Raw genomic sequence first — 144,179 nt, forward strand, 5'->3', positions numbered from 1 at the left:
CAAAATAGCCAAGACATGGAAGAAACCTAAATGTTCATCAACAGAGGAATGGATAAAGAAAATGTGGTACATATATACAATGGAATATTACTCAGCCATAAAAAGATGAAATAATGCCATCTGCATCAACATGGATGGACCTAGAAATTATCATACTAAAGTGAAGTTAGCCAATGAAAGACATACATTATATGATTTCACTTATATAAGGCATCTTTTTAAAAAGGATACAAACAAACTTATTTGCAGAAAAGAAACAGACTCACATACTTTGGAAGCAAACTTATGATTACCAAAGGGGACAGGTAGAGGAAGGCATAGACAGAGGCAGGGGGTAGGGATTGACCCAGGTACAGTGTGGTCTGTGAAATGACTAGCTAACGGAGACCTGCTGTATAGCACAGGGAACTCTATCCAATATTCTGTGATAATCTATATGGGAAAATAATCTAAAAAAGAATGAATCTGTGTATATGTTTAACTGTATCAATTTGTTGTACAACAGAAATTATCACAACATGGTAAATCAACTATCCTTCAATAAAACTTTAAAAAATGAAAAAAATGTCAGTCTTGTACTATGAAAGCATTATTCCTGCTTGTCATCCTCTTCAATGACAGCTGCAGAGGTAGCACCACTCAAGTATGCTTATGCATACTTCAGTTCAGATAATCAGCCAATTAACTGTCCCAACCTAACCCCATCAAAAACCAACATTAAGCAAAGACCTAAGTAATTAAACCAAAGTTTTAAAGTGATTGAGAGTTATCATCCATGACAGACTGATGGTGAAATGATAAAAACTTTTTATATTTCCTACTGCCATTCCTTCACTCAGTAAACATTGGATTTATTATCGAAAACAGATTGGAAAGCTATGGTTTGCAGGCCAGACACCTGTTTTTTAAAAGAAAGTCTTATGGCTGCTTTTGTGATCTATTAGCAGAGTTAGTAGTGGCAACAGATATCATATGACCTATAAGCCTATTTACTATCTGACCCTTTGGGGGGGGGAGAATGTCAATCTTTAAATTCTAAGCAAACATTTCTGGTTCTGGTTAAGATGTTCCTGTCTCTTCCATTGAGTTCAGTTTTAAAACCTGGACTGAATGCATGAAGAATTGGAAGACTCTGAAAAGCAGGGGCAGGTGAGTTGGGAATAAAGACCACAATTCAAATTACTACCAAACCAGTGGTGAGTTTGCCATTTTCTTCCCTCTGGTTGAATTCCCACCATTTGTCCTCATATGTGGGTGCAGCTGTAGACATCCATGGCACACCAGGATCACTAAAGCCCTGTATTTTTGGTCAAAAGACTGAAAAGGAGATATCCAGGAGTCTAGAAAGAACTGAGAAGATTGTAATGGTGGAGAAGATTATGAAAATGATCTTATGAAGCAGTTTATTAATTACTCGGCTCATCCCTGACCTGTGTACATATGGCTAAGATCTTAACCAGAACATAAAAGACTTTGAGAACTGAACTGAAAGACCATTACCCAGATCCCAGACTGATCACTGGCTGATGCACACATGCAGTACATTCAAATAACACTGTAAAGTCTTTGAAAACTGTGTTGACCCTGGAACCCCAGTGTACTGAAGGCAGTTTTAAACTTTTGACTTCAAGCTAATCAGGCTATTAAAACAAAAATATCAACACTTGTTTGCCATAGGATTTAACAAGACCCACAATTTCACAACCTAATATTCAAAATGTGTCAGAAATAATCCACCATTACTGGGCACACAGAGAACCAGAAAACTCTCCGTCCCCACGTTATATGGGAAAGACAACCCACAGACATCAACACTGAGATGAGATGGATATTAGGACTACCTGACAAAGACTTGAAAGCAGCTATTATTAAAAAAAAAAAGATCCAGCAAACAATTGTAAACACTCTTAAATGAAAAAACAAAGTCTCAGCAAATAAATAACTGGATAAAGAATAAAACTGAAAATTTTAGAATATAAAAATAGAAGAAACTCAATGCAAAGGTCTAATAGTTGACACTCACCTACCTGAGACACTGGGCTACATTGTTTACAACACACATAGACATCCCTTCACCAAAGTAGTATGATTAAAGGTCTTTACCTCAAATTCCACAAAACTTTTCCTAAAATCCATTGTAGCCCTTTTGATCTACCTCTAAAATAAGCTAACCAACCACAAAAACTTTGTTAGTTTTATTTTATGGTTAAAAATTGGGTTTTCCTGTTGCTTGCTTAAACAAACCTGGTGTCATCAAGCTCAATTTTGCATCATATGCAACAAAGTTTTCTGACAAAGACCTGTCAAATATTTGCCATATTTTTTAGATATTTTACACCAGTGATAATCTATCAAAGACAAGTGGGTTATGCCAAGAAGATCAAGAAGCTAATTAGAAAGAGTTTCTATCAAAAAGAATGATCAGAAACAATGAATATTGTAAAATAATGAATGATTAGTACTGATGTTAGAAGAGATAAAATGAAAGACAGAAAATGCATTTACCATCTTTGGAAGGAACTGATCAACCATTTCTTATTATGAAAGTTGGCAATTAGAAACTAAAAGGAAATAATTAAACAGTCATTCTGCCCTAACCTACATGAACTGTATTTCTGGATATCTAAACAGTCTTAGTTGATGATGGAAAGATTGTTTTTCTGTTATTATTTTTTTAAGGTTATGATTTTTACTTTTTCCATTATAGATGATTTACAGTGTTGTGCCAATTTCTACTGTAGAGCAAAGTGACCCAGTCATACCTATACATGTATATACATATTATTTTTCTCACATTATCTTCTATCATGTTCCAATCCAAGTGAATAGATGTAGTACCTGTACTGTACAGTAGGATCTCATTGCTTATTCACTATAAATGAAATTTGCATCTATTAACCACAAACTCCCAATCCATCCCACTCCCTCCCCTTCCCTCTTGGCAACCAAAAGTCTGTTCTCCAAGTCCATGAGTTTCTTTTCTGTGGAAAGGTTCATTTGTGCCATATATTAGATTCCAGCTGTAAGTGACATCATATGGTGTTTGTCTTTCTCTTTCTGACTTACTTTACTTACTATGAGACTCTCCAGTCCCATCCATGTTGCTGCAAATGGCATTATTTTGTTCTTTTTTTTTACAGCTTAGTAGTATTACATCATGTATATATACCACACCTTTTTAATCCATTCATCTGTTGATGGACATTTAGGTTGGTTCCCTGTCTTGGCCATTGTGAATAGTTCTGCAATGAACACAAGGGTGCACATATCTTTTTACGAAAAGTTTTGTCAGGATATATTCCCAAGAGTAGTATTGCTGGGTCATATGATAGTTCTGTATTTAGTTACGTGAGGTACGTCCATACTGTTTTGCATAGTGGTTGTGTCAATTTACAAACAGTGTAGGAGGGTTCTCTTCTCCACAGCCTCTCCAGCCTTTGTTATTTGTTGACTTGTTAATGATGGCCATTCTGACTGGTGTAAGGTGGTACCTCACAGTAGTTTTGATTTGCATTTCTCTCATAATTAGTGATGTTCAGCATTTTTTCACGTGCTTGTTGGTCATCTGTGTATCTTGTTTGGAGAAATATCTATTCAGGTCTTTTGCCCATTTTTCCATTGGTTTGTTGGTTTTTTTGTTGTTGAGTTGTGTAAGTTTGTCTATTTTAGAGATTTAGCCCTTGTCAGTTGCATGATTTGAAACTTTCTCCCATTCCATAGGCTGTCTTTTTGGGGTTTGTTTTGGGTTTTTTTTATGGTTTTCTTTGCTGTGTAAAAGCTTGTCAGTTTGATTAGGACCCATTGGTTTATTTTTGCTTTTATTTCTGTTGCCTTGGGAAACTCACCTAAGAAAACATTTGTAAGGTTGGTGTCAGAGGATGTTTTGCCTATGTTCTCTTCTAGGAGTTTTATGATGTTTTGTCTTATGCTTAAGTCTTTAAGCCATTTAAGTTTATTTTTGCACATGGTGTGAGGGTGTGTTCCAGTTTCATTGATTTACATGCAGCTGTCCAGTTTTGACAGCACCACTTGCTGAAAAGACTGTTTTTTCCCATTTTATATTATTGCCTCCTTCATCAACAGTTAATTGACTGTAGGTGTCTGGGTTTATTTATGGGTGCTCTATTCTGTTCCATTGGTATGTCTGTTTTGGTTACCAATGCCACACTGTCTTGATGACTGTGGCTTTGTAATATTGCCTGAAGTCTGGGAGAGTTATGCCTCCTGTTTGGTTTTTGTTCCTCAGGATTGCTTTGGCAATTCTGGGTCTTTTATGGTTCCATATAAATTTTTGGATTTTTGTAATTCTGTGAAAAATGTCATGGGTAATTTGATAGATATTGCATTGAATCTGTAGATTGCTTTGTGTAATATGGCAATTTTTATGATGTTAATTCTTCTAACCCAGGACCATGGAATATCTTTTCATTTCTTTTAATCCTCTTCAATTTCCTAGATAGATATCTTATAGTTCTCAGCATAATCAATAAAATAGAGATTCAAAAAACAATAGAAAAAAAATCAATAAAAGCAAGAGCTGGTTCTTTGAAACAGTAAACAAAATTGATAGACTTCTGGCCAGATTCACCAAGAAGAAGATAAAAAGAACCCAAATAAACAAAATAAGAAATGAAAAAGGAGAAATCACAATGGATACTGAAGAAATAAAAACAACCATAAGAGAATACTGTGAGTAATTATATGCCAACAAATTTGACAACCTAGAAGAAATAGACAACTTTCTAGAGACATACAGCCTGTCAAACGTGAATCAAGAAAAAATAGATTAACTGAACAGACTTATCAGTAGAAATGAAATTGATCATGTAATAAAAACACTCCCTACAAACCAAAGTCCAGGACCAGATGGCTTCACAGGTGAATTGGTGAATTCTTCCAATCATACAAAGAAGAACTTATACCAATCCTTTTAAACTTTTCCAAAAAGCTGAAGGAACACTCCCAAAGACATTCTGTGAAGCCACCATTACCCTAATACCAAAACCAGACAAAGGCCAACAATATCTTTGATGAATATAGATGCAAAAATTCTCAACAAAATTTTAGCCAACTGAATCCAACAACATATAAAAAAAGATTACACACCACGACCAAGTGGGATTCATCCCAGGTTCACAAGGATGCTTCAACACACACAAATCAATCAACATCATATACCACATTAACAAAAGAAAAGTCAAAAACCACATGATCATCTCAATAGATGCAGAAAAAGCATTTGAAAAAGTCCAACATCCATTCATGATAAAAACTCTTACCAAACTGGGTATAAAAAGAACATACCCTAACATAATAAAAGCATTTATGACAAACCCACAGCAAATATAATACTCAGTGGAGAAAAGCTGAAAGCCTTCCCACTAAAATCTGGAATAAGACAAGCATGCCCACTCTTACCACTTTTATTAAACATAGTATTAGAAGTCCTAGCCACAGCCATCAGACAAACAAAAAGAAATACAATGCATCCAAATTGGAAGAGAAGAGGTAAACTTATCACTGTATGCGGATTACATGATACTATATATAGAAAACCCTAAGGACTCCACACAAAAACTACTCAAACTGATCAACGAATTCAGCAGAGTAGCAGGATACAAGATTAACATTCAGAAATTAGTGGCATTCTGTATACTAACAATGAAATATTAGAAAAGGAATATAAAAATACAGTACCTTTTAAAATCGCACCCCAAAATAATCAAATACCTAGGAATAAACCTGACCAAGGAGGTGAAAGTTATTTTTGAATCAAAATATTCTAGCTAAACCATGTAGCAAAGTATAATACATTTAGAAAATCACTATCTTTCAGTCCTTAAATGAAATAATTGAGTCAGGCAACAAACACAAACAGGAAGAAACCATTAGACAATCGGTTAATGGGGAGTTTCACAATGGAGGGATCAGGACTTCAGAATTAAAACAACCAGACATCGCTGTCTTCTAATGTGATGCGATAGGGAGTACATAAAATCCATCCTATGAAGTAGTCGTGCCAAAAATATTTTAAGCCAAAACAAATCAAATATCTAAAGCTAATGCTAACTTACAAAGAGAAGAAAAGAAAAACCCAGGAGATAGAAAAGCAAACTACTTGACAACACAACACAATGAAGCAAAAAACAAAACAAAACAAAACAAAACAAAACTATTCTATTCTTTTTTTGTCTTTTTTCACTATTTCTTGGGCCGTTCCCGCAGCATATGGAGGTTCCCAGGCTAGGGGTCGAATCGGAGCTGTAGCCACCAGCCTACGCCAGAGCCACAGCAACGCGGGATCCGAGCCGCATCTGCAACCTACACCACAGGTCACAGCAACTCACTGAGCAAGGGCAGGTACCGAACTCGCAACCTCATGGTTCCTAGTCGGATTCGTTAACCACTGCGCCACGACGGGAACTCCCAAAACTATTCTAAAATTAGGACCATCTACAGATTTCTGTTGCCAAGTCACTGGCCAGGTGCTATAACCAGTTAAAATGTCATGAAAATGAAGAGTAACAATGGAGGAAACATAATACCCAACACATAGATCTTGTTCGAATTTTGACCTGAAGGAAAATTAACAAGAGACACCTTTGCACCTCTGAAACAATGGCATTGTATGATACTAAGGAATTAACACTTTATTAAGATCAAGATATTGTAGTTATTTTTAAAGATGTTCTTTTTTAGAGATGTACATTCAAGCATGAAGGTGTGCAATGACATGATGTCTGATATTCGCCTTCTAACACTTCAGAAAGGAGGGGGAAAAAGAAATTTATACATAGAGCAATATGGAAAGTCTGATAACATATCTTGATGTTGAATATATGGCAACTCACACTAGTCTCTCTACTTTTCTGTATGTTTAAAATCTTATTTATTAAAAAATGTTTTTAATAAAAGTTACTGCTGATGGTATCATAAAGATATTCCAGTCTGTCAGGTAAGTTATAAAAGCATCTCTGAAAATGAAAATTAGAATAGATTTGGGTTTATTTCACCCTCATTCAAATATGCGATTGTCTTCCCAAGGTGACTATTTTGCAGGAGCATAACTCTGAATTTTAAGTTCTAACATGTTTGATTTAAAATGCAGTCACTTTTAACTGGAGTCTTGTATTATTTACTCTTAGTTCAAATTATCATATGTCTTAAAAATATCAAACCCCAGATCCTCCACTGATAGTGAAAAAAAATTTGAGGTGGAAGAGGACTAACCACTAGACTTCGTAACCATTCCTCTCACCCAAAGATTTACTTTATTGAGTACAGCTGCCTCATGCATGACCTGTCACTCCTGTTTCATATTCTGACCTAGATTAGAACAGAGGATACATTTCTTATATCCTCAAGCAAAAATGAGCTAATACTGAAACACTTGGACAAGATTTCAGTTAAAATTCAGGAATAATAAAAGAAAATAAGCACTAAGAGTAGCATAAAACGAGATCATGGCTACTCAAAGAGTGGACACAGCATCAGCAGTATCAGTAGCAGTTGGGAGTCTGTTACAAATGCAAATTCATGGACCCTCACCCCATACTTACTGAGTCAAAGTATCTAGGGATAGGGTTCAGGAATCCTTGCTTTAAGAAGCTATGACATGATTCTTTTGTGAATACAAGTTCAACAATCACTGAACTTGATAACCTTTAGAGATTCTGATTCAATTGGTTTATGATAATCATTCTCCAACTTGGCAGCACAGTAGAAGCACCTGGGGAGTTTTAAAAGTCCTATCACCCAGGCCTTACAATAAACCAATTAAATAAAAAACTTGGGTATGTGCCAGGCATCAGTAGCTTTTAAATGTCCCCAAATACTTCCACTGTGCAGCCAAACTTGAGAACCACTGGTCTAGAATACGGCATGACCTATACATTAGTATTTTTTAAGAGCTCCCTAGATAATTCTACTTGCATTCTGAGTTGAGAACAATGAATGGTAAGGTTTACATGTAAAATACACCACATTCATTTTCAACAAGGGGTCTTCTAAGTGCTCTGTCTGCCTTCACATGTCATGGGTCGTTTTTTCTCTGCTTGCCAGGAATGCCCACAAGCATGCCTTGATGCTGAAAACTCCAAGGGAGTAAGAATTAAGGAGTCATAAATTCCCTCTTCTACCTTTAAGTATGTGCCTTCTGAGTTCTGATGATTTGCCTTCCACAAGTTGAGTGCTATCGGGAATATCATCCTCATTTTGAGAGACCCTGCTTCTGGCCCACAGAGAGGAGACCTTATCTCAAAAGACCTTGATAGACAATTATATCAGAATATGCCTAACAGAGTAACATCAAAATTTGAGTATAAGATACTACCTTAGAATATTAGGGGAAAATATTTCATGTTATCTATATACCAACAATAATTCTAATCATTACTGGAGTGTCCAGGAATAGAGAAGTAATTAAATGTATGTATATACCATACACATGGGCAAACTCCTCTGTAGTCTATACTTTTTATTAGATACACTATGGGAACTATATACTTTAAATATCAATTCCCAAGTTTTCTGAGAGCTTTAGGTTCTAAAGAACAATTCTATCTCTGAATGATGTCATCTTGAAATACCAACAGGGAGATTCTATTGTATTATGAGCTTGTGTTTGAGATTTACCCAGATCTTCATTTGAACCCCTATCACTTAATAGTTAAGTGATCTTGAACAAGTTATGTCATCTATTTGAACTTTGATCTCCTCATTTTTAACATGGAAATAAAAAAAACTATACTTGTTCTGAAAAAAAAAAAAAAAAATGAATTGGGAGTTACCGTCGTGGCGCAGTGGTTAACGAATCCGACTAGGAACCATGAGGTTGCAGGTTCGGTCCCTGCCCTTGCTCAGTGGGTTAACGATCCGGCGTTGCTGTGAGCTGTGGTGTAGGTTGCAGACGCGGCTCGGATCCCGAGTTGCTGTGGCTCTGGCGTAGGCCGGTGGCTACAGCTCCGATTCGACCCCTAGCCTGGGAGCCTCCATATGCCGCGGGAGCGGCCCAAGAAATAGCAACAACAAAAACAACAACAACAAAAGACAAAAGACAAAAAAAAAAAAAACTATACTTGTTCTGAAGGATTTTTGTGAGAATTCATATTTGTTCTACACTGACAATCTTACTTAGCATATGATTTGCAGTCAATGGTCGGTAGCTCTTGTTTCCAGAACACCCATGTCATTTCACGCTTCCATTATTCTGCCACACCATTTCCTCTGCCTCCAATGTCTCCCCCTTTGGTCAAGCTACTTCATTCATTTAGCTAGTATTTTTTTTTTAAACATCTACTATGTGCTGGATCTTATTAGGCACTGAGGATAAATTGAGCAGACAGTCCATTCTTCATGTAACAACAACCCAAATTGACAAATGCTATGAGGGAAAAGCACAGAATAAAATTAAACATACCAAGGGGACTTCTAGTCTTGGGTGTCATCACCAAAGAATGTAGAGGTTAGAAGCATGGACCATGGAGTCACTTCCAACTCTGCAACTCACAAGTTGTATGACGTTGGGAAAGTTATTTCAGTCATTATGTTTCCGTCGTACTTAACACATAATATTGGGACAATCAAATGCTGTGCAATCAACATAATACCTGGCATAGAACAAGTACTTAAGTCTTAATCTGGTAAAACCCATCTCTATTTAGTGTCACCTTATGAAACTTTTCATACTATTAGTGTAGGGCACATAGTAGAACACAAACACTTTTTGAAAGAATAAACCCCACATACACTGCAAATAAGTCAGATGCTTGCATCAAATTATATTAAATAATACTTTAGTTAAAATGGAAGCATTTATTTTGTCATCTAACTCAAGGTCTTCATTTTAACATCCATGTAACAGCTGCTGATACATTCCACTGGCATCCTCTCTACAAGGGTGTTGGGGAAACGATGTTTTAACATGGAAACTGGATTCTTTGAGGGTAGCCTTTTTAAGTAAGTCTACTTGCTAATTTGCACCTGTTCATAATAATAACTACTACTACCTTTTAATGTATAAAAGTATATGTATCAATGCTTACTTAATCGGATTTTCTATGTATGGTTATTATTATAATTCCCATTTTATAGGGGAATAAATTGGAGCTCAGAAGCTAAGTAACATATCCATATATGTACCTACCAAATCACACAACTCCCTCAAACATCAAGTTTGGAAACATGATCTTTCACCTTTTTCCATTGCAGCTGTAAACCAAAAAGGTGTTTGTCACATTTAAACCCATCAATTTTTACGAAATGATTACTGACATCCCATTCTGACTCTGTCTTTACACACAGATGCCAATGGTGCACTACAACCAAGCCCCCATATAATTAGATTACGTCTGACGAATCAGCCTTGATATAATTGTAACCAGAATAAATAATACTTAATGTTTACATTTATTATGTGCCAGGTACCATGCACAATACTTTATAGGCATTATCTCCTTTAATTCTCTCAACACCTCTATGAAGTAGCCAGTAGCATTACCCTATTTCACAGATGAGTAACTTGAAGCTTAGAAAGTTTTATCTAAGTGACAGAGTTCAATTTCCACCTTATATTTATATAGTTTCAAAGCTCTAATTTTCAACCATTTTTCAGTCTTTTCAGCCATCTATGTTCTTTGTTATGGACGTAATAATGTCTTAGAGTTTCCTATTCCCAGTCTTTCCCTATTGCTTGGAATTGTGGTTCCCTGCTTCAAGTTTATTGTTCTTATTGGTTATTACACTGATGTAAACATTTTTCCTCTCAAAGTGTCCCAGACTGGCTTTAAAAACCTGTGTTGAAACTCTCAGTCCCCCTTCCTAAAATCAGTGTCTGTCAAGGATTTGGTTAAGACATAATTCCTCAGACCTCCATGGACCAAAAATACATCTTCACTGTGACTCTCAAGCAGATCATCTTAACAGACCCAGGAATAAACTTGATCATGTCATGATGACCCCCTGGGGTACCACCTACCAGTTGGATGAAAACTGTAGAGCTATTTTGTCACCAGCCTCACAACTGTTGGGGAAATGCGCTATGAGGTATTGCGTGTTCCTGATGGAAAGTCAGGCACATGCATTACTATGTGAGTTACCAAACTAACACAGTCTCAGATGAATTTGCAGGCATGAAATAATGTGCAACCCAACTTCTATAGGAGCACAGGTTCCTAAGAAATGAACACTTTAAGAAAGTAGAGAGGAGCAACATGGCAGATAGGTCTTGGCTCATTCAAGAGCCCACCCTTTCTCACCTGCTGAGATAGGACTGCTTGAGAACAGCACCATTGCTGGGGCCCATTAGCAAGCAGACAAAGGAACTACTGGCAAGGCTACAAGCCACCGAAAACCTTCTCAGGAAAAAAAGATCCAGGAATAAGCAAGCTCCAAGTTATGTGTGTGCCACTGAATTGTTACTGGAGTATTTAGTCTTGAAGGTAGCACAAATCCTTGGAAGTTAAGTAAAATTGTTTAGAGTAGTACATTAGAAACTATACATGCTCTCAAAAACTTCCATTTCTCTACAAGACAACAAGTAACATTTGAAGGATGATGTGACAAAAATGTCAAGAGTCTCCTTTAAAGCAATATGAGAGAGGTTCCATGCAAAAAAAACAAAATTGGATCCCAAACTTACATCACCTACCAAAATTAACTGAAATTGATTAAAGACTTACACCTAAGACTTGAAATTTTAAAATTCTTTCAGGACAACATAGGAGAAAATCCTTTTGGCAATGATTTTTTTGGACATAACTCTAAAAAACAAACACAAAGATCAACGAGTGGGACTATGTGAACCCAAAAAGCTTATGCACAGCAAAAGAAACCACCAAAATGAAAAGGCAGCCTACGAAATGGGACAAAATATTTGCCTACCATATATCCAGATAAGGGGTTAATATCCAAAATATGTAAGAACTCATACAAGTCAAAACAACAAGAAAATAAGATTTTAAAATGGGCAAAAGAATTGAGTAGACATTGCTTCAAAGAAGACATACAAAGAGTCAACAAATATATGAAAAGATGCTCAACATTACTTATCATCATCAGGGAAATGCAAATCAAAACTGCAATATCACCTCACACCTATCAGAAGGGCTATCATGAAAAACACAAGAGATAATATAACATTAGCAAGGATGTGGGGAAAGGGGAAGGCTGGTGCTCTCTTGGTGGGAATGTAAATTGGTTCAGCCACTATGAAAAATGGTATGGAGGTTTCTCAGAAAACTAAAACTTGAACTACCAGATGATCCGGCAATCCCACTTGGGGTTATATATCCAAAACTAATTCTCAATTCCTGTTCTTCTCTTGGTTTATTCCTCAGCAGCATTTGACATCATGGTCATTTTGGAAGACACTCTTTTTTTGGACTTTGCAATAGGTTTCCACCCTAAATTTCCTACCATCTCAGTAGCTGCTCCCCACATTTCCTTTGCCAGCTTGCCCTCCCCTTCTCTTACTGACTCATCTCTGGACCACCTCAGGGCTCGGTCATTTTCTCTTCTTCAACTCCATTTACTCCTTAGGCATTTTTTTCCAATCCCATGACTTCAAACATCACATAAATGCTGAGGACTCTCAAATTGATACTCCATTCCTAGGCTCATATATTCAACTACTCCCTCAGTATCTCCATTTGTGTCAAAAAACACCTCAATTTAATATTTAATCTTTACCCTCCACCCCAAAATATGTTTCTTCTATAACCTTTCACATCTCAATAAATGGCAACTCCATTCTAGTTCTTCAGGTCACAAACTTCAAAGTCACCTGCCCCCTCGACACTTATCTTTCTCTCACACCTCACATTGAAGCCAATAGCAAGTTACATGGGGTCTACCTTCATAAAATATTCCAAATCCATTGACACCTTACCACATTCACCCATTCCAGCTGGTTCAAGCCGAATTCCTACAACAACCTCCATCTGGACATTTTTTCTACTGCACTTGCTTCCTTCAGTCCATTTTCGACCCAAGAGTCAAAACATTCTTGTGCTCCAACATTTCCAACTTCTTGCCATGACCTGCCCAGCCCTACATCATCTGATAGTTGCCTATTTCTCCAACTTCATGTCCCACCGCTCCTCCCCTTACTTCCTCCACTCTAGCTATGCTGGACTTTTTGTTGTTCCCCAAATACCCAAAGTCAATCACACATCAAGGATCTTCGCATTTGCTTTTCCCTCTGCCCGGAGTGCTTTCGCCTCCATTCTTATCAGAGCTGGATTCTCCTGCTACTCAGCACTTAGCTCTCATACAATCTCAGAAAAATCTTTCCTAAGAATACTGTCAAAAATGCTCCCCCTCCACCCCTTACGCTCTATCCTGTTAGCACTGTGCTACTGTTCTTTTTGACACTCATCATCCACCAGGTCCAATATTACACATCTGTGTGTGTATATGGTGATTTACCGTCCCAAATAGAATGGAAGCCCTCTAAGAGAGAAACGTAATTCCACCCTCCTCACCTAAGCATACCCAGCATCTACAACACTGCCTAGAAAATGGTATATCCTTAATAAATAGCTAATGAATGAAAAAAAATGCAGGAGGTTGTTTCAGAGAAACTGGGGAGAAAATGAGGAACTGTCAGGGTAACTGGAACTGGAAAGAGGTTACAGAAAACATCCCTCTGTTCAATTAGAGAGTTTTTATCAGAGACAGAACATCTCTAACCTAATTACATTTGCAAGAATCTAACTGATTTTTAAATACTGTTAAAAAGGCTACAGCAAACACTGTAGAGGCTGTCAAATTTCTGACAGGAAAATGACATTTGAAATTTGTCAGGAATTTGTAATGAACATCTTCCAACTGAGTAGGCTATGATTAATAGATTGTATTTTTGCACTAATACGTTTAAGTAATGCATATGGAAGTGGATAGTTTCAAAGATTTACAAAGATTGTTATGTGGCATTTCTTCCTCATTTATTATTAAAGATTATTAACATCCATGATTTATAGTTTAAATTTTATCTCTTATCTAAAAGAAATATTCAGTCTATCACCTAATGTAGAGACATTACATTACATCCTATTTAATTTGCCATTTATGCAGTTTCCAGACTGCCCCAGTATGGATAACCTAAATAATTGGCATCTCTTCTCAAAAAGGAAACACATAAGGAGTAAGGTAATAGTTCTTAAAAACCTTCAGAGTCTATGTAGCAACCATCTCCTTGAATATCGGACTATTCCAATCACCTTTCCAAAGGTTCTGCCTCCACTATGCTACCTGGGTAGGTAATAAGCCAGGGGGCTGCTGACCTCCCAATGGATAAATACAACAGAAGAGGGCACTTGACCCTCAAAATTGGCCAATCAGGTGATCTTTGCCTATGATTCTGAAATGGTCTCCAAAAACTCCAGCAAGAGAACTTTTACCACTAGCAATAGAGAATAGACATATGGCTCCCTATTCCTTCCACTAAGTCTTTCACTAAGATAAAGCCCTAGCTAATATATATATATATATAATGAACCTAAGACTCTGAAAGGTGGTCATTAAGTGGCAGAATAACTAGGGTCATGAGACCCAACAGTGGTACACCATTCCCTGGGGAGCTCCTAGGTTCTCTTTTTGCCTCATTTAGCCCACACTGGGTGCTGGAGGAGACAGCAACTCAGAAACACCAAGAGGAATGAACAAGAAGTGCCTCAACCAGAACTTCTCTCTAGCCAAAGGATCAAGAAAGTGACAGCCTAGGAAGATAGAAAATGTTCACTTAAAAACCACGCTACTTCACACACCTCAAAGTAACTGTGGTCCCATTCAGCAAAGGCTAGGGTAAAGAGACTATGCTTCCACGCTAGCCAGGCTATAGTGAGGCGCTCACAGCCCACAACCCACGTGGTGCTAGAGAAGACCAAGCAGATCTCCAAGACACTTCTCCTGACCTTGGTGTCTGTGGAAACCACATAGGAGCCTGGATTTCTGCCCACACTTGCAGAAACGAGGCCCTCTTTCCTCTGATGAGGTGGTACCACAGGAAACCTAGCTGGAGAGGCAGGATGCTCACTACTGGCTACTAAAAGGTAATCTCTTCCCATAGTACGATAGATCCTTGCCCAAAACACAAACCTCAAGCAATTATAAAGAATTAAAATCTAACAAAACATGTTCTCTGACCACAGTAGATTCAAACTACACATAAGTAACAAAACAAAAACAGGGAAAACTCTGAAATACTTGGAGACTAAACTGCATACTTTTTTTTAGGGCTGTACCTGAAGCACATGGAGGTTCCAGGCTGGGGGATGAATCAGAGCTGCAGACGCTGGCCACAGCCACAGCCATACCAATGCCAGATCTGAGCCACGTCTGCAACCTACACTACAGCTCAGAGCAATGCCACAGCTTTAACCCATTTACCATGGCCAGGAATCAAATCTGTGTCCTCAGGGATACAGGAATCATTTCCACTGAACCATGATGGGACCTCCTAAACTGCATACTTCTAAATAATCCATGTGTCAAAAAAGTTTATAGGATACAAAGGATAACTGAGCTTAATTAAAATGAAAATGCCATATATCAAAAATTGTGGAAGTTCCTGTCATGGCTCAGCAGTTAACAAAAGCAATTACTATCCATGAGGACATGGGTTCGATCCCTGGCCTTACTCAGTGGGTTAAGGATCTGGCATTGCTCTGAGCTATAGTGTAGGTTGCAGACGTGTTGCTGTGGCTCTGGTATAGGCTGGTGGCTACAGTCCCAATTCGACCCCTAACCTGGGAAACCCCATATTCCCTGGGTGCAGCTATAAAAAGACCAAAAAAAATGTGGGATGCAGAGAAAACAGCTCTAGAAAGAAAATGTACATCATTAAAGGCATACATTAGAAATAAGGAAAAGTCTCAAATCAATAAATGAAGCAAAGAAAAGCAAAATAAACCTAATGCAAGGAATGAAATAAGAAAAGAAATCAAGGAAAATGAACAGAAAAAAAAATAGGAGTTCCCATCATGGCTTAGCAGTTAATGAACCCGACTAGTATCCATGAGGATTCAGGTTCAATCCTTGGCCTTGATCAGTGGGTTAAGGATCTGTCATTGCCATGAGCTGTGGTGTAGGTCGTAAAAGACACGGCTCAGATCCCCTGTTGCTGTGGTTGTGGTGTAGGCCAGTGGCTACGGCTCAGATTCAATCCCTAGACGGGGAACCTCCACATGCTGCAGGTGCAGCCATAAAAAGACAAAAAAAAAAAAAAACAAAAACAAAAACAATAACAAACAAAAAAAACAGAAAGGTCTTTGAAAAGAAGAAAAAAAACCCAACAGACCTCTAGCATGACTGAAAAAAAGAGGTAGAGAAAAGATAAATTACCAACAGCAGGAGTAAAACCTAGGATGAAACCCAAACTTTGTAGGCGTCAAAAGAGTAAGTTTTATGTATGTGTGCCTGGATCACTTTGCTGTACAGTAGCAAATTGACAGAACAGGAGTTCCCGTCATGGCACAGTGGTTAACAAATCTGACTAGGAACCATGAGGTTGCAGGTTCAATCCCTGGCCTCTCTCAGCGGGTTAAGGGTCCAGCATTGCCATGAGCTGTGGTGTAAGTCTCAGATGCAGCTCGGATCCCTCATTGCTGTGGCTCTGGCGTAGGCCGGCGGCTACAGCTCCAATTGGACCCCTAGCCTGGGAACCTCCATATGCCACAGGGGTAGCCCTAGAAAAGCCAAAAAAAAAAATTTGACAGAACACTGTAAACCAACTCTAATGGAAAAAATAAAAATCATTGAAAAAAAAAGTAACTATCATGAATAATTCTACACACATAAATTTTACAATTTAGTTGAAATACACAAATTCTTTGAAAAACACAAACTACCACAACCCACCCAATATCAAATAGATAATTTTATAGCCCTATAGCTATTAAGTAAATTGAATTATTATTTTAAAACTCCTCAAAAAATAAATCTTAGCCCCAGGTGAGTTCACAGCAAACCTTTACCATATAGTGAAATAATTAACATCATTATATAATCTATTACAGAAAACAGAAGAGAAAAACATTTCCCATGTTTTATAAAACCAGTATTACCCCAATACCCAAACCACACACAAACAGTACAAAAAACTGTAGGTCAATATCTCTCATCAATATGACACAAAAATTCTTAACCAAATATAATAGGAGCACATAAAAAGAATATAAATAGTCTTTAATATCAAAAGAATTTAAACACTATTGCCAGTGGAGATTATTTCAGGGGTACTTGACTGATTTCAAGTTAGAAAAAAAGTCAATTTTATTTATCTTAATAGGCTAAAGCAGGAAAGTCATGAGATCAGACCAATGGATGCAGAAAAGGCATTTGACAAACTTCAACATCCATTCATGATTTTAAAACACTCAAGAAACAGGAATGCAGGGAAATTTCCTCAACTTTATAAAAAGCGTCTATAGACCACCCACAGCTAACATACTTCATGGTGAAAACAGGATTAAAGCAAAGATTAAGGCACTTCTACCATTCTAAGTCAACATAGTGTTAGAAGATCTACCCAGTGCAATAAGACAAGAAACAAAAGATGTACAGATTGGATAGGAAGAAAGAAAACTGTCCCAATTTGCAAATGACATGATTGTCTATGCAGAAACTTCCAATGAGTCTCCAAAAACCACTCAGAAGTATAAGAAATGAATTTAGCAAGGTCACAGATATAAAGTAAAGATGCAAAAATCAATTTTATTTCATATACTATCAATGAATAAAGGACACCAAATTTTAAAATGCAGTATCATTTACAGCCACTCAAAAAATATAAAGTAATTATATATAAATCTAACAAAATACAAACAGGACTTGTAATGCTAAACTCTAAAGTGCTGATGCAAAAAATAAAAGACCTAAAAAAAATTAAAGAGATATACCATATTCATGGATTGGAAGAGTCTACATATTAAAGACATCAATTCTCCCCAAATTGATATGCAAATTGAGTTAAGACAGTTCCTATCAAAATTACAATTTTTTGTTTGTTTGTTTTTTAGGGTTACAACTGTAGCATATGGAAGGTTCCAGGCCAGGGGTTGAATCAGAGCTGCAGCTGCCAGCCTATACCACAGTCATAGCAATGTGGGATCCAAGTCACATCTGCAGGCTACGCCAGATCCTCAACCCACTGAGCTAGGCCAGGGATTGAACCTGCATTTTCATTGATACCAGTCAGGTTTGTAATGTGCTGAGCCATAACAGGAACTCCAAGAATTTTATAGATATAGGCAAAACTATTTGAAAATTTATATGGGAAAGCAAAGAATCTAGAATAGCTGTAATTTTAAAAAAATAATAAAATAGGAATCAGTTTACTCAATTTCAAGAAATATTTTATATAGAGAGAGAGTAATCATGACTGTTGTTGGTAGAAGGATTGACACATAGATAACAAAACAGAAATATTCAAAGGTAATCCCATAAAAATATGCCCGACTTATCCTACAAAGATGCAAACTATTTCAATGAAGAAAACAGCCTTTTCAACCAACAGTACTAGAGCAACTAGGCAGCTATAGAGCAAAAAATGTACCTCTACCTAATCTAATAACTTTACAAGAATTACTCAAAATTAATTACAGACAAATGTAAAATGCAGAACTATGAAACGAATAGAAATATAGGAGAAAATTTTGAGGGTCTAGAGATAGGTAAAGAGTTTTTAAATTTGACACAAAAATCACAATCCATGAAAGGAAAACTTTATAAATGTGATCTCATTAAAATCAAAAATTTTTCTGTTAAAGATTTATCAGGAACATGAAAAGACAGACTATGGGAGTTCCCACCATGGCTCAGTGGTTAATGAACCCGACTAGTATATATGAGGACACGAGTTCGATCCCTGACCTCCCCTCAGTGGGTTAAGGAGCCGGCGCTGATATGAGCTATGGTGTAGGTCGCAGATGCAGCTTGGATCCCGTATTGCTGTGGCTTGGGTATAGACCAGGAGCTACTGCTCTAATTCAACCCCTAGCCTGGAAGCCTCCATATGCCACAGGGCCCTAAAAAGACAAAAACAAAAAAAAAAGGCTATGTAATGTGAAAAAGTATTTGCAAGCCACATATAAGGCAAAGGAACATATCTTGATATATAAGGAATTCTCAGAACTCAACAAGAATTCCATTTAAAAATGGGCAAAAGACATGAACGGATATTTCACTGACAAGAACATACAGTTGGCCAAGAAGTACATGAGAAGATGTTCACTATCATTAGCCATTAGGGAACTAGAAATTAAAAGCACAATGAGCTATCACTACACACCTGTCGCAATAGCTAAAAATAAAAAGTGACAGCACAAAGTGCCAGCAAGGATATGAAGAACCCCAACCACTCATGCCTAACTAGTGTGAATGTAAAATACTACAGCTCCTTTGGACCATAAAAAAAGTAAATGTTCAATCATCTTGGCTACACATCAGGCCTTCTTGTACAAGAATAACCAGACACATGCCACTTTTCATCAATGTTTAGAGAAAACAAAGTTTTGTCATTTTTATTAATAATCATTGGGATTTAAAGGATTTGTCCCCTTCTTAAATGCGATGTTTCAGAGGGCAATGCATCTGTAATGTTGTAACAAAATGGAAAAATTTTAAAAACATGCCATCACTTTCCAACCCAGCAACTGTGTTACTGAGCATTGATCCCAGATACATGACATTTATGTTCACACAAATACCTGTACACAAATTTTACAAAAGACTTTATTTGTAAGAGCGAAGTGGAAACAACCCAGATGTTCTTCAAGTACATGGTTAAACCAACTGCAGAGTTAAACATACTCAGCAATAGAAAGGAACAAACTGTTAATATACAAAACCCTGGATCTCTCTCTGGATAATCACGCTGAGAGAAAAAGCAAATTTCAGAAGCTTACATTCTGCATGATTCCATTTGCACACCATTCTTGAAATGACAAAATTATAATAATGGAGAACAGATTAGTGGTTGCCAAGGGCTAAAGGAGTGGAGACAGTAGGAAGTGCATGTGGCTATAAAAGGATAGTATCAGGAGCCTTGTGGTGATGGAAATATTCTGTATCTTTCCTGTGCCAATGTCAATATCCTCATCCTAATATTGTACGATTGTCTAGTGAGATGTTCCCATTAGAGGAAGCTAAGGATACACTTACAACTGCATGTGAATCCACAATTATCTCAACATTTAAAATGTTAATTTAAAAAAAATAGCAAGTCTTTGTTGGGAGCTTGAACTGAGAAATGATTTTTTTCTTTTTAAGGCTGCATCTGCAGCACAAGCAAGTTCCCAGGCTAGGGGATTGAACGAGCCGCATCTGCAACCTGTGCCACAGCTTGTGGAAACACCAGATCCTTAACCCACTGAGCAAAGCCAGGGATCAAACCCCCATCCTCACGGACACTATGTCGGATTCTTACCCCACTGAGCCACAGCTCAGCTAAGAGATGTTCAACCAGGTAAAGCAGAGGAAGCTGTTTGCAGTGAGTGATTAGAGAATGAAGTTAATGATGCGGCAGATAAGAATTAGTAACGAAAGAAAAGGAGCCATCTGAAGAGCAAGCTGGCTTGACTCCTGGAAGCTGAGTTCTAGGTCTACACCACTGGAAGGCACAGGAGCACTTCCGCCTTTAAGATCTGCTAGGCGCGTGTCTCTGTGTCCTTGCAGTTCAAGTTCCTTTGATCTTAAACTAGACTAGATGAGTTCTATTTCTTACTGGGAAAGAATTTTCCAAGAAACGGGCCTGTTCACAATTATGTCACCCCTCAGAACCAAGTGGAATATTTTTACAATGTGTAGGATACCCCACAGGTACATGTCCTATTGTTTTGGTTCCACGAGGCACAAATTGTTTAAAGCTGATCTAGTATGAGGTGGTAAATGTACAGAAATATTCTTATTACTAGTATTTATGACATGGTAAGCATGCACTTGCCCAGACTGATTAACCTATGCATTGACTAACCTATGATATAACTATATAATGGCATTGAGATGTTCCATTTCAGTGGGAAAATCTCTCATTTTCCCAGTAGTTGAGCCAAGCTGTTTTGATCCTACCTCACTTTTTTATCCTTAAATTAGTTCATCTTCAGTAATTAGAAATACAAGAGAATCATAGTTCATAGAAATAGGAGGACATGTATTTTTTCCAGCTGGATAGCGTAAGTGGTAATCAATTTAGATTACTGGGCTGTGTGGACCATGAGTGAAACCTGATTTTTATGCTCTTATTCTTATGCTCATTCTTATGCTCTCAATGTGCCCACAATTCAATGTAAAAGGTGATTCTGTTCCATTCTTAGAAAGAGAAATGATTCCCAACTGAAGACATGATCCCTTCAGAAGGTTTTCTGGGGTTAATTTAAAAGAGCAATCCCTCCCTCTCAGAAAATTCAGATTTACAAAAATGAGCTGTAACTGTTTCAGAACATATTTATTATACACAGCAAGGAGCACTCACCCACCTATGTGTGCATTTCTCTGACACAGTTCTGGTCCTCACACTGTTACATAATGCGCTTGATGTATAAAATCCTGCTAGTCCTTAAGACCCTCACAGACAATAAGGGAACCACATCTGCAGTGGGTCTGTGAACTCCATCTCAAATTGTACACAAGTTTGCTGAGATGTGCAAAGGGAAGCAGCAGAAATTAGTCCATTTTGCAGAGCCTCTTTGCCTGCTCTTTTGTATCTCTCACAAGCATCCTATTTTATTAAATCTATTTTTTTAAAGAAATGAGTCCATTTAAAGTTAAACTACTGAGGTTGTATTGATGATTTTTTACGTATAAATCTAACCACACTAACCAATCTCATAGCTTGTTGTATGACAACTAAAGGCAAGCTGGAGGCTTTAGCAAAGTGTCAGGAACTCATTCTATGGAGAATGAAAAACTCAAGCCAAAAAGCAGTCCAATAGTTTAGCAATTAGAGCCCTTGTACTATGACATTAAGAAAGTGGTTTTATGCAGGGAGATACAAGGCTACATGCATGATGCCCACACAGGTCATAGACTTTAAGAATGCAACTCCAGGAGTTCCCGTCATGGTACAGTGGTTGACGAGTCCGACGAGGAACCATGAGGTTGTGGGTTCGATCCCTGCCCTTGCTCAGTGGGTGGGGGACCTGGTGTTGCCATGAGCTGTGGTGTAGGTTGCAGACGCAGCTCAGATCCCATGTTGCTGTGGCTCTGGTGTAGGCCGGTGGCTGCAGCTCCGATTCGACCCCTAGCCTGGGAACCTCCATGTGCCGGGGGAGCGACCCTAGAAAAGGCAAAAAGCCAAAAAAAAAAAATGCAACTCCATTATACCCTGATATAGTGAGAGAAGTCTGGACCCCAGAAAATTTACCTTCCAGCAGCTTGACGTTTTAACTCAGCAAATTATGAAACCATTATCCCTGACATTTTCTGTGAGTGGGACCAGCTTCCCACTTGCTTCTTTGCTCATGTGGAAATGGGATTCAAATGGAACCAACATTTTCATAAGATGAGCAACACTGCCCAAGAGTCTCGTATGAAGCACCTTTCTTATGCCATAAACGTGCTTTGTTATGAAAGCAGATTAACAGCTATCAGAGTTATAATCCTAATAGTTCTGAGTATTGAGTTCCCATCACATGCCAGGTACTGCACTTAGTGTCCTCCAAAATGCCGTCACTTTTAATCCTCACAGTAATCCCATGAGGTGGAAGAGGACAGGGAGGCTCTGAGTGATTCAACCAGCCTCAGGACACAAACCAGACTACCATACTGCCACCAAGAAAAGTCAAACACCTCACGTATGCTTAGAAAGAAGGAGGGCAGGGGTGCCTCTAGGAAGTGGGCGTGAGGAGGTGGGTGAACGAGCAGAGGTTTTATTCTAATTTTCTCTATCTACTGCCTTTTTTAAGCAAAGTGAATGGATTACTTTTATAATAAAAGATACTGAACTCCTTGATCTGCTAAGACACCTGTTGCGTGGATATCAAATCCCGTAAGTGCGGAACACACCGCTGAGTAAATACTAGATGGAACTCAAATGGGTTCAAATATTTTATTCTTCTTCCAAGAAAATAAAAGCTCAAAACAGAAAATAATTAGCCAAGTATAAATAATGAGTCTGTATAATATATAAAAGTATCACTAGATTATAGTGAATGTATACATACCCTTATATGGAATAAAGAAAAGATACCTACAGAATACTGAACATTGTTCTATCATTCAAAAAAAGGTCAGTGATTCTCAACGTCAGCTGCACAAGTATATTTCTACGTAGTTTTTTTTTGGGGGGGGGGGTTGTTGTTTTGGCTGTGCTCACAGCATATGGAAAGTTCCCAGGCCAGGAATCGAATCTGCACCACAGCCATGACCTGAGCGCTACAGCAACAACACACAGTCTTCAACCTGCTGTGCCCCAAGAGAACTACCTGGTTTTTGTTTTAATGAGCAAAATTTGGCCCCACTCCAAAAGACTTGAATCTAAATTCCTAAGGTAGAATTTAGGCATAGATGTTTTGAAATATCTTCAGAGCTGTTTGTTGAATGGGCCAATGACTCAGAATCCCTACTAAAACTGTTTTGTTAAAAAATAACTCAGCAACTCCCCTCCTAAACATATGTTCGACATTAAAATACTTATTCACCAAAAGACATTGACTAGACCAATAACAACACATGCATCATAGACCAATAACACATGCATCACAGCCCCGTATTCAAACTAGCCAAAAGCCTAACAACAGTAGCCTGAGTACGCTGTGATCTAGTCACACACAATCAATGCTATAAAGCAATCAACAGCTACATGCAAAATAAGATGAATCTCACAAAACATACAACAAAAGCAGCCAGATACCAAAAAAGTCACATAGAATAGAATTCCATTACCATAAAATCTAAGAACTGATAAAACTCATTATTGCTGTTGGAAGTCAAGATATGATTACCCTTGTTGTGAGTATAGAAGGGCTGCAAGGGAAAATAGAGTGGATTTCTTTATATGCTGGAATTTTTCTGTTTCTCAACCTGAATACTGAATACACGAGTATATTCATTTTAGGAAAAATTAATCAAGCTCCACACTTACAATATATGCACTTTGCTGTAATATATTAGATAGCAACATAATGAAGGCAAAATAAAACTAAAATGTTCATCACAAAACAAACAGCAGTTATTTGGCAGTTTAAAATTTAAAAGCCAAGACATAATAAAGTGTAAAATATATAGTCAAAGAAAATATGAAGTAATAGAAAGAGAAGGAGTAATGGAGACAGGGGTTAAGACCCCAACACTACGAGTTATTGCTGTGGCACAGCGGGTTTGATCTCCAGCCTATTACAGTGGTTTAAAGGATCTAGCATTGCCACAGCTATAGCATAGGCCACAGCTGCAGCTCAGATTCAATCTCCGGCCCAGGAACTTCCATATGCCTCCGATGTGGCCACAGGAAAAATCCCAAGAGTTCCTGTTGTGGCTCAGTGGGTTATGAACCCGACTGGTATCCATGAGGATGTGCGTTTGATCCCTGGCCTCACACAGTGGGTTTAGAATCCAACATCGCTGTGAGCTGTGGTGTAGGTTGCAGACGAGGCTCAGATCCCTGGTCCCACATTGCTGTGGCTGTGGTATAGGCCAGCAGTTGCAGCTCCAATTCCACCCCTAGCCAGGAAACTCCCATATGCCACAGGCACAAGCCTAAAAAGCAAAAAAAAAAAAAAAAATACCCCAACAACAGCACTGGCCAAGATTAAACTCAGGCTTAGCTCTTGCCTTCTGCAGGGCATCTGTGTCATAGATTCTTATTTCTGCTCTCTTACAGAGTTTTTGCCATGATTATAGAACATGCATGTAAAGCCTAACACTTAGGACTGGGCTCCATCAACATTTGTTTCTCTTCCTTGGTTTCAAAACAAGATGCAATCTCATGTTTCATACCAAAGCATCTGCTGTTATTCTTAAATGGACCAAGGGTGCATAACCAGTACTATAACTCGACCTCAGGGGGGACAAGCACACTACAAGGGAATGTTCATACCAGCTTAAAATTAGACAATTCCAGAGGATTTTTAAATATTTCCAATTTTACACGCTTTTTGAGGGTGGGAAAGCAAAGGGTAGTTGGTGACTAAGCTACCAAAAAGATGGCTATCTTCTCTAGCAACTGTATCCGTGGGTACATAATGTGATGTCTGAAAGCATACTTACTGGCTGTGACACACTGTTTTTAACAACCAGGAGCTGTGATCCTGACTCGGTGGGGTGTCACAAAAATAAGTGTCATGGAAGAAAGAAATGATGATCAAACTCCAGGAGCCAAATTCAAACGCACCAGAGAAAAAGGAAAAAGAAAAAAAAGACCTATCTGAATACTGAAGGATTTTGAACTGCATGAGAATCAGCACGAGCATGTTTCCATTTAAAAGGCAGATCAGGGAGGTCTATAGTGGCTCAGGGGAAACGAATCTGACTGGTATCCATGAGGACGAAGGTTCAATCCCTGGTCTCGCTCAGTGGGTTAAGGATCCGGCATTGCTATGAGCTCTGGTGTAAGTCACAGACGCAGCTTGGATCTGGTGTTGCTGATCCAATTGGACCCTTAGCCTGGGAACCTCCATATGCTGTGGCTGCTGCCTGGGAAAAGCAAAAAAAAAAAAAAGGCAGATCATCAGATTGAGGCAGAGCCGGCATCTTGTTAGTCAGGGCACATTGACTGAACATCTACTGTGTACAGAGCCTCTGGCCTCACCCAGTTTTCATCTGGGCTTCCCAACTGATGGGATTTGGAGACAAATGAGAGGAGCAAAGTTTGAAAACTAAGACAAATAAGCAAAGCTTAAAATTATCCAGCATTATTCACACAAAGAAAAGTAGAGTACCTTTCAACCACAATTTTAATTGTCTTTGAATCAAAAAAATCAAGGATTTAGGGGAAAAATACCAAGTACATTGTCAACAAAATCAAAGCCAGTAATCAACCATACTGGCCTGTTTCTAGCACCCTGCCTAAGGTTCCATCACTGACTTCCTGGGCAAAAATGACACCTCTCTCACTAGCCTCGTTTTCAGAAAAGCACATACAGTCAGTATATAATCACTGTAATTTCTGATTACAACAGTGAAATATATGCCTGGAGTGGAAATTAAAATGTATCTTAGAAGAGAAAGGGGTACTTGGGTGGATCGTACATTCCTTGGCCACTAGAGTCAATTGTAAATGGCTCTACAAGTCTTGGACATGACCACCCCCAAAACAGACACTAACAAAAAATGTTTTGTGGCCATGCCCACAGCATTGAAGTTCCCAGACCAGGGGTCAAACCTGTGCTACCGCAGTAACCCAAGCCACAGCAGTGACAATGTCAGATCCTTAACCTGCTACACTACCAGGAAACTCCCTAATATGAACAAAATTTGGGGGCAGTTACGTAGTCATTAAAGATTGATATATTACCTGACTTCAGAATTTAGAAAAGGTTGACCAATAGGAAAAGATAACCTTCCTCTTTACCGTTAAATCTTCACAAGTTTAATTTTCAAACATCTCCCAAAATGCAAATTGATGACTTACAAAAATGTGATCAAGTTTACAGCTAAGAAATAAAAAGTTGGTTTATGTGCCAAATAACATGCCATCTACCAGGGTGACAGAGATGGGAAATGGACGTTTCTGGTTTATTCTTAGAGTTACTACAATGGAAAAATTAAAGAAGAAAACTGTGAGGGTATAGATAATTAGTTCTTCTGAAACAGGGAATTGCAGGTTTGTTTTTTTTTTTTTCGATGAGGGACCAGATTAATGCTTTAGAATATGTAGGCCAAATGATTTTTGTCTCCACTCAACTCTGCCATTGTAGCAGAAAAAAAAAAAAAAAGCATGGACAATATATAAGTTAATGAGCATGGCTGTCTTCTAATAAAACTTTATTCAAAAAAAAAAAGGGCAACAAGCAACATTTAACCCAAGGACCAGAGTCTGATGATCCCTGCTGTAGAGTATTGCTAAGACCACCTTCCTACCGAGTAGAATACATCAAACAACTCTAACTCTATCTGACCAAGAGACGGACAGAAAGAAACAGAGAGACAGACAAATTTAAGAATAATTTAATCTAAAAGGCATTAAAAGGGCACATAATGTTTCAGAAAAAAATGACACAGAACCACCAATAGTAATACATTTCCTGATTAACTATACATCAAAAGCTTTAAACACATGAACAACAACAAAAAAGTCATTTGAGCATCAAGACAGTTTAATACACTTGAAAAGGAGCAACGATATCCCTGAACTGGTACTTCTTCACAACCACATTCAACCCCTGAAGATGCGAAGACAGTATGTACAACACCCCCTTAGTCACAGCAGCCAAAACATGGAAGCAGCGTAAATGTCCACTGAGGGATGAATGAAGAAATTGCGATATACACGTGCAACAGAATACTATTCGGCCTTTAAAAGGAAGGAAATCCTGCCATTTGCCACAATGTGAATGGACCTGGAGGGCATTATGTTCAATGAAGTAAGCCAGATACAAAAGGACAAATACTCGATGCTACCGCTTACATGAGGAATCGAAAATAGTCCAACACAGAAGTAGACAGTAGAATGGTATTTGCCAGGAGCTGGGGAGGAGGAGAAAATGCGGGGAGTATTAGTCAAAGGGTACAAAGTTTCAGTTATAGGAGATGAAGTAGGTCCTAGACACCCACTGCACTGCAGACTGCAGAGTGCCGACAGTCAGCAACTCCGTCTTGTACACGGAAGATCTACCCTGCTAGCAAACTTGTAGGTAGGAGAGAGGGGAGGGGAAGGGGAGAAGAGAAGGGAAGGAGGCAGTAAAAAACTTTCTGATAGTTTACTACATAGACTGCAGTCATGATTTCACCAGTCTATTTATTTTCAAACTCATCAAGTTGTATACATTAAACATGTACAGCTTCTTATATCTCAATCATACTTGAATAAAATGGTCAAGATTTTGTGTACAGTGTTCAAGAAAATGTGACCAGAACTTTAGACCAAACGTTGTTCAAAGGTAAAGACAGAGATGTGTTTTTTGAACTACGAAGCCCTCAAGCATTATAGTTCCATGACTCACTTTTAAAGAAACCACCAGCGAATAATCCTCCATCAACCCAAGAGATAAGTAGCCATCGACGGCCAAAGAGAGGTTGCTAAGCACCCATCCCAGCAAACTGTGGGATGAAGCCCAAAGCCGACGTGAGGATTATGATCACAAAGTGGATTTAACGTTGTAAGCCCCAGAAATGTTTAGAAATGATGTAATTATCAAAATTGGAAGGAAAAGGAGGAAAGAAGATAAAAAGTATTAAGAGCATGCTGATTTTTCTCTTCCTTCAGCGTCTACGTAAAGCTGATAGTAAAGGTACACGCACACTTAAAAGTCAGAGAGCTGGGAGTTCCCGTCGTGGCGCAGTGGTTAACGAATCCGACTAGGAACCATGAGGTGGTGGGTTCGATCCCTGCCCTTGCTCAGTGGGTTAAGGATCTGGCGTTGCCGTGAGCTGTGGTGTAGGTTGCAGACGTGGCTCGGATCCCGCGTTGCTGTGGCTCTGGCGTAGGCCGGTGGCTACAGCTCCGATTCAACCCCTAGCCTGGGAACCTCCATATGCCGCGGGAGCGGCCCAAGAAATAGCAACAACAACAACAACAAAGACAAAAAAAAAAGTCAGAGAGCTGGGAAGACCCTGATCACAGGCACAGCTCTATTCAAGGCCTGTGTGTGAAATTTTCCTATGTGCCTTAGGAGGTCAAGTATTTCCTCCGAACACATTACAGCCTTTGACTTTTCGTTATGGCAAATGATCTAGAGAAAAGCACTTGATCTTTGTAGAGAAATTACCTGGAACCAAGTTACTAGAACGCAGTTCAAATGAACATTGATGGAAACAGTAAAAGCAGACAATCGCCAACGGAGACACAAAGGGGCTCCAAGCGCAAGTCGGGGTTTTTAGGTAGCTACTAAGATTGTGGCTTCCGAAAATTGTTCTATTTCTTAGGTCTTGAACGTGTATACATAAAGGAAAAGAAATTTTTTCCAAGTATCAATACTTCATAAACATTTACATTCATTAGCGAAAAAGGATTGGGTTATTTTTGGAAAATACACTCCCACATGTGAATATACAGCTCATGCACTGCTTTTGTTTTGGTTTTTATTATTATAATATCAGGGGATACTACGTTTTTTATGATTTTTATTTTTTCCATTATAGCTGGTTTACAGTGTTCTGTCAATTTCTACTGTACAGCAAGGTGACCCAGTCACACATACATATATATACACATTATTTTCCTCACATTATCTTCCATCATGCTCCATCACAAGGGACTAGATATAGTTTGTTTTGTTTTCAAAGGCCACACCCACGGTGTGTGGAGGTTTCTGGGCTAGGGATCAAACCAGAGGCACAGCTGTCTTTTTTTTTTTTTTTTTGGCTTTTCTAGTGCTGCACCCATGGCATATGGAGGTTCCCAAGCTAGGGGTATAATCCGAGCTATGACTGCTGGCCTACGCCACAGCAACATCAGATCTGAACCACATCTGCAACCTACACTGCAGCTCACAGCAATTCCAGATCCTTAACCCACTGAGCAAGGCTAGGAATCAAACCCGCAACCTCGTGGTTCCTAGTCAGATTCGTTAACCACTGAGCCACGATGGGAACTCCCATTGGTGGTACTTTTAAAATTGAGTACTTTCAATCTTAATGCATTATTTAACCTGTTTATCAAGAAAAGACTGATCAAATGAATCATGGTATATCCATCAGTAGAATTATATTGCTTATATGTTTATAATATATGTAACAAATTTTAATGTACAAATTTAACGTTATATATAGATGTGTAACATCTATATATCACATGTATGCATATACTTTATGCCAACACTTGCACATGCAAAGAAAATATCAGCGAGAAAATAAAATGTGGGCAGCATGATTGGAAGAGAGTTCTTTTCCATGGTTTGACTTTTTTTATTTATTTTTTTTATAATTTTTTTTATTTTCCCACTGTACAGCAAGGGGGTCAGGTTATCCTTACATGTATACATTACAATTACATTTTTTCCCCCACCCTTTCTTCTGTTGCAACATGAGTATCTGGACTAAGTTCTCAATGCTATTCAGCAGGATCCCCTTGTAAATCTATTCTAAGTTGTGTCTGATAAGCCCAAGCTCCCGATCCCTCCCACTCCCTCCCCCTCCCCCTCCCATCAGGCAGCCACAAGTCTCTTCTCCAAGTCCATGATTTTCTTTTCTAAGGAGATGTTCATTTGTGCTGGATATTAGATTCCAGTTATAAGAGATATCCTATGGTATTTGTCTTTGTCTTTCTGGCTCATTTCACTCAGTATGAGATTCTCTAGCTCCATCCATGTTGCTGCAAATGGCATTATGTCATTCTTTTTTATGGCTGAGTAGTATTCCATTGTGTATATAGACCACATCTTCCCAATCCAATCATCTGTCGATGGACATTTGGGTTGTTTCCATGTCTTGGCTATTGTGAATAGTGCTGCAATGAACATGTGGGTGCACGTGTCTCTTTGAAGTAGAGTTTTGTCCGGATAGATGCCCAAGAGTGGGATTGCGGGGTCATATGGAAGTTCTATGTATAGATTTCTAAGGTATCTCCAAACTGTTCTCCATAGTGGCTGTACCAGTTGACATTCCTACCAACAGTGCAGGAGGGTTCCCTTTTCTCCACAGCCCCTCCAGCACTTGTTATTTGTGGAGGTTTGACTTTTTTTAAACAATATGCATTTATTTTATAGTTAAAAATAAAAACCAATTTTAAGACATAGTATCATTTTTTTTTCTTTTTAGGGCTGCACCCATAGCATATGGAAGTTCCCAGGCTAGGGGTCAAATCAGAGTTGTAGCTGCCAGCCTACACCACAGCCACGCCAGATCTGAGCCGTGTCTACAACCTACACCACAGCTCACAGCACTGTCAAGCCCTTAATCCACTAAGCAAGGCCAGGGATCAAACCACATCTTCACGGACACTAGTCAGTTTTGTTTCCACTGTCCCATGATGGGAACTCCTAAATTTATTTTTACTTGCATGTTTTTTAGATTCACAGAATCAAGCAGTATTAAAATTGGAAAGACCCTACAAGGACAAAGTTAAGTCATTCTATGTGTCTCCTCTAAAAATCTCTGAAATGCAGTTATCTAATCTCTCCTTTGAGCCCTCTATTTTGAAAATTTACAACCTCTCGGGGTCCTAAGTGTTTGTGGTTCTGGCAGAAGGAGAGCCAGGACCACGCCACCTAACACAGAGGAATGACCTCACTGGCAACAGCCACTGCATGAGTATGAACAAGGAACGGCGGGGACCACGGCAGGATGCCAAGGAGCTAGGGGACTCTCATTACAGAAGACCAACTTTTCCTGAAAAATGCCAGAAAGAGGCTTCAACACAGACACCGTGTGGCAGCAAGAAGCAAGGGCAGTACTGGACTCATCAGCTGCAATTCCCTCTCTATGTGAAGTTTCAAACAACTCATCTCTTGGTTCTAAGACCTCAGAGTCTTAAAGTTGAAGAGGCCTCAAAGGGGAGATCTTGGACCTCCTGGGTTAAGGGCATATAGGAGCTTATATGATTCATTTTTACAAATAAGACATTGAGCATTACTTGTTACTCCAAACTGGTGGCCCAGGTCTTACTGGGGACATTGGTGTATGATATACCACCTTATCCTGGACAAGAGAGGTGAGCCTCACTTTGAGATGGGAAATACAATGGTAAGAGTAATTTTATCTCAATGAATAGGGTGGCCTTAGAAGAAACAAAATTGAATTAATCTTCTTATCCATTTCTGTACTTTGTGGGACCCCATCTGAGATATTTATCAAAGGAACTGAGGAGCTGAACTGCCCACATCATCACTATCAGATAAACAAAAGGAACAGTAATTTGGCCTTAAAAAGGGCCCTCATAGAAAGACAAATACGGAGTTCCCATCGTGGCGCAGTGGTTAACGAATCCGACTAGGAACCATGAGGTTGTGGGTTCGGTCCCTGCCCTTGCTCAGTGGGTTAAGGATCCGGCGTTGCCGTGAGCTGTGTGGTGTAGGTTGCAGATGCGGCTCGGATCCCGCGTTGCTGTGGCTCTGGCGTAGGCCGGCGGCTACAGCTTTGATTCAACCCCTAGCCTGGGAACCTCCATATGCCGCGGGAGCGGCCCAAGAAATAGCAACAACAACAACAACAACAACAAAAGACCAAAAAAAAAAAAAAAAAGAAAGACAAATACCACATGGTATCACTTATATGTGGAATCTAAAACATGGCAACAATGAACCTATCTACAAAACAGAAACAGACTCACAGAGATCAGACTTGTGGTTGCCAAGGGGTGGGGGAGGAGTGGGATGGACAGGAAGTTTGGGGTTAATACATGCAAATATTACATTTAGATGGGTAAACAAGGTCCTACTGTACAGTACAGGGAACTGCATCCAACCTCTTGGGATAGACCATGATGGAAGATAAGAAAGGGAGTGTGTGTGTGTGTGTACCACTGGGTCGCTCTGCTGAAGAGCAGAAATTGGCATAACACTGTAAAACCAACTATGCTTTAAAAATAAAGTGACCTCACAAAGGTGAAAACCTTATCCTCCTAAGACAGTCAATACTTCATATTCATATTGCTTGATCTATGGCTACTAAACCACCCAATGGAACAGAAAAAAGCCGTGTATGGCCTACCCATTTTATCCTATCAAAATTCAGGATTCCCCTTCTCCCACAGGGCCACTCACCACAGCGGAGTCAAAGCCCCAAGGTCACAATTAGGCCATAATGCTAAAAGATATGGCCTTCACTGAGAGGAATGAGAGGATAAAAATCTATTCTCGGGAGTTCTCATCATGGCTCAGCAGAAACGCATCCACCTAGTATCCATGAAGACGCAGGCTCAATCCCTGGCCTCACTCAGTGGGTTAAGGATCTGGCATTGCTGTGGTGTAGGTTGCAGACATGGCTCAGATCTGGAGTTGCTGTGGCTGTGGCATAGGCCAGCAGCTGCAGCTCCAATTAGACCTCTAGCCTGGGAACCTCCATATGCCACAGGTGTGGCCCTAGAAAAGGCAAAAAAAAGAAAAAAAGAAAAAAAAACACACAAAAACAAAAATCTATTCTCAGCAGTGAGCTCTCACTATTTGCCTTTTAGATGAGTCTATTGCCTCCTATAGGCTGCTTTTCTCATAAAGCTAGTTTAGTACAACTGACCCCAATCTCCCATCCACCACTGCACCCCACAGCCTCAGGTGGGGCTGGAGTCGAACACAGAGGAAAGACCCAACATGCCGTTAGGCGTGGCTCTGACCCAACCAACAGACTCTCACAAGCCACATGGTCCAGTCCAGTTCACTACATTCTCCAATTAGGAGTAAGAAGTAAATGTGTCTGCAACATTCCTTCGGCTCATACCATAAACATCTAACAGGGTATCTGTGCCCAGAGTTGGTTCTAGAACAAAATTTGGAACCCTGCCCAAGGATCTTTGGGGTTCAACCAATAGGTATCTGCAAAATTTTATGAGGATAATTCTTCGGGACAAAACCTCACAGTAGTGCTGTGCTCTTCTTATAAGAAAGATGGTATCGTCTAGCGCTATGAGAATCTAAATGAGAATAGATTCATTCTTCCCAACCCTAGGTCATGCCTGGTAGTAAATCAGGTAACTTAGGAAATAACTTACTCCTTGGGGACACTGAATGACTGGGGGGCTATTTATATCCAGAGCAAGAATATACCAAGGGGCTTCCCCAAGGGCTGCAATAAGTACCACACCTCCTGAAGCACCTAAGTATGACTCAGGCACCAGAGTCAGTCTGACTGAATAGAAATACTTAAGAGCACAACATAGATAAGCTAAGCACTACCTTCCACCTTCCACTAATAGCGTGGATCCTCCTCGTTTTACTAGTCCGGCAGAAATCGTATTTAGGAAAGGGGTCCCAATGAAGCAGTCCATCACTTCGCTCTGATCTCATCCCACAGGTATGGACAGGTGGAAGGTCCTAGACTGGCCAATTCCAGGACTCTGTCCCCGTGGCCACCATGATTTGCTCAGAGGTGGGCACGTGACCCATGAAGCTCCAACCAGGGTCCTCCCTGCATGTGCTAAAGTTAAACCCTGTTCCACAAGCTGCACTTAAAAATTAGAACTGCCAACAATATCTTTCCCAGCTACGAGAAGTGAGCCCTCTGTAGTAGAAGAGAATCAGGTCCATCTAGAAAAAACAGATTTCAGAGACAGAAATACAGCCCTAGATCCAGCCATGCCTGAAGTACTATTTCCATTCCTGGACTTGTCAGTTACATAAGAATCTCCTTTAATGCTTCTTTGTCTTGGATTTCTGCCATTTGCCAATAATAATCCTGAGTAATGCAAAAGCTATGCTTCAAGCAAACAAGTTTTTTGGGTTTTTTTGTTTTTTTTTTTTGATCTCACCATGAAGCCAGTGTATCCTAGTCACCATTAGCACATATTACCCCGGTTCTCTTCCTATGACCTTCAAGCATTTTAAATATTTTTATTTTATGTTTATAAACATAACACCAAAAAATCTGTAAAACCCAAAATAAACATAAATAAGAAAAAGCACTATAACCCCTTGGCCCAGTAATTGCTATAAAGGATATTTATACTTATCTTTGTATTTACATATATTTTTGGCCACACTAGAGGCATGCAGAAGTTCCTTAGCCTGGGATCAAACCCACACCTCAGCTGTAACCTGAGCCACAGCAGTGACAATGCTGGATCTTTAACCCACTAAGCCATAAGGGAACTCATTCAATCATTTTTTCAGAAAAAGTGTATCAGTAACAGTTTTTAGATTTTTTTTTTTAATCATACTGAGTGAAGTCAGTCAGAAAGAGAAAGACAAATACCATATGATACCACTTATATCTGGAATCTAATATATGACACAAATGAACCTTTCCACAGAAAAGAAAATCATGGACTTGGAAAATATACTTGTGGTTGCCAAGGGGGAGGGGGAGGAAGTGGGATGGACCAGGAATTTGGGGTTAATAGATGCAGACTACTGCCTTTGGAATGGATTAGCAATGAGATCCTGCTGTGTGGCACTGGGAACTATGTCTGGTCACTTATGAAAAAAGAACGTATACATGTGTAACTGTGTCACCATGCTGTACAGTAGGAAAAAAAATAACGTATTGGGGAAATAAAAAATTTTTTAAAACAGATTTTTTTTTTGTCTTTTTGCTATTTCTTGGGCCACTCCCGCGGCATATGGAGGTTCCCAGGCTAGGGGTCGAATCGGAGCTGTAGCCGCCGGCCTACACCACAGCCACAGCAAGGCAGGATCCGAGCCGCGTCTGCAACCTACACCAGAGCTCACGGCAACGCCGGATCGTTAACCCACTGAGCAAGGGCAGGGACCGAACCTGCAACCTCATGGTTCCTAGTCGGATTCGTTAACCACTGCGCCATGACGGGAACTCCGCACTCATTTTTTTTTTTCCTCCCAGATTTTTTTATTATATTTGATTTACACTGTTCTGTCATTTTCTGCTATATGGCAAAGTGACCAAATCATACATTTATACACGCTCTTTTTCTAGTATCTTCTATCATGGTCTATCACAAGAGATTAGATATAGTTCCCTATGCTACATAGCAGGACCTCATTGTTTGTCCATTCTAAATGCAATAGTTGGCATCTATTAACCCCCAACTCCCAGAGGAACAGTTTTCAAAAAGGTTAGGTTATTAATAACAAAATAAAATTCAAGCCAGAAAACAGTTAACAATTAACGAGTATTGTTTAGTATTGCCACCATCTGAAAAACATTCTTCAACTTTAATGCACTGAATAGTATCTCTGTCTCTGTTCTGTCTCTCTAACCACACACACACGCATACACACGCACACGTGAATTTTGTTACCACTTAGCAGACTGCCAGGCCCAGATGCTTTCATGCATTTCCTTTCAATTTAGGACCATGTAGACCTGTTTTTGAGATCATATTCAAGAACAGGACAAAATCTCTATAGTTTAACATGAACTTTTAACTTCCCACGTAATACTGTGCAATTCAAGTGTATGATTCTTCAGGCTTCATGATGCTTCACTTGCCTTCTCTCCTCCTTGAAATTTTTTACTCCCTGGGTTTCCAAGACCCCACATTCTCTGCTCTTCCTCCTTCCTCAACACACACACACACACACACACACACCCTTATCCTTCGCTGGTTTTCCCTCAGCTTCCTCACCTCTAAATGTTGAGGTATCTCGGATGCAGTTCTCCAACTGCTTCTTTCTCTCCTCAGATGTTTGGCAAGTCTCGTGGCTTTCAACACCTTCTATACACTGACAGCTTCCTCATTTACATCTGCAGTCTGGACTCTCCTCTCTACCAGACTCTTTGTTTTGGGTTTTTTGGGCTGCTCCCAGCATGTGCAAATTCCAGCGCCCAGATCGAACCTGAGCCACAGATGTGACAACACCAGGTCCTTAACCTGCTGAGCCACAGGGGAACTCGTACTCCAGACTCTTATATCCAGCATAGTCATTTGTTTGTCAGAAGATATCTAGAGTTTAACATCTCAGTTTTTGGTTTTGGGCCGCACCCGTGGCATATGGAAGTTTCCAGGATAGGGGTGGAATCGGAGCTACAGCTGCTGGCCCACACCACAGCCACAGCAATGAGGGATCCACATCACGAAGCCAATGCCACATCCTTTGTCTGGCCCGGGCAAGACCATCCCCATTCTGACCTTTCAGCCCACTCACACTACTCCAGCCACACTGACCTCCTTGCTTCTTCGCACCTACCCAGGTCAGGCCCCCACCTGCAGGCCTTTGCAAGGAGAGAAATTTGCTCAACCATCTTCATCCCTCTCCCCCATCTATCTGTCTGGATTGTTTCCTCCCCGATTTCAAGTCATTGATCAAATACCACCTGTCCATGAAGCCTTCCCCGACCACCTACTCTTAGAAATCCTTCCCCGTCCCTTTCCCCTTCCCGTGCCTTATTTCTCTCCGTACCAGGTATCACTTGTGTATACCCCGTAATTTACATCCTTCCTCCTCACACTCTCAGAGCTCTCCCGGCTCACCGCCTGTTGCTCTTGTATATTTCAACCTTTTCAGTGAACCTGCTCTTGTCAAGGTCACCAACAAAGTGACATTGCCAAATCCAGTGAACTCAAGGTCTTCCTCTAAATCGAGCTCTCAAGATAGCAGACGTCTCAGCTGGCCTGAGATACTGTCGAGTTCTCTGCCATCAGACTCTCCTGGTGGTCTGGCCTCTCCTTACAGGCTTTGTCTGTGGAATCCTTGAAACCTTTAAGACTGAGAGTTTAAATGTTGGCATGGTTGGCCCAGGCCTTCCATCCTTCTGTTATACCCTTTTTCTTTTAAGGACCATGTGATAGAATAATGACCCCCCCCCCAAAGCTGTCCCTGCCTCAGTCCTCCAAACCTGTGACTATATTACTTTAAATGTGTTTAAGTCTAAGGGCCTTTGGATGCAGAGATCAGCCTGAATGTTCTAGGTGAGCCCAACCTGGTCATACAAGTTCTTAAACGTAGACCATCTTTCTCACTTTCAGAGAACCAGAGAGATGACAGCATGGGAAGATGCAAACTTCTAGTTCCTGGCTTGAAAGATGGAGGAAGGGGCCACACAGCAAGGAATGCAGATGTCTTCTCGAAGCTAGCAAATACTAGGTCTAAGCTCCCATAGACCCTCCAACAAGAATGCAGCCCTGGAGTTCCCATCCAGGCACAGCAAAAACAAAACCAACTAGGATCCATGAGGATGCGAGATCGATCCTGGCTTCACTCAGTGGGTCAGGGATCCAGCGTTGCTGTGACCTGTGGTGTAGGTCACAGATGTGGCTCAGATCCCACGTTGCTGTGACTGTGGTGTATGCTGGTAGCTGTAGCTCCGATTCGGCCCCTAGCCTGGGAACTTCCATAGGCCATGAGTGCAGCCCTAAAAAGCAAGGAGAAAAAAAAAAAGAATGTAGCCTCACCAAAACATTGATCTTAGCCTAGTAAGACCCTTGCTAGAAAGAAAAAAATAAAGGATAATAAATGAATGTTGTCTTAAGCCACTCATTTTATGGTACTGTGTTATGGCAGGAAGAGAAAACTAACACATACAACTTTAAACACTGCTTATGTAGCCGAATGACTCCCAAATGTACCTTCTGTATCTCCTGATCCATATATTTGACAGGTTTCACACAACTCCTCTTAGAGACCAGCGGCAGGGTTTGCTAATTTTCCTCAAATTTCCATTCCCAGTTTCTTACTCAGTAACAGAATCCCTGATCTCTATCTGGACACAGAAGCAGCTGGAATAAAGACTACATTTTCCAGATTCTTCCCCTCCCCTTGCAGCTAGAGCAACCATGTATATACATTCTGGCCAATGGGATTAAGAAGAAGTATCACTGGAGGAACGGAGAAACATCTCTCTCCTGTGTGCTGGCTGGGATGTGGACAAGATGTCTGGAGCTGAAGCATCCATTTTGCTCCCAATGCAAATGGCAGGCAGAGGAGCTAGACAGAAGGAACCTTAGATCTTGATGATGAGAAAGGCCTCTGTCACCCTGGACTGAGTCCTGCATACTTCCTTGATATGAGAAAGGAAAAAAACCTTCTCAGTTGTTTAATATCCTATTATCCTGGATTTCTGTCACATGTAGCTAACTTTAATCCTAACTAGGATAATAAAATTAGGAGATCTATGACAGAATTATTGATTTTGCCCCTAAAACCCAGTCTTCCCATTTCCATAAATGACACTGATCTACCCAGTTGTTCTCTACCTAGGAGAGATCCTTGACCTTAGATTCCTGTCCTCCTCTCTCACCCATCACTCTCCCACTGCCCATAAACCAACAAGTCCTAATGCTTCCCTCCATCTCTATTACCATGGTCCTAGTTTGAGCCATCACCATCTTTCACTTGAGCATCTGCAGTATCTATTAACCACTTTCCCTGCTTTCATTCCTGTCACCATCCACTATTCTCCATATAGCAGCACAATCATCTTTCCTAACATAAATTATGGTATTTCATTCCTAAAGCCCTAAGTGCCTTCCCATTGTACTTAGAACATAATCCAGACCATTTACCATGGCCCAGAAAGCCTTACAAATTGCCTCACCACCACTCAGAGTTCATCCTGCACCAACCCTCCCCCAACCCCAAATGGTCCTCAGAACACATCCCTCCCCTGCCAAGCTTAGTCCAACCTCAGGACCTCCCCACGTGCTGCTCTGGCTGAGTCTTCTCCCATATTCTTATCCTTGTGCTCTCAGCTCTGATGCCACAGGAGACCCTCCTGATGCCCATATAAAAAGCTGTCACTCATCCTTACTCTTTTATATCAAAACATCACTTCCTTGGTAGAACTGAAAGGACGGATAAAAATATTTTTCTCCTCCAACTAAAATACAAACCTCATAAAGGACTCTGATCACGATCTGGCATCAACACGTTTACAGTCACCTGCCTTTGATCCCACATAGTCTGTCTTGTCTCTTATCAGGATGGAGGAAGACTTCTACTTGTGTCCTTGACCCATCCCTTTTCACCAAGTCAAGGACGTCATTGTACCAACTATCCCCTGCCTCTATTGCATGGTCAGTTTCCCCCATTCAACTGGACCATTCCCATGAGTACAAAAATATGTTATAACTTATCCTGCCAGAAAAAAATCTTTGCCTCTTCATTCTTCAATTACGACTCCATCACTCTGCTGTGTCCTCCACAAAATTCTCAAAGTGGTTATTTGTCTTTGTGATCAATTTTCTCTCCCCATTTTCTCCTCGGACCCAACCACTCCATTGGAAAAGTTCCAACTGGGGCCACCAAAGGCCTCCATCTTGACAAATTTGATGATCACTTCTTAGTTCTCATGATACTCAGACTTTTGACCTAGCTGAGTGCTCTAAACAGTTTCTTCACCTAACTGCCAGGGTACCACTCATTTTGCATCCCTGCTTAGTCACTGGTTGCTCCTTATCGATCTGCTTGACTGGTCCCTCTACAGCTCCTTGACTGGAGCAACACAGGGCTCAGGCTTCAGATCTCTTTCCTATCCTATCTCTATTCACTCTCCGGATGATCTCATCCCATTTCAGACTTTAACCACCACCAACGTGCCATTGACAGCCTGACAGCTGAGTTTGTACCTCAACCCTATACTCACACATGCTACTACCAACAATTCCTTGAGTAGATCAATGAGGGTGGGAACCTTGTCCAACTCCTCCATTCCACTCAGCTCCTAAAAGAGTGTTTGACACAGCACTTTGTTAATTATCCATTAAATGTATGAATGTTGTTATACTAGACACCACTGTGGGAAAACTGAAAAGATAGATGACAGTCATTAGCTAATTTCAAGTAGTTGTTTCGTTTCACACATGCCAATGGCATGAACAGAAGGCAATGCAAGACACTGTTTTCCAAGCATGCAGAGGTCAGGTGGTCTAGCTTATTCCAAACCTCAGAACTGGAACATCGAAAGGAAATGATGGATTACATACCATTCAGGAAATCTGTGAAATTTTATTTTTCATTCTTAGACCATTAGTATGAGTTGAGTAATAGAAATCCCAGGGACATAATGCTACGAAAGAACATGGAATAAACAAACTCTCTGCTGCCAATTCAGAGAAAAATCAGATACAGTCAAGTGGAGGTTAAGATGGCCACTACCTTAAAAAAAAAAAAATAAAGATCCAGACAGAGGATCTAAACTATACTCCTCTGAATAAAAATAAGGGATTGACACCCCCAACATCCAGGCCATTTAAGTTTCCCAGACTGCCATCTATTAAAAAAAAAATTTTTAAACAGTATTTTACTCACAGCAATATGAATGAATCTTACAGACATACTGTCAAGCAAAATAAGGCAGTCACAAAATGAGCACATACTACATACTTCCACTTAAGTGAAGGTCCAAAAAGGGCAAAAGGGAGCTTTCTGAAATGATGGAGGCAGTAGCTATCTTGTTTGAGGTAATGGTGAAATGGGTGAATGTATTTATCAAAATGCATCAAACTGCTGAAGATCTTAACATTTCAATGAATATACAATATAATTTGATTTAAACAATTAAGTTTCCTGCAGAGAATGCAGGGAGTGCCGGGAGGGTGGGGGAAAAATAAAAACAAATGTCTTCATTGCAGTATCTCTCATAGCCTTTAACATACTCATGTGCACTGTAAATCTCTAAGAGGAGAATACCGGATGCTCTATGTTCCAGATTCAATTGTTCAAGGAATCTTACTTTTCTTCTTACATGTATTAACATCTACAAGGCACTCATGTTTCAAAACTCAGTAACTTTAGCCTGGAAAAATTTCAACAAGGGATATGAATACCACTGTAGCCAATGAAAATGTAAAACCAACATTTAATTTTAGGCCATTATTTTTTTTGGTGACTCCCTGAGAATAAACTAGTAGCAAAATATGCCATTAGAGAAAGCCCAATTAAGTACTGGAGCCGCTCTACGCAAAATAACGAATTTCCTTTCAGAGTTAATAACCTCAAATTCCTTCTGGCAATAATTAGGTAGGAGAGCCACCTGCCTATTGAAGAACTCCAAGTTTGTGGCAAGAAAGTATTCATCAATATAGACAATATTTATTTTTCCATTCTCTGCAAGACATGCAACTCATGCAGCAGTGCATCAAGGTACTGAAACACAAATTCAAATACAGCAGTCTTAGGTTGGGTTCCTCAGGAACCAGACTCTGAGATGACACTTGCGTGCAGGAGATTTATGGGAGGAAAGCAGATCAACACCTGCAGAGGAGGGAGGGAAGCAGAACAAGGCAGGGGGAGGAGTTTAACTTGTGGGCCCAATAAAGTTGGGGAGCTCTGCAACCAGCGTGGCCCTTAAGGATCGTCCAGTTTTGAGGCAAGGAGACCAGACTTCTACATCCACATTATATCCACACAAGGGACCAACCACTGTATGCTGGCTGCCCTAGGAAGGGGCACAGCTCTGGGTACGGTGGCCTCTTTGGCAGAGGGTCATTTTCACAGGGAGGATCAGCCGAGAGCTCTAGGCCACCATCACTTCTGGCAGCAAAGACAACGGGCGCCTGTGCTGAAGGCGGAGATGAGACCCACACCACAGTGTCCACTACAGCAGCCCAGACACCCCCCTCCACCAGGCTTCCAAGCGGGTGTCTGATCTGCAAGAAACCATTCCTACCACATCTAATTCTCATACTGTTAACAGACAAGCTCTGTTTCAGCAGCCAAAGACCTAGATTTTGCCCAAATCGCTTTGTCCATGACAAGCGTTCATACCACTGCGGTAGAAACTGAAAATAATCTTAAATGGTTACTAAAAAATTCCTTCACTATATAAACTCTATACCAAGAAACTCAGTGACTGGCTTGGCCATGACTGGAAACCTAGGTGTTCTTCCGGAAGAACAATGGCCTGAGACCATTGGACGCCTTTAAGAATTCTAACACAGCGATCAGTAAAACAAAAGTAACGTCAAAAAGCTTTAGAGTCACTTCTCTACCCTGAAGTGGGTTTTTTTTTTTTTTTTACATCATACTTTCATTTGCCTTTTTTGCCTTTTTTTTCACTGAAGTATAGCTGGTTTACAATGTTGTTAGTTTCTGGAGTACAGCTAAGTGATTCAGATATATATATATTTCTTTTTCCATGATTGTTTATTACAAGATGCTGAAATAGTTCCCTATGCTATACAGTAGGACCTTGTTGTTCTCTTTGCCTTTTTGAATAAAATTCAATTAGTATCCCATTGGACAAAATAATAAAAAAGGGGTTAGAGGTTCTAAGTTTCTCCCTGATGCTGCTTTTAAATATACGCTAATAATCCATTCACTTAGTCCCTCAAAATGCATCCACCGGAGTTCCCGTCATGACACAGTGGTTAACAAAACCGACTAGGAATCATGGGGTTGCAGGTTCTATCCCTCGCCTCATTCAGTGGGTTAAGGATCCGTCGTTGCCCTGAGCTGTGGTGTAGGTCGCAGACACGGCTTGGATCCCGCGTTGCTGTGGCTGTGCTGTAGGCCGGCGGCTACAGCTCCGATTGGACCCCTGGCCTGGGAACCTCCATATGCAACGGGAGCGGCCCAAGAAATGGCAAAAAGACAAAAACAAAAACAAAAAACAAATGCATCCACCAAGGGGACACCATGCTTGGCATCCATGGTTCAGAGATGAATAAGAAGACAACAGACATGTAAACAAGTGGTTAGAAATCATTCATTCCCTCAACATTCATTCTAAACCCCAACTGTGGGTCCTACCATGAACAAAAACACAGTCTTTGCTCTTAGGGGGCTTACATGCTATGTATGAGAAGTATTCAAAAAGAAGGCTATAGAAGGTGCTATAGTCTCAGCTGACATGGGAAGGAGCACCATGGAAAGTTTTGTCATCAGTAAGCTTAGCAACAATAGTAACAATAGCAACTGATCTTCATGGAGGGTGCACAGTGTGCCAGGGACGTGGGTCAATTTATGTAACTCTCAAGTCAATCCTCTGAGGTGGTATTATTATTCCCTAGGTACAGATGAGGAAATCCAAGCACAGAGAGACTATGTAACTTAACCAAGGTCACACAGGTAGCAAGTGGTAGCCCAGGATTTGCAGAGGACACACCATTGGAGATGAGTCTTGAAAGCTGAGTAGGAACTTGCCAGATGGATACAGAAGGCGGCGGGGGGGGGCGGGGGGATTCCAGACACAGGGAACTCCAAGTACAAATGCTTTAAAAATTGTCAGAAACCTGTGGCAAGTCTCATCTGCATGGAGGCTGCCTGTGGGAGAGGAACAAGAGTCCAGGCTTCCAAAGTGGGAGCTGGGGGTGCTGGGCAGGCAGGTGCCACATGGAGGTGGAAGGCACAAACTGCTACGTTTTTTAATAATTCCAAGAAGAATACTAGTAAGTATAAACATGGCCAACATTCTTTAAGATGATCCTCTAAGCCAGACATGGGTTAAATATTTCCATCACTGGAGTTCCCGTTGTGGCGCAGTGGTTAACGAATCCAACTAGGAACCATGAGGTTGTGGGTTCGGTCCCTGCCCTTACTCAGTGGGTTAAGGATCCGGCATTGCCCTGAGCTGTGGTGTAGGTTGCAGACGCGGCTCGGATCCCGAGTTGCTGTGGCTCTGGCGTAGCCCGGTGGCTACAGCTTCGATTCAACTCCTACCCTGGGAACCTCCATATGCCGCGGAAGCGGCCCAAGAAATAGCAAAAAGACCAAAAAAAAATATTCCATCACATTTTAGCTTCAGCTTCATTACAGTCAAAGGAAGCAACTCGAGGGTCTAGGGTTCTACCCCTTATGAGTTACAGAGCTGTGGTTCCAAACTAGGGAACTCTGACCCCGAAGCCCACGCTCTCAGCTGCCAGTTCTAAGATCCATGGCAACCACCACCCCCTTTCTCCCTCTCCCCACCCGCTCCCTGAGGGGAAGCAGAGGGGCAGGAGGACAGCAGGAAAGAAGAAATTTGAGAAATGTGTACACAGAGGTGGCAGCGGGGACTTAGTAAGCTCGGGGCAGTGAGGACAAGGGAAGGGAAGAGCTGGCAATGCCTTCATCAAGAGAATGGGCAGAAATAAGCACCAGAACCAGAGGGGGCAGGGGAACAGGAGAAAGATAAGATGCTGAGGCCAAGGGCTCCTAGACTAGGGGTGGAAAGGCCTGCTGGGCAGCCAGCTATTTAGATTGAGAGCAGAGGAAATCTATCTGCTAGGAAGGTACAGATTTGGGCAAAAAGACATGTTGAAGGCATGAGAGGAGGTGGATTTGTCTAGGGAAAATGTAGAGTTAGAAGATGGGTAGCAACCTAAAAAACCTCAACTATTCAGCAAAGAATCCATTTTCCCATCTGTAAAAATAAGATATATACACACACAGCCCATACACCCTCGACATACCTGCCTTTTTTAAAAACCCGAGAAGAGGCTTTCTTACCAGTAAAGCTGGCTATCTTTAGTGTTACCTCTGGAAAAACCAACTTCACTCTCTTCCACGAGTGAGCCTTTGAATTACTTCTAGGGGGAATATTTCCACTGAAGCAAAATTAACTAGTTGCATGATATATATGTACTTAAGAATAAATAAAAAGAGTACTCATGGTTTATCAGAGTTATGGCCAAAATTCTGCTCAGCCACTCTGAGCCCTGGTCGCCAAGGTCAACAATTGCAAGGCAGCCTTAAGCTGGGTGGGCTCTGGGTGGAAGAAGCCCCACACTTACAGTGCTCCCAGAGGGGGAAAAAAAAAAAGAAAAAAAAATTCCTGCCTTCATTTACCCTGTCTTCACCCTTCACACTCAACAGTATGACTGTGGGGCTTACCTGCCTTAGGAACCTAGACAAAAGGCAATTTTCTCCCCTTTGTCGCTTCTAAAACAAAAACTTCCCCATGTTAATATGTAGCAAAAAGCGCGGGGGGGGGGGGGGAGCTCCTCTGGTCCGCCCTCCCTGGCAGTTGCTACCTTGCAGTTTATGACACACAGATAGAGGGAGGTCTGAGGAGTGAAAGAGGCAGCCGCCGGGGAGCAAGTCCATTTCCCGGAGAAACCAGCTCTGCCTCCTTTGCCCTGCGCTGTCTGCTGGGCGACTTTGAGAGGGGCTGGGGGACGATCCCTCCACGTGCGCCCGGCTGAGGCGATCCACACGGGAGGCGGAGGACCCGGGCTCGGGGGCAGAGGGAGCCGCCACGGACCTTGCAGCAGCGCTGGCACGGGCTCGACTCTCCCAGGCAGTTTTTGAAGTCAGCAGAACAGGAATCGACTTACTATGATGCTGGGGGGAAGCTCCGGGAGAAGGGACTCATTACCGGCTTCATTACCATGAGAGATGCTGCGAGTCACAGAACAGCCCAGCGTGTCTACCGGGTGGACCCTGAAGACCTCTGTGAGTTCTCGGGCGGCTGTATTTTATGGCTGTGTAATTTTCTTTCTGGCTTGAAAGGCTGCTCTTGGACGAAATGTAGTCGCTTCAATGGGAATTTCTAGCGTGGAAAGTTGTCTGCTCATCCTTTGCTTAAGACTTTTTCTTTCTCTGACTAACTAAGCCACATAATACAAGCTGAAATTCCTGACAGGGGCCGGGGGGCCATTCAGCCTAAGACCCACGGAGAACTATAACCCAAAGTACATCGGATTACTATGGGATTAACTCTGGATGTATTTTTAACCGCGTTTTCTTAGTGTAGGATGCCTATAGCCCGACTGTTCTGGAGGGCATGCTCTTTTAATGCTGCTGTGGCTCAACTAATATCATCGGCATCACCACCCAAATGAGACAGAGTGAAAGAAGATTCCTGGTAGTTACAAAACTTTGCTTCTCTGGCCAGGATCACATTTTTCTCCCGGAATGCTCACAACTCAGCCACCTCTCCGTCCAAAGTTCCTTCTGCTTTTTTGACCTTGCTTGTGAGAGGGAAAAAAAGAAGAATGAAACCCAACAGAAGATTCTACTAAAATTTTGAAGGAAGGAAACAGAAAGAAGCCACTGCAGTTCTGTAACGACTGTTGTAATAATGGGAGAGAAAAAGCCAACCAAAGGAGCCCTGCCTGTAGAGCAGCCTCAGTGTGACAGAGCACGGGAACATAAAGCTGAGTGGTGAGCAGAGCCTGTTAACTCCTTAGCTTTTCTACTCTTCATCTGCTACAAGTTCCGGCTCGGACATGGATGTTCTCTGTGAAGAAAACACTTCTTTGAGCTCACCTACGAACTCCTTCATGCAATTAAACGATGACACAAGGCTCTACCATAACGACTTTAACTCGGGAGAAGCTAACACTTCAGATGCATTTAACTGGACCGTGGACTCAGAAAATCGAACCAACCTTTCCTGTGAGGGCTGTCTCTCACCACCCTGCTTCTCCTTGCTTCATCTCCAGGAAAAAAACTGGTCTGCCTTGTTGACAGCTGTAGTGATTATCCTAACCATTGCTGGAAACATACTCGTCATCATGGCAGTGTCCCTAGAGAAAAAGCTGCAGAATGCCACCAACTATTTCCTGATGTCACTTGCCATAGCGGATATGCTGCTGGGTTTCCTTGTCATGCCTGTGTCCATGTTAACCATTCTCTATGGTGAGTGGCATTAGTTTCCCAGCTGTACTCACACTGGTAACGAAGAGCATGTGCATGTCATTAGCAGCCGAGCCGGGGCTGATGGGACAATTTAAGGGCAAGGCTTTGTTTATAAAGGAGGGTCCAACTTGTTAGGCTGCTTAAATTTTACTCTTAAAATGGGGTCTCACATTTAAAGAAATTATATATCAATCTCCTATTTGTGATCATTGGAGAGTCGTATGCTTTTTGTGACATGTACATTTTATGTTGAGAGACAAAGTGTGCTTAAGACCATGTCGATTCTGTGTAGAATTATCAAGGTCCCAACAGAGCCATAAAGCCACCAGCTTTCTGTCGTTCTGAATCCACTTGGTTTTTGCTCCTTTCTATCTACCACCAAATCTGCCAGCCTTCAAGACAGGGCAGTTTTATCTTGGTCACACTGTCTTCAGCACTTCTAACAGAGTGGCAAAACCTTCTCAATTACCTTGGAACATTTGCAGAGGGAACATGAGGGCTGCAGCAGGTTTAATGTTAAAATATGCAGAGTCTCCATTAGAATAAATGAATTACTCCAGTTTTAATTGTTCCCTGCCCGGAGAAGCTCATTTGGAAGCGTGCCTTTGAATTATACCCTCCACTCTTTAAAAATGCATCTGCAGAAACTCCTCTCATCTGGTTTGGGGGAGGGTGGGAAACCCATGGGAAGAGATTAATCTTGCTTTCTTCCCAAGAGTCTGAAAGAGTCAAACCTCCCAGCAAGTCAGCAAACACTGGGACGGCTTCAGCGGGAAGCAGAATGTGATATTCTTTCCAGATTATGAGTGTTTAAGAACATGTCAATACGACCAGATTTCGCCCTTTAAAAAGGGGGAGAGAATATTGAGACGCTGACAAACGACCCACCAGCAGTCATCCAGAGCTAGGAACAGGTTGTGAGCACTATCTTTTAGAGGGGAATTTCTGGCCAAATCTTAGGGGCTAAAAAAAAATATATCAACCCAGCCCTGAAGAAAGAGGAGGAGGAAGGAGATGAGCAACAGAGAGCGGGCGCCAGTTTGCACAGGATCCATAATACTCATTGCCAGGGCAGCCCCCGCTTGACCGTTCAAAATGTCACACATCACGATGATTTGATTAAATTCGCCTGTCATTTCCCAGACATCCTGGAGGGGTTCCCACTTCCTAGACCGCTCTGCGTTGAAGGCAAACTCCAGGAGTGGGAGATGACTCCCAGTGGGCCCGTCTGCGAACTAAAACCTGGGTGGGAATTTGGGAGGGACCCTAAGCGGTGGGTGTGGGGCAGGCACCGGCCAGCCGGCTTAGGAAGCCGGGACCTGGCCGGTGCCTCGGGCGTGGGTGCAATGGCGCCCTCTGGTGGCAGCCGCTCAGCGCACAGCTGGTTCCTGCCTGGAGATGCGCTTCTCCCCCTGGACTGGTCACCCGGCCTCGGCAGGGCTGGTGAGGAAATTCCCCCCTCCTTATCCCCCGTCTTGAAAACCCAGACTATGGACTGAGACTGCTCCCTTACAGAGGAAACTCCGCCCAGGGCCAACATCAGTTCCGACCAGGCAGAGCGTGACTTCCTCACGAGGCACTGCTAAGAAAAGCCTCTGCTTTTAGCTCAAGCTTTCCACGAACAGGGTGAAAAGCACCAAGTCAAATTTGCATCCCGCACCCTTTTCTTAGCACGGTGGTGGTATTTTGGTAGAGAGTATGTTTGTGAATAGAGAGTTGCTTCAGCTTTGGGTCCAGAATGTCATGAAAGGTAGTCTTCATTTTCCTCCTCCCATCACACAGACCATTACTTCATCTGTCATCACAACTAACTGAGGTTTATATAACCATCTGATCTTCCTCTAAAACAGAAAGAGGAGACTTTATGCCCATGAGGCATCCCCTGGCTTGCCAACGCAGCAGGTGACTTCCTAAAGTGCGTCTTATAGTGGAATCCTCTGAGGAGCTTTAAACCACTTTCCTGTCTGAGGCCCACCTCTACCCACCCTCCTGGGCATCAGGAGCCACAGAAATGCTGCCTAGCAGATTCCATGTGCAGCCCTGAGTGAGAACCACTGCCCTAGGCAGCCGTGGCCCAAGCATGGTCCCTGGACCAGCAGCATCAGCACCACCTGGAACATTATGAAAAATGCAGATCTTCCTGCCCCACCACAGACTTACAGAATCAGAAGCTCCAGAGATGAGGTCCCACAGTCCCATTTTCAGAAACCACTTCAGAGGTGCCAGGGCTCCCTCAAGTTTGAGCGCCACTGCCCTGAAACCGTTCTCAGGATACGAGTATCACACTTCCCTTCACCACTGTCTTCATTTCCCCCCACACACACCTCCCTAAGTTTAAGTTTAACCCCCAAAGAATTATCAGGTAATGATTTTCCATTTTCACCAAGACATGGCCTCTACTCTGGATTTTTCATGATTTCTTCATTCGCACCAATGAGCGACTACTAAATGCCATCACTGTGACACTGAGCAGTTGTAACAATGGCTAAGAGATGGCCTAACCCCAGGGGATACACCATCGGTGAAAAACGTGAGACTAAATAGTGACAGTAGAGCGCTTTGACACAGGAACCCAAAGTACATCAGAACTCCTGACCCAAGTCATTAACAACAAACAGGGAGTTCCCCCTGTGGCTCAGCGGGTTACAAACCCAACTAGTATCTATGAGGATGTGGGTTCGATCCCTGGCCTCGCTCAGTGGATTAAGGATCCGGCGTTGCTGGGAGCTGTGTTGTAGGTCACAGTCATGGCTGGAATCTGGCATGGCTGTGGCGTTGGCTGGCAACTGCAGTTCCAGCTGGACCCCTAGCCCGGGAACGTGGGTAAGACCTCAGGTGCAGCCCTAAAAAGCAAAAAAGCAAGCACAAACAAACAGGGGTAGATTCTGTTAGGTGGAAGACATAGAACGAGAGAAACCCTCAGAGACACAACCCGAGTCTGCAACCCACCAGCATGATTCCAGCCACAAGAAGTTTTCAAACCTTACGTTCATCATCGGTCAGTACCATCTTACTGTAGCTAAGCACAGTTGTTGCTAGGCTTTTTTCAAGTGTTGAAAAAAGCCTGCATTGTCTTTTACCTGCTACCTGTGCCTTTCCCTAGGACAGAAATGGTTCAAGCAGGATAAATACTACACCCCACAGAAGTTCAAAGCTGGTAACTGATGCTCATCTTCTGCTCCATAGGGTACCGGTGGCCTCTGCCCAGCAAGCTCTGCGCCGTCTGGATTTATCTGGATGTGCTCTTCTCCACGGCCTCCATCATGCACCTCTGTGCCATCTCGCTGGACCGCTATGTTGCCATCCAGAACCCCATCCATCACAGCCGATTCAACTCTAGAACTAAGGCATTTCTGAAAATAATTGCTGTTTGGACTATATCAGTAGGTAAGTGGGAATGGTATTTTTCAATCCTATTTGAAGTGATGGTTCATGCCTTCTAAGCAGAATTGTTCTTGTTGCACGGAATGCTCACGTCCTGAGTCTATTGTTCTGTTTGTTGCAAGAGATTTTCTAACCCAGCAAATTATCCAATTTGCTTTAGGGAAGAAAAATCTGTTAATGTGACTAGCTAACAACAAAAACTTGTGTTGCTTTTGTACGGGTAAGAACATACATAGCCAGGAGTTCCCGTGGTGGCCCAGCAAAAATGAATCCGACTCGTATCCATGAGGATGGAGGTCCCACCCCTGGCTTTGCTCAGTGGGTTAAAGAGCCGGCATTGCCTCGAGCTGCAGTGCAGGTAGCAGACACAACTAGGATATAGTGTTGCTGTGGCTGTGGTATAAGCTGGCAGCTGTAGCTCTGAATCAACCCCTAGCCTGGGAACTTCCATATGCTGTGGGTATGGCCATGAAAAGAACGTACATACCCCCCAAGAGAACCAAAATCGAGAGTAACTGTGTCCCTGCCGCCTCCCGGAATTTCCCCCACCTCATACTTTCAAACTCACTCGAGTTTTGAAATTTCTCGATCTTGAGTTTCCCTGAGACCTCAGTGTTGATAATCACTCTACCTGTTGTCACTATAATACAGAGCCCCCTGTCAGAGCAGACACAGCTTCTAGAGGGTAGAGAAAGGTCCCAGGTGCCATAAAACAGAGGGAGAAGCTGAGGACAGAGGCTGGCAGCAGGACTGGGCACTCACGGGGCCTCCAGCACCTCCTTGACTCTTCCTCCTCCTGTTAGGATATCACGTGCTAGAATTTCAAGCTGCTCCACTTGGGCTGATTACACACCTGACCTGTTGCCAGAATTGATCTGTCTCACACTTGACAGGCAGGAAAGCCAGGTAGTAGAAGCTGAACGGGAGCTCCCAGGCAGCTAAGCCAATGGCACGTCACCTCAGCGGGCTTGGTTCTTAACCCAAGATTCTCTGGGATTCATTTTCAAGTTGCAAAGCAGAAATGCTGCCCCTGCTTGTGGTTACATGCGCGCCAGTGTCTAACATTGAGCATCTGTGGGACCTGGTGGTGGGCTTGACATCCCTGACTCAGCCTACCCACAATTCTCTCATGATCAAAATGCACATCAATGGCAAGTGAAGTAATAGGATACCTTGTGTGTCAGCGCCTGTGGTCTGCCTTGCTGCGCAATGTGTCATCTGCAGAGCAGTTCACTCGGTTTCATGGATGACAAGACAGGTTAAAAAGTGAGGTGGACCTTGCAGGACCCTATGGCTAGTCAAGAGCACGGCCAAGGTCATGCTCGATTGTGATGGCAACGCTAACAAACCACCTTTGTATGATTTCCAAAGTTCTTTATGGTCTTAGTCTGTTTTCTCTTTTCAGTTACAGTCTGAGGCAGACAGGATAGGAGATCTTATTTAGTGCTTCTGTGAAGGATTTGGGAAACTGGAGCAGAGAGAAGTGTGTGGCTGGCTGGGTCTCCTCTCCAGCTAGGATCAGGGCTGAGACTCTCAGCTCCCGGCACCACACCTCTTACTGCTAAGTGTACCTCCTTCTTGGGAGGCAGGTTTTGCTCCCCAGAATGCTTGCTGCTTCTGGGACTCTGCAACCTTGGACTTGCTCTTCTAGCATCAAGAGAATGAAGGACCAGTGGTTCTCAATCCCAGGCACATATAAAACCCCTGGGCAGCACTCTGATGTCATCGGTCCATGGCAAGCCAGGTGACCGTAAGGTGCAGCCAGGGTTGAGGACTGACATCAACTGTCCAAGAGGGAGATGCAATTAGCAAAAGTGGGGGCAAGAATAACGTAAACAAAGCCAGCCAAGCGATGGTCAAATCTACTCTAGCTTTACCCCTGCCTGGACACTGTCCCATTGGTAACACCAAGGCTGCAAGAGTCGCCTATCTTTTACCCTCAGTCATACTGACACCGTTTTCCCTGTCTTAGTCAAGCTGAATAGCACAAGTATCGAGTTCCCTTGTGGCACAGTGGGTTAAGGATCCTGAGTCGTCAGTGGCTCAGGTTCCATTCCTGGCCTGGGAACTTCTGTGTGTCACAGGTGTGGCCAAAAAAAAAAAAAACCATCATTTGTTAGGAATGGCTGTTTCTGCACAACGACCAGAGACCCAGTCGTGTTCAAAGCACCTTACAAAAAATGAGCTGCAGAGAAACAAGTTGCACAGAATAACACAGCTTGTAACTAAGAGTCACCCTGAGTCAACCCTATCTGAAAGTCCTCACCCTTACTACTGCCCATAGAGACAGTCTGCTTCCTTCTTCCTCCAGCCACCACCCCAGGAGGCAGGCAGGCAGGCTGGAGGGAATGGTTCTTGGGGTGCTGGTCAGAGGTCAGCATTCATCCATTTGGTCAAACTTTTATTGCTTAGCTACTCTGTGCTTGGCACTGAATATCTTAAGACGTGCATTTAGAGGTCTCCCACCGTGCAATCGGGGAAGGCAGATACGGAAACCTCAGAAAAGCTGAGGTGGTCATCTAGGCTCAGTGCCGCACGTCTGTAAGATGTGTGGCTGAGGAGTTGCTGGAAGTATTTTTTAAAAAGAGAACAAAAGGCAGCTCTAATGAAAGGGCTTAGCATAAATATTCTCCTGAATTATTTTTCTATTGTTTCCATTTCCACTTTTTTTTTAATTTTTGTTGTTGTACATTTAAATCCTTGGCTGGGATTTTTGTATATAGTCCAACATTTTCTTCTACCAATGATTAAAGCCTTTTCAGCATCTAGATAGAGAGCTAGATCGATAGCAATCTCTTAGATATGTTTTACCCCTTTGATTTATTGATATATTGCATTTTCCTTGTAGATTTGAATATTAAACTGCCCTTTCATGCCTAGAAGATATTCATAAATGAATGGGACTTATAAGAATAATCAACCAAGTCACACAAAATTTGACAGTTTTCTGATTGTTCCCTAAGGTCTTAAAATGTTTAAGGTCTTTTAAGAACATACATGTTCTTTAAAGGCTATATAGAATTTAGTTTCCAATCTTTCTTGTCCTGATGTCTTTCAAATGGTATCTTTATATCTCAAGTATCTTTGAAATGTTTCATTTACATTTTCTACCTTGTTTTAGGTTATTAGCTGCATACAAAGCTTAAGTTCTCTTTTGTATTGATTCTTTTATCATTATTAAATATAACACTACTTTAAAGTCTGCTTCATCTGATTTATAGCTTTGCAGTTTTTAGTTTTTTTAATCATTTTTTGTATATATCCTATTACATCCTATTACTGTCAAACTCATTTCTAGCCTAATATTTAAAGTATATTGCTTATTAAGAAGCCTATTAAAGTTGCTTTGTTTTAATTTAGTCACTCTGTCTTTCATTTGGAATCTTTAGTTCATTTACATTTACTGTAACTCAGATATACTGGGGTTTAAATTTACCCTCTTATAGTCTTTTCATTTTCTATTGATTCTCTATTCCAGTTTCTCTCAATCCTTACCTTTTGGGCTAATCAATAACTGTTAATTCATCATCGCCTTTATATGCTTATTAGTTACTCCATTTTTTTAAATCCCTTTAGTGATTACAATATGTATTTGTGACCTAATAGAGGGTAGTACAAATTACTTGTATCACTTCTGAAATATAAAAACCTTGGACTATTTAACTCAATTTACCCGTCTTTTGTATTTTTTCCTACTTTCCAATTCTTTGTATCTTTTTAAAACCTCGAAGTCATCTTAAGTGTCCTATTCCCTCAGTATTTTTTTTCACATGTTGACCTTTTCTATTGCTTTTGTCACTTCTGTGATTCTGCCTGGGTTTATAGTCCTAATTCCTGAAGGATGTCTTTTAGAGCATCATGTAGTTTTATTTTGGCTGTTATTCTAAACATCTTTATTTTCCCTTCATTGTTAAGCCTATCTTTGCTCAGTGGAGAATTGAGGTTTTGCCATTATCTTTTCAAAGACTGCTTCTGCCTTCTCCGACCCATCTCAGACTCCAGTTTCTTGTATGGTAGAATTTTTACCTATGTTTATGACTCTTAAATGCTTTTCTATATTTTTCACCTTTTTTCAATTCTTACTTTAGTCTGGCTAAGTTTCCCCGACCCATCTCAGACTCCAGTTTCTTGTATGGTAGAATTTTTACCTATGTTTATGACTCTTAAATGCTTTTCTATATTTTTCACCTTTTTTCAATTCTTACTTTAGTCTGGCTAAGTTTATTGACTCTTCTCCTGGGTTACTCATGCTCTCACCAGCTATTTCTCATTTGCTGTTAAAACTATATATTGTATTCGAAACGTGGTACTGCATTTTTAGAATTCCCACTTGATCCTTTTTATAGATTCTGCTTCTCTGGAATAACTCTCCATTTTTTCATCTATTTCCTTGAATAGTAATCAGAAGTATCTGGGTATCTGAGTGAGTTACCTGGGGATTTCTATTTTCCAGATCTTTTCCTACTTGGTTCTGTCAGCTGGTAAGCTTAGTGCTTTTACTGAATACTGACATTGGATAAAATGTGTGGATCCTTTGTTGATGTTCTTATTCTTCATGGAGGGGTCCTTTAACTTGAGCAGGCAGTTAGAATGGGTCCCCTAAATCCAGTCAGGGATCGAGCTTGGGCGAGGCTGGGCTTTGTGAGCACTGCTGAGTTTTGAGTCTACCCAACACCTAGGACATATTCCTTCAGGACCCCAGAACAAGGACCGAGCTGTTCTTCATTCTGAAGACTTCTCAACTCCAGATTTTGTCCCCTCAGCACCACCAGGCTGCTACTAACTCTTTAGATGCTCAGCCCCTCCATAAAAACAAAATTATTTTTTTAATTTTGTTTTTATTAGGGTATAGTTGATTTACGGTGTCCTGTCCCTTTCTTCTGTAGAGCACAGTGACCCAGTCCATGCACATGTATATGAATGATTCTCATACTATCTTCCATCATGGTCTGTCCCAAGAGACTGGGTATAGTTCTCTGTGCTGTACAGCAGGACCTCATTCCTTATCCATTCTAAATGCAGCCGTTTACATCTACCAACCCCAAAACTCCCCGTCCAACCCACTTCCCCTCCAGCTCCTTCTCTAACAAGTTGGTAAAGGCCTTGAAGGGAAAGGCAGCTCACACCATTACTTGACTTTTTTTTCCTCTCTCCTTCACTCCAGAATCTTACTCCCTGAAATCCCTAGTGTTTTGAGAGTCCTAACTCCAATTTTTGACCTCCCTATCCCCCCCACCCACCTCGAGACAAGTTTGGGGGCCTCAAAATGTGCTTTATTGGGTATTAATATTACCACTCCTCCTCCTCCTCCGTAGACTCTCTCCAGTGTATCTTTCCCACCTTTTCACTTTTCATATCTTTCGTTTTGCATACATATTTTTACAAGTAACTTACAGATGGATTTTTTAAAAAACACAAAATCTGACACCCGCCACCTTTTCGTAATGAAATTCTGCCCGGCTCCATGAACTGGGACAACTGACACACTTTGTTTTATCCCTCCTTTTTTTTACATTTGTCATGCATCCTTTGTAAGAGTTGACTTTCTTCCTGATTTCATGTTTGCCGACTCCCACAATGTTTTCCCTTCCCTTCCCCATCCCAGTTTGTTTGAGTTTCATCCATTCCTTTTGGGATTATAGTCCCATTCCAAATAATCCTCACACTGATACTCCTATTTCTATATATAAAATAAATAACCCCACTCAATTTTTTTATTGCCTTATTCACCCTGAGTCCCAATTCATAGGTTTTGCCACCATTTCAAAATAACCCAGTGGTGTAGTAGGCCTTTAAAAAGAAAGTCCCCCTCCCCCCCAAAAAAATGCAGAGCAGAAACCATCAAGAGCAATATAGACCTAGGTGACTACATGAGAAATAGTATATTTTATATGGCTAAAATCAACCTATATAAAGTCAGAGGAAAATTTTCAATGTCTGTGCGTAACAGACCAAGGGTGTCTATGCTTAACTTACAAAGAGCACCCACATTTTGATTTTAAAAACGAAAAGACAAGCAATACAGCAGGGAAATAAGTAAACAATATGCATAGGCAATTCACAGCAAGTAAGTTGAAATGGACCAAGCTCGTGAAAAAGGCTTTGTCTTTTTTTTTTTTTTTTTAAACAGTCATGGAAGTGTAATTTAAAATGACAATGCAATACCTTCTTTATCCATCTGATAGGCCAAATTCAAGTGAGTGAAAACATCCACTACTGTTTTGGAGATGGTTCCCTATGCCCTCATATTCCGTTTATGTCAACATGCATTGTTTGCTCTTGGACAATCTAGCAAACGTTTTCAAAATACCACCTCCCAACCTCACTCGAGAGACTCTGTTCTGCAGAAAAACAAAAGCATCTGCAAGAATCTGTATCATTTTGGGGGAAGAACAGAAAAGCAGAAAGGCTGGGTCGTGGTTGAATATATTCTTTTTATCTAAATTACAGAATATTTTGCAGCTCTTTTTTTTCCCCAACTCAATGAATTTTATTACATTCATAGTTGCACACAGCGATCATCACAACCCAATTTTATAGCACTTCCCATCTGCAGCTCTTAAAAATACTGAGTTGGGGTTATGTGACCTTCAAGTGTTCGTGATGTAAGGTGCAAAAAGCAGGTCTCAGGGTAGTATGCACGGTCTGAGCCCATTCTGCTAAGGGAAGAGTAATACCATATGGAGATACACAGGATTAGCACTGAGAAACCATTCCCAGTCTTGATACTCTAAGAAAAATGTAGATCGTTTTTGATAAAACGACATTTATTCCATTTGACTTAATTTTTGACTATGTCCTTCCTGTTAATTGTGATATAATTCCATGCTTTATTAAATTTATTATGGTAGCAAAAAAAAAAAAGGTAAAATTATCAAGAATGGCGAATTGTTGTATTTTCCCTTATGTATTTCTCTATAGTTTTGTCACATACATGATGATAAGATGTTTGGGAAGATCAAGAATCAAACAGTTACACCTGCATCACGGGGTGGTGCACAGAGGGTCTGTGGAGGAGGTAGCTGAGCCTCCAAGTTTGCTAGGATTTCACAGACAGCAGCCTTGGGACCTCATCATAGATGACTCAAGTTTATTAAGATTTCCTGCTTCTCTCCCTCTCATTACTGTGACCGACTTGGTCACTTTACTTTTGCCAATATTTCTATCTTACCCTGAAGAAAATGAACCTAATTACGAATCAGTTGCGTTTTTCTCTTTGGGAGCTTCTCTGAATCAAGAGGTGATGACAGTCAAAGATTGAAGCATTGCATCAAGAATGATCCTGAGGTTCTCTGGGTTTCATTTTGCCTTCATACACCCAATCCCCTTGATCAGAGGTAGCCGTGACTCCACTACAATATACAAAATGAGCAAACCGTTTCCTCGTGGTGATTGCCTTGCTAACGCCACATCAGAAAAGGAAATAGATGCTATTTATTCTCCGACCGTCTTCAGCAGGTAAAGGTATACAAAACGTGAAAATGACTCTTTTCACATTGTCACATCCTGACAAGCAAGCAGAGACGCCAATTTAATTTTTTCTCTGCCCTTCTTTCATTTCACAAATGTATTTGTGTTCATGGAGTAATTTTGAGGTACCATGAGTATGAATAAGATTTTTTTCTTCCCTCAAGGCTAATCATGACCTTGTATTTTATGCACTATTACTTTTATAATAGAAGAGACACACTGTGTCCATTTATCTGGCCCTTTGCCTTCACCGACTGGGATAGCAGGCATAGATTTCGAAACTAAATGCTTAGGCCTTCAAAACATTTCACTTCCTAGACAGTGCAGGTGAATGAAGCCACTTTAAGGGACAGTGAAAATGCTAACTCTCAGTATAGTTTTATTTATTTTAGTATGTAGGATTATGAGCATCTTTTCAGGTTTGTGAGCAAATTTATATTATGTTTTCTATGGCCGGCTGCCTATATTTTTTGCTGTAGAACTTGGTAGCTATAAGCAAAAGTTTGGAGCCAGACTCTTCGGCTTTGTCCCCCATGAGCTGTGTAACCTTGGGCAAGTGACTTAACCTCTCTGCACCTTCGGTTCCTGGTGAGTGCATCATGATGGGAACAGTACCTCTGCCATGAGGTTGCTTTAATGACTGAGCGAATGCAGTGTTTGTCTTGTCACATAAGTGTTTTAAGTTTACAACCATCATTTGAACTCTTTTCTGGAAGGTCCTTGGACTCTTCCTAACACACATTAGGGGAATTAACTTTTTGTCCGTGTTGGCACAATTTATCTATGTCTTCCCAGTATGTTGTCACTTGCCATTATTGATGGGGGTTTTTTTGGATAGATGTTTCTTTCCCTATGGTTTTATTTATAAATGTTCTTTTCTCCTTTATGGCTTCTGAATTTTGAGTCATTTCTAAAATTACCTTTCCCACTGCAAAGTTAAAGGAATTCTTGCATATTTTCTTCCATTACTTTTTATGGTTTCGTTTATACATGTTAAGTCCCTGACCAATTTAGAACTTAACCTGTGGTTTAAATTTTTTCTTCACAGCTACTTATTATCCCACCTCCTTCCCCATTGATCTGATATGCCACCTTTATCATTATACTCAGTTCATATGTATATTTATATTTGGGTTTCTTTCTGGGCTTTCAATTCTCTTGATCAATTTTTTACATTCACCTACAGCATACTTTAGTGGAATATATTTAATGATGTTTATTAACTCTTAAACTAGTATTTCCTTCCTTGTTGCTTTTCTTCAGACTTTTCCTGACCCTTTTCGTTTGCTTCTTTGTATTGTGGAAATCAGCTTCTATCTAGTCCCAGAAGAGAAAAAATTTTATTAGAACTGCGTTTAATTTAGTAAGTCAATTTTTTAGACCTTTTGTGATAGCTGGTTACTTGTTTATTTTTTCTGGTCTTATTTACTTTTTGTGTGTTTGTGAGCAGCCTCAGATTCCATATGGAATGAAGTGTCAATAGTATATAAACAAATCTACCTCCAATTTTAGCACTTGGGTTTAAAAAAATTATATGCCTATTTAGGTCCAAGAGGAATGGTAGTGAAATACACATGCTGAGTTTTCCTATCATATCTATCTTCTGAAGGAAAAAAAAATTGCCAACCCCCTATTGCCAGCAGTCAGCCTAAGAATCAGATTTCAAAGACTCATCATGCAACCAGGAAGGAAGGGACTTGGGTTACCCGTTCCCAGCCCCACTGCTTAGACATCACACAGTAGGGGCATCTAGCAGGACAGGAAAGGAAACAAACGTGTGACGAATGAGAAGCTGAAGGAAAGGCAAGGATTTCTACTATCTTCCCATTTCTCTCCTAGGTGAGGTACAACTGCCCCCACCTTTTGTCCTCTGCCACAATGCAGTATCTCATCAGAGGTACAGAAGGGAGCTCCAGGTGCTGCCCCAGCCCGTAGATGAGGAGGTCATTGTCCAATGTGAGCAGGATGCTCTCAGCCATGCTGAGAGGGACTGCTGGCCCTCCATAGGGTGTCACAGCACCAGAGAGCTGCCAAGTAGCCAGCCAGGCTGTCACTGCCCTGAAACAACGCCTCTGCAGGGCCACCACTCAGCCAAGCTCCTTCTCCTGACCCCTGAGTGCAGTGGTCTTGTCCCTTTCTGCCCACACACAGGTACAAGGAACTTAGGAAAATCTCCCTCACTGGTCCATCACTTCTCACGTGGAACTTAACATTGCAACAAGACTGTGCTCTTGGTGGACATGTCCTTGGTTGTCCTTCAGGACACTGGCCCAAGGCTAAGAGGCGGTTTAATGGCCCCGGCAGCTCAGAGCCTGCCAAAGTGACAGCTGACGTCTCTCTGCATGGCAGACTCTAGCCAGTAGCTATGGGACTACGTGCTGAATCAAAGAGCTCTTGGTAGCACAGCCTCTCCTTGGCCACTGGAAACTGGTGGCAAAAATGAAGCGATGACCCGATGAGAAAGAAGAAATGCTTTATTCTCTGTTGACTGGACCTGCCTCATAGACCGAGTTTCTTCTAAGAAGGAGAGGTCAGAGGCGGTGGCAGCACAGGACTGGGAATTTTACTGCTTCTGGCCACTTAAAGCAGAAGACTAGCATCTATGTAAGATTCCCTCCTGGCCCTTGGGCTGTGCCAGGAACTCCTCCCTTTAAGCTGGGCCAGAGCTACAGGGGAGTCTACTCGCTCCAGTCTCCTCAGTTCTTTGGGGACCATAGATGGGAATCTTCTGAGTTTCCTTCTAAGTCGGGAGCTATAGCGGATCACCCCATCAGTCTGTTATCACCCACACTCTTTGCACCTTACCACCTGTTCCTTCATGGACCTCCCTAACTCAAACCCTGGACAACCAGCCCTTATAGTTAGGGCACCCAAGTAATCAAGAGCTGCCAGGGAAAGTCACGCACTGCATCAGACACCACCTGTCTGTAGTTTCCAACCTTGCCATGACTTCTCATTGCTGTTGACCTTTCGGTGCAACCCTAGTGGGTTTTTCCAAATCTTTTTCTGTTCAAGTCTTCTTTTCAACCTTGGGGTGCCCTTCTCCAAGCAGATGCTCTTATTCCCTTTGGCTCCAAGGAGGGGCCCGCAAGCCATTCCTCTTCTGTTTCTACTCCCACGTTCCAATTCCGCTTTCAGTTTTCATTTTCCAAATGGGTAATTCCAAGAATATCCATGTTCTGTACTTTCTAACTCTACTTCCTATCCCTTTCTTAATCTTTGGCGTCTCCCCACCCCCCTCTAATTAATTTTAATTCCCTCTGAGATTTTTGCCCTCACTCGCTCCATTTTGTCACCTCTTGTTCACACCTCCAAGCACCATCCGGCTTTGACCCCTCCTCTTTACTGTCCTTCTCAAGGTCACCCAAACCTCCCTGATCTCTCCTCAAATCCAAAAGACTATTTCTACTTTCATAATATACTCAAGTAACACATGAATACATTCTCGATGTCAGAGAGTCAAACAGCTCCAACTACAGAGCGTAAAAGTGAATTGCCCTTCATGCCTCCCTGCCTCTACAGACCAGCACCCATCATCACCATGCTGACCTTGAACCTGTTACTGCACAACGTGGAGCATAGCAGAAAGGATGGAGTATGGCCAAGCAGAGCCTCCTCAGGATATTCCCTTTGAGAATATCCCACAGTAGCCTTCCCCCTGCCTCCCCCCCCCCTTTTTTTTTGTATTTTTGGGGCCACACCCACAGCACATGTAGGTTCCCAGGCTATGGATTTAAGCAGAGCTATAGCTGCTGGCCTATACCCCAGCCACAGCAATGCCAGATCCGAGAAGCATTTGTGACCTACACCACAGCTCACAGCAATGCCAGATCCTTAACCCACTGAGCGAGGCCAGGGATCAAACCTGCATCCTCATGAATGCTAGTCAGATTTGTCTCTCCTGAGCCACAGTGGGAACTCCTCCTTCCCTTTGTATATCCTTTGACTTTGTGCTTACATTTCAAGCTGTGCCCTCCAAACCCTGCTGGCCTCTGCTTCTCTATAAACCAGGTCCCATCTGCTGTCTGTCTTCCAGGGATTCCTCCATCATTTGTGAAATACTCACGAGATGACATCTTCATGGGTTGTTGCAGCTTATTCTGACTGACATGCTTTTGCCTTTTTTAATCATTAAATTGAAGATTAGGAATGAGAGCATATAGACACATGGACATGTGCTTGGAGACTATCTTGACCCCAATTCTTTTTTTCTTTTTTGGCTACCCCCCCGCCAGGGAACTTCAGTTTGCAACCTGTGCTGCAGCTGCGGCTAAACTGCAGTTTGCAACCTATGCTGCAGCTGCGGCTAAACTGCAGTTTGCCACCTATGCTGCAGCTGTGGCGACACTGTGTCCTTTAACTCCCTGTGCCAGCACAGGGACTGAACGTGTGTCTTGGCCCTAAAGAGACCAATTCCATTGCACTGCAGTGGCAACCCCGACCCCAATTTTACTTATATATTTAGATCTTTCTTTAGCTACTCTTTCATGCATCTCATTCTGCGTATCAACATCTCTTCCAAACGGTCTCCTCCCTCAGCATCTCCCCGCCCAGGTCTGTTGCTTCTTTTTTGCAGACTCCTTTTTCTCTTACTCCTTATATGGTAGGGCTCTCCCCAGATCCACTTTTCCCTTCTCATCTCTCACTCTCCTTGCTCTTGCTGAGTCCCTTCCATTTCCATGGCTTCAGCTATCAGCAGAACACCGAGGAACTAACAAATCTGTCTTCTGGACTACACCGCTCCCCAGGGCCTCGGCCTCCTGCATCCAACTATGTGATGAAGGACTCCAGCCTCGAGTCCCACTGGAACCTCAGTCTTACCTGCTCTCAAGCTGTGTTCGTGTTCCGTCCCCCGCTTCCTGAAATCTTTGATTTAGAATATGGCATTAAAGTCTGCTCCATCACTAGATGCCCCAAACTCCTCCCCTTCCTCACCTGCACATCTGAGCACTTGCTGAGTCCTCTGCTGTCTGCTTCCTCGCTGTTTCACACATCAGCCTCCCCTCCTTTCATTCAGCCCCATCTCATCTCCTGGGTTATGGCAAACATGTCCCCTTCCATGGCTGTCATTCTCCACCTCTTCACCAAAGTTAACCATATCAAATAAATATTTAAGTAAAATCTCTCTCCTTTTGGAAACCCGTGAATGACTTTGCTGCCAATAAGATTACAGATCCTTAAATGAGACACTCAGGGCCCCATAAAGAAGGTCCCTGCCCACACCTCTATTTCACATTCTCCATCTACAATCAGTTACCTAGAATTCCCATGTCCCTTCACCTTCATCATTGCATCTTCTGCTTCAAATGCCCTTTCATCTCCCTGCTTGGCCAATTCCTACCTTTGGCATCACCTCCTCCAGGAAGCCTTCGTTTTTCCCTTCTATCCAAGGGTGAGATATGTACCCTGCTTTGATTCTTCCACAGCCCTTACATGTTATCTTTTCACATCTTACCATCATCTTTTATTCCCTCACTAGATTATGTGTTTCCAGAGAACACAAGGAATAAAATACACTTAATCTTCAGCCCAAGTTATATAATAGATAATGCCTATCCAGGCATGCATGTCAGAATTAATTTCTACAGTCTGAACTGAAAGCACCTTTCACCAACTTCCTTCTTTGTCCATTTGGTTTCAAAATGCTATTTTTTTATCTTTATTAGGGTATAGTTGATTTACAATGTTGTGCTAATTTCTGTTGTACAGCAAAGTGACCCAGTCTCTCTCTCACACACACACACTCCCTTTCTTATATTATTTTCCATCATGATCTACCCCAGAGACTGGATACAGTTCCCTTTGCTGTACAGTAGGACCTCATTGCTTATCCATTCTAAATGGAATAGTTCACATCTGTTAACCCCAAACTCCCCCCAACAATGCTATTTTTAGATTACTTTCCCCATACTTTATGAAAGCCTAACATTTATTAAAAAATAAACTACTACCTTTTTCTACTAAATACCAACCATATTGTGGTTATTATAAATGCCTAATTAATAGGGTCTGTAAGAACGATGTTGAATTTTTTTCCCCCAGCAACTGCTGAGCTTTGGTTTGAGATTTTAAGACCTATTGGGACAATTGTTCTCCTAAACCAAGTTCTCTTGTGTCAGAATCTACATAGCCTCTCAGGGTAGTTTTCCATTAAACTGGCTGATTTTTTGCAATAACTATGCAAAGAGGTGCGATGCATCTCTCAGAGGCCTCAGGGGTCTCCCAGCTGGACACCAGTGGGGTCTCCACATTCCACAATACCAGCATCAACTTTCCAAGTTCAGACTTCTTTTCCCCACCTTGACCCAGGAATAATGACACTCTCTGAGGCTGACTTACATGAGTCAAGTTCCCATCACTTGATTTATTTCATACGTGGGTAATACAGACCCATTTTCCTGGACCCATTCACCTGCTTGGGACTCTCCTTGCAGTAGGGCAATCCCCTCAGATGGCCATACCAAATAGCAGTGTGCAGTTAGGGAGTGTCTACAATGGGCCAGAGCAAGTCTAAGCACCTGCCGGACACAGCACAGAATGAATATGCAAGCATCTAGAGGAGAGTTTGATGCATCTATTTGCAAACTTTTTAAACATGAATGAAAAAGTAAGTACACAGCAGAGAACATATAGCCTGATGGAGAAAGCCAGCTGTAACAGAAAGCAGAATTTGTTATTATTTAAAAAATGCCAAGAACTTGGAAGAATTGAGGATGAGAGATGGTTGTGTGAAGACAGGTATTTGAGTTGGGGTTTGAAGAATAGGATGAAGTTGGGAAAATGGAGAATGAGAACTCTTCAGAAAGAGTAATATTGTAGAGGGAAAACATTCTAGTATAGCTTGATACACAAGGGATTGGCTATATGGATTTAGACACCCTTGAAAGGCTACTTCTATAACTCTTAACACCGATGAATTGCCCTTTTCCACTCTAGGGATATTTGTCTTTAAATAAGCAAGACTAGTCATCTAGAGTCAGAACATCTTTCCCTGGACAGCACTGAAAGAATGCTAAAGATTTTGTAGCTATCGAACCCTTTCAATATTTCATCTGTCATCAAAATAGCCCATTATATATTAATGTTGCAGCTCAAAGATTAGCACTTGCATTAGTCATGTTACAGGTGCTGGCTGACTTGGAGGGAGGCACCTTGGAGTCTTGGATGAACAGGAAGTTGTGTTTTTCAGAAACACTTTTGCACCTTTTAGAGAGCTGCGTCTCGGAAGATTTCCGCAGACCAAGAGTTTCATCCATCTCATTATGTTCTTGCATGGTTTTAATTCCAGAAGGAGCACTTTCTGATCTTCACCGACAATCAGGTCTCTTGCTTAGCAAAAGGGACAGCCTTTGTTTTAGAAACAAAGTCAGGAAACTTGAAATATGCCAGCACTTGAAAAATGTCTTCCTCTGACTCACAGAGCTAGCAGACTTGTGGTTGCCAAGGGGGAGGGGGATGGAGTGGGATGCACGGACAGTTTGGGGTTAGTAGACACAAACTCTTACGTTTAGCATGGATAAGCCATGAGGTCCTACTGTACATCACAGGAAATTATATCCAATCTCTTGGAATAGACCATGTTGAAAGGTAATATGGGAAAGGGAATGTATGTATGTGTATATATATGATTGGGTCACTTTGCTGTACAGCAGAAACTGGCACGACATTGTGAATCAACTATACTTTAAAAAAAAATGAATTGTCTTCCTAAACGTAGTTTCTAATCTATCCTATTTCTCATTTTTTAATAAAGGCTTGATTTCAGAAGTTAAGACTATTGACTTTGGTGGGGTGTAGAGTTGGATAGAAGCTTCCTGCTCAATTCTTATTAGAATGTGCTCATGAGAAACTTTATACGTTGTTAATGCTTGCCATCATCTCAGATTTTTAAAACATCCCAAAATTGTGAATGTGTCTCCTACATTTCTCTATTGCCTATGGGATGAATTTGTTTTCATGTTCCTATTCCTTTTTAACTCCCAGATGATTTGCTCTAAAGGTTTACATAGGTGAATGTGTTTACAGGCTCAAATGGGTAAAACACAACCAAGTTACTACTGTGTGTTCTATTCAAAGAAACCACCCAGTTTTTACATCCAATATAGTAACTCTGGTTTCAGGGTCAACTGGGTGATTTCCCAAGTTCTGCTCGAGGTGGCTCTATATTTCCCTAAGAGAGCAATTAACCCACCTGTTGGGTAAAGTGTTGCTTATTCAGCTTTGTTTTATCCCATGAAAGACATTTAAGCCTGTCTGGAAGAAAGTCAATCTTCATTCATTGTTTCTGTTTGGCACACAGGCTATTGGGTCTTTGTTATAGGCACTGGCTTCTGAACCCCTGGGAGATGCCCATGATGTTGCACAAACCATGCACCTGTGATTTCTCTACTTAAAGGGAAAGGAAAGATTCTATTTCTCAGTTATGCTAACTCCCCAACACCTCTGGGTCCAAGAGTCTGCCAGTGTTCTCCTGTGGCTCCAGCCATCCTATTCAGGCATCACCATGCTTAGATGTGTATTGAACCATCATGCTTGGGATGCTCGAGAGGCAGAGGTACCAACTCTGCCCTTCTATCAGTGTGGTTAACAGATGTGCTCCCCAGATATCCTGAAAGACAGTTTCCTATTGGTTTTGTCTCCTAAAGCCATCTATATGACTCACCCAAGAGGAAGGGAAAAGTATGTGGTTTTAACCACATCTAAGAGCTCAATTATGCTTGACTGAATAAATACAATCAATGAGATAAGGAGAAAGGAAAAGAGGAGAGGAAAATAAAGAGAAAAAGGGTTTCCCAGAAGCCCTTGTAGTTTTGCCCTGATAGCGAGTCATCTTTACTGTGTCTACCGGTGCCTGTTTTGCAAATGGGGGGCCTCACCTGGCAAATCCAAGTTTCAAAGAACATCTCAATAGTAGTTTCTCTAGTATGTTCACCGGTTTAATGTCTGTCTCCATAGAAACAGGTCTGGTCATAGAAGCTAAGAATGAGAGACACATACCATGAGACTCTCACGTTCTAACTTCAAGCAAAAGCTCAAAGTCACACTTTTGTCTTTTTAATAACTTAGTGCTTTAAACACAACAGGAGGGTGCCTTATTAAGCAAGAAATGTTTTCATTAATTTTCATTACGTTAATGAGGGTTTCACTTTTGACTGTTTACACATCCCATAAAAACAAAGGCAATTCCAGGAGCAGTGTTACTCGCAATGTTCCTCAGAGGATGGGGGACTATAGGGTTCTGCTTTTGGCCTTGAGGATGCCCCTACCAGGCACCCTCCCCTCAGTTAAGGGTCTTAGCCAGCACTTGCTCGCTTGCCCATTTGAGCTATTTTCTTCACATTTGGCTAAACCATTTATAAAAGAGTAAAAGAAAATGAACGAGGAGTTCCCCATTGTGGTTCAGGGATAACAAACCCAACTAGAATCCAAGAGGTTGCAGGTTCAATCCCTGGCCTCACGCAGTGGGTTAAGAATCTATCATTGCCATGATCTGTGGTACAGGTTCCAGATGCAGCTCAGATCTGGTGGTGCTGTGGTGGAGGCCAGCAGCTATAGCTCCGATTCGACCCCTAGCCTGGGAACCTTCGACCCCTAGCCTGGGAACCTCCATGTGCTACAGTTACAGCCTTAAAAAGCGCACACACACACACACACACACACACACAAAAAAAAGAAAAGAAAGAAAACAAATGAAAACTCAGAGATGAAGCCTGAACTGTCACAGTGAAGTATTTATCTAAGCAGCTATCAAAACCTTTCTCAAGCCAGTTTCTGCAATGATAGAAAAGACAAAAATAATGACCCGTAACTGAAGACCATTTCACCCTTGGGCGAGAACCTATTGATTTGAAGGATGACTTTTCTGGAAGGAAACACTGGAAGTACATTAGGATCACAGAGGAGTGCCTCGTCTTAGGCCCATTCCCAAATGATCTGACGTGAGCAGAAATCACAGGGAAGACCAGGATTTGAAATGCACCAAGAGCAATGCTGGCACTATCAGCCTAGAATGTGGCTAGACGTTTTAATGTAGACTCTTGATGAACTGCCTCACACATGCACTTGTAAAAATTTCAGATACATACACTGCATTCCACTTCCTTGCAAGGAACCAGCGGTAACCGTGGTGGTGCACAGACCTATTAACCATGCAATAGAGCATATTAGGTTTGGGGGGGGGGGTTCTATAAAGATTTTAATTGTTTCCGTTATAGTCGATTTACAGTGTTCTATTTTTTACTGCACAGCAAGGTGACCCAGTCACACATACATGCATACATTCTTTTTTCTGACATTCTCATGCTCTATCACAAGTGACCAGACATAGTTCCCATTGCTTATCCATTCCACAGGCAATAGTTTGCATCTACTAACCCTCAAGTCCCAGTCCCTCCCACTCCCTCCCCTTCTTTCTTGGCACCCCCAAGTCTGTTCTCCATGTCCATGACTTTCTTTTCTGTGGAAAGGTTCATTTGGGCCATATATTAGATTCCAGATGTAAGTGAAAGTGTATGGTGGTATTTGTCTTTCTCTTTCTGACTTACTTCATTAGAGCATACTAGGTTTTTAACCCTTCAGGTGCAGGAAGGGATCATTCTTACTCTTTGATTTAGTCATCGCTAGCGTAGTAAGAATTTGCTAAATGCTGGCAGAACTGACCATTGCTGAGCAATATCCTCAAGCAGGTGCATTAGACTTGGTTCTTTATCATCTCTTATGTTATCTGGAAAATCTAAATTAAAGGAGTTCCCCTTGTGGCTCAGCAGGTAAAGAACCAGACTAGTATCCACGAGGATGTGGGTTCAATCCCACAGATGCAGCCATAAAAAGAAAGAAAAAATCTAAATTGAAGGAACATTTTCATTCCAAGTTGGACAAGGTAATAAGGTACCTTCCCACATCTCAAAGAGCACCATGATATTCTCACGCTATCACTACCCATCATCAATAAAGCTCCCAGAATTGAAGGGGAAAAAAATAAAGGTACAACTCAAGTAATTTCCCTGGAGCTCTTTTGAAAGCTAAGGACTTATATGGGATTTGTCTAGAATTAAATTACATTTTGATAATCCTTTCCAGCTCTGTAATTCCATTTTCTCCTGTTAGATATCTCAATACTTAAAATTGTCAGCAAGCCACTGAACAAAGAGGCCTTTGTTCCGGTACCATGAGAACCTATTCGACCTTCAGAATTATGTTATGAAGTTGGGTGTCAAGACACAAAGAACGGCACTGAAACCTCTTACTGGCCTGACCAGGACAGGTGGTGTTACCTGCAACTCCCATCTGTTCCCTGCTTTCAGAGCTTACCAACACTTTGTAATTGTTTCCAAAGAGTTGGTTTTCAGGTGAATAAACCACATCACCAACCCTATCAGCACAGTAATGAATGCTAAATAGTCCATATCTTCAGGATGACTGGCCTGTTTCCTTTGCTGTAATGGTTGCATTCAGAGCCGATGATGGATTATTTAACAGCCCAATCAGTGGTTCAGCATCCTGAATTAGGCCAGGAGAACACTGAGGGACCTGAAAGAGTTCTCTTGTAACCCAGCCCCTGCTTCAAGTAGAACTGAGTTAACAGTCCTAAAAAGCATCAGGGTTTGGGGATTGGTTTCTTTTTTGTTTTCAGGTCAAAATTGACCTGTTGGGTTATGGGTTCTTAACAGATTTTTCGCCAAGATAGGAAACACCAATCAGGTTGCATTTATGTTCTTGAGAAAGTTTTTCCTGCCCTAAGCTTCCAGCATGAAGAAAAGTGCTATTATTGCTAAGTTGAAATAATTCTCACAATGTAAAAATTCCAAAAGTCGGAGGAGAGAAAGGATGACAGGTGTGGCTAGTTTGGTATGAATATCACTAAGCCAACCACATTTTGAAGTTATATCTTCCAGCACATGCCCCTCTGTCTGGAGGACATTTCCATGCACAGTTCAGCACCAGATATGGGCTAAGCATTAAGACCCTGGGCTACTGCCTGGCTTTTGTCAGAATACAAACTGTGTTTTTCAGTTCCCTCACTTTCAAAATGAGGATTTAGACTGCAGAGTCGTTCACTCTATCATCCTATAGTTACATGAAAGGAACCCTCAAGTCTTGGGTCTTGGTATTAAGTGAGAATATTTAGTGAGATTGCAAGCAACGCTTAATTGGAATTTAACTTATAACATCTTTAAACCAGTAGTTTATCTCTGCTGTCATTAATTTTAGCCTCATGTACACCTAACAAGTCTTCAGATTCAAACTGAATAGAATGGATACAGCTCCAGAATTGAAGGAGTTTCTCAGCTCAAAATGCCAACATTACTCTGCACAAAAGGTAATGACTAGCAATGCAAAGTACTGAGCCCACCAGTTTTCATTTTTTTCAAAAAAAATAAAGCCACAGGCATTAGAAATATTTTATCCCTAAAATGGGTTTAATGTTTGCACTCCCACATAAAGCCTATTTTAGCAAAGATACTATACACGCTATTCTATATTCTCATACTTCATGTAAGGTATTCACGTATTTATGTTTCTTTTCATATGCGCTTCGTAATTATGATTTTAATGGCAAGTCATTCCCTTGTGTTAGTATATTATCATCATTAGCCATTTTCCCAATTCTGGTTCTCGTTTTAATAGTATATTCAAAACAGTTGTTTGGCCTGTGCTAGGACGTTATTCTATCCCTATGATAATCTATGTGCTTCCACTTGCCTATAATTACCTCAGATATATTTACTTGTCATCCCAATAATTTTTACTTTTTCAATTAAAAAAAGCCTTTGACCAGTTTAGAAGTTAATTTAAAAATCACAAATAAAAAGTATTTCCATCGAAACAAACTGTGATTCAAGAACAAATTTGCCATTTCAAGTATACGATTTAGGGGTTTTCTATCCACAACCTTATGCAACCATCACCATTATTTCTAGATTTATTACCCCAAACAGAAACCCTGACCAAAAAGCAACTTTTCCCCATTCCCTCCTACCCCAGCCCCTGGTAACCTCCAATCTAGTTTGTCTGTGAATTTATCCTTTCTAGATCTCTCATATGTGTGAAATTGTATTTGTCTTTTTTTGTCTGGCTTATTTCACTTAGCATGTTTTCAAGGTTCATCACCTATATTGTAGCACTATCAGAAATTTTGTGTGTGTGTGTGGTCTTTTTAGAGCTGCACCCAGGGCATAAGGAAGTTCTCAGGCTAGGGGTCCAATCAGAGCTGTAGCCCCCAGCCTACACCACAGCAAGGAGGGATCCAAGCCATGTCTGCAACCTACACCACAGCTGGATCCTTAACCTACTGAGTGAAGCCAGGGATCGAATCTGCAAACTCACGGATACTAGTCAGATTTGCTTCCTCTGAGCCACGACAGGAACTCCTTCACTCCTTTTTATAGCTGAAGAGTCCATTGCATGTACATCTTGTTTGATTTATCCACTGAGCAGCTCGGCTATCGTGAACAATGTTGTAATGACCACTGGCGGACAAGGTCTGTTTGAGGCCCATTTTCAATGTGGGGAATTTACTGAGGAGTGAAATGGCTGGGTCATGTGGCAATTTTCTATTCAGCTTTTTGAGGAACTGCCAAACTATTTTCCACAGTAACTGCATCACTTTACATTCCCACCAGCAATGTACAAGGATGCCAATTTCTGTTATTTGCTCTTTATGGTAGCCATCCTAGTAGGTGGGAAGTGTTATCCCATTGTGGCTTTGATTTGCATTTGTTGTTTCATGTGCTTATTGGCCTTTGTCTTTGAAGAAGTGTCTTTCAAGTCCTTTGCGCATTTTAATTAGAATGCTTGAGTTCCAGGGTCTCCTCCCTGCCCCCTGCCTTTTAGGGTCATAATACTTGGCATATGGAAATTCCCAGGCTAGGAGTTGAATCAGAGCTGCAGCTGCTGGCCTACACCACAGTTCATGGCAATGTCAGATTCTTAACCCACTGAGCGAGGCCAGAGATCAAACCTGCAGCCTCATGGTACTAGTCAGATTCGTTTTTCACTTCACCCCAAAGGAAACTCCAGGAATTCTTTATTCTGAATAGCCAGCCTTTGTCGGGTATCATTTGCCAAGATTTTCCAGATTCTATAGGTTGTCATTTTCCTTTCTTGATAGTGTCCTTTGATGCACAGAAGTTAATTTTCCTGAAGCCCAATTTTTTTTCTTTTCTTGTGCTTTTGGTGTGACCTCCTTCACTCACTGTCCCTTTAATCTTGTATCCCTTTTTATTTCCTTCAGATTCTTTAAGGTTCCTTTATCACCCCAAGTATTACTGTTAAATAGTAATCCAGCAATAGTTATCTGAAAATAAAGCAGACTTGCAATAACATTCTTTTCATCTTATTTCCTAGTTAAAAGTATTTTAAGTATGGAAATTTTTCCCTGTGACACTTTTTTCATCTTTCTAGGGCCGCATCCATGGCATAGAGGTTCCCAGGCTAGGGGTCCAATCAGGATGTAGCCGCCGGCCCATGCCACGGCAACGCAGGATCTGAGCTGCATCTGCAACCCACACCACAGCTCATGGCAACACTGGATCCCCACCCCACTGATCCGGACCAGGGATCAAACCCAGGTCCTCATAGTTGCTAGTCATATTCGTTAACCTCTGAGCCACGACGGGAACGCCTATGTGACAATCTTAATAGCCAAGAATAATCTTTCCATCCTGAGAAATGGCAGTTTCCCTGTGGCTAGTGAATGTGGACGCAGCTTGTAAGCCTTTTGGATACTTCAGGGATGAACTGCCACCATGGACTTCCTTGCAAAGTCTGAAGATAAATCATAGAAATTCCATATAACAGAATTCAATTAAATATGGGGGATTTAAGGTATAATCCCCATAAGTAGGTCCCCTCAAAGAACTATGTATAGTAGTCACCCATCTTTGAAAATGGGATTCTTTCATTTAAGGGGGAAAAAAGCCAGTGATGATATTTTAAGGAAGTGTTCTTAATTCTTTGAGCTGGAATTTGCTTTCAGTCACAGGGTTGAATTCCTCCAAATACATCATCTTCTCAACAGTTTTCTTTGTTCCTAAGCAAGGCCTTCACCCTCAAAGACCTCGTACAAACCTTCAATCTCAATACCAAGCGGTCTAAGTGGTGCCTTGCATTTCGTCTTCAGACTGCACTGCCGGCCACACAGCCACCTTCAGTAATTCCATCCAGCTTGACTCTGACCCAGCTCCGGCACCTTGCACAGCCAAGAATGCTGAGCTTTCGGATTATTCAAAGTTTATGTGCTCCTGAAATCAGACCTCTCTAGGGGAAAGACACTCCCATAGCTTTAGGGAGATAATAAGAAAAGATGTTTAAACAGAATTTCCACTGATAATATAAACTTGTGAATTTCAATTTCACAGACTAAGTAGGTTCCTAGTTGCCTAAGGAAATCAACTCTTAAGAACTGACCTCCTCCACAGGGAACTGTGTGCAGACTCTCGGGATAGAACATGATGGGGGAACATATGAGAAAAAGAATGTATCTACGTGTATGACTGGGTCACTCTGCTGTACAGTAGAAGTGGACAAGATGAAGGTCAGCCATGACCAGCTTGTAAAGTAGATATATTTTAGATACAAGGTCTCTACCAGATAGCTCTGTCTACTATACGCCTAGCCTATAGTAACCATTTTAAGAGTAGCTGTTGCCCTTGTTATTAGTTCCAGGCAAGCGTCAACAACTAGTTTTTAGTTTCCCCTCTTCCTGATCCTGGACTCTATTTGGCAAGTTCTTCTCAAGATAGGTACACTGTTGGTCCTACTGCCTCATTTCCTCTAGGTCTTTGCTCAAATGTTCCTTTCTTCTGAAGTCTACCCTGATCCCCCAGAGAAACGATCACATTCTCACCCATCCGCTCCCCATCCATTTCACCCAGGTGTCCCCCAACCTTAGGTTGTTATCTTCCATTCTGTACTTAAGCTTTATCTTCAGCTTCCCCCACTGAAATGTAAGTTCCATGAGGACAAGGGCTTGGAGCTAGTTCTCTGATGACTCTCCAGCCCCAAACACTATACCTAGCCCGGCCCTAGTCAAGGCTCAATAAATGTGTTAAATGAGAACTAGGCTCAAAGAGACGAAGTACCTGGTCAGGATTTCGTAACTAAAAGGCAGGATTGGTCAAAGGCAGATCTCCAGACTTGAAGTTCAGGACCATTTCCACTGTTCCACACTTTGTGTGTGTCTTTTTTTTTTTTTTTTTAAAGGGACCCATCTGCGGCATATGAAAGTTCCCAGGCTAGGGGTTGAATCAGAGCTACAGCTGCCAGCCTACACCACAGCCACAACGATGCAAGATCCAAGCCTCATCTGCAACCTACACAACACGTCTCGGCAAAGCCAGATCCTTAACCCACTGTGCAAGGCCAGGGATCAAACCTACATCCTCATAGATCCTAGTCAGGTTCATTACGGCTGAGCCACGACAGAAGCTCCTCACTGTGCCACACTGCTTTCCTCGGCCTCTCCCTATCCAAAGGCCTCTTGACAAGTCTAGGGGAGCTCTGCCTAGGAGCTGAGAGGCCCCAGGAAAAGGAGGGAAGCAGAGGAAGGAGAAAGGTGAGGCCAGGCTAAGGCTGAAAGACAAGTCATCGGTACAGGGAAGCAGATCACCTGATCAACGCTATCAGTGTGAGCCAGCCTTGTGGGTGAATAACACAGATGCGTTTCTCTGAGCCTAGGAATGGCAACTGTCAGAAGTCTAATCTCTCCCAGTCAGGACTGCCCATAGTAATAAACACTTTATAGAGAATTTTCATCTACAAAGCAATTTACAAAACTCTCACAAATGAATCCTCTTAGGATCCCCAGGATGTGGGCAAGATTAAGCTAGCAGAACTTGAAACATAATGAAGTGAGTGCGAAAAGGACAGCCAAAAGTTCTCATGGGATGGCTGGCTAAGGCTCAGGAAAGCTGACCTTGTTCGGAACATCCAGATGTCCCCATGGCTTCCAGCAGCTTTTAGCAGCTTTTAGCTTTAGCATCACTGTCCTCCCATCAGTGGTAAATGCTGATCAGCTTTCCATACGTCAGATTTGTCCCCCACCATTAGCACAGGTATGTGTATATACAGGTGTATCCATATAGACATATACCCTAAGTGAATGACCCCCAAAATGTTTTTGCCTTGAATCCAATAGATTTATAAAAATAGCCACCAGACATGTCTATTGCTATTTAAAAGCTCTATCTCCCCCTTGATGATGGTTTTTTTTTTTTTTTGGCAACACGACCATTGATAATTTTTTAATGATTTTTATTTTTTCCATTATAGTTACAGGGAACTATATCTAGTCACTTATGATGATGGCATTTCCAAGGGTTGGTCTCTTGGTCCTGGACAAAGACGTTCCTAGTTAGAAGACTTAAGAAGCTTTTTAAAAGATTTACAACCCTCAGAGCCAAATAAAGAACTTAGAACTTTACAAAGGAAAATGCTCTAAGAAAATGAAAGGGAACATCTCTTATTTTTAATGTGAATGTAGTCTCTTGCTTTTAATTTGTATCTATTCCCTTAACATCTGTACAAGTAATATATTAACTCAAAGTTGTATGATCATTAATAATATGACCTTATTTGACTAATGTTGGGAAAGTAAGTCTGAATTAAAGGACCTAAATTATAGATTTTCAGTAGGTTTGTATTTTTATTTGTTTTACACATTTTATGTTTAGCTTTTTTTGCTTTTTTGTTTTTACAGTTTTTTTTAAAAGAAATCTTTACTCTGAAATGCATGTAGTAATACAGGGTTATACCAAGGAGGAAATTAGTTTAGAGGTCCTTAGTATTTTCAAGATTGAAAAGTTCCATCGTGATTTAAGTCACTTACAGGAAAGTGACCCCTAAGTACTTGAAAGCATCCTAAATATTAACATACCCACCCGTAACTTGTTTTATTTTCAGAACAAATGTAATTTTATAAGTAGTACCAGTATTCTTCTACAGAGTCTGAAGTAGTGGCATTCCAATCAAGTTATAATAAACCAAGCAAAGAATTTTCCTTGGATGTACTGCCGGACTATATTGAAAATGTTGCATGTTACAAGCTCTCAGCAACTTCAGTTATAACTTAGGAAAACTAAACCCCCATACTACTTTATTGAAAAGCTGACTGCAATAATTGCAAAGATTCATATTCAACCAAGAGTCATACCATCATTTATTTCAACAACAAAAAAATCAGCTGTGGTCCACGTACTCTGTATATTTCATTCTCATCAAATACCTTAATGTTAGTAAGTAGTCAGAAAGTTTCCATTATACATGTACCTATTAACCCAGTTAATTTGGCAAACACGGGGATTTTTATACAACCTACAGATGTGACTCATTCAGAATCCAGTGATATGAGCTAAGTAAGTGAAGGTCTTTTAATAACTTTTCAGTGGCTTCCCATTACCCTTAGGATGACTTTGAAATGCTTTCTCTAGGCTTAAACGCTAAATTCTTCACCCTGAGGCACCTGCCCATTTCGTTACCTCACTTGCTCCCCATCTCCCTGAAGACCAGCCTCGTCTTTCCCCAGTTACCACAGTCTTTGACTTCAGGGTTGAAGTATCATTTCTGATCCCACCCTCCCCTTCACTTCGCTTCCTCGTCTTCCTATAGGTCTTGGCTCCAAGTTTTGCGAAGTGGTGTATTTTACCACTGAAGTTATGACCCACGAGAGGACACAGAGTGAACTGACCCAACAAAAACTTGGAGTTGTCTTAGAAAGACTTCATTTAATAGGAGTCACTAACCACTGGACCTCCCCATCAGGGTCCGCCAGTTTAATTTTCCATTTCTTTTTCCTATTTTGAGAGTTTCTCATTGGGGGCCTCTATGTCCCGAAAAGCCACCTTGGATCTATCCCCAAATGAATTCTACAGTACTTTTTTTCCAGAGCTGATTTTCCTTATTCTGTTTCTATTTTTCCCCTATTAACGGCCTACTGGGTTTTTGTTTTTTGTTTTTTTTTTTGTTTTGTTTTGTTTTTTTTTTGCTATTTCTTTGGGCCGCTCCCACGGCATATGGAGGTTCCCAGGCTAGGGGTCAAATTGGAGCTGTAGCCACCGGCCTATGCCAGAGCCACAGCAACGCGGGATCCGAGCCGCGTCTGTGACCTACACCACAGCTCACGGCAACACTGGATCGTTAACCCACTGAGCAAGGGCAGGGACCGAACCCACAACCTCATGGTTCCTAGTCGGATTCGTTAACCACTGCGCCACGACGGGAACTCCGATTTTTTAAATTTTTATTGTAGTTGACTCATAATGTTCTGTAAATTTCTGCTGTACAACAAAGTGACCCAGTTATACATATATATATACACATTCATTTTCTCATGGTATCTTCCATTTTATTCCATCACAAGTGGTTATAATTCCCTGTGCTCTATTTTATTAAACTTGAGAGTATAGTTTGTTGTCCCTAATATATTAATTTGCCTACAGCCTAGCTGATACAGTGCTTACCTCTGTACTTAGATTGTGGTACCAACATAGAATAGGCCCTTAATGATGGGGAAAACCATTTCTAAAGGAGCTTCTTGCTCTGAGTCATCTCCTCTAAGGTGTGGAATGGATGGATTGGTTCAAAACTGTATGCATTGCCCATATGCTGTGCACCAACTGTTGGCTTTGCATTTACAGAAGGTACAGTAATTTGATTCATTACAATAGAGTCAGATCTGGCAAGGAACTTACTCATTGTCATCTGGTTCTTTATTTTGCTTGCTTGGGCACAGGTCATTTTGAAGCCTGTTAACTTCTTATGTAAGCAGTTAGTAGGATCCTGGACCCATTATCCAGAAACCAAGGATAGGCAACACCAAGACAGGGTCTATTTGTGTCTTATATAGGAGTTTGCCTCCATGTATATTCAATATTCCTCATTACATTGGGTTCTTTGGCAATATGTAAAGGCATAGAACAAATTGCCTTCAGTCGGTTAATTAGTGATCCAGGAAGTTTGGCAATAGAGATTAATAAGCCAGAGAAGGAAACTCCTATTCAGAGTCGTTTAAGAGACCAAAAATAGGCTCTTCCACCTCTGAAAAGTAGCACCAGGACAAGGAGAAAACTAATGTCTCCAGAGTAATTCATTTCACGTGCATTGGTCCCCATGTGATTTCTCTTTGCAAAAGGTTTTAGTTGGTATGAGCTAATTATGGGTGCAAAGTTATTACCCCTTCCAAAAATGGGTGCATCTTAAGAAGATAGTGCCAGAAAACTCAAGATGCTCAATAGATACGAAGAAATCAATCTGTGATGGGAAAATTGGGGGAAGGTGGGAGGGACAATTTGACAACAGATCTTTCCACAGTCGCCCAAACTGTATCACAAGAAAAAGTTCACACATTTTCCCACAGCTGACTGGGGGGTGGGGGGCGGATAGAAGGAGTTGTGTTGGTATTTGTTGCTGGGTCATATGTCTGGAGGCACTGAATTTTTTTTTTTTTAATAGTTTTGAGGATAAGGGAAGAAATTTTTTTATAATCTAAAAGTATGTCACTGAGAAGGAAGCTGCTTAGGGGGAAAAAAATAAAATCACATTTCTTGGAAACCTAAGCTTCCAAGTTTCAGAAGTGCTCACATTCAATCGGATTTCATCTCATTTTTTTTTTTTTCTATATCCTACTTATAAGCGTCTCTCCTACATTTCCCTCTGAACCTGGCTGCTTTCTTCAATTTGTCAGTTTGGTTCAGGTTCCCACCAGCTGTTAAGAAATAAACCAGGACCTTTTAAAAGGATAAATTCCTATTTTCCCACTTGGTTCCCCATTTCTGCCCAAAACATCTGGTAATTCCCATTTTAAGTCATCAACCTTTTCAACATGGTGATTCCAAGATATGTATCTGAATTTGCCTTCATTTGTACGATTTCTTCCTGGGAACCATTCATTTTTTAATCAAGCTCCCTGCACTTTTCACTACTTCCTTCCATCTCCCCATGGTCAACCCGCCTGAGTAAGCAGCTTTATTTCACACCCCTCTCTTGCCCTGCAAATGTAAAACCATTCGCAAATGTTAATCATCATAACCCATCAGACTCATTACTTCAGTAATGCCATCTGTCAAGGTCAGCCACTGATAGCCTCTATTGATCAACAAAGGGGTCATTAACAGCTAACTGCAACAATCTTCATTTAAAGCAAATAAAATTTGTTCTGATTAAAAATTCATTCTGCCCAGTTGGAACCCAATTAAGCCAGCTTCTGGAGACAGGCTCCCTCAGGATCTCCCCCACTCCAGAATATAGTCATAGCATCCACAGTAGTTGAATTGGAGCTTCTTTCAATGAAGCTCTTCTCTGTGGAAGCAACAACGCTTCTACTCCACTAAAAGAAAATCGAGGAGCTTGCTCTGCAATCCTCCTTTGCCACAGACCTCCTCATCTCAGGCCCTAACACAAACGCGCCCGCACAGACCCTTCCACCCATTTTCTGTGACACTCCACTTTTGCTTTTCTTATTCATGTTACCATGGGGAGCTCTTTTTAATTCCTAATGGAGATTTCTATGCACTATACAGCAACATAGAGTAGCTTTAGCAGATTTAGAGTAGGTTTAGATTAGAAGTCTAGCCAGGGATAGCTGTCAAAATATCTACTATTCTGTACAACAGAGCCACCAACGAAGAACCCTATGATATACTGAGAAGGAGAGAAATAACTGAACAAAATATAACTTGAAGCAGAAGAAGAAAGTGCTATCAAGAATGAGACATGGTACCTCGATATTAAGAAAGGGAACCATTTAGAGAAGATCTTCAGGGAAGGCTTTTTTTGACCATTTTTATCTCAACTGAAACTTAGAAAATAAGTAGCCATGTTGTAAGATCTTGAGGCCTTGGACAAATTAAAAAATACTTTTGTTACAAAGATTTCTGTCTATTTGGGAAAGACATATGCAAATACCAAGTTTTGGCAGTGTTCTCTTTTCGGCCCCATGTTGAATGTTGCTGTCTCTTTTTAGAGAAAGGGAGTTTTTCAGAAGTGAAGTAATTCCTGAGCCTCAGTATTCGCAGACAAGGATAATGTGACATCACTGAAAATTCTTTACTACAGATGAAAGTTATAATTGCTTCTCATAGCCAACAAAAATTCCTTTAACTCCTGACTTGGTTTAATGAAAAACCAAGGATTATGGCCCATCTATCCTGCTTTTCTTACTAACTCCTTCCCATTACCCACCTTGTCTATCTTATCAAGTGGCCACCACCAGCTGAGCTGAAGCCTCAGCATCATTCATGCCATTTTCCTTGCTTCCAGAGGGCATGGCTATGTCTGCCCTTTCTTTCTCCTCAATATTGCCCCGTTTCACTCCTTTTTCTCCTCTGCCTCAGCATTCGTTTGGGATTTGATCTTTTGACAGAAATAGCACTAGCATCTCTTAATGGTCTGACTTGTCGTTTCTAGTTCTTGTTCATGTTAGTGCCCAGTCTCATTTGTAGAGTACAAAAAAGACCAGGTCTGTCCCCTGCCTAAAATCTTATTGGCTTGTTCCTAGTTCCTTATGCCTAAGGCCTGTCACGCAAGGCCCCCCATCAGGAATGATTTCCTGCCTTCCTGCTCCATCCCAACCCCTCTATGCTACCTGAAACTCCTCATTGCCTTCTGGTCTCTTTCATTAAGATGACACCACTATTCATCCACCCAGACTCAGCTCAGTACTGACCTCTTCCTAGAGTTATCCCCAGCCAGATGTCTAAGGGGCTTGTCCTGGAGGAGTCCTTATCACTTTCCTCCTCCAGACTCCTATCTGTTTAAAAGAAGCCATCCTTGGATATACTGTCAGTATCTCCAAATCCGTGTGTTCCAAACTGAGTTACTACTTTTTCCCTAAAACATATTCTTTGGAGTTCCCATTGTGGCTCAGCGGCAATGAACCCAACCAGTATCCATGAGGACATGGGTTCGATCCCCGGCTTTGCTCAGTGGGTTAAAGATCCAGCGTTGCCATAAGCTGGGGTGTAGGTTGTAGACACAGCTTGGATCTGGTGTTGCTGTGGTGTGGCATAGGCCAGCGGCTACAGCTTCCGATTCAACCCCTAGCCTGGGAACTTCCCTATGTCATCAGGGCAGCCCTAAAATGCAAAAATTAAATAAAACTTGAGTCCTCAAGTGGTTCCATGATGGGCACCACTCTACAAATTTAAAAAGCTTCCATCTTCATTTTCCTTCCTTGTGCCCATACCAAGTGTCAGGTTCTTCCAGTTCTCTTCTTGTCTTATGAATCCCCCCGCTTTTCCCTGTCCCCACTGCCCTATGTCACTTTTCACCTTGTGTACCCCATCAGCCTCTTGACAGGTCGAGTTCTCTTCTAATCCATTTTCCACTCTGGTTTCAATCATTTCATGGCTGCCCATTGCCCTCAGGATACAAGTTAAAACTGCTCCAAATGGCTTGCAAGGCCCTGCAGGATGTGGCTCTTGCATCCTTCTTCAGGCTCATCTCTTTCTGGAGGATCCTGACCTCATATTGAATTACTTTCAGTTCTTATTATGTGCTGTGCTTTCTTATCTCTAGGGAACCTATCCCATTTGTCTAGATAAAGCCTTATTTTTGAGGTCTCGGGTTTTGATCACTTTCTACAGAAAGCTTTCTTGATCTGTCCCCACATCTCACTCTGTAGTGCTCATTGCACCCTGAAACAGCTACCAGCCTGGAACGCATTCCCCTGAATTAGCAATGCCCCCTACTCAACTGTCAGCTCCTGACGTCAAGGGCCGTCTCCAGCAAGGTTGTATCCTTGGGGCTTCGCATCATGCCTGACATAACAGAGACTTTCACAAGTTATTTTCTGGGAGTTCCTGCTATCTCAGAGGATTAAGAACCCAATAGAGTCTCTGTGAGGATGCCATTCAATCCCGGACCTCGCTCAGTGGGTTAAAGATCTGCCATTGTCATGAGCTGTTGTGCAGGTCATAGATGTGGCTTGGATCTGGTGGTGCTGTGCCTGTGGCATAGGCCAGCAGCTGCAGCTCTGATTCAGCCCTTAGCCTGGGAACTTCCATGTGCCATGTGTGTGGCTCTAAAAAGCACCAACTTTCTGGATTAATGATAATTAAATAATGATATCCCTTTAACCTAAGTGACAAGTCTTTTCATAAGAGACCTTGATCCCAGGATCAAAGTACTTTGAGAGTGTCTCAGAATCACCATACTGGGTTGAGGGGCGGGGGAGACTCCCTGGTGATCTAGTGCTTAGGATTCAGCACTTTCACTGCTGTGGCTCAAGTTCCATCCCAGGTCTGTGAACTAAGATCCCACATCAATCTGCTGCACACATAGCCAAAAAAAAAAAAAAAAAAAAAATCACCATACCAAATGATGGTGATTTTAGGGGCCCCATTTACCCTGGCATTTTGTAGTTAAGAGAGTTGAAAAGGCCACAAAGGCAACCTGATCTTCCCTTCCACAAACTTTAAGGCACATCTAAGACTCATGTTCACTTAAAAGATCAATAGCCCATCAAGTAGAAGGACAAGCAAGCCCCATGTCCATTTAGAAGATGCTTATTTCTATTCAGAATCCTGCTACAGTTTTCTCAAGTTTCATAAGCTCATAGTGAATGAAGCAACATTCTTACATCTTTAGTTCAGGTTTTGTGCGATTTCACAGCAAGATGGAAAGCTGTACCAAGGTATTTGCATTTACTTCAAGCCTTTTTCAAAATTGCCTATTAGGTTGATTTCCAAGCCTGAGGGATGGCTATTTAAGATTTTTTTATAGAGGAAACACTGAATGAATGAATTGGGTCCTCTTACAGGAGGGTTAGGATCCTAGTGGCAGGACAGAGAAATACATGAATCCTGTTCTTAATCCACACTATTTAGAACCCTAACAGCTATTCCAAGAGAAATGTATAGCCAAAGACGAAGCAAAACAAACACTTGCTTTATTCTATCCCTTTTGTCCTGAATCCAGTCTCTGATCTTTCCACGAATGCCAAGAAATACACCAGCAAGGAAGTAGTTGTTGAGTCTAACTTGACGGTAGCCAGAGGAAAGAACATTAGCCCTAGTGCCCAGGGCCATTTATTACCTTTTGCTAACTCTAACTTTTGGAGACCCCGCCTAGATCATCTTAAATATGTAAGCTGTGTTTCATGTGCATATTCATGTCACTAGCCAGATCAGCTTTGATGGCTACAATGTTATATAGCTCCTTAGATGTTTATTTCAAAAAGGTTACATATTGCTATTTTTTGATCATTTTCTCCAGGCCCTAAAGTTTTCATAGGCCTTTCATAACACTGAAAGGTCCCCACCTGCCACCCCACCTCAGACCTTTTTAGGAAAGGCCAACTTTGGGGTTCTGTCCCCTGTTAGTTTACCTGGCTACATGGAATAAAGAGTACTCAGAAACCTAAGGAAAACCTTATGAAAGCCCTAAGGAAAAGGTGGCCAGGATTTCTTCCAGCTGTGAGCCCCTTCCCACTTTCCACAAGCAGGGGAGGGAATGGAAATAAGAGACAGCTCCCCCCGCCCATCACACCCTGTTGAGATTTGGCCAGAAATACATTGGGTTGGGTCATGTGCAGTTGCCCTTTCTGAAGGTCAAAACTGGTTCGCTATCAGCCCTTTCACATTTCAACCTGATTAATTCCACAAGTGTCCTTGAAGCTGACCCATCCATAGCATCACTTCTCTGATGAGCCAGAGCGAGGGAAAGGGGGTGTTACCAGTTGCCTAGGTTGCTGCACCAAAATACCACCAACCAATGACTCAAACACCAGAGTATTGTTTCATAGTTCTGGACGCTAGCAGTCCAAAGTCAAGGGAGCAGCAGTATGAGCTCTTTTGAGAGCTGTGGAGGGGAGATGCTGCCCCATGCTTCTCTCCCAGCCTCCAGTGGTTCGCTAAGCATCCTTTGCACTCCTTGTCTTGGTAGATGGACTGCCCAATTTCTACCTCCATCTTCGTATAGCGTTATCCCTGTGTGCTTGTCTGTCTCTATGTCATTTCCTCTTGTCATAAAGGTCACTGGTCAGAGCAGATTAGGTCTTACGACTCTAATGACCTTATTTGGACTTGATCATCACAGACTCTTCAAACAAGGTCACATGCACTGGTCCTGGGGGATTAGGATTTCACCTCTTTTGGGGAGATAGTCTTCAACTCCTAACAGGGGTTCTGGGAGCCAAGTATGATCTCTTGACCAAAGGCTCTGTTCTGGTTCTGCCTTGAGTATTATCAAGTGCTAAAATATGATCACATCCCTGAACCGAGGCATCTCTGCTGACCTCTGTTATTAGTGATGTCCATCAGACAACCCCAGGGCAAGTGTCAGCCCAGAAAGAGGTGAAGTCAGAAAGGGCTAGACCAACATGTCGTCATGATACTTTATCCCAATCCAGGCTCAAACAATCAGCCCACCACTGGAAGTCCTGACAATAAAAGTCGATTCTGGCTGCTTCCACCTCGAGCCTGTCCAAGCCAGAAATGAGCTCAATTGGATGAGCTTTATTACGAGCCCCTCTTGTAGGGTAACAGAGATGTCTCATTAAATTCTAACAAATTCTAATAAGCAACCTAACAGAAAGGAGCACTAGAGCTATGCTCACAGCCGCCGAAGCCTGTCATCTTTGTAACAGCCCCTCCTAGATGATTCTTTTAGATTCAGAGTGCTGGTCCTCCCTCACACATCCAAGTTTTTGTCCTATTCGCCACAAGAGTTCAAGTTCAGCTCATGCCTGTGGGCATCTCCTACAAGATGCTGCTGGGGCCTTTCCTTCTTAGCTCATTGATAAGAGACCCCATCTTGAGGGGTAAACTTGTTAGCTAAGAATCCAATCCCAGAGTTGGTGCTGTGTCCAGAGTCTTCTCTGAACCCACCCCGCAATTTGATAGTGTTCTGAAGGAAAATACACATGGTGCTGAAAACATGGACCCTTCTGGTGTAGTCACTCAAGCTGGTTTCCTTTTAGCCTTTCCGGCTGAAATGTAAAGAAGGGCCTCCAGATGTTGTTACCAAAACCAGGTCACTAGGACTGCAGACTCCCTTCTCAACACCTGAGACAGGATGAAAACTGGTTCATCTGAGAACTAGCATAAAAGCTATGAAAAAAAATCTCTAGGAAAAAAATCTAGGGGATTGGGTCCACGCATAAATGACACATACCCCAGAAGGGAAAAGCCCTGAGAGCCACAGACAGGGTAGGTGGCCTCTCTCCAGAGTCTCCATGCTGCCTTGGGTGGGGGCTGCTTCCTGGTGATAAAGCAAAGCAGAGAAACAGCAACTCATCCCAGGACCTCCTCCAGCCAGTGGGACACATTCAGGCCAGGACTGAAGATCTCAGCCTCTGCAGCACATGAGGACCACCTGCGGCACTTTAAAACCTCTGTCCTGGCCTCACCTGGGGCTCATAGTTAACCTCTGGATTCAATCCAGGTGTTAGTGTTTTTTTTAGGGCTGCACCTGCAGTATATGGAAGTTTCCAGGCTAGAGGTCGAACTGGAGCTACAGCTGCTGGGCTACACCACAGCCCCTGCAACACCAAATCCAAACCACATGTGACCTACAGTAGCTTGCAGCAATACTGGATCCTTAAGCCACCAAGGCCATGGATCTGCCCCGCATCCTCATGGACACTATATCGTATTCTTACTATGCTGAGCCACAATGGGAACTCCCAGGTGTCAGTATTTCAAAGCTCTGAGATGGTTCCAAGGTGCTCCAAGGTCGAGAACCACCAAATGAGAGCAGAGAGAAGGGAGAAGGGAGCAGCCAGCTGGCTCCAAGCTTTCTCTCCTGCTACTCCTCCCAGCCCAAAGGGTCGGGGATGGCAAGCTCAATTGGCAGCCCACACAGGTATCCATGGAGACATCCAGGTACAATGTGGGCTAACGGGGCATATTTGAGCCCACATTTTTTTTTTTGCACTTTTTAGGGCCGCACTTGCAGCATATGAAGGTTCCCAGGCTAGGGGTCTAACTGGAGCTACAGCTGGCAGCCTACACCACAGCCACAGCAATGCGGGATCCTTAACCCACACTGGTCGAGGCCAGGGACCAAATCTGCAGCCTCATGGTTCCCAGTTGGATTCATTTCCGCTAAGCTATGATGACAACTTCTGAGCCCACATTTTAATGTTCTGTCCTCTGCCCTAAGGACCGTCCTCCTCCCCCACCAGATCACCAGGCTCACCTGGGCTAGAGAGTGAGCTGTATAACCCCTCCTCCTGCTGTGCACGTCCTATCGACTGAGGTCCCTTTATCCCCACGGGGAACCTAAACTCAAGAAAAAGTACTCAGGCCTTTGAGAAGCAAGTCTACAAAGGAAATACAAGTAGACCAACCTTCCCCTGACAATTCAGAAGTAACACACCACACAAAGAATAATCACCACCACCCAGCAATACTGGCTGCAAAAATAACATGAAGAATCCTCAAGACTTTTATGAAAGAAAAAAAAAAAAAAAAGACTTTAGGACAAAATAATAAGACTGACCTAGGTAAAAAGATATAACATGTTCATATTGAAATAATCTGACATCGTAAACTGCAGAACTAAGAGGTTAGTTTTCCCCAAAATTAAACCAATTTCCATTCAAATACCAAAAGCATTTGAGGGACTTGATAAAGTTACTGTAAATGTTTCTAGCAGAACAAAACTCCATCACATCTGCAGTGTGTATGAGAAAGAGGAAAGGCTTCCATCTCCCCCACCCCGAGTCTCCTGCTTACTCCACCCGACATGGTGCCTGATGTGAAATCCACTTCCATAGCATAAAGATGAAAAGTAATACCGCTTTGCATATTGTCAATATTCTTCCTGAAAGGTTTAACAAGTTCATACATGAGCCTGGATGGCATCAAAACTCATCCAGTTTTGAAGAATTCACCTGGTGAATCCCGCTCCCAACGCACAAGGGCAATGCTATTAAAACAGTAGGAGCAGAGAGCATTGTGCACCAAAGCTACGTTCACAGCCTGGAGAGCCCCTTCTCTGCCTCCCCAAGTGCCTCTGTACCCACAACAAAACCTAAGTTTCAGAGCAGTAGCAGGTCTAGGCAACATGTATTCACTTTCCTGTTGCTGCTGTAACAATTATCACAAACTCAGGCAACAATTTGTCAACTTAAACACACAAGGCTATTACTTGCAGGTCTAGTTAGAAGTCCAAAATGGGTCTTACCGGGCCAAGTCCAGGTGTCTGCAGGCCTGCCTTCCTTTCCAGGGGGGCTCCGCAGGGAAAAAAGCATCCCCCTGCCCTCTTGAAATTCCAGGAGCCGCCTACCGCCATCTTTGAAGAGGGAATCACTGACCTAAGTTCCCGCCTCCTCTTCCACCTTAAGGATGCTTGTGAGTACATTGAGCCCACCTGGAGGACCCAGGCCCCTCGCCCTGTTTGAAGATAGCTGATTGGCATCCTTAATGCCCACCCACAACCTCAACGCCCCTCAGCTGTGAAACACAAGGTATCCAGGTTCCAGGACTTCAGTGGGAGCATTTCAGGGGATCATTATTCTGCCCGCCCCCCCCCCCCACAGAGTATTCGTTTAAAAATACATTGATGGGGTTGGTTAAACAGGGTCTTTGCTACTGTCCCAAAGTTTAGAAAAGCAGTGAATGTATCATTGAGAGGTTCATTCAGTTAACTTCACTGGATCCCCTGATACCCCACACACCCAACAGATCATTAAAAGGAGGCTCTCTCTCCCACCTACTCTAAAACTGTCCTGCCCTTGTAACCGAAGTGGACAGCCGAAGCATTTTTCAGAAGTTCCTGTTTCCACTGTATGAAAGTTGTCTTTTGTCTGCGTGAAAGTAATCTCTCGGTCTGCCTCCTCCTAAGCAGGGCTTCAACTTTAATTGAATGTAAACAGCGATGTACAATATGTATGTAAACAGCAAATCACCTTCTCCCCAAGACACTAAAGTTAATGTGTTTTGCAGAGAGTGTGTGTGTGTTTTAACCTGAATACCCAATTAAATGGGTTAAAAAAAAGCCCATCCCCTCTGGCATTGCCACAGCTGTGGCTCAGATTCAGTCCCTGGCCTGGGAACTTCCATAGGCCACAGGTGCAGTGGAAAAGAAAAAAACAAAAAAGCTTCATCCTTTATCACTTTTTCCTGCATTTCCTTAAAGCTACTTGGCTCATTAAATTTTTGACTGTGACTTTTGTATCTTGATAAAGTATACATTGCTTCAGTAGTCTCAGAAGAGCATTATCCAGGAGACATTAACCTATGAGACTGTGATTTTACCAGGACACATACACACACGACATAGTCTTTCTACATCCAGGTTCAGTGATCCAGAATCATTTTTGTGTTACAGCATATTAGAGGATTACCTCCCTCCTGAAAAACTGACACAGTCACAAGAACATAAACTTGTGCATTCATTTTCAGAGGGTCTCTGCCCCATCCCCATCTGCAAAACCATCCAAAGTTTAAGTTGGAAGAAGAACATTCAACATCAGTCCAGGCACAGGATACCAGTCAGCTGGCACTCATGGAAAGAGAATGAGCATTGTGAAAAACAGTGGAGGAGATTGGAATTTTTTTAAGTGTTAAAACTGTTCATATAAAAGTGTAAAATTTCAAAAACTAGGAGATGCACATTCAAGACACAATAGATAATTCCTCCTTGACTTTAAGCTCCTAGATGACAGGTCCCATACCGTATCTCTTCATTTTCATGTCTCTCCCATGGGAAGCCATAACTGGCCTTTCCGTGAAAAGCATCTAAGCAGCTCTCAATGCCAAATTTAAATACAAAGAAACAAGGAGGCATGCATTCATCAGCGTATTTCATAGCTGGGGCCCAATGTGAATTTCAGGACCCAGATCTGATGATGCAGGATCCAGGAGTGATGTGATTTGTTAAGTAGCAGATTTGCTGAAATATGACAGTTTGATGCCTCAAGCCTGCATGCCTAACAGCTGAACTGTGCTGGGGCCACAGAGCAAGAAGCTCACACCCGGTGGAGCCATACGGACCGCATCTCGAAATCCTGGTTCCACCACTTACTGTGTGACCTTAGACAAGTCACTTAACCTCTTGGAGTCTTACATTTTTTATCAGCAAATAGAGATAATAATAGTACCTGCCTCCCAAGGTTGAGGTGACAATTAAGCGAGCTAATTTATATAAAGCACCTAGGATGGACGGTGCTTGGAACATAGGAAATGTCACACAAGTTTTAAGATCATTATTAAATATTACCATCACTACAGAGTGTCCCTAAAGAAGCATTAGGTTTTCAAGATGAAAGAGCTTCATAACTGCAGGACATTAGAGAAAGAATACTGTCTGTTAAAAGCCCTATTTCATAGCTTTAACTTCCTCACCTATAAAGACTTCATTTGATTAGAATTTCTAGTCCCCCAAATGGCCTATATTTGGGCAAACTCTTGACCTTACCATTATAACCAAGGTAATGAGAAAGTCTCTTATTTAATCATAATTGTTTTCTTCTCTTCTTTTTATGACCCAAAGGCCTCTGAATTTGCTTGTTCATTTATTCCACAAATATTTATTTAGTTTTTCATACTTAAATACGATGTGCCAGGCACTCTCTTAGGAAAAGTCCCTCATTTTATGGAGTTCACATTCATGGAAAGCGATGAACAATAAACAAGCAAATAAATAGACCAACAAATACATTTTCACAAACTGACAAGTGCTATAAATAAAAAACATCAGGGGAGTTACTGCTGTGGCTCAGCCATTAACAAACCCGACTAGTATCCATGAGGACGTGGGTTCGATCCCTGGCCTCACTCAGTGGTTTAAGGATCTGGTGTTGCCATGAGCTGTGGTGTAGGTCACAGACGTGTCTCAGATCCCAAGCTGCTGTGGCTGTCATGTAGGCCAGCAGCTACAGCTCCAACTGGACCCCTAGCCTGGGAACGTCCATGTGCCACGAGGGTGGCCCTACAAAGACCAAAAAGAAAAAAAAGAGAGAAAGAAAGAAAATACATCAGGGAAATACAGAGTGACTCAGGCAGGGCGAGGAAGGGCGAATTTAGGTGAAGTTGTCAGGCAGGGACTCACTAAGAAGAGGGCATTAAAATTGATGCTGAATAATGAGAAGGAGCCAGCCACGGCACATGGAGGACGTGTTCTTGGCAGCGGAAACAGCAAGTCCTAAGTCCTAAGTGGAAGCCAGCCGATGGGGTTGAAAGATCAGAAAGACGCCAGTGCAGCTCAAGCAGTTCCTCAAGAAACAACGAGAGACAGAAGATGGGGAAGGAGATGGAGGCAGGACTGCATCCCTGAGGGCCTTGTAGCCAGAGTAAGGAGCTGGATGTTATTATTCTAAGTGCAAGGGGAGATCTCTGAAGGGTTTAAGGAAAGGGTTACACAGGGAAGGGCAGAAACAGTGAGAACAGTGAGGAAGCTCTTGCAATAATCCAGGTGTGAGTCTTAATGGGGGTGCAGAGATGGCAGTGGAGCTAGAGAAAGGTAGACAGATTTGGCCATAAAATACATGTTGGAGGTAGACTACATGAGTTTTCTGCAAACAGGGGATAATGAAAAGAATCGCTTTTAAGGAGTTCCCGTTGCGGCTCAGTGAGTTAAGGATCCGGTACTGCCATGCTTGTGGCATAAGTCACAGCTGAAGCTCCAATTCGACCCCTGACCCAGGAACTTCCATATGCAGCAAGTGCAGTCGTAAAAAGAATGACTCTTTAAGTCTTTGAGCTGTGCACTTGGATGGGAGGTAGTGCTATTAACTAGGATGGGAAAAGTGGAGAAAATTAGGGGGTGGGGAAGGATGCGATCCACAGGTCTATCGATTAAGGTTAGGGATGCCTGTTAAAGACACCTAAGTGGAGAGGCCAAGTCAGCAGCTAGATATGTGTCTATTGCTTATCCTAGACGTATCTGGGACTTGGAATAGGATGCTTTTATTGAAGAGCTCTGAGAATGAAGTCTAGTTATATCGGTGGTGACTCACTGCCCTTGGCTGGGGGTGTTGTTGGTTTTCTGCTTCTAACTCCTGTTTCTGTCCCTACCTCCTGGGTCTAAGTTCCCACATGACATCCGTGTGCATCTCAAGCTCTTTTACCAGTGAACAGTCATAATCCCTCACATTCAAAAAAGTATTCATTATAAAGTGAAAGCAATGAAAACACTAATGAAAAACACTCTGATGTAGTCAAAGGACCCCTAGCCTAGGGATTATAAGGCCAAGGTCCTAACAAAACATAAGGTACAAAGAAAATAAATCAGTCCTAGGCTTGACCCCTGGTTCATTCCTTTACTGACTGAAAAACCTAGAGCAAATCATGGAATATCTTAGAAATTCATTTTCTTCACCTGTAATATGGGGATAATAGTTCCTGCCTCATCTGTGCCTTATGAGGATGAAATTTGCTGACAGCTGTGGACATTTACACAGTGTCTACACTATCTATGATAGGCATCTATAAACTTGGGGGTTTTTTCTACTCTTTTTAATTAATATCTCTCTACCTTGGTTCATCAACTGCAAAAGAAAATGTTTCATTAGATGATCATTAAGCTCTATTGCAGCTCTTTAAAAAGCCATAAAATTATCCACTTGAAAACAACCAGATAGATTTCTTAGTTAAAGCCACTCTTTATCCTGATATTAGTGTTATTAGTGCATCCTTCCACAAGCCTAGGTCATATGTAGTCTGAGGAATATGCAGCGTTCAGGAGCAGATATTAGACCAAAGAAATGTCTCTCCGATTTCAGGATGGAAACACCTTTGAAGAAGTCAGAGTAAATGAAATCTTACTGAGTAGCAATTTTAGTATCACTTGCTGAAAATACAGTCCAAGAGAAATCAAAACTCAAAGCTCTTCATCTCAGGCTTCCCTCAACTGGATGGGAAGTTTGTAGGTCTGGGCCAACTGGCTTGATGAGTGGTAAAAGAGCGGGAAGCTGTAAAGAAGCTTCTACAATCCTAGCCACTCACAGAGAGAGTTGCTAAGACAGAGAGAAGATAAAGAATTTCAGCTCAGGTTAGAAAAGGGAGTCACTAGCTAGGATTTTCTGGGTCCTCCTTCTCTAGAGACACTCTCAGAACAAGATCTTATTCATGTGTGTGGCAGCAGCATTGAACCGAGTCCGGGGAGCAGGGTGCATCTGAATCCCATGCTTACTAAGAAAGACACGGCTTGATTAGAGGACTTAGGAACCAAAACAAAAATGTCTTTGAGCCTTGGGATAGAAAGTTTCAGGGACAGTGACCCAAAGAGCAAGGCCAAGAGGAGAAACCTATAGGAGATGAGAATAAAGAAAAATCTCCCCCCAAAAAACTTTTTAAACTCCAAACCCATGCTAAGCTAACTGAATAATGAACCATCAGCCTGGCCCACAGATCTGTTTTGTTTGACTTGCACAATGTGTTTATTTTCTTAACTGAACCTGATTGTCCTTAGACACCGTCCAGTTTACCAAGCAGCAGTCTCCCGTCATCTTCTACCCCAACACACATCTCGGTTATATGACTACACTAGTTCTGTATGCATTCAAGTTCACAGCTATTGGTATGCCATTTCCAGGTTGGCTCACGTTTTTCAATATTAAATATTTGAACACATGCTGACGGCAGGGATGGCAGAGAAGGAGGACAGTCACAGGGGAAAGAGGAAAAGGCCAAAATTGCCAGCATTGCCATCTTTGGAAGAAGCATCTCCTTGCCCCCAGCCCGATTACAGCAGCTACCATGTCAAGGGACATGGGTACCCGCCATAATCGTGGCTGCCCATCCCTTTCAACTTGCCTTTCTATATTTGGAGAAATTCCCAAGAGGCACAACTCAACTTCCCAGCCTTCCTTCTAGCTAGGACATTGGTTCATGGCCTTGGTTCCTCCCAAGAGTAGCCCCTTGGCAAAACTGTGACATAGAAAAGAGCAAAGTGAACAAATAGGATGTCTGTGCCAGCGTGGAGGTAACAGAGGTGCCAGGTCCCCAGTGGTTGCATAATTGAGTCCCTGGTAGAGAAGTGACAGGGACGAGGCAGGGGGCACTGGGGCGGAGTGGACAAGGAAAACAGCGGCAGTTTCCTTGTCGGACCACGTCTGTGGTGCAGTTTTACTCCTGGAATTTTAGCCCGGAGCCTAGCCTTCTCAAGAATAATTTGAACTACTCCATATCCTTTTATGAAACTTATTTTGTGCTAGATCAGCCCAAATCAGCTTCTATGCTTAAAACCAAATACCACAGCTGACTGAAAAAACAATGAGAGATCCATCTTTGAGAACATTTCATTGGAGCTGCCTTGGGAGAAAGCTACTGGCACTAATTTCCACAAACCCCAACCTGTGTGAAAGAAGCCCTCGATTTCATCAGGCCCTTGTTCCCACAGAGGAAGTAAGCGCATGGTAAAAAATCCCTTTTTGATCCTGGCTCTGTGAATCCCAACGTGGACTTTCTATAGTACTATCCTATTGCACACCCATTACTCAGTGCTCCTGGCAGTTGACTTAATTGGTACCATCCACATAAGAGGTCATTACATTTTCACCCTTTGCTACTTGGTCAGTTGGGGAAAATGATAGCTCTGAGGAGTGCTTTATCAGCTGGGAGACAGTCTTGCTCTCCAAGCCTCTCCCGGGGACTGATAAATTGGTTCCCTAGTCACAGACCTATGCAAAGGACGCAAGCAAGACACAAACTTTAAGCTAAGCTATAAGGATGACAACAAGCTGGTTTTCAGTTCTGGTGGAGCCAAACAAAGGATGTAGGTGACTTCAGCTACGACAGGGATTTTAAGACAGCAATGAAGGACCCTGCACATTAAGAAAAACTGTCAAACATTCTCCTCTATGATTTCTGTCTGGTATGCAATTCTGTATTTACTACCAATGGTATAGCAATTCTCACTTATATTCCTCCTGAGAATCTTTTAATGAGGATGCTATTAAATAATCCCCCATTTTATGGGAGAAAAGCTCAGGTGGATTAAGAAAGGGAGCCAGGGAGGAGGAGGCCGGGGAGATTGGGATGACTGGAGAAAAAGCAGTGCTCAGCACAAGCTTGTGTTATACAATCTTTTGACATGATGCTGCCTAGCAGAACGATCAGACAGGATTTTTCTTGATTGCATTATTGCAACAATTTGATTGTTTTTCTGCATACATCTCTGTATGCTCTTCCTCCTCAGTCTTAATTTGGATGGGTGAGTTCACGAATGACAGCTAAAAGTCTGGAAGTATAGTGATTATACACTCAAGCTCCTTCCTCTCAGATTCCTAAAGTATGTAGTTCACTGTATGTTCACCTAATATTTGATTACCAGATGAGTGACTGAAACAGATTGCTGTCACACAGAGGGGACCTGCTTGATGCCTCTGAGAAGCATGTATGCTTGCTCCCAAGTTCACAGTTGCATGCCAGACACAGCTGAACTCAGCCCCAGCAAGGTGGGCTGTACTACAGCCCTGGATGTACAACAATCATATACCTTTCTCCTTGCCTTTGAACCTGAACCCTGCCCAGAGTATATTCACCCACAAGACCCGGCTCAGCCATCCCATCTTCTACACAGCCCTTTCCCAGAGACAAAACCCACAGTGATAATCACATTCTGACATCAAGTGTTTGTCCTTGTCACCTATTTCCCCTCTTGACTTCATTCTCTCTTGCGTTGTTGTCTGTCTCTTTGTTTGTTTGTTCTATTTTGTCTTTTTATGTTCCTGGGCTAGGGATTAAACCTATACCACAGCAATGACAACACCGGATCTTTAACCCCTAGGCCCCCAGGGAACTTTGCACTGCTGTCTTTCTAAGTCACCTGTGTATATTTCATTTTCCTGACAAAATCTTAGGCTTCGAGAAGCTTCTCAAAAGTCTTCTGGGATACCCGCAGAGTCTAGCATAGTGCCAAGTAAATTCTAATCATGGGATCCTAATTCAGACACATCACCTCACGGTTTTCTCACCAGCCCCCTAGAGATAAATTAGGGAAGGCCTCTTTTTATTATCTCCACCTGACAGAGGGAGGCTTTAAAATTAAGCAGATCAAGGTCCCCCAGCCAGCAATGGACAGAGTCAGATGCAAACGTGCATCTTTTGATGCCCGACTCTGTGCTTTCCTGACTATATGTTGTTCTAGTTTCTTAGTGCATACCTGTTTTTTTTTTCCAATGCTATTTCTTTCTTTCCTTTTCAGATTCTTTTCCCATACAGATTATCACAGGACCAAACCCGTTTAACGGACTTGAAAGAGCTTTGAGAAAACCAACAGCCCTAGATCTAGGTTGTGAGTCAGAACAGACAGGAATAAACCCTGGTCTCCTGATTCTCCTGCAGGTGCTGCATTTGACAGCCATCTTTCTCCCTTGTGATTTTAGCTGTTAAGGTGGTCAGCTCATGTGCTGTTTCATCCTCTCTGCAGTTCTCTCAGAAGCGTATACACATTATTACACAGACTTTCCCTTTCCCTCTTTCTACCCTTTGTAGCTAATTGACTGCCTCCTTGACTGTGTCCTCCCAGCAAAAATGAAGGAAACCATTATGAAACAATCCAATAAATGCAAATGGTAGATATAAAATTTATTATAATCCACATTTATGATTCCCTATCATTTCTCTCCCGCTCACTCATTTGCTCACCAATCCCAAAGCATCTACTAAGCCCCCAGTATGAGCAGAGCTGCATGAGATGCTGGAGGGGTTTGCAATAAGTAAAAAGATAATCTATCCCTGCCATTACTGAGATTATCATCTCATGGTTGAAATGACATTTCTAGAGAAAAATTCTAAGCTATTAGAAGTGCAAATTAGCTCAGTATAAATTATTTATGGGGTTATGCAGGCCTATACAGTAAGGAAAGGAGATCTAATTATAGAGAGAAATAGTTCGGGGAAGACCTCATATAGGGCATGTCTTGAAGAACGATGTCATGAGATGTGTCTCAAAAGAGTTGTAGGATATGGGAGTTTTCATGGTGGCTCAGCAGGTTAAGAACCTGACATAGAGTCCGCAAGGATATGGGTTCAATCTCTGGCCTTGCTCAGTGGATTAAGGGTCCAGCATTGCCACAGCTGCGGCACAGGTCGCAGATGCGGCTTAGATCTGGTGTTGCCGTGGCTGTGGTGTTGACCAGCAACTGTAACTCCAATTCAACCCCTAGCCCGGTGACTTCCATAAGCCGCAGGTTCATGTGGTCTGGGGCCATCATCTCCATCTGCAGCCTCTAAACCACCCCCAGATAATCATACAAAGTCAAAACAGGTTGCCTTGCTCCCCCCACCCATCCGGCTGCCACCCCTAGCTCCTGTTGCAGATAAATTCTGGAGCCCCCAGGGGTTGGACGAGCATTTCAGGGGAGGTGATGGTATCAGAACTGGTCCAGGGCAAAATGGAGAAGCGAGTCTGTACCTCCCAGTCACTAAGTGATGTGCACCTTCCCCCATGGTGCTCAAGGCAACCCATCATGCCACAGACACCACATCTCTGATCTGCATCCCTGGGCTGTGCTCTGTGTCCCTCTCCTATGATGAGCTTCTTTCAGAGGCCCATGCCCCCAAGAGTCTCCCCTACTGTGCATCTCTGCACCTCTGCAACTTGAGCTTGGAATAATTAATCATTAACCTTCTGAAGTATTACAGGGACAGGAACAGGGACCCCTCACTCTAATAGTAGACACTGAGTGCACCAAGCACGCCATGGGGAAAAGAGTGGGCAGATCTCAGAAGCTCCTCAAGTCACACTATGTGATTGGCTGCAAAGTCAAGCTCAATGTAACACCCTCCTGAAGAGTTCAAGACATAAATTAGACCGAGAACCCACATGGCTATGTCACAATTGAGAAAGTTGAATAATGACAAAATCACAGAGACCTTGCAGGGTGGGCTCTGCAAGGGCTCTCATCATTGGTAATGGCTTGAACATCAGGGACGCTGTGGTTTTTCATGATGACAAATGTGGTGCTTTGGGAAGCTGAGGATGAGAGAGGCTGGGGGAAGAACGGACCAGCTGTTGGCCTGGATTATGCAGGTACCTGCTGCAAGCTCACTCTCCAGACACCGTAACTGTTTCTACACACACCTTCTAGACCCAAGCCTGAAAGGAGATGTCACATGTGAGATTCATTCTCTAAGCTTTCAGAAGGAATTACTCCAAAAGGTGCTCCCTTTATTTATTTACTTGTGCCACACCCATAGCATATGGAAGTTCCCAGGCCAAGGATAGAATCCGAGCCACAGCTGCAACCTACATCACAGCTGCAGCAGCAAAGATCTTTAACCCACTGTTCTGGGCCAGGGACCTAACCTGAGCAGCCACAGAGGCAACACCAAATCTTAATCCACTGCACCACAGGCAGAATTCCCCAAATCTACCCCCTTTAAAATGTTTAAAACAAATGAGGAAGTTCCCTTCGTGGCTCAGCGGTTAATGAACCCAACCAGGATCCATGAGGATGCAGGTTCAATACTTGGCCTCGCTCAGTGGGTTAAGGATCTGGCGTCATCCTGAGCTGTGGTGTAGGTCTCAGACGCAGCTCAGATCCTGCATTGCTGTGGCTATGCTGTAGGCTGGCAGCTGCAGCTCCAGTTCAACCCCTAGGCTGAGAACTTCCATATGCCATGGGTATGGCCCTAAAAAAAGCAAAAAAAAAAAGAAGAAGAAGAAGAAGATAGGATGGAGTTCTTTAAACTTAGGTTCAGTCATGTTGGGCAGAGATGAATTTTTTGGTAAATAACCTCTGCTCATGAACACCTTGCTAAATACACAGTCTAGAAAAGAACACTTTTCCATCGATGTGTGATATCTGCTTATTAGAGGGGACAAATTGAATGAAATAATTGGAGAAGTTGTGATTCCAACAACAAAACACGGCTCTGATAATTTATTGAAATTCCATCGTATCATTCTGATTCTATTTGTGCTTCATGATGTATTGTCAGGGGAAGAAGGTGTGAGCGGGCATCCATCCACCTGGGACAAGAGACCTGGGTGGGATTTCAAGTGTCCCAGGGACAACCCACATTTGACAAGTCAGAAGCCAGTCTCTTTACCTTTCAGTGCAAGAGAGTCACCTCAAAAGTACACCCTCTGGGCTATGAAACACAACGGAAAAGGAGTCAGTGTCAGACAAGCAAGAGGTCGCCAGGACATGATGCTGAGGCCACCCACTTGGGCAGTGACCGCACAACTGCTTGTACCGCACAGAGAGATTGAGCCTTTCTCCCAAGTATCGCATATGGAATCACGCAGAACACAAGGTTTAAAGGCTTCTTAGAGATTTAGCCATAACGGGGGAAGATTTGAAACAAAGACTTGGGGCTTAACACAATAACCTCACTCAAAACTCCCTGCCACCCGGACAACTCCTGCCCAAGATGATGGGGCAGCGACAAAGGGCAGGGTTCTGGTCCTTTCCATCTACCCTCCACACTGCTTCGCGGTTTGCTGCGGAAAGTGAACCTGAGCCTGTTGGGAAATTAACAGGTTTATTTAATGAAGACAAAGGGCAGAACTGGAAAGCTTTGCTTGATTTGGTTTCATTTCAAAATAAGCAAATTTTACTATACTTTCAATCCTATATGTTTCAAGTTCTCAATGCTGGTCGTAGGTTAGGATCCCACCTGGCTATTCTTTTGTTTTAATAATAATGTCCCTGTGGGGCCTGAGCATTAGCATTTTTTAAAATACTAATATCTGAACTTCTGGGAACGGAGCCCAGACAATGGAATTTTCAAAAACTCTCCAGGTAATTCTAATAAGCAGCCAAAGTTGAGAATCACACTTTATAAAAAAGAAACTAGGTGTCGATTATAATAAGGGTTTTAGTTTTGAAATATCTGTCTGGCCTCAAAGAATAATGGCTCACTAGAGGAAATTTCCACTTTCCTGGAAGAAAAAGAAAGGATGAAAGGATGAAAAAGAAAGTATCAATGCATAGAGAATCACTGGGGACTCTGTGTGTGTGTGTACTTGTGTGTGTGTGTGTATATACCTGTGTGTGTGTCTGTGTGTGTGCCTGTGTGTGTGTGTCTGTGTGTGTGCCTGTGTGCGCGTCTACATTCTGTAGGTAGGGTGTTGATATAATTAAGGAGTTACTAACAGCCTTAGGAGCAGAAACGTTTCTGATGATCTGATAAAGGCTCTCTTTTCTCCAAAACAATGAACATAATATACGGATTTTTCCGATTTTAAGACTATCACCATCTTCCTAAAACCAAGGTTATGGAGCTCTGATACGCATAGACTATATGTGTGAAAGCACTTTGAAATGTTGTGATTTATTATTAGAGCTATTCAGAATTAATCTAAGAAGAAACATAAAATTTCTTGAGTAACTGACACAAGTATCCAGCTTCCTCTGTTATGTACACTTGTTTGTCAGCAGCCCACAGATGGTAAGGAATTCAGCCACTCTTCAGCTAACTCAGAGCTCACATTGTTTTTTTCTTTTGGCTTGGTTTTTGCTTTCTTTTCTTTTTCTTTTTCTTTTTTTTTTTTATAGGGCCACACCCATGGCATATGGAAGTTCCCAGCATAGGGGTCGAGTCAGAGCTACAGCTGCTGGCCTCCACCACAGCCTCAGCAACTCAGATCCAAGCTATGTCTTCGACCTCCACCGTAGCTCAGGGCAACACTGGATCCTTAACCCACTGGGCGAGGCCAGGGATCTAACTTGAATCCTCATGGATACTAGTTGGGTTCGTAACCTGCTGAGTCACAACTCCTGTTTTCATTTTTTAAAGTTTCATCGGTGTGAAGTGTAGTTTATCGTTTCTGATGTGCAACAAAGTGATTCAGTTATACATATACACACATCCATTCTCTGGCAGGTTCTTTTCCCACAAAGATCATCACAGAATATTGGTAGAGTTCCCTGTGCTACACAGCAGGTCCCCAGAGGCCCGTCACTCCATATATCTGAGTGTGCATAGTCCCAGCCCCCTAGTCTATCCCTTCCCCACCACCTGTCCCCTTTGGTAACATGAGTTCACATTGTGTCAGTGGGATGGTGAGTCCCAGCCCCAGCTGGCCTATATATTCAATCTCTTTCTCCCTGCAGAAAGGTGACCAGCCTGCAGTAGTCATTTGTCATGCTTTCTGTCAAGCTGCTAGTACATCCATTTTTATAACTTGAAAAAAATTCAGCATGTGTTAAAATGCAAAGGAAAAGTAGTCCTTTCAGGGGAAATGAAACTTTTGAACCAAACTTTTGTCTTTTTCACAGGAGCCCAGAAGTATTTTCTTTCCACCTCCTACCTGAACGGAGGCCTTGAGGTTTGGCACTGGTTCCCTAGCAGAGGGTCCCTACCTAGGAAAGCAACTTTCTTAGTTCCCAAGGAAAACACTGTGTCAGAACACTGCCTTCAGTTTCAAGACACTGAAGTGTAAAAATCTAGGGTTAAACATAAGCCTGCTTCAGAGCTCTCGTCGTGCTTCAGCAAAAACAAATCTGGCTAGTATCCATGAGGATGCAGGTTCAATCCCCGGCCTCACTCAGTGGGTTAAGGATACGATGGTACCGTGAGCTGTGGCGTAGGTCTCAGACACAGCTCACATCGTGAGTTGCTGTGGCTGTGGTGCAGGCAGGCAGCTATAGCTCCGACTGGACCCCTAGCCTGGGAACCTCCATATGCCGCGGGTGCAGCCCTAAAAAGACAAAAAAATTTAAAAAATTTTAAAATAAGCCTGCTTTTCACAGCCAGTGCTGCAGAGTTAGAGCTATTTACCTTGATTGTGGTTAAGATGTTAACCAGAGGTGCAGACTTTATATACCAGGCGTAAGCAGGGCTACCCTAGAAGAAAGACACCAGCCAACCCCTGGTTTTCCTGTTCATTTCCTTGTCTTAGTCTTAATGAAAAGAAATTAAAATGAACATGGAAGAGCTCATACTGATACTAAATTTTGACTGCTGTTTTCCATGCCTCAGAAAAAAAAATATTCAACAAAATGCAGAGTCATGCAGCTTAAGCTACTCTCTGTTCATAAAGGAAAATGCTTTATATGCAGAAATTTCAAGTGAGAGGTGATCTCAGGTCTCCAAAAGCAGCTATTATCAAACAAAGCAACCAGAAAATGAATGCCCTGGTGACGGCTGGGACCACAGTCTTGGCTCTCAGCCAGCATTTTCATCTCTCTTGGTGGGAGCATGGTTTTGAACTGCTTATTATATCCACCAGGCTTGTCTAAGTGCGCTACTTCTTTGACGTCAAATCCCCCCTTTCTTTTACAGAGTATTGCTTTCACTCTCTCATTCTTCTTTCCCTAAACCCTTGCTTACCATCTACTCTGAGTGAAGCACTGAATAAAATGGTATATGAGAGGATTCAAGATATTTTTGTCATATATAAAGACGAATGAGCCATTTAAAGACCACATCAGGAGTTCCCATCATGGCTCAGCGGAAACAAATCTGACTAGCATCCATGAGGATGCAAGTTTGATCCCTGGCCTCACTCAGTGGGTTAAGGATCCAGCGTTGCCCTGGGCTGTGGTGTAGGTCACAGACGAAGCTCAGATCCCGCACGGCTGTGGCTGTGGTGTAGGCCGGCAGCTACAGCTTCGTGTGGACCCCTAGCCTGGGAACCTCCATATGCCGCAGGTTCGGCCCTAAAAAGATAAATAAATACATACCTATATACATAAATACCTAATCATTGGATTCTGCCCCTTCCAACCAAGGTCCCCCTTGCAGATGGCTTGTCCTCTTGTTCCAGCCACTTTAAAGTGGCTCTCCATCCTAGGAAGCTCATGAAGGAATCTCTGCTTCAGTCAAGTGGCTGCATCAACCATCCCTTTCCCTCCCTGACCTTTCATTTGGAGAGGTGTGTGTGTGTGTGTGTGTGTGTGTGTATGTGTGTGTGTGTGTGTGCGCGTGCACACGCATGTGAACACTCATGCACGCACACAACCATCTTCTTCTCAAACAAGGACATGCATCTGAACTCCAAATGAATTGAAGATTTTGGTGTCTGGGGTAATCCTATATTCTAGTTAACTGAGAACTGCCACTTCTGTAAATTACCAGGTGACAAACAAATAGGGCAAAAGGCTCTCGAGGAGGTGACTTCCTTTGTATTAATCAGGAAAATGCACACCCAAGAGGTGCATAACAAAAATCACCCACTTTTTTTGGACAGTTGATATTTTGTTTATCATGACTAATCGTAATGGCTGTAATTCATCACATTAGAAAAGCAATCCACAGTTCGAGCTGCACGAAATTAAAATTGATTTAGACCCTTTGTCACCCTGACCGAAGATAATAATTACATCATTATTTATTAACAGTAGACTAGCCAATAGCCAAAAGTCTTTTTAACTTCTTTTGATTTAAGATCTATCATAGGTTAAAGTCTAGCATATACAAGCAAAGCCAAATAGAACAAAACTAGAGAAAAATCAAGTGAATGCATTTGATCTGAATAACCCTGCAAAGAAAGCTAACCTCATGATGACCCACCACTGGTAGAACATGCGTTCTTCACTAAGCACTGTCTTAGGTGCTTTATATATTTGATCCCTTTTATCCTCACCACGTCCAGGGAGGCAAGTAGGTGGCATCTGTTCTAATTAATGAACAAGTACTTTAAATCATGCAGGTGAGTACCCGGAACACCTTTCACGGATAATACGTTCCAACACTTAGAAAAACAAAACGTTCTTCTTAGAAACCATGCGTTAACTTTTACAGTCAAAGTATTTTGAAGGAAAAGCACAACTGGGCTGTATCCAGCATCTCGAGAGGATGTTCCTCTCAGAACCACATTTCTCCCGTCTCTTCTTGGCCCACAGAACGTTCCCAGAAAAGGGCCAGGGACAGAGAGGAAGGAAGGAAATGAAGAGTCATTAGCCATGCTGAGTAGTGTCCTTAAGAACAGCTCTGATGTCATTGATCTCCGCCTTCCAAGAATCCTGGGATGGCCTTGCCTAGACAAGTGACAGATATCCTCAGTTCAGTCTGTGGAGATCATGGCAAATGTCACTGAGGAAGATTTGTGTTAGGCATTACATTAACTCAAGCTAATGTGCCGCCCGCTTTGCAAGCAAGTGAGGTGCCGTGAGGTTAGGACAGTCCGATCCATGGTTGGATGGAGATGAACTCTCTTCTGAGTATGCAGAAGTTAGGTACAGAATCTCAAAAGAAGTGTTTCCATGGATGGCAAGAACCAAACTATAGTAGCTCCTGACTCTAGAATAAGTCTGTGTTCTTGGCTGGATGGTGACCACTTACTAGATTTTAAAGGATGGTTCAGGAGTTCCTGGTGTCCATGAGGATGCAGGTTTGATCCCTGGGCCCGCACAGTGGATTAAGGATCCAGCATTACCATGAGCTGTGGTGTAGGTAGCAGATGAGGCTCAGATCTGGCATTGCTGTGGCTGTGGCGTAGGCCGGCAGCTCCAGCTCCAATTTGACCCCTACCCAGGAACTTCCATATGCCACAGGTGTGGCCATAAATAAATACAGCATGGCCTAGAAGCAGGACCAGGACACAGCCTGTTCTACAGTTCTGAAGGAGCTGAAAACATAGGCAGGAGTTGGAAAGGAACTTGGCAGACTTTCTCCCAGGGCACCCCTTCCAGAAGGAAGCGACCTTACACTAAGTTACACAGAGTATCAGATTCAGGCTTCTTCTCCTTTCCCCATCATCCTGATCCTTCCTTTATGGCCATCACATGACTGCCTCAGCCTGACCAGTCCCAGGCCAGTAGAGGAAGCCATTCCCGCTTCCTCCAAACTGTAGAGTGGTGGTGGCAGACCCTGGTCCTGTCATCAGGAGGGAGAAATGAGCATGATTAGAGGCCACCTGTTGCCCTTATTGGTTCTGCTCCCATCTCCGCCTAAGCCTAAGAGCTTTACAGTGTCCCCAGATTGAAGTGACAATGACCATGGACACATGTTCCCACCTGCTTGCCTAGGTATGTGCCCAAATCTTGTATTTGGCAATAAGAAAAAAATCTGTATCTGCTTATTTTTTGTAATCTACCCTTATGAATGCTCTACCACAAAAAATACATAATGATGTTTATGGGACATTGGAAATGTGACCACCAATGCTGTATTTAATGATATTAAGGGGATATATTAAAGTTATATTTAGGAGTGGGAATGGTATTGTGATAATATTAGGTTTCTTAAGAGTGCATAGCTTTTGTATATACATATTAAAATATTTACAGATCAAATGATATGATGTCCAGGACTTGTTTCAAAATAACATGGGAAGGTTGCAGCGGTGGGGGTAAAGGTGAAACAAAATTGGCCTCGAGTTGATCATTGTTGAAGCTGGGCAATGGGTTCATTGTGCTGGATCTTGTTTTGATTTGTGCTGTTTGCATATGTTAGAATTTTTCCATAATAAAAAGCCTTTTTTAAAAGACTCAAGATTGGTTAAAATTATTTTAAATTCACATGGAAATCATATTTTTCAAAAATACTTTAAAATGGGTGCAATTTTATGATTTAATTTAAATGGAGTAAGATTTAAAACTACACAGAAAATATTGTGCGTACATATATATATTTACATATGCATGTAAGTCAAGGAAAATTAAATTATGGTTGTTCCTAACAGGCAAGAATACATGTTGTTTTTCTTTATTCACGGTTATTTTTTTCCATTTTCCAAAGTTTCTAGAAAGAAAATGTTTTTCATTTTATAAAGTTATTTTTGTAAACCATGCTCATGATAGGTAAGGGGAAAAAAAGAGTTACAGAATTGCTCCTGAAATAATATCTGAATTTGTATTTAAATGTGTATGCATGATGTGTGTGTATACCTAAAATAAACATCATGGGAGTTCCCACTGTGGCAAGACAGGATCAGCAGCATCTCTGCAGTGCCAGGACACAGGTTCAGTCCCTGGCCGGCCCCCAGCACAGTGGGTTGAAGGATCCAGCCTTGCTGCAACTGAGGCTCAGATCTGATCCCTTGGCCAGGAACTCCATATGCTGCAGGGCAGCCAAAAAAAAGAAAAAGAAAATAAACATCACCAAATTGTTAATGATAACTATTTCTGGGCGATGGCATCACTGGTCATTTTTATTTTTGTTTCTTTGTCTCTTTATGTTCCTTCTTCAATTACTAAGTATAATGTTATAATCAGGAAAACAGCATGAAAAAATAAAGTTGTATTTCTGTCTAAGCAAAGGATTGTCTATATAAGGCAATATAAACATATAAGGAACTATATAATATACACTTATAAAAAGGTTAAGTCCAGGAGTTCCCGTCGTGGCGCAGTGGTTAACAAATCCGACTAGGAACCATGAGGTTGCGGGTTCGGTCCCTGCCCTTGCTCAGTGGGTTAACGATCCGGCGTTGCCAGGAGCTGTGGTGTAGGTTGCAGACGCGGCTCAGATCCCACGTTGCTGTGGCTCTGGTGTAGGCCAGTGGCTACAGCTCCAATTTGACCCCTAGCCTGGGACCCTCCATATGCTGCGGGAGCGGCCCAAAGAAATAGCAAAAAGACAAAAAAAAAAAAAAGGTTAAGCCCAAGGGAATCTTAATCCTCTTTGGAAGTGTATGTTAAGCTTTGAAACAAGGCCGACACGAGATCCTTTCAAGAGCCACCATGACGCAGTGATGCTCTTGCCTTGATACACCCACTCCCTTAATAATCGTGTGTCACTTTCTGTCCAATCCAGGTATCTCCATGCCAATCCCTGTCTTTGGGCTCCAGGATGATTCCAAGGTCTTCAAGGAAGGGAGCTGCTTACTTGCCGATGATAACTTTGTCCTGATTGGCTCTTTTGTGTCATTTTTCATTCCCTTAACCATCATGGTGATCACCTACTTTCTAACCATCAAGTCACTCCAGAAAGAAGCTACTTTGTGTGTGAGTGATCTTGGGACACGGGCCAAATTAGCTTCTTTCAGCTTCCTCCCTCAGAGCTCCCTGTCTTCCGAAAAGCTCTTCCAGCGGTCCATCCACAGGGAGCCAGGCTCCTACGGCAGGAGGACTATGCAGTCCATCAGCAACGAGCAGAAGGCGTGCAAGGTGCTGGGCATAGTCTTCTTTCTGTTCGTGGTGATGTGGTGCCCCTTCTTCATCACCAACATCATGGCCGTCATCTGCAAAGAGTCCTGCAACGAGGATGTCATCGGAGCCCTGCTCAACGTGTTCGTTTGGATCGGTTACCTCTCCTCAGCCGTCAACCCGCTAGTGTACACACTGTTCAATAAGACCTACAGGTCGGCCTTTTCCAGGTATATTCAGTGTCAGTACAAGGAAAATAAAAAACCACTGCAGTTAATTCTAGTGAACACCATACCGGCCTTGGCCTACAAGTCTAGTCAACTCCAAACGGGACAAAAAGAGAATTCAAAGCAAGAGGACAAGGCCACAGAAAACGACTGCACTATGGTTGCTCTAGGAAAACAACATTCAGAAGATGCTCCTGCAGACAATAGCAACACAGTGAACGAAAAGGTTAGCTGTGTATGATGGAGTGGTTGCCATAGCAACCGTGGAGGGCCCACTGAGCGAGTTTTCCCCTATCTGGGGGGAGGGGGGGGAAGAAGGAAAGAAAGAAAGAAAGCAAAACAGGGAGACTGGAAAAAACTAGGCTAGTCTAGTGGAAGCAACAAGAGAATCTATGTGCTTCATTTTATTCCGTCAATGAAAAGCAGGGTTCAGTGCCACAAAATGTGCGCTCCAAAACTATTCTGACAGCATTTCAGCTGTGAGCTTTATGATACTGTTTTTAACACTGTAAATGTTATGTCCTTAAAATAATTAGCTTTTATTGTATAATTACAATGAGGCCATAAATAAATCTAGATTAACTTTTGTTTTCAAGTGGAAACCTTGCTGCTGTGTTGTTAATGGCCAGCATGAGACGGTTGCCTATTGCTGTAAATAAAAATCGCTCTAACTTGTGAAACACTGGTTGACTATGATGACCTCTCGAATAAAGTAAAATCTTCTGTGAAACTCACCACGATGCATATCTTGAACACGACAACAACAAAAAGACACTAAGGACAGTGTTATGAGATCTGCATTGCTAAGATGCTTAAAGGAAATACTTGACAACGTTTTCATTCCTGCTTTTTCATGGATGCCACTTTGAAATATTCACAAGGTTGCTGGCATTTGCTGCATTTCAAGTTCATCCTCCTGAGAAGCGAAAAAGAGTTTAAATGCTATGAAATAACTATTGGCTGCTTTCTCTTCTACTACTTGTGCTTTATTCTGAATTTCCAACGTGGTCTTGTTTAGTGTTTGCTCTAGTAGGTAAACAATCAAAAGGATAACCAAACACTTACCAAATGCATTCCTAGAATTTGCTTCTCCTAAACAGCACCAGAGAAGTGTCTGGTAACTTGCTCTTTAACGACTGCATTTTTGCATGCGCTCCTCTGAGCTGTAAGCAGTATTGATGTAACTGGGACAGGATTGAGGAATAAACTCAGGTTTGCGGCTACTAACAGCAGTAGAGTCTTAGGACATGTCTTAAAAAATGCAGATCACCCACCTGTTGGCACCCATTAGGTAAAGTGAGGCTCCAAATCCATCGATATTATTTATTAAAACTATTCAGCTTTGGACTCACAATCCTCTCCTGAATGTATACTGTGGAGAAAGAAATGTCCAAGGTACTACATATATAAAAATAATTGAAAGAAGATCTTTGCCTTTAAAGAAAGTGACCTAATTTGAATGGTCCTCACCAAAAATAGTAAATCACTGACTTATTTTGAGAATCAGTTCAATTTATTTCCTTCTCACCTGGTTCAGAAACAGGTGTGTTTCACCTCTGAGGGTAGTTTTCTCAGTAAGTTTCCGGACTGACTGCCAACAAATACCAACCAACCAAAGGTGGGAGGGTGACCCGAAGGTCAGTTTTGCAATTAGTTTAGGAATATGCACTTAACCTGGACCCCAACTATGACTACCAAGGTTTTGAGCAAATTTTTTGTTTCACTTTCCTAAAAACAAACTTAGGTATTACTCACTGATGCTGGACCCCCCCCACACTGGAAAAAGCTGTGAGAGAATATTTTGCAGAAATGGCTTAGCAATTAACGAACCCGAATAGCATCCATGAGGTTGTGGGTTCAGTCCCTGGCCTCACTCAGTGGGTTAAGGATCTGGTGTTGCCGTGAGCTGTGCTGTAGGTCGCAGACGTGGCTTGGATCTGGCGTTGCTATGGCTGGGGTGCAGGCCCTCGGCTACAGCTCCGTTTGGACCCTTAGCCTGGGAACCTCCATATGGCATGGGTGAGGCCCTAAAAAAAGGGGGAAAAAAGAATATTTTGCTGAAAATTTGTTAAAGAGACAGAAATTAACAGCAGTTAATTCACCTTGATGTTATATTACTCTAGGTTAAATTGCACATTCCTATTCAATAGATATTAGAGATGTGATTACAATACTGAAGTGTTTCTATTGAAGGAGAAATGGTTTTTTTCCTCTATACCCTTTTAAAAAATTATGTCCTTGAAAACTAAATGTGGGAGATACCATTGTATAATGTGGAAACGCATTAGGGCTATCCTAATTAGGTTCTTTTAGGTACATTGAAAGGTGTTTTTTTCAAAGCTAGAATTTATAGTAAGCCACTGGTGTCTCAGCTGCATTTGAACTGAACTATCTTAATGATTACTCCGTGCTAACAGATAAAAATGCAAATGTTTAAAAGTCTCTGCTCTAATGTATCTTGCCTTAGTTTATAACTCTGCACATCTCATTATATATTAAAGACCACAGCGTCTACACTCCTATACTCAATCTTGATCAGAATGAACATAAATACTGCCTGATGTCTTTTGACTACATATATATTACAAATGTGTGTGTTTTTTCTCTCCGTCACTTTCAAGTGTATATAGACAAACCTGTATCTGTATACTTGTACAGACATGGTCCCATGCACTTTATTCAATATTTATATATTTATATGGAGGAAAAGCAAGAGTCATTGATGAAAATACGTGGTATATACACCTGTGTGCATGTTTGTATCATGTCAATTTAAATGTGAATTTCCTGTTCTAATGTTTCTATGACCTTCCATTGCTGTCAAAGCAGATTAAAATGTAACAGAGGTGTCAGCTCTTTAAATAAACTGGAAGTTGACCTAATTTTGTGGGACGACTTTAACACAGTTCTATAAGGGGGTGGGGGGAACCATGCTCCTTATATGTGGTTGATTGATGCTAAATAAAATGGTACCTTTGGGCTTCTTGTTTAGTCTGGGGACTTTCTGACTACTAAAGCTTTTTAAATGCACCCCTCACCCCAGTGAAATACAGTCCTTGACTAATTTATGGATCTGAGATTAAAGGACTCACTCCTAGTTTATATTATTAAAATAGAGTGACCAACTTTATTCTACGTTAAGTTGAACGGTAGATTCTTCTACATTTAAAGAAAAGAATTAAGTGCCATCTTTAGGGAACACGCTCAGTTTAAAGCACTTAATCTACTTTAGCACAGCACCATCTCATGGTCATTTTTGAAACTGCTACCATAGCCAAATGGAACTAAGTTACTGTACTGCTTTTGGCAAAGGGTGCTTCTTCCATTTGTGCATCAATGAAACATATTTATATAAAGTGTTAAGTTATTCTGTGCCATATGTAACAAATACAGGGAAGATTATTTTGTGTCATGATTTTAATCAAGGCTATTCTAAAGGATTTCAAGAAAGAATGAATAATTGTAAATAAAATATACTCAAAAATAAATGCAATTTTGTGAATCTATGGCTATGTCTGCTAAAAAGAGGTCCCCGAAACCTCCCGGGTCATCAAGCTGGGAACTCCAGGTATCATCCAGTTATTTTGAGAGTACAGAGCCAATGCTTCTGGAGCTTGGTCACAGAGCTAGGACCCACCAGGCTGAGTTCGATGTATGGTCAGGATTCAGTTTCTGGTTATCTGTAGCAGCCAAGTGCTCCATGTTCGATCACAATGTCTGGTTCCACCTGTGGGTACACATGTACAGGTGTACCTGAAGACACCAACAGGACACACATACACACTTTCACAGGAGCTAGTTTCAGGAATTAAAGTAAACCAAGAAAACACCATATCCTTGAATAAGCTGGAAAGTTGCCCTGATTCATCATTTCACCTGCAAGTGTAGGTGAATGGAAACAGGGAGGGGAGGTATCCTTGCCAGGTGTTTACAGCTCCCTGTACTGAGTGCATATCACATGCCAGGCATTAAGCTGGTTCGCTTGACTTGCTTTACCTGATGGAATCCTCACAAGCCTACAGCATAGGTGTTATTATTCCCTGTATTTCACAGATGGAGAAACTGAGATTCAGAGGAGGGAGTAACATACCTGAGGTCACACAGCTGGTATTGCTCAGGTGACCTTCGGACACTTCATAATTTATATAAAATTGTATAACTTCACCTTGAATTTTAATCCACAATCATAATGATGATTTTGAAAGAAGCATCTGCATCTTTAAAGACTCACTGCAAACTGAGGACACTCATAATGTTACTCTCAATGGATATGTGCCCTGGTAAATATACAAGAAGACAAAATTTTTTTGTTAATTTTTTATTATCTGTGCAGACAGCTTGCAAAAAAAAAAAATGGCTTATTTTCCCTTAATGGTATTCACATCAGTCTTAGCTCTGTTCTTCCTTTTGATATTTAACACCAGTATGTCCACCTGAGCAACAATTTTGGGAGGTTTCACATCCATTTGGAGCCTCAGGATTTGACATGAGCCCATTGGAGCAGAAGACCAAGGCAGGAAACCCAGGTCTGCTGCCTGGACAAGTCAAAGCCTCTTTTCCTTCAAGTGTTTGATGAAGGACTTAGAGTCAGTGATCTCTGCAGGATCCAGTCTATGCTTCTTTGAGTGCCAGGATGTCCGGTCAAAGCTTTGATGAACCAAGGCACAGTTCTGTGTGCAAGGAATATCATGGAACTCACAATTCTCACATTTCCCAAAATTGTTTAGATGCATTTCAAATATATGACAGCTTTCACATTTATATGGGAATCTCATGAGAAAAGTCAAATTGTTAATGATTGAAGGACTTCCTAAGCTATGAGACCAAGAATCAGATTTCAACAGGAAGGATTCCTACTGTGGCATTTTTCTCAAAGTCAGCCTCTCTTCTGTAGTTTCTAGCTGCTCCAAGATATCAAGTTGTTCTTTTTAACAGCCCCCAGGCTTCCTGAAGAACAAGTGTTCCTACTAGCCAAGTTCGATCTCCTTGAAGGGTTAAACTTTAAAAGCCTAAATAGATTTAGAATGCACAGTGCAGAGAAAAATCTCTTTTTTTTATAGCCAGATTTTTGCTGAAAGTGAGCCAAGGTCATTTAAGTTTTTGCTTATAATTAAGATTATGAGGTCTTAGAAGGGTGTTTATTCTGGCTGCTAGAGAACAGTACAATTGGTACTTCCTATCCTATATTTATTTCAGTTATTGAAAGGCAATAATATGCCATTATCCAGATGATCTTGTCGTAGTTGGGGGTGACCCCAAGGGCAGAGCTGAGATGAGAACTTGGGTGCAGGCTGTTTCTGTGGGAAGAATGCCAGGAAGCAGATAGAAGTAGGGAAGATGTAAAAGTCTCATTAATGGTGTGGTGTCCAGGGTACTGAAGACAATTAGGAATTCCACCAACAGCAAAGGATAACTTGGAACTCTGCACCACAGCTACAGTTAAAATCAAAGGTGAGTCAAAGGCCCGTGGTCGAGATCTTGCATGAATGTTTTACCCAGTTGGTGATTAATCATGGTCTCAAAAGTCTTTATGCCTCCTCAATAGAAAGTAGCAGTATCACTAACAACTTTTAAATAAACAGACTCATATAATACAATCACTTCTAAACTTATTCCTGAGACCCTAGGACCAGCACACACATTTCACACAGAATCAAACTCAGAAGCATGCTGCAGATAATTCCTTCAGGCTCTGCTAAGATGGTTATTTTCGGCCATCATTATTCCTACAAGAACTCTAGAAGACCAAAAAGAGCATTCTACATTTCTAAAATGTAAATGATAAATTCTTTATGTGATTTCTATTTTGCCCATTTTCTTATATGCATTCTATTTATTTAGCCTAAGTGATCAATCTAAACTACCAAAATGGAGAAAACTAAATATAGAACTATCATATTGTCTAGCAATCCCACTCCAGGGCACATATCTGGACAAAACTGTAATTCAAGAACATACATGCACCCCTATGTTCACTGCAGCACTATTCATAATAGCCAGGGCATAGAAACAACCTAAATGTCCATCAAGAGGTGAATGGATTAAGATGTGGGACGTATATACAATGGAATACTACTCAGCCATAAAAAGGACAAAATAATTCCTTTTGCAGCAGCATGGATGCAGCTAGAGATTTCTCATACTAAGTGAAGGAAGTCAGAAAGAGAAAGACAAATACCATAAGATATCACTTCTAGCTGGAATCTAAAATATGGCACAAATGAACATATCTACAAAACAGAAACAGACTCATAGACATGGAGAACAGACCTGTGAGTGTTAAAGGGGAGGAGGAAAGAAATGGGATGAATGGGGAGTTTGGGGTTGATAGATGCAAACTATTCCATTCAGAATGGATAAGCAATGAGGCCCTACTGTATAACACATGGAACTAAACCCAGTCTCTTGGGAGAGACCAAGATGGGAGATAAGAAAGGGGAGATATATATATATATATGTATATATATATGAGACCAGGTACAGCAGAAATTGGCACTACATTTGCAAATCAACTATACTTTAATAAAAATAAACTATTGAAACAGACAAAAAGAAACAGAGTCGATAAATTTAAGAGCTCAGGCATCACCTAGTCCACGCCCCTCATTTAGGGGGAGTGGTGATGAAAAGTCAGAAAATTTAGAGAAATTATCCAAGGTCACCAGGCCTGGAAGCATCTGAGTCAGCAAGGGTGACCAATCTCTACTTTTCTCCTTTTCTACGAAAAACAAATCTAAGGAGGGCTCATTGGTTTATGGCCTATATGGTTTATTTGATAATATCACCAAAATATGTATTTAAATCAGATTGAGACACCCATCTTGCTGACTCACATATCCTCTCAACAGGCTTCTTAGTGAGTGTCTACAGTGTGTGTGTGTGTGTGTGTGTGTGTGTGTTATACCTAAGACATTATTAAGTGTGGGAAGATCGGGGATAGAATTTTTTTTAATAGAGGAAACAAGATGTTTTGTGACAAATGATCCTGTCCTCTTTATAAAATTCATGTTGATTTTGTTGAACCCCCAGCTTTGTCAGTGAGTAGGCGGATAACCTGACACACCGATCTAATGATGCATCTTGAGAGTCAGCATCTGATAGATGTCCCCTGCTGCAAGGCCACCACCTTGATGCTGATGTTTCGGCCACGGCCTACCCCAGTGAAAAGCAGACGTAGGTAGGCCATTGGCAAAGGTGTTAAGAACATAGCATTTGGAAATGAGTTATAAAGGGAAAAAAATTAAAATTAGATAGACTGTTCATAATCGCTATCTCCAGGCTCCACTATGAATGGTCTACATTCTAAGACCCAGGGTTCATAATAAGGTATATTAAAAAGAATATCCAAAAGATGGAAATTAAGTCAACATAGAAGAGCAAATAAAGAAGAATTTTGAAGTGGGAGAAGAGTTAAGTACTTTATTTTTTTTCTGGAAATATAGTTGATTTACAATGTTGTGTTAGTTTCTGGTGTACAGCAAAGTAATTCAGTTACACCTATATTCTTTTTCACATTCTTTTTCAGGATTTTTACGGGATATTGACTATAGTTCCCTGTGCTATACAGTAGGACCTTGCAGTTTAGCTACTCCATATATTGCCATTTGTATCTGATACTCCCACACTCCTACTTTATCCCTCCCAAGAAGAATTTTTTTAAAGAAGAAAAAAGAAATAAAACAGTGATAAAAATTAAAATTAATTTGCTCAGCATGTGTACATTTCATCATTTGTCTCTTTGATCTCTAAAAATGGGATATATCTATAAGTATATCATTTCTAAAAATGAGATGATGACTTTTTTCTGAATTAGCAAGAAAATAGGAAATAGTTATTCATGAGTGATTCTGAGTATGACACATTTACGAAAACTAAACATGTTCAAGACTGAAGAGAAAGAAGAGTGATTTGCATGAAAATATCATATTAAACTCAGTCTTCAAATATAATCACCAGAGAACTTGACTATGATTAATTCAGCCCTGCACTTGTCTGCAGCAGAAGCTGAAACTATGACTCACATTTGTTCCTCTACCCATTTACCAGATGGATCGGACCATGTCCAAAAACCCACGAGGACCACTCAAAAAGAGAAAATCTTATCAGCCTTAGAATTATAATCATAATCACAATGCAAATATCAAGTTACTTCAACTTGTAATAAGCATAGTAAATAAAATACTGAAGCTACAGGGGCATTCATGCAATGTTCTCTAAGAAAAGCCTTTTAATGACTTTGAAAGACAAATTATTTTCCCCTTGGAAAAAAATATTTTATTTAAATTTAGTAACAGATTACGTTGCTAATGGCTTTGAGCAATCCCCGCTTAGTTCTAAGAACTCAGATAAAGTACAAATACCCAATTATAGGTGGATGATAATTGTATATAAAACATAATTAGCAATGTTTTGACATTTCTTGAAACAATTAAATTAAACCCAGAACCATCAATCTACCTTCCTTACTATAAGACAGAAAGCAGAGGAGTTCCCGTCATGGCTTAGCAGTTAGCGAAACTGACTAGCATCCATGAGGATGTGGGTTTGATCCCTGACCTCACTCAGGGGGTTAAGGATCCAGCGTAGCCATGAGAGTTGTGGTGTAGGTTGCATGCAGATGCAGCTCAGATCCCACATTGTTGTGGCTGTGGTGTAGGCCGGCAGCTACAGCTCCAATTGGACCCCTAGCCTGGGAACCTCCATATGCTGCAGGTGCAGCCCTAAAAAGACAAAAAGACAAAAAAAAAAAGAGAGAAAGCAGAAGGAATGTAAAAGGAAGATACAGATGTCAAGGTTTATTTACATCCCAACAACTATTCTATGCTAAGTGCTTTGACACATGTAATCACGGATATATCTATTTATGTTTCATTGTAACCAAGAAGGAAACTGAGTCTCAGAGAAGAACTTGCCCCATTTCACGGACTGAGGAGTAGAATCAAAAGTAAAGTGCACATCTGTATGGCTGTTAGGTCTTTGCTGTTTCCTGTTTCTACTATGCCAAAGACAAAGAAACGTTTTCTGTACAGAGCCAAACAGTATATATTTCAGGTTCTGCGGGCCATGCCATCTGTCACCAGCATGCCACTCTGCCATTGCAGTGTGAATGCAGCCACAGACAATGAGCAAATGAGAGGATGGGGCTGTCTGCAGTAAGACTGTATTTACAAAAACAGGCTGTGTGCCAGACAAATCCCATGAGCCGTAGTTAGCGATCTCCAGACTGCACCACGCGCCGAAAACAGTAACAATGATTTCGACGAATACAACACTAGCCACATATGACGACTACCTTCACAGCCATGTATCTGAGCCCTTATAAAATGCCAAGTATTGTGCAGACCCTTTAAATTTTTATACTTAATTCTCACAATATCAAGACTACATGCTTAACACTATTATCATCTCCATTTATCACCTCCTTTTCGTACATAAGGAAACTGGAGATCTAAGTGACATGCTCAGGCTCACACCTAGTAAGCATTAGAGCTGTGGGGGTTTTTTGGTTTTTGGGGGGTTGTCTTTTTGTCTTTTCTAGGGCCACACCCAAGGCATATGGAGGTTCCCAGGCTAGGGATCTAATCGGAGCAGTAGCTGCTGGCCTATGCCACAGCCACAGCAACGCGGGATCCCAGCTGCATCTGCAACCTACACCACAGCTCACGGCAATGCCAGATCCTTAACCCACTGAGAGGGGCCAGGGATTGAACCCACAACTTCATGGTTCCTAGTCGGATCGTTAACCACTGAGCCACAATGGGAACCCCCAGAGCTGTGTTTTAATCAACATTCTTATTCTCAGTTCTTTGCTCTATTTATTCCCTAATTCAGAAATGCAAGCGCACAATGCCCTCACACCTGCTTTATCCCTGAGATTGCCTGGCCTCAGTTAAACTGAAGAATAAAGCTCACAGGAATTCTAACTATGTGAAAACATAGTTTCTCCCAAAGTTCCTAGCTTACCGTGCAGGGTAAATTAGACTTCTATGAATAAACATAACTTCAACCCATAAATATGGTTCACCATCAACATGATTAAATCTCTATATGAAGGGTCATTCCAGATCTTATAAGATACCATCATGATAGAACTCCCACTATGTCTTCTCTTGGTTTCCCTTATGCCCACAGAATATATCTAATATTAAGTTCCTCTTTTAAAAAGGGGTTAAATGAATAAACTAGATGCCCTTCATTCCAGCAGAATTATGCTCAAAAGGAAATTTCCGATATATCCTTTCTACTCCTTGCACTAACAAATAAAAGAATGAATTTGGACTAAGGGGGGAAAATACTATTTAAAATGAGTGTTAGACCTGTTTACTCATTGGAAACTCTCCAGCCAAGTTCCTTCAGATAACATGGAGTTTATTGTCAGGACCCACTTAGGAACAAGCAGGCAGGAATCACGGATGTCAAAGAAAGAAAAACACAACCAGCTCTGTACCAAACCGAAGGCTCCTGAGGTTACACAGGCCCGAGATCCCCCAGTCCTCGTGAGATTCCTCTGCTTGCCCCCAGCCCATTCCTCTCTGCACCCCTTTCTCTCCTTCTGCTGCTATCGAGTGGCTTCCTTCATTGTCTCCTTACTTTTTACGTGCTCTCTCGTGGTCCACCATGACCTTGTTCATCTCCTGCACCTGCCACTGTTTACTGGACCTTTCCCATCCTCCCCCTTCAGATTTCTAAGGGATGGCGAGCAGGTTGGTCCAGGTTCTCCCTGTTCAGGAAGAGATTTTGTTCTAAGCCCCTCTTACAGTCTTCTCACTAGACCATGTCCAGATGCTCCAATCCAGCCAGCTGTGGTGGGCAGTGCAGAATGTTCCCCTCGCTGGATCCCTGGACAGAAGACGAGTTTTCACACAAGGGGCTAAGAAGGGTCAACGCCTGATAGAACAAAAACAGAATCTACTGACGGTTCTGGAAAGGGGTGCCAACGCTGTCAAATAGCATTCCTGGAGTTCCTGTCATGGGGTAGCGGAAACGATTCCAACTAGGAACCATGAGGTTGTGGGTTCGATCCCGGACCTCACTCAGTGGGTTAAGGATCCGGCGTTGCCATGAGCTGTGGTGTAGGTCGAAGACACGGCTTGGATGTGGCATTGCTGTGGCTCTGGCACAAGCCAACAGCTACAGCTCCTTTTAGACCCCTAGCCTGGGAACCTCCATACGCCACAGGTGCATCCCTAAAAGAAAGACCCCCCCCTCAAAAAAATAGCATTCCCATTTCTAACTTTACATGTTTTTTCCTTCCAATACAGCTATTTCCAATTTCCTATCTCTTGCCTAATCTATAAAGACAGACCCTTCACACTTTAAAGAATGTCACCAAAAAGTGAACTGGCCAGTTTTCTTTTATGGTGCAATCGGCAAAAGTGTCATCGCTATTTAAAAAAAAACAAAAAACAGAAGCTTAAGTATGAAATCCGGGAAATACAATGGACAGGAAATAAACCAAACTCAGTGATGCTTTTCCACCTCTTGTCCTGGGAATTGTGATTTGATGATCTCAACAGGCAGTCACAGTGCACTGTGATTAAAATAGCCATGTTACAATCTAAAGAAAATTAGACAATACAGGAGGAAAAATCTGCCAAGCCTCCTAGAGGAGAAAGTGATTTAGTACCTGAATTAGAAACACTTATGTCATTGGGCTGACATACCTGGGAGAGGAAAAGCACAGAATGATACAGGCACCTGCAGCCCTCAGGGAGATACCCAGTTTACACCTGTGAGTTGAGCATGGATTTAATTATCTACAAACCAAAACTTTAAGAAGAGAGAACTATCGGACATTAGTAAAAATAAGCTAATAAAATATATTTCCCCCTGCAGCATAGCAATAATTGTTCGAATTATTCCATATTCCTTAGTTTCACAAAAACCAAGAAGTTACCTAATAGAGTATGGGAACTTTATCTTAGTGAATTTTGCAACGATTCAAAGTTCACGGTAAGGCCATTAAGGGAAAATAGTGTTTTAAAACTAAGGCTAAAAAAAAAATTAAAAAAAAAAAACTAAGGCTAAAAATTTAGGAACATGTTTTTGGTTTGTTTTGTTCGTTTGTTTATTGCTTCTCAGGGCCACACCTGGGACATATGGACGTTCCCAGGTGAGGGGCTGAATAAGAGCTACAGCCTTATGACACAGGCACAGCAACACCAGATCAGCACAGTGTCTGTAGCCTATACCACAGCTCACGGCAATGCCAGATGCTTAACCCACTGAGCCAGGCCAGGGATCAAACCCACATCCTCTTGGGTATTAGACGGATTGGTTAGCACTGAGCCACAATGGGAACGCTCAGATTTAGGAACATGTTTGAAAGTGGATGGGCTTAAGGGTTACACAGACATGACTTCAAATTCTACCTGTACTGTTTACTGAAAGAATTTAAAGAAAGAGAAAAAAAATTACCCTCTGCGCACCTCATCTGTTAAATGGAGGTGATGACATCTTGTGGAGTTGTGAGATTTAGAGGGAGATCCTTGACCAGGGTTTGGGCTGTTACAGAACCCATGATAAGATTAACATGACTAGGTCAAGAGCAAAGAGCTAGCTACTCATTAGGAGAACACGCCTGACGATATCCCATAGAAAGGGAGGCAAAAATGAAGGCAAAGGGACCTCCAGCATTAACAAACCATAGGCAAAATTCACAGGTGAGGTCTGGCAGCCTCTCACACTAATCTAACCCCACCTCGTTTTTCCCTTGGTGTTTGTAGAATAGGGTGATTTATCAAGGGAAAAAAAAAAACCCATCTACTATTGTTCGGGGCGCTTTTACCAACACGCACTTGGAAAGAAGGCATCTTCTTCCCTTGCCTGCACCTGTCTCTAAAGGTCTGCAGCTCCTTCCCAGAGGAGCCTGGTCAACAGGCCCAATACTGAGGTTGGTCCATAGCAGATGCGGAGAGGCTGGGAACGGAGGCTTTCACTGCAGCTGGGAGGGAGGGCCTATGCTGAGGTTCCCCTGAGGCTCAGCAAGGTAAAGAGGTGAGCACTTCCACACATGAGAAAGAGCTGCCAGATAGTAAGGCCTCTGTCAGGCTGCTGCTGAATGGCAGAGAACAGAAAACCAGGTGCCTTGATCAAAGCACTGCAGGTCTGATGCTGGCAAGGAGGGAGTGAGCTTCCCAGCCTCCATCCACTGCACAGCCGCAGATGCAAGCATCTCCAAGCTTCTGGACCATGACCTTTGGACTCTTCTAAAATAAGGGGATTGTTCACTTCTGTGTGGAATCTAAAATATGGCACAAATGAACCTATCTACAAACAGAAACAGACTCACAGACATGGAGAACAGACTTGTGGTTGCCAAGGAGGGGGCGGTGGGGGAGTGGGAGTTTGGGGTTTCTAGATGCAAACTATTACATTAGAATAGACACACAGGTCCTACTATATAGCACAAAGAACTATATCCAATCTCTTGGGATACACCTCGATGGAAAAAAAAACACTGAAAAAAGAGTGTATATGTATGTATAATTGAGTCACTTCGCTACATAGCAGAAATTGCCAAAACATTGTAAATCAACTCTACTTTAATTTTTTAAATTTCTAAATAAATAAAGTAAGAGGATTGATGCTCCTTGGCAATAGTGATAAAAGTTCCACCAACTTTTGACAGGGGAAATCAGGACCAGATTTTTTCTTTTTTTTTTTTTTTTTGGCCACACCCTCGGCATGTGGACGTTTCCAGGCCAGACGTCCAACCCAAGCCACAGCTACAGCAACGTCGAATCCCTAAGCCTCTGCACCACCAAGGAACTTCCCCAGATTGATATTTATTTAGAACAACAGGTGAGTTTTTATTTTTCTCTCTAGTGTCACTGCAGAGAGGGGTGCGAAGGAGGAATGCGGGAATGCTAACACTTCCTTTTCAGATCTGCCCTTGGATGACATATCAGCCCTACCCACCCAGGCAGAAGGAGGTCCCATTCTGATCTAGTTGAGCCGCCCTTGGGAAGAATGAGCCTTCTAATTGGGGAATTCTCATATCGTGGCTGACACTTTTTCGGCACCGGCTGGTCGGCAATCTCAGGATTCTAGAACCAGGCTATACAGAGAAATGACTGAGAAGAGCTTCTGAGTAGCTCTAGACACAACTCCGCCCTTCATTCCCCAGAAAATGCCCTTGAATCCTGAAGCAGAGGCAGCCAGTCAAGGTAATGAGGGACACTCTTTCAACCCCCAACTCTTACAAACTTCAAGTCCCATGCACCCTGGGATTGTTGTGAGGGGGTGAGGGGCTGTGCATTGCCGTCCACTGGTCCCTTGTTACAGAATAGAGAAGAAACAGAAGATTGAGCAATAGGGAGCTGGATCTAAAGAACAGCTGAGGTGGAGTTCCCATCATGGCTCAGCAGTAATGAACCCCACTAGGATCCATGAGGTTGCGGGTTTGATCCCTGGCCGCACTCAGTGGGTTAAGTATCCCATGTTACTGTGAGCTGTGGTGTAGGTTGCAGACGTGGCTCAGATCTGGCATGGCTGTGGCTGTGGTGCAGGCCAACAGCTGCAGCTCTGATTCCACCCCTAGCCTGGGGACTTCCATATGCCATAGGTGCAGTTCTAAAAACAAAAACAAACAAACAAAAAAAAAAAACAAAGAAAAAAAACCACACAGCTGAGGTATCTGACTGCTCTTGAAAATTTAAGGAGAAAAACTACAAATTGGTTAGCCAGAGAAAATCACCTTAGGTCTGAGAGTTTCACTCCTGGCTACAGATCCCAGATGCTTCACGGGCACCCAACACGATGGTTCTCTGTCTTCAGAATGCCTTGAGAGTTGGTTTGAAGTGTAGAAAACAGAGCCTCCTTCTGGAATTCTCTTTGGGGTCACCTAGGGTTGGGCCCAGAAATCTGAGGTCTCTCTAAGACCCTGGGTGTTTCTTCAACCCTTTCAGGAAACACTGACCTGAAGGTATAATCACACTCCACTTAGTCATCCTTTCCACTAATATATGTTAAAACCACACATACGTGTTTGGGGGATGTTGGGAATATGGAGATGACAGAGACATTGTCCCTGCCGTCAGGAAGACAGGAACTCAGACAGGTAAACAAAATCTGCAGTAATGTCATCGGAGCTACGCAGGCATCTATTCAACAGAGAACATCCACATGGGAGACATGAAGAAAGGGGGACGAACTCTGCATGGGGAGGGCTGAGGAACCTTCCCTGATGACTGTACTGTGATCAGTGAGGGTGAATTCACCAAGCTGACCTGAGGGAAGGGCATTGAAATCATAAAGGAGAGCAGAGGTGGGAAAAGTAAGGCTATTCCAAGAACTGTAAGTCTCACGCCGAGAGTGAAGTGGGGAGAGAAGAGCAGCAGATGACAAGGTGGAATTGTACAGGTGGGTGCTGGAACAAAAACCACCCTAAACTGGAAACTTGCCTGTTGGGAATCTCTCCTATGGGCAATGGGGAGCCATTGACTATGAAATTAGCAAGATAACATGTAACCAAGTTTGCACCTTTGATCATTTAGGCACCAGTGGGAAGCCCACTGTTTCAAGTGGAGTTGATTACGGTTGCAACTACACAGTCCTGGACTTTATCTAAAGCAAGAGGTGAAGAGGAGCAGAGGTGAAGAAGCAAGAAACGCAAAAATTGTATACATGTACCCACATCTTCAGAATATTCTTTAGCCATAAAAAAAGAACAAAATAGGAGTTCCCATCGTGGCACAGTGAAAACGAATCCAACTAGGAACCATGAGGTTTCAGGTTTGATCCCTGGCCTTGCTCAGTGGGTTAAGGATCTGGTGTTGCCGTGAGCTGTGGTATAGGTTGTAGATGTGGCTCGGGTCTGGCGTTGCTGTGGCTCTGGTGTAGGCCGGCGGCCACAGCTCCAGTTAGACCCCTAGCCTGGGAACCTCCATATGCCGAGGCTGTGGCCCTGAAAGGACAAAAAGTCCAAAAAAAAAAAAAAAGAACAAAATAATGCCATTTGCAGCAACATGGATGGACCGAGAGATTATCATACTAAGTAAAGTCAGCCAGAGAAAGGCAAATATCACATGAGGTCACTAATCTGTGGAATCTAATAAAAATGATACAAAATAACTTATTCACAATTCAGAAACAGACTTAAAGATTTTGAAACCAAACTTAGGGTTTCCAAAGGGCAAATGTGGGGAGAGGGAGAATGTGATTAACATAAACATACTAAAAGATATGAAATAACTAAGAAGGACCTGCTATATAGCAAAGGGAAATCTACTGAATACTCTGCAATAACCTATATGGAAAAAGACTCTGAGAAGAATGGATATATGGGAGGAGCGCAGCCCAGCGAGCAGCGGCAGGAGGCGGTGGCGCTGGGTGGCTCTGAGGTCCAGGGGCCACTGGAGCCAGCGGGAGCCCGTCCCCATCATCTCCTCTCGCCCCCTACCCTGTCGCTGGCATCGGTCTCTGTGGTGTGGAGAGAAAGACAGGATTAAGATGGCAGAATAGAAGGACTGGAGCTCAACTTCTCTCCTAAAAACAACAAAATTCACCACTAAAGACTGAGCACTCTTCACCCAAATGGACTGGAAACCTTAAAAAAGATATCCTACTCCAGAAGAAAAAGACGAGACCACATCAAGAGGTAGGAGGGGTGATTTCGTGATATAAACAACCCCATACCTCCTGGGTGGGAAGCTCCACAGACTGGAAACTAACTGGTTGACAGAGACTCACCTACAGGAGTAAGAGATCTGAGCCACACATTAAACTCTCACGTGTGGGGATCTGGCAATGGGAGAAAGAGCCCCAGAGCATCTGGCATTGAAGGCCAGTGAAGTCAGCCATACAATGAGACACCAACATCAAATGATTTCACTGACATGTGGAATCTGAAAAAGGGACAGACTGAACTTCTTTGCAGAATAGATGCTGACTCACAGACATTGAAAAACTTGTGGTTTCCGGAGGAGACAGCATGGGGGGTGGGGGGATGTGCCTGGGCTGTGGGATGGAAATCCTGTGAAATCAGATTGTTAAGATCATTATACAACTACAGATGTGATAAATTCATTTGAGTAATAAAAAAAAGAATGGATATATGTATAACTGATTCACTTTGCTGTACACCTGAAAATAACGCAACACTGTAAGTCAACTATACTCCAATAAATTTTTTTAAATGTGGAAATTGTTTACTAACACAAAAGATGAATTGGAGATTGGAGAACTGTTGCATCAAGCCCTCCAGAAAAAAATTATATAACAGGCTCACAATCTTTTAACCTCAGTTCCAAGATCCTTAATCCTCAATTCCAAAACCAAAACATTCTGGACACTAAAAAAAATATTTGTTTTGTCTTTTTAGGGCTGCACCCATAGTATATGGAGATTCCCAGGCTAGGGGTTGAATCAGGAACTATAGCCGCCAGCCTACACCACAGCCTCACAGCAATGCCAGATCCAGGCTGCCTCTGCAACTTACACCACAGCTCACGGCAGTGTCGGATCCTTTAACCCACTGAGCGAGGCCAGGGTTAGAACTTGCATCTTCATGGATGCTAGTCAGATTTGTTTCCATGAACCCATGACAGGAACTCCCCAAAAATAATATTTTGATTTGGTAGCAACACCTGACCTGAAGTCTTTTTGGCAAAATCTGCCCTGAGCTGATAAGAGACTAGGCGTAATTTTTTTTGGTGTGATGACTCATATGTTCCACTACAGAAATATTTATGTATATGGTTCCTGGGAGCTGTTCTAGATCCTGTTGGAGATGTTATGGAATGTATAGGGTTCAGATTATCTTCGTAAAACCAGAACAATTTGAATTCACAAATGCGTAGCAGTGGAAAGATGAGAAGATCAACAAGACTTAGCCATGAGGGCAATGGAGAGGAATAAATCCCATGTCTGGCTTGAGTTTAGGGCCATAAAGATTATCACTATCCAGAATGAGGAAGAGGGAGCCAAAAGATTAAGGAACATTCTACAGGAATTTAGGAATTTTCCAGTTCAAAGTATTCATTTTTTAAAATGGTGTTTAAATGCATCATTATACACATCTAGAAATCCTTGTGTCTATACTATCTCAAACCTCTTAAAAGCAGGTAAGCAAGAATAAAAACAATGCTTCATGTCACTGTAGCGCTTTAAGCTTCGTGAGCAATTTCCTACAGTCACTGCACTGAATCCTCTGGACTGCAAGGCATTTTTGTATGCATGTGCTCAGCTAAATCTTAATTTTAAAAAGAGCATTCAGTATATGTTTATATATGTTATATTTCAAAAAATACATTCAATGCCAGAAAAGCCTCTATGGGCAGAAAAGGGTTTGATATTCTCAGAAACAGAGTCTACAGAGACACACATTCTAATTAGTTATACTTCCACATCAATGTGAAAAATGTTGACAACTATCTGAATTTATCAAATAATACAGCAGTATGGGACCACTGCAAAAAATAACAATAAAATAAAGGCAGTCTGTACCGCCCTCCGTTCAAGCATTCTGACAATATAATTTGATCACCATTTTCTTTTCAATCAGTAAACGTATCTCCCTTCTAAAAAAAAAAATTTAGATCTATAATTATACATGGTTAACCTCAATTGTATTTATATCTCAATCTCCTCTCAATAACACATTAAACTGTTCCACTCTTGATTGCACTTTCCTTATAATCCTATATCTATCAGAAGGTTCCACGGCACTTTGCAGTGTCCTTGTTAACTGTAGAGGCCGACTATTTCTCTTGATTAACCGACATCTCTGCAAAGCTCATTTAAAATGGCGTACATGCTGCCTGAAGAGAAGTGTGTCCTTTGTAAAAGTTATCAGTCTTACCTATAACTTTTTGAAAGTTATGCAAGTAACAAAAGATGACAATGTTGCCATAAAAGATTCAAATGTAGAGCCACACACAGCAAGATGGAAAGGGCCCTTGAGGGCCATTGAGCATTGAGGCTCTCCTATTTCACGCCAAGGACAATAGCTTGGTGTAGGTCATTTCACCCTCCACAGCCTCTCCTGTGCTCCAGATAGTTCGGAAGGAGAAGTCAATGGTTTTTCCTTTTAATGTTCACTCCCTCTCTCTTCTTTTCAATAGTTACTGAAAATCTCCTGTGGACCAGACACCATAACCATGGCAGACACCATGCCAGCCACTAAGTGGAATGAAGTCAACTGATTCTTTCAACAGTTAAATTCATGACTATGATTCTTGCTCACCCATCAGTCAAGCTGATCAATTCTTGATCAACCATCTCAGTAAACTATGCTAGACGCTGAGTAACACAGAGAAGCATCGAGATGAGCCCACAGTTAGGTATGACCAGACTAATAGACCAGCACTTAAGAGTGAGGCACTGTAGAGTTTGCATGAAATCATAAGGATAATAAAAGATCAGAGTATCTGGACCAGAGGAGGGCTGCATACAGCAGGACCCGGGTATGGTGGAAATGGAGGTCTGGCAAGTTCGGTAAAGCTTGGTGAATCTTGGTGAAGAGGGCACAGGAGGTCAACTTAGGCAGGAGAAACAGAAGGAGCAAAGGAGTGAAAGGGAAGATGAGCATAGCAGGAGCAAGAGAGAGTGAGGAAATCAGTTGGCTCCAGAATAGGGTGCAGTGGAAAATACTGTTGAACAGGTATGGATGGTCTAACTTTTTAACTCTGAGTTTTGAAAACCAGGCAGAGATATTTGGACTTGATATAATAAGAAGAGGGAGCTGTGCCAGATTTTTTTTTCATTTTATTTGTAAAATGTTCAAATATCAGGAATAGTTCAAAGAATTGTACACTTAACACGCTACACACATCATGTGGACTCCGTAATTTACAAGTCAATGTATTTGCTTTATCCCTGTCTAATCATCCCTGTACCTAGTTATTAACCTGCCTTGTGTTTTTGGCTTGTTTGGGGTTTTGGTTTTGTGGTAGATTTTTAATTCCTATTCTTTCAAAGGAATCTTGAGTCCTTTGCCAAGTTCCGCAAGAATACTTATGGAATTGTGATAGGCATTACACAAACTTGTCAATCCATGTGAAAGGTATTTACATTTTTTTAATTATCTGGTTTCCTTCTCAGGAAACTAGTTTCAGTAGGGGTTTTGTGTTTTACACTTCATTCTTCCTCCTTGCATGGGTTTCGCCAATTCATGATCAAATGTATTCTTAGGTCTTTTATTGGTGATGTGAATATCTTCCCTCCAACCAGCATTTTATCTCTCTAACTGATGGCCCAGATCTTTCATCTTTTCTTTTCTCCTAGCCAGACTTTGTTCATCTTGCATGTTTCTCATATCCAAGACTCCACGATAACCTAGATTCACAGATAAGGCAACCATACACACAAACTAGCCTTCTTCTTAACAGTCCATTGTTAGTTATTCATAAGAAAAGACATATTTCTCAGTACTTGTTTACTCTTTTTCTAACCTAACATATAGAATAACCATTTACTCAAAAAAGTTAGAGTCGGGGAATAGAAGACCTGGCAATTGACAAAAATTTACAGCCCAAAGTAAGTCTATGGCCTTCTTCAACAGTTGGTAGCATTCATTTCTGGAATTAAACATTTATTTTCTTTAGCGAATAAAAAGCTGGAATACAAAGACTGGTTATTTAAAAGGAAAGATGAAAGAGAGGGGACGTGAGAAAATGTCATTTTCATCTAAAACAGATAATCAAATGGAAAGCTGTGTGGCACATACTTTGAGCAAGACAAGGCCATCTTTCCCTTTAGTCATAGTCCTTGAGTCAACGATGAATGGTCAGAACTTTTACATAAATATTTCTTTTTCAGCTAAGTACAGAATATAAATGTTTTCATTTTGCTTTAAAATTCATTTTATAGTGAATAGATTTAAGTGTTTCAAAAAGCAAATGAATATAATTAGGAATTTCACTCCCTCTTGTTCTTCATGGCCACTCCCTATAATTTATTTATTTACTTATTTACGTACGTATTTATTTACAGAGAGCACACTTTAGTAGATTTGTACTTCCTCCCAGTGTTTCCTTACCCAAATACAAATACCTCTTTGTAGTTTTTTCACTTTTATATTCTAAAGTGAGCATACTACACACATTGATCTAAGCTGGCTTTTTCTTTGAACCAGAGTGGGTTTTTGTTGCACTTTACTGGAAAGTCAGTTTTATGACATTGGTCCATGACATTGGAATTTACATATGCATCGTTATTCACCACTGACAGTTTCAGAGGGACAAAACTAAGTAAAGGACTGAGGAATGCGTAAAGGATCCAGCCTCTGAGGGGCATTTGCTTTTGGAAAGGCGCTGAACTCTTTCACTGAAAGGATAAAGCGTCCAATGGATTGGTAAGGAGGTTTGTTTATTTGACTTAAACCAGTATCCCCACTATAACTGAATTATGCTGTCAGTTGAGCCCGTTTTAGAGCTGTGCTCAAAGAGCCCAATGCATGGGTCTCATCGTTGAAAGGATCAGCCTTGCTCAGACAGAAACCCTCAAGACCACAAACCGTACGCGCACCTCGGCAGTCCTCCCACCTAGGCAGTAATTATCAGAAGACTGTATATTTAGCTCAGTATTTAGAGGCCTAGGGCATGGGAAGCAGGGCATTGTAAAATCACAGGTTATTTAAATCTACATGGAAATTTACTTTTCATTTTGTTTCACAAGAAAAATCTCTTTTCTCAAAAGTTCTCTGGAGTTCCCTTCATGGCTCAGGGGTTAACGAACCCAATTAGGATCCATGAGGATGTGGCTTCAATCCCTGGCCTTGCTCAGTGGGTTAAGGATCTGCTGTTGCCGTGAGCTGTGGTGTAGGTTGCAGATGCGGCTCAGATCCACAGTTGCTGTGGCTGTAGCAGCTGTAGCTCTGATTCAACCCCTGGTCTGGGAACTTCCATATGCCTTGGGTGAGGCCCTAAAAAGCAAAAAAAAAAAAAACAGTTCTCATTAAAAGCCTTAAAATTCTTAACTCTGGTGGTACTATGCTAGGCCTCTGCTCTGGCAAGCTAAACCCAGGGGAGACTGGGCATGGTGTAAGGACACTGGGTGTCGTCTTGCTCTATGCCAGTGTGCATCTGTGATTGATGTTTTACTGACTAGGCTATTTTACAACCCTCTAGAGGTAAAGTTGTAGAAAACTTATAGCCATGCAAATACTTCCAGTTAATAGCTATACAAATGATTTCTACTCACAGTATTTAATGCAAATTAATTTTACCTAGCAGAGAACAAAAATCTTTGCAACTCAAGTTCCCATTTGAACCAGTTTAAACATCTTACTGGTGCCTCATTTAATGAGGTGAATAAAATCTTTCAGGGGCAGTTTTTATTTATATAAGAGATCATGCACAGAACCTTTTAAAAATTACACTAGTAGTACTATAAGTAAGATAGCATGTGGTTCCTCTAAGGAAACCAAGGAGGCAGCATAGTTAAAAGAAGCGGGAAGGGAGTTCCCTTCGTGAGGATGTGGGTTCGATCCCTGGCCTCTCTCAGTGGGCTAAGGATCTGGCGTTGTCCTGAGCTATGGCGTAAGTCACAGACGCAGCTCAGTTCCGGCATGGCTGTGGCTGTGGTGTAGACCCGAAGCTATAGCTCCAATTCGACCCCTAGCCTGGGAACTTCCACATGCCTCAGGTTCGGCCCTAAAAAGCAAAAAAAAAAAAAAAAAAAAAAAAGAAGAAGAAGAAGAAGAAGAGGAAGGATGACACCTTTATCAGTAACAAAATTTCCATGGAGAGAAATTAGGCTGGTTGAAAAGGCTGAAACAGCCTAGGCACATGTTGATCAAATCCCCTACATGAGGATGTTAGTCCAGAAAAATAAAAAGTGAGAACTTTTGTGAAATTCTGTGAAAAAAAAAAATGCAATAGGACTTGGCGATTGATGGGGGAGGTAGAATAAAAAGCAATCAAATATAAAATGCTTGGAGAAATGGGTGATGCTGAGACTGGTAGCACTAATGGCCTGAACCTAGCCAGAACCCAGACTGGGACTTGAACCCACAGTTTTTATTTTTTTTATTTTTATTGTTTTTGTCTTTTTGCCTTTCCTAGGGCTGCTTCCCTGGAGGTTTCCAGGCTAGGGGTCTAATCGGAGCTGTAGCCACCGGCCTACGCCAGAGCCACAGCAACGCAGGATCTGAGCCACGTCTGCAACCTACACCACAGCTCATGGCAACGCCGGATCCTTAACCCACTGAGCAAGGCCAGGGATGGAACCCAAAACCTCATGGTTCCTAGTTGGATTCGTTAACCACTGAGCCACAACGGGAACTCCAAACCCACAGTTTTTAAATTAGAATCACTCGCCTGGTGTCTGGACTTACTGAGGTTCAGGTTATTTATGCCTCTGTGCAGAAGGAATTCAGAGAGAGACAGAGTGATAGCCAAGAAATGGATTTATTAAGATAGGGTGCTTGTGAGAGATGCAAGTGGGCAGGCAAGGAGGCTCTGCCTCAAGTTCAGGTGGGTTACACTTTTATCATCCAAGGGGAGTGGGGGTCGGGAAAGACCGCCTCTTCCTCGTTCTTTGAGTAGTAGCTCCTCCTTGATGTCCGATGAGAGAGTATTTGACCCTGTAAGATCAGACTAGGACTGTCTTGGTTCTTATTCAAATCAGCAGAAGGGCGGTCCTCAAACTCCTGCCCCGGTTCTGAATCTGAATTCAGGCCTCCCCCCATTCCCTACCCAGTGACCCGAGGCAAATCTCATGCCTCTACTAGCCAAGCAAGCCAGCCCTGTTCTGATGGCCCTCTGAGCAGTTTTTTTTTTTTTTTTGTCTTTTTGCTATTTCTTTGGGGCCGCTCCCACGGCATATGGAGGTTCCCAGGCTAGGGTTCGAATCGGAGCTGTAGCCACCGGCCTACGCCAGAGCCACAGCAACGCGGGATCCGAGCCGCGTCTGCAACCTACACCACAGCTCACGGCAACGCCGGATCCTTAACCCACTGAGCAAGGGCGGGGACCGAACCCGCAACCTCATGGTTCCTAGTCGGATTCGTTAACCACTGCGCCACGACGGGAACTCCCCTCTGAGCAGTTTTTAACTTCCAGAGATCTCCCAAAGTTCCCTAGGTTTCCCTCTCTATCCGCAGTTCCTGACGGGGAATTCTACAACTACCTGTGCCTACTCCATCCCTATCAATACCACAGTATTGAAAGCTAAGATAGAGAAACCAAGCCATCAGGGGAATGTGAAGAGTTAAGGCCTTTGTGAACAGAAAAAGATTGTGAGGGGGTCTGATTCAGCAGGAACGTGGCCAGCAGTAAACTAGATCGGTCTTTCCCAAATTGCGTTCCAGATGGCACGAATCTATTAGAATGTTCCAGGACAAAAGCAGTACTATACCCACCCACCCCCAGGCCATGGAATATTCATAATGCACCGCAGCACTTTAAAGCTTCAGCAAAGTCCTTTGTTTAGGCTACCCTTCTCATACTCAATCACAGAGACACGAATCTAAATAAAACCAATGGAATTAGAGTTTCTCAAGGTCACATTGAGAAATGTGGGACCAGATTTATGATGAAAGTCCATTTATTAATCAAGTTTTGTCGAGTGACAATAAAATTAAAAGTGAGATATAAATTCTTATTTATTTATTCATTGCTTTTTAGGGCTGCACCCTCAGCATATGGAGGCTCCCAGGCTAGGGGTCGAATCAGACCTACAGCTGCCGGCCTACACCACAGCCACAGCAACGTGGGATCCAAGCCACATCTGCAACCTACACCACAGCTCACGGCAATGCCAGATCCTTAACCCACTGAGCAAAGCCAGGGATAGAAGCCAAAACCTCATGGTTCCTAGTCGGATTTGTCTCTGCTGCGCCACGCCATGGGAACTGCACCATGGGAACTCTGAAAGTGAGATATAAATTCTTATGTGAGCTCTGATTTCACCTGTGTATATTCCTGAAATATCCTAGCCTCTGGTTTTCTCTAACCAGTTTATGAAAATTCCAGAAATCTGTCAGTTTTGCAAGAATGGCCTTTTGTATACCAGGCAATCCAAATATAAAAATAAAATATCACTGTTTTCCTGACCATTTACAATAAGTTCAAAATGGCCCTGGCATTTTTCCAATTCTTTCATTCTGATTCAGGTTTCAGTCTATAAAAATCTCTCCTATTCACACAGCTTATTCTTATCTTACTTTTATTCTCCACTCACTCATTTACTCTTATTTTTAAAAACTCTGTTCTCTCCTTCCCTTGTTGATTCCAATGAAAACATTTTTAGATCTGGCTCATTACCCCTGTTTCCTACTCAAAATATAATGCTTCTAGAATGTTTATATAACATCGTCTGACTTCTACATCTATGGTTTAGGAAGAGGGACATTGGGGAAAAAATCATAATTTAATAAGAATCAGGAAACACGGGCTCTGTTTTCTCAAATTCAACTGAGCTAGTCTGGACTGAAAGCAACAGTCATTTACGGGTATTTACAGCATTTCCAGATGCTGCCTTTCTTGCAGACTTTGGTCCACTCCAAGCTAACACAGAGTAATAGAAAACTAAAATTCTAAACATAATGTTTCAAAAATATAGAATCAGAGACAGATTATTTCAGGATGTCAGCCTCGGATTGCTGGATCTATCACCATTATAAAGGCAAAATGTTAACATGAGCAAAACTTTCTTCTACAGCTAGTTCTGTGTTACAAAAGGATCCATTAGATGTCTTATTAAATATAGTTCAGAAAAAAAAATTAGGGCGTTCCCGCCACGGTGCAGTGGGTTAAGAATCCAACTGCAGCAGCCTGGGTCACTGCTGAGATGCAGGTTTGATCCCCTACCTGGTGTCGTGGGTTAAAGGATCTTGCGTGGCTGCAGCTGTGGCATAGGTTGCAGCTCTGGCTTGGATTCAATCCCCAGCCCAAGAAATTCCATGTGCCCCAGGTGCGGCCACAAACATAATAATAATAATAATTAAACCTAAAATAAAGCCTTTGATTACTCCCAACTTCCTATAACCTTTTGCCAGACACAGAAAGATGAATAGCAAAATAACTTGCACTCTAATTTTTAAATTGCTTCTAAGTCATATAAAACAAATACATATTTAGCCCAACCTTCAAATCATTTTTATTACTAATTAAAGATATAATTTTTATCAGTTGATTTATGGTTTGAACTTCCCTCTCAGTCTTCTAAAAACAATTGAAAGTAGATTAATTTAAGCAAGACCCAAATGTTCCCATAAAAGAGAGAGGGATAAGAAATAGAAGAAGAGTTCCTTTGTGGCCTAGCAGTTAAGGATCTGGCCTTGTCACTGCCGTGGCATGGGTTTGATCCCTGCCAGGAACTTCCACATGCCAAAAAATTGAAAAAATAAGAAACAGAAGAAAATTTGGTCTTTACAAAAATCTCGATTAAAGCAAACATGCTATAGTATCTGGGGAAAACTTAGTTCTGAGCATCCTAAAAAACAGGACATATAAGGAAGTACAATTCATACCTCTTACTGATGGACAGAAGTACAGTAGTTTATTGGGGAACACAAACTTTTATTCATACTCCCAGTGCTTAGAGAAATACTTATAGGAGAGTTTGAAAGAACACACTGAACTGCTTTATACATATTATAGAAAGCCATGTCAAACTTTACATGTTTTCATTTCAGCTATTTATACAAGAAAATAATGCCAGGGCTTGCCCTGGTGTCTCAGGCATCCATGAGGACTCGGGTTCAACCCCTGGCCTCGCTCAGTGGGTTAAGGATTAGGCATTGCTGTGAGCTGTGGTGTAGGTTAAAGACGTGGCTTGGATCTGGCGTTGCTGTGGCTGTGGTGTAGGCCAGCAGCTACAGCTCTGATTCGACCCCTAGCTTGGGAACTTCCATATGCCTTGGGCATGGCCCTACAAAGACAAAAAAAGAAAAGAAAATAATGCCAGAGCATCATTCTGGAAATGCAAACTACAGGGGACAGGGAGATAATGACAGGTGTTGAAGTCTAGGTACTGAGTTTTCTAATTTTTTAAATACATGATATGGATCAAAGAGACACCGCATTCACCAAAACATCCCATTCATAGACAATTACAACTAGACAGTTATTACACGTGATTTCTGAATTCGCACTGGAAATTTGTAGTGAAATGTGCACAAAACGCAAAGTGTCCCACTGTTGAAGAACATTGCCTAATGAAAAGAGTAAAAAGGGAATGAGAGATGTTGGTGGGAATGTAAAATGGCATAAACACTGTTATTTTGACAATGCATATCCAAAGGCTTAAGAAGGAGAATAAATTTTGGCTTAGTAATTCCGCTATTAGGACTGTGTCCTTAGGAAATGATTAAGAAAGTGGGAAAGGTTTACTTACAAGGATATATATCCTCAAATTCTTTATTGTAATGAAAAATTAGAAACAATCTAACCATGCAAATGAAAGGTAAAATACACTTTATGGAAACTATTCACCCATTAAAAATTCCTCAGTAAGGCAATAAAAATAAAACCAAAAATAAACAAATGGGACATAATCAAACTTACAAGCTTTTGCACAGCAAAGGAAATCATAAGAAAAATGAAAAGACAACTACAAAATTGGAGAAAACTGTTGCAAATGATGTAAGCAAAAGGGCTTAATATCCAAATATATACAAATAATTCATACAACTCAACAACCAAGGAAAAAAAGAAAACCTAACAACCCAGTCACAAAATGGGCAGACGACCTAAACAGACATTTCTCCAATGAAGACATACGGATGGCCAGTAGGCACATGAAAAAATCATCAGCATCACTAATTAGTAGAGAAATGCAAATCAAAACTACAATGAGGTACCACCTCACCCTAGTCAGAATGACCATCATTAATAAGTCTGCCAATAACAAATTCGGGAGAGGGTGTGGAGAAAAGGGAACCCTTCTACACTGTTGGTGGGATGGACACTGACACAACCACTATGGAAAACAATATGGAGGTTCCTCACAAAACTAAATATAAAACCACCATATGATCCAGCAGTCCCACTCCTGGGCGTATACCTGGACAAAACAATAATTCAAAAAGATAAATATACTTGTATGTTCATAGCAGCACCATGCACAATAGCCAAGACATGAAAACAACCTAAATGTCCCTTGACAAATGAATGGACTAAGATATGGTACATGTACACAAGGCACCATAAAAAAAAGAATGAAATGATGCCATTTGTAGCCACAGGAATGCAGCTAGAGATCCTCATCCTCAGTGAAGTAAGTCAGAAAGAGAAAGACCAAAACCATATGATATCACTTATATGTGGGATCTCAAATATGGCATAGATGAACCTATCTACACAACAGAAACAGACTCGCAGACAGAGAGAACAGACTGTGGTTGCCAAGGGGAAGGAGGGAAAGAGTGGGATGGATAAGGAGTTTGGGGTTAGTAGATACAAACTATTTTATTTAGAATGGATATGCAGGAGTTCCCGTCATGGCTCAGTGGAAACGAATCCGACTAGGAACCAGGAGTTGCAAGTTCAAGCCCTGGCCTTGCTCAGTGGGTTAAGGATCTGGCATTGCTATGAGCTGTGGTGTAGGTCATAGACGTGGCTCCGATCAGGTGTTACTGTGGCTGTGGCATAGGCCCGCAGATGTAGCTCCAGTTCGAGCCCTAGCCTGGGCACCTCCATATGCTGCAGGTGCGGCCCTAAAAAAGCAAAAAAATAAAATAAAAAAGAATTTTAAAAAAGAATACATAAGCAAGGAAGACCTACTGTAGAGCACAGGGAACTATATCCAGTTTGTTGGGATAGAACACGATGGAAGATAATATCAGAAAGAGGCTGTATATATCTGCATGACTGGGTCACTTTGCTGTATAGCACAAAGTGGCACAACACTGTTCAACAATACTTTGATAAAAAGAAAAATTTCTTGCTAGGAAAGTACTTTCATCTTGGAAAGCTGTTCAAATATAGTTTGATGTTAGAAAAGGGATAAGGAAAGTTTCTTTCATGTGCATAAATCTGGCAAAGGAGGAGTTCCCGTCGTGGCGCAGTGGTTAACGAATCCGACTAGGAACCATGAGGTTGCGGGTTCGGTCCCTGCCCTTGCTCAGTGGGTTAAGGATCCGGCGTTGCCGTGAGCTGTGGTGTAGGTTGCAGACGCGGCTCGGATCCCGCGTTGCTGTGGCTCTGGCGTAGGCCGGTGGCTACAGCTCCGATTGGACCCCTAGCCTGGGAACCTCCATATGCTGCGGGAGCGGCCCAAGAAATAGCAGCAGCAACAACAACAACAACAAAAGACAAAAAAGACAAAAAAAAAATCTGGCAAAGGAGTGATAGGAGTGATATTAGGTAGATTTATCAAAATTCTAAATATGCATGCTGTGTTCATGGGAAATATGCCCTTCAGGAATCCATGCTGTGTGCACACAGATATATGTATGTACATGTTCACTGCTGCATTGTCATGGACAAAACTATAAACAGTCTACAAGTTCATAATAGGTACGATGGTTTTATTTATTTATTTTTGTGTTTTAGGGCCGCACCTGCAGCACATGGAGGTTCCCAGGCTAAGGGTCTAATCGGAGCTGCAGCTGCTGGCCTACACCACAGCCACAGCAACGCCAGATCCAAGCCACATCTGCAACCTATACCACAGCTCACGGCAATGCCAGATCCTTAATCCACTGAGCGAAAGGCCAGGGCTCGAACCCACAACCTCATGGTTCCTAGTCGGACTCATTTCCACTGTGCCACGAAGGGAACTCCAGTATGGTGGTTTTAAACCATGTCCACAAATTCTTCGACATGTCTCCTCTCAAAAGATGGGGTCTACATCCCCTCTCCTAAAATCTAGGTAGGCTTGTGACTGCTATGACCAAGAGAAGGCAGCAGAAGTGGCCAGAATAGGCTATGCAGCTTCTGCCTGGTTCTTTTGGGACACTCACCTGTAGAGCCTTCAGCCACCATGTAAAAAGCCCAGCTATCCTCTATCTGTCACACTGTGAGGAAGTCAGGCCACCTGGAGAGGTAGGTGCTCTGGACAAAAGCCAGCATCAACCACCAGGCATGTAAGGAAAAATATCTACTGATGACTTCAATTCCCCAGTTACTGAGTCACCTCGGTTGTTCTCCCCAGTTGAGGCCCTGGACATCAGGTGTCAGAGATTAAGACATCTCAACTATGCTCTGAATTCCTAACCCACAGAGTGAGTGCAACAAAATGCTATTTCACATGACTAAGTTTTAGACTAGTTTTTATGAAGCATTGGTCACCAGAACAATAAGGCATTGATTCAGTCAAATATGGTAAAGCCACAGAATGAAACACTATACAACTGTTAAAGGATGGAGTAATTTTAGAACAATTCATAGAATATGACCCTAATATTTTTTTTCTTATTTTGGGTTTTCTTTTCTCCAACTTTATTGAGTAATTGGCAATTATGACCAATTTGTGAAAGAGAAAAACAAAGACAAACACTGCACATGAGTCTTATAAACTTTCTAGAAGCAATTTGGCAGTATATTTCAAGAATAGTAAAAACCTTCAAAACAGCTGACCCAATAATCCCTCTTGTAGGAATGCATTTTAAATTTTCATTTAAAAAAATGCATACACAAATCTAACTATTGTTCTTCAGAAAGGCCAACTACAAAGAATCATCTCTGAAAGAACAAGCTAAAAAGAGAAAGAACACAAACATTTCAGGACTAAGAAGGTGGAAAGTGTAATAACCACAGGTGTGGAAATTTTAACTTTTTAAAAGAAAATGCTACCAAAAATATAAAATCTGGGTAAAAGAGATTACCTTTTTAGATAACACAAATTATCAAAATTTACCTTAAAGGAATTTAAAATTCTAAATAGCCATGTTAGAAAGTGAGAAAAAGCTTTCATTGCCACTTCAAAAATGTGTTAGGCAAAAAAGTTTTCTAGGCACCTGTTTTCAAATCTTAAATGGTCAAATGACCTATAGAGAAATTAAATTAAATTCTCTCTTAAATAGTAGGCTTATTGGTTATTTAATCTTCTGCACTATTCCATAGTTTAAGTGTTCTTTTCAAATGTATATTTGTATTATTAATGTAATTAACACTAATAATATAATGAATATTTATTAAAAACTGAGATGAATCTAACTGAAATCATGAAAGCAGGAATATGTAATTTTACTTTATGAAACTTTGAAATCAATGAAAGGTAAGGCCTAAGTGGTATCAGTTTGGGGACGTTGAGATATTTAGAAAGAGAACATAAAGGCAGTCTGCCCCTTAAACCAAAGCTCCAGGACGCGCAAATCGGCCTCTTTCTCAGCAAGACTGGGGGGTGTTCAGGCTGCTGTCTGAGCAATGCCCTGGGCTGGTAGTCTGTGTGGGGCTTCAAGGCCCATTCAAGGAGACAGAACTCAAAGCCTCTGGCCAAGACAAGAGTTAACCAGACGCCTATCATCGCCCCACCCGTCTCAGTCCAATGCCCCTCCCCCACCTTAAACAACCTGTTCTACTCTGTCCTCCCCCTACTAGGAAAGGTATATGGCCCACTCCTCACCCCACCTCTATAGGGGCCTCATAGGCAACCAACCAATAAGCAAGGGTGTCTAAGGCCCCTCTTCCCCCAACCAATCAGCAGGTCGGCAGGTATACCCCAAGATCACTCCTCTCCCTGGGCTATAAAAAAAGGACCATGTGCTCAGAGTCAGCTCTCCCTGATCATCAGGAAGTCATCCTGCTGCTGGCTCAACATCTCTTATAGCAATAAACTCTTCTTTCTCTTCACCTCGCTATGCTGGAAAATTCTTTTTCCGACCTGGGTGCGTGGACCACGACAGTCTGGCCTCCAGAGCCAGGTGGTCAGGGGGCATCCCCTGGGCTGTAGCTGCAAAACCCAAGGAGGGCAGCAGATGTGTACGCCGTCCCCTCCAGGAGATACTGGCACTGTGGAGTACGTCAGAAGTAAAGCATGAAGATGATGCCCCATCCCAAGTGGAAAAAAAAAAAAAAGTCCAATGTTAAACAACAAAACATCTTGACACCCACCAGCTTTAGCAAAGCAGAGGGAGAGCACAAAAATGGCGCCCACCAGCACCTCTTGTTTGGAGCTTATCCCCACAGGCCAGGTCCCTCCAGCCAGTCTGTGATGTTTTAAGATTAGCAAATTAATCATCTCTTTGACATAAATCTGGGCGATGTTCAACCCCTGGGCTGCTTCTGCCATTCCTCGGGTGTGTGAGTCAAAGGATGCAAGCCCTTTAGGGGCTGCTTCTCAGCTCCTACAGCTTTTTGGGTCTCGTGGTTTTCCAAGGCAGATGTTCAGGGGGCTCACCTCTCAGGTGCAGGTTTTAAAAGGTGGAGGGCCTGAGCGGGGATGAACCCTTTGCGCCTGAGGGAGAAGCTCCAGCTGTGTGAGGTCCCTCTAAATTGCAGGTCACCACGCCAGGGATGGGGTTTATGGCGAGACTGGGTCTCAGCCTCTCCTACCTGCTTTGATGTGCTTCGTTTGCTGATGTGAAGGAGTTGCTCCACTCGTTTGCAGGTCAGTTGTACCATAAGCAGCAGCAGACTTGGTGTGTCTCTGTCAAGAGAGAGCTGCCATCTTGAGCTGCCTCCCGGGACTTGTTTATCTCTTGGCCGGAAGTCAGCCTTTTTGCCCAGCTCCTCACGTCTAGCACCCACCAATCTGTTTTTTGGATCCTTGAGCCCTGGTTTTTGTTTGTTTGTTTTAGGGCTGCATTTGCAACATATGGAAGTTCTCAGGCTACGGTCGGAATCAGCTACGGTGGCTAGCCTATACCACAGCTCATGGCCTTGCCAGATTCCCAACCCACTGACCAAGGCCAGGGATTAACTCACATCCTCGTGGATCCTAGTCAGATTCGTCTATGCTGCACCACAATGGGAATTCCCTGGTCTGGTTTTTGAGATCATTCAGTATTTGTCTTTTTTCTGTCTGATTTATTCCACTTAGCATAATGCCCTCGGGTTCCTTCATCTTATACCAATGGCAGGATTTTCTCCTTTTTTAAGGCTGACTAATACTCCATTTCATATATATATATATATATATACACACACACACACACACACATATATATAATCTCACATTTTTTTCATCCACTCATCCATCATCCACCAAGGAACACTTAGGTTCCAGGTCTTATCTATTGTAAATAATGTTACAAATGAACATGGGGAGTACACATGTCTTTCTGTCTTTTTAAGTTATATATTATAAAATTATACATATATAATTTTAGAAGAAACAAATGTATTGGAGCTATAAATTAAAATTGTATTATGTTAAGCAAAATAAATTTTAGCTCTGGTTATCATCACACAGTGTCAACGCAAGAACTTTGCCGTAAAAGACTTCATCTCATAGCATAGGCTATTCTACACCCCACAGCAATCAATTTATTAAATAAACACACTGTAAATAACTTTCTTCAATCATTTCCTATCCTTTCTAAATAACTTGCAAGCTTGGGTACTGTTTTATTTATTTATTTATTGTCTTTTTGCTATTTATTGGGCCGCTCCCGCAGCATATGGAGGTTCCCAGGCTAGGGGTCCAATCGGAGCTGTAGCCACCGGCCTACGCCAGAGCCACAGCAACGCGGGATCCGAGCCGCGTCTGCAACCTACACCACAGCTCACGGCAACGCCGGATCGTTAATCCACTGAGCAAGGGCAGGGACCGAACCCGCAACCTCATGGTTCCTAGTCGGATTCGTTAACCACTGCGCCACGACGGGAACTCCTTGGGTACTGTTTTAGTTGTGAAACCCAGTTTGAGGAAAATTCCCTTTTCAGTGATTTATATTTTTAAAATGGTAGAAAATAAAACAAATTTTTCATTTCAATGCTTTCTCAAAATGAAAATAGTATTTTAAGTACCAATTTTGGGCTGAATTCCAATCGATATAGCTCCACAGGTGCAACCCACAAGTCACTGTGGCCAAATGGACCCGGGCCATGTAATCTCTTCTGTAGCATCTATAACATCAGTTTCAATAGAGGTCACTTCACTTACCAGTCCTTTCAGGAAGATATGCCACATAATTTGCAGGGTCCAGTGCAAAACGACAATATGAGGCCCCTTTCAAAATTTCTTAACAATGTGGCACAGGAAAGAAATTAAGGGCAGGGTCCTTCTGCGATCTTGCTCTACTGCACAGGCTGCACGCCCACAAAACCAGTTTTGTCCTTCCGAAGATGTCATTCACAATCTGATGGCCTAGCTGTTAAATTTTTTTAAGGGTTTTGTTTTGTTTTGTTTGTAATCAGATTTAATTTTCTCAACGGGCAAAGTACATCGCAATCAATTTGGTTAAGGCAAGCGAAGGAAGCAAAAAGTCAAGGAAATATTTGTTAAGTCAGCAACCAGCAACTATATTACTCAATTCTTCTAACACTGAGAGAAGGAAGAAAAAAGGACACCGGTGAAGCACCTACTACTTTTCTAGCACAGGTGATTTTTTTCAATGGCTTTTGTTTAACCCCAGCTACCAAATAGGGGAACTGAAATTACGTCCCGGTTTCTAAATAACCTCAAAGGATTAGGCGGAAACATTTTCCACGAGTGAAATGGGGCCAGATCTCGTGTTTATTCAAGCCTCAGCCTTACAAAGCGTCCCCTGAGAAGGGTCGGGGCCCTAACGCCTGGCGAGTGCTCGACTTTGGACGCGCCACCGGAAGAGGAGCCGCAGAGAGTTCTCCAGGGAAATGTGAGGTCAGGGAGGCGGACGCTGGGGGCGGGGTCTTCTGGGCGGAGCCTTCGGGGCGGGGTCGATGAGGGGCGGGGCTGAGGAGTAGGGACCCTAGTGGGCGGGCCCGAGATGGGCGGGTCCGAGTGGTCGGGGACCGAGGGGCGGGCCCTAGAGGGGGTGGGACCGAGGCGGTGGCAACAGCGGCCATGTTGAAGCTCCGCCTTTCGCTGACGGCTACTGCTCGGCCTCCGGTTGCTGCCGTAGGTAAGACTGGGGCTGGGCAGAGGCCCTTACGTCCTGGGCCGGCCAGGGTCTCTTGCTGCACGGATGACACTGTGGGGCTGTGGGGCTGGATAGGGGAGGACGCTGAGGCCTGCGGCGAGTCGCATGGGCGCAAATGCGAAGACCACGCGGCCTCTGTCCGGGAGAACGACCGAGCCTTGGCAGGAAGCCGAGGGAGGGGCACTGGACCTTTTACTCTCTGCGCTTCCAAGAATGTGTACCCCGGGGCATTCGGGCGTGCGATCTTTGCGGAGCAGGTGCGGGTGTCTCTAGAGCCCGCTACGCCTATGTAGCTTTTCCTGCGGGAAGTGGATGTGTCCCCCGCTCATGGAGGAAGCAGACCCAAAATGTTCGGAGCCCCCATGGGCGCCTGGGTCAGGAAGCCCGTGCGCATCTCCGGACGCACTTGCAAGCACTTTAGAAGCCTGATCGTGTTGTAAATGCGCTGTCAGAGTTGTGTAGGGATCTGGAGGTCATGTCTCACGGGGTCGCCAGGGAGATGGCACTTAAGCAGAACTTGGAGGGCATTCGAGGTTGCGGGAATAATGATAACTAACATTTGTGTATCATGGCCGGCAGTGTTCCAAGTATGTGAATTAACTTACCTAGTCCCAGGAACAGCCCTATCAGGTAGATCATATTAATAGGCCCATTTTGTAGATGGGGAAATAAGGCATAGAAAGATGACATAGGAGTTCCTGCTGTGGCAGTGGGTTAAAGGATCCCTCTTGCCTCATCTGCTACTGGGGTTCAATCCCTGGCCTGGGAACTTACATATGCTGAGAGTGTGGCCATAAAAAAAAAAAAAAAAAAAAGAGCTATGAGGTAGTTTGCCCAAAATCACTACCACTACCAAGTACTACGACTTAGTAGTACCTGGTGAAGCCAGAATCTGAACCTGAAGGGTTTGGCTCCACAACCTACCTGGTCCCAAACCGTTATACCATGGCACCCAGTAGAAACATACAAGCTATCCTAGAATTATGTACATAATTGTGTTTGACTAAATTAAAGTAATAGAAAACAAGGCCAGAAAAATAGTCTGGGACCGTTGAAGACAATTTTAAGAGCCAGGGTGAGGTGTTTAGAGCTCATGCATGCTGTCGGTTTTTCCCTAGGGTGGATTAAAAATTGATCTATGGGAAAGCCATGTGAATATTTGTGAAGGAAAAGAAATTATGTTTAGTACACAGTTTAAATGTGATCCCAGTATATATAGAGCCTTATGCATCCTTTTTGTCAATTCATAGTTTCACTTTTGTGAAGTTTTAATGGCCTCAAGCTTGAAAAAACTCGTATCATTAATTATAGTGTCTTGGTTTTGGTGACATTGGTCTTCAACTACTGGACTGACAACTGAGTGGGATTAGCTCTCTACACCTATAGCAGCAGCATCCAGGAGTTGCCCAAGCATTTCTCATCAGCCAGTTAATGTGGACAAGCCAACTATGTTGTAAAATTGACAGAATAGGGAGTTCCCATTGTGGTGCAATGGAAACGAATCCACCTAGTATCCATGAGGATGCGGGTTCAATCCCTGGCTATGCTCAGTGGGTCAGGGATCCTGAGCTGTGGTGTAGGTCACAGATGCGACTTGGATCCAGCATTGCTGTGGGTGTGACCTAGGCCGGCAGCTGTGGCTCCCATTCGACCCCTAGCCTGGGAACTTCCATATGCCTAGGGTGCGACCCTAAACAAAAAATTAAAAATAATATTGATGGAATATACTTAATTGAACTATACACTTAAAAATGGTGAATGGTTACATTTTTTTAATCACAATTTTTAGGCATGTTAGGTCTGAAGATGTGACTTGTATAGGGACCCATTGAGCAGTAAATTAAATGGATTAAAGTAGGACATACAAGAAGGAAACGGAATAGGAGGAAAGTTTTAATTCCTTGTATATAATGAGGGTGGTGTGGTGGGATTTCAGAGAAGGGGTAACTTTAAGACATTTCAAATGCAGATTGGGCTAGACAGGCTTCGAGGAAAAGAGAAGCAAACAAAGGGTTTGAAGGTGAGAGAGAGAAGCTTAATTTTAGATGTGCTGGGTTTTACTAGCCAGTGGCATGTCCTGTTAGAATGGTCCAGGAAGAAATTTAAATTCTGGTACCAGTGCTTGAGAATGATGGAATCTGGAGAGGCAGATTTAGATTCTCTCACCCAGGAAAAGTATTTGAAATGTAGGGAATAGGAGCTAAGGAAAGAGTGTTTGTGAAAAGAAAAGAAAAGAAAAGAAAAGAAAAGAAAAGAGGAGTTGGCATTAAAGCTCAGTGGTTAACGAACCTGACTAGCATCCTTCAGGACACAGGTTCAATCCCCCTGGCTTCAATCAACATGTTAAGGATCTGGCCTTGCCGTGAGCTGTGGTGTAGGTCACAGACACAGCTCGGATCCTGCATTGCTGTAGCTGTGGCGTAGGCCGGCAGCCGTAGCTCCAATTCGACCCCTAGCCTGGGAACCTCCATATTGCCACAGGTATGACCCTAAAAAGACAAAAAAAAAAAAAAAGAAGAGAAAAGGGAGTTAGGAGGAGAAAGGAAGAGAAGAAGCCAGATCCTGAGTTTTCACTAAAGAGAGGTTTAGACCAAAGAAGCAGTGGTCAGCATGCCATAATCTGGTGATGCTGGGGAGACCTGTGTGAGTGGTCACGAGCCGGTGGGGTGGAACATGTAAACCGAAGTCGGGCACTTGCCATCAGCCTCTATATGGAGTAAAACAGGAGCCACTGCAGCTACCAACCCGCAGCACCCCCTGAGTGGAGCTCAGGGTGGAGACCAGGAGTGAGGCGCTCTGTGCTCAGGGAACACTGGAAGAACAGGCCTTCCGATAGATAGTTGCAGAAGATTTTATGTGCCCAATTCTTGCACCTCCTCATATCTAGAAAAACACTAAACTCCTTCATGGTGATGTGTGCTCCTTGTGACTGGTGGTGACCTTCAGGAGACCAGCAACAGACATTTGTAAAATGTGTGTGTGGCTGCACGCACCTCCCCCTCACCTTTCTCATAGCCTGATATCCCCCGCTTTTCCTCCTTGGGTGGTATTTCAGCCCAGTCTGTAGTTAAGGATAAAGAAGGTCACAATCATCTATAAATGCAGTCAAATGAGAGCCAGTGAGTCCCACAGGCAGTGAAAACTCGGGACACTGGCCCTGACAGGGGAGGTGCACGTCA

At 42.1% G+C, this 144,179-nt stretch overlaps 3 protein-coding genes across 4 annotated transcripts in view; all 3 read left to right on the plus strand.

Moving 5' to 3' along the window:
• Positions 1–45,595: 45,595 nt before the first annotated feature.
• HTR2A (5-hydroxytryptamine receptor 2A) lies at positions 45,596–107,977 on the plus strand. The gene is made up of 3 exons (XM_047756357.1): positions 45,596–47,156; positions 50,343–50,543; positions 105,548–107,977. Exons 1-3 carry the CDS (start codon positions 46,745–46,747, stop codon positions 106,345–106,347), a joined length of 1,413 nt encoding a protein of 470 aa, XP_047612313.1. The 5' UTR covers positions 45,596–46,744; the 3' UTR covers positions 106,348–107,977.
• Positions 107,978–140,915: 32,938 nt separating this feature from the next.
• ESD (esterase D) overlaps positions 140,916–144,179 on the plus strand; it is a 21,826-nt gene continuing 18,562 nt past the window's right edge. For both annotated transcript variants that reach the window (XM_047756158.1, XM_047756157.1), the window contains exon 1: positions 140,916–140,982. The gene's annotated coding sequence lies outside the window, so the exon portion shown is untranslated. The remainder of the gene's footprint in view (positions 140,983–144,179) is intronic.
• On the plus strand, positions 140,925–142,227 carry LOC125113442 (uncharacterized). The gene has a single exon (XM_047756159.1). It carries the CDS (start codon positions 140,925–140,927, stop codon positions 141,291–141,293), a length of 369 nt encoding a protein of 122 aa, XP_047612115.1. The 3' UTR covers positions 141,294–142,227.

Source organism: Phacochoerus africanus, chromosome 13, assembly GCF_016906955.1.
Source record: "Phacochoerus africanus isolate WHEZ1 chromosome 13, ROS_Pafr_v1, whole genome shotgun sequence".
NCBI lineage: Eukaryota > Metazoa > Chordata > Mammalia > Artiodactyla > Suidae > Phacochoerus > Phacochoerus africanus.

Excerpts from the sequence above, each read along its gene's own strand:
- HTR2A (XM_047756357.1), top strand. The coding sequence starts at position 46,745 with ATGGATGTTCTCTGTGAAGAAAACACTTCTTTGAGCTCACCTACGAAC. Across the intron at positions 47,157-50,342 it reads CATGTTAACCATTCTCTATG|GGTACCGGTGGCCTCTGCCC; the intron begins GTGAGTGGCATT and ends TCTGCTCCATAG. Across the intron at positions 50,544-105,547 it reads TGTTTGGACTATATCAGTAG|GTATCTCCATGCCAATCCCT; the intron begins GTAAGTGGGAAT and ends TGTCCAATCCAG.
- LOC125113442 (XM_047756159.1), top strand. The coding sequence starts at position 140,925 with ATGTTGAAGCTCCGCCTTTCGCTGACGGCTACTGCTCGGCCTCCGGTT.